Source organism: Arctopsyche grandis, chromosome 5 (genome assembly GCF_051622035.1).
Source record: "Arctopsyche grandis isolate Sample6627 chromosome 5, ASM5162203v2, whole genome shotgun sequence".
In the NCBI taxonomy this organism is placed as follows: domain Eukaryota; kingdom Metazoa; phylum Arthropoda; class Insecta; order Trichoptera; family Hydropsychidae; genus Arctopsyche; species Arctopsyche grandis.
In genome coordinates this window covers 23,915,948-24,031,920 of record NC_135359.1, presented here as the reverse complement: position 1 = coordinate 24,031,920, position 115,973 = coordinate 23,915,948, and the positions used below count along the sequence as shown (strand labels likewise).

At 32.7% G+C, this 115,973-nt stretch overlaps 1 protein-coding gene across 1 annotated transcript; it reads left to right on the top strand.

Annotated features, from left to right (window-relative positions):
- The first annotated feature begins 6,723 nt into the window (after positions 1-6,723).
- Ptx1 (pituitary homeobox homolog Ptx1) lies at positions 6,724-68,544 on the top strand. The gene is made up of 5 exons (XM_077430677.1): positions 6,724-7,203; positions 14,870-15,438; positions 41,787-41,939; positions 52,566-52,807; positions 67,945-68,544. The coding sequence occupies exons 2-5, from the start codon at positions 15,192-15,194 to the stop codon at positions 68,542-68,544; spliced, it is 1,242 nt and encodes a 413-aa protein (XP_077286803.1). The 5' UTR covers positions 6,724-7,203; positions 14,870-15,191.
- Positions 68,545-115,973: the final 47,429 nt, after the last annotated feature.

Sequence of the window (115,973 nt, the reverse complement as noted above, 5' to 3'; positions counted from 1 at the left end):
TACATTATACTAATTTATCATTAAAATAATATTGAAATTTTTGTAGAGTTAAAATCAATAGTATTATTTGATGTGTTTGAATTTTTGATACGAAACGCATTGTCAAATATTATATACATATGTACATATGTACATAAACGGCGAAGGCAGTTTTTAGAAGGACGTGTTTGAATTGTTCGCCAAGAACGGAACTCTTCTACCTGAAAATTTGGAAATGTAAATATGAAAAAGGTAGATAGATATATAGATAAAAGTATATATTCGTACTGCCGGCGGCAGACCAGCCAGACAACAGGTTGTAAATCAATCCTGCGATTAGATGAGGATCACTGAAGCTCTTACACAGCGGTAGAACGTTTCCGAGTGCTAGGACTTCGGAATATTGTTTGTTTACAGACAACATTTGAAAAATCGATTTCTCAAAACTCGTATCTTGAATAATGTTGACTTTTTAGTATATTTTGAATATCAAATAATGTCGGCAAGAACCTTTATGTGAAAATGCACCTTTAAATGTGTTTCAATCCAAACAGTCAATTTTAAACACGAAATATAATTTAGATGACTTTTAAATTTATATTTAGATATTTTTGCGATGAAAAAGATAATGAAACAAAAATTGTTGAATAATAAAAGACAGACATAGATGGTTTGAATTAAAATTTTAATAGCGTTGCAGTATATTATATTAATGTTAATATTTTACAAATTAATTTACGGTAGTAAAGACATAAATAATAAATAATGAAATTTTAATTTAAGAAAAACAAGCATGTGTGTATGTCAATAAAATTTAAAAAAACATGAACTGGATAGTTATAATAAGAGAAAAAATATGAAAAGCTGTTTTCCCACTTGTACATAATACCTATATAATAGAACGATTGTAAATAGGTTTATATTATGTATAAGATGTATTATGAGCATTTATAAGAATTGTAAATAGGTTTCTGAGCTCTTTTTCCTATTACGCTGTACATATTAACATTATAATAATATAATACTTTGATTACTAACAAAATTAATTTAAAATTGTAAAATAGAAAATGTACAGTAGATCAGTAGCTATTAAAATAGATATAAGATGTATTGTGAACATAATTTAGTAATAATAAAAATCATTTAAAAATCAAAAAATCAAATAGGTTTTTGAGCTATTTTTCCTATTATGCTGTACAATTAACATTATAATAATATAATACTGAAATTACTAACAAAAATAAAATAAAATTGTAAAATAGAAAACGATAGTAGCTATTAAAATAGATATAAGATGCATTCATTGTGAACATAATATAGTAATAATAAAAAGCATTTAAAAATCAAAATATAATAGAACGCTAGTAAATATCCTTTTGAAATACTTTTCCGATGATTAAAATTTTAAATATTTAAGCATTTGAAAAGTAAAAGTGTATACACAAATGTTTTGAATAATTTAAATGAAGTATAAAGAAATTGATTCAAAATTAAAAAAAACAACACAAAATTTGTTTATATTAAAAAATACTTCAATCCGATATTTTAAAATATTAACACAATATATAACGATGTTGATTAATATCTAAAGGCAAATAAAACATTCTGTTAATTAATTTAAATGTAATTATTGAAAAGAGAATAGTCGAAATATTTTTCATTACAATTAAAATTGATGCAAAAAAAATTCGAATCAATCACACATCGTACACATTAAAAAAAAAAAAAAAAACAACAATGAAATCAAACCAAGAACGCTTTATATAACCTACATCAAAAATACACTTGAATTTAAATCACACATATTGTATAATTAAATAAAAATAAACACACGTGACATTTCTAGAGCACGCGACGGCGGAAATCAAAATGGAAGATCGGCGTCACTGAGCGGGACAGGAGGTGGGGGGCGGGGGGAAATTGGGCACACGTTTCGCGGAAAAGCGTGAAAATCAGGCGGAGTATTTGCGCGTCGCGATCGGCGATGATGATTAAATAAAATAATTGATGAGGATGTGGCGTGTCTGTGAACGGGTGCGACAAACGAAACGTCAGCTGGGGTGAAAATAGTCCGACGGCTGAAAGAAAAAAGCGGTGGTGTTTGGGGCGCCATGTTGCGGGCGGCGCCGTCGGCTCACTCTCATTGGCTGACGCGGACACGCCTACGCCACTGCACTGTTCCAAAAAGGATCTCGCGCTCTTTTTTATTTCTATTTATTGTTTCACTTTTCAATGCGCCTTTGCCTTTGAATAGTGATCGGAGATGGCTCAGATCCGGAAACGATATAAAAATAAATTATAATTTAAATTTGTGCAGTTCTAACACTTTCGCTTCCGGATGATTTTTAATGCAGTCGAATGCTAGTGTAGTACGTTCCAAATTTTCCAAACTTTTTGTATATATGTATGTTACAGTTGAAATGTCTCTTCCAGTTGTAATATATTTTGACTAGTTGGAATATTTATTTTATTCATTTATTCTGTTAGGAAAATTTACAGTTTTATTAATTTCAAAATTGATAACAAATAATAATTATTAGAAAATAAACCATTTTAAAAATAGGTGAGAGAAAAAAAAATTTAAACATTAATAATAAAAAATAACTATAAAATAGTACCAATGATAGTGGTAAGATAATAATATCAATAATAATAAAAATAATAACCTAGATTATAGTTATAGCAACAATAAACTAATAATAATAATTAAATTTAAATTAAGCAAATCTATATACATATGTATATAACATTGAATGTCTGTCTGTCAGTCTCGTATAGGCTCCTAAACTACTCAACCGATTACGATGGAACTTTCAGGATTTGTTGTATGCATGTCTGGGAAGCTTTCTGTGAAAAAAAACCTCTTAATAATAATATTCGGAATTACGATTTTACCGACGCGAAAGTTTGAAGCGACATTGTGTAGTCAAGGAAATGTGCTCGTTGGTAACGACTTTACCAGTTGGTTTATGACGACACGGCGTTGAAGAGATGTTAGTAGAGCTCTAACCATCACTTGAAACGGGAACAGGAACGGTTTACTTTTTTAGTGTTTTTTCTAATTATCTTACTTAACTTTTTATTAATTTTCATAATTTGAATTTAATTATTATTATTAGTTCATTATTATAATCTAGGTTATTATTTTCATTATAATTATCTTACCACTATCATTGGTACCATATTTATTTTTTTTATTTTTTTGTACTATGTACGTATGTACATACATATGTATATGCGAAAATTTTAAAATGGTTTATCTTCTAATAATTATATTTTGTTAGCATTTGTAATCAATAAAATTGTAAAAAAAAAATACTACCATCTACCGTTATAGTTGAAGTGTATTTTCAGTTTTAATATATAAACATATATGCTAACCAGCAGCGTGGACAAGTGGTTAACATATGTATACATATGTTCTCAAGCATAATGGTCACGGGTTCAAGTCCCACCGGTTGCTGCTGGCCAGACTTCGAAAATGTTAGTTTATCAAAAAAAAATATCCGCAGATGTCTCTATGGTGTATTTTTTTTCAATTATGCTAAAAATTGTACATATTATATATCGATGTTTGTAATTGTCCAGGAAGGCGCATCGGGTTTTACCTGTTAGGCCTTCCTTGTATATACATATATGTGTGTAAATATATTTCGACCAGTCGGAATATATTCCGTCTAACCCACGTAAATTGATTCGTATGGTGAATTACATTCCAACTGGTCAAAATATATTTCAACTGAAAATATAGTTCAATTATAAGTTTGTAATAGGTTTTATGGAGAGGTAAGGTTTTCGTGAAAACGTCACTCGACAGTAAATTGAGATGGAAAGCCACATTTTTGTTTTGAACACATTCTTGGAGTTATCGTAATAGGGTTCTCATTAACTTTATTCGTAATATCTAGCAAATATTAACGCAATATTGAATTCTAAAGCATTTGTAAAAACACAAGAGCTGTCAAAACAAAACTGGCATGATCTGGTTGAGGGATTGTTTAATTTGAGATCGTAAATGTAATTTTATTTTTATCTTTGATTACTTTACATTACTTTTGTTTATATGTATTTCATTATATTTTGATATTTTGTTTCTATTTTTGTATCTTTTAATTGTTTTTTTTATGTACATATGTATGTATGTACATATACCTACATACATATATGCTAGGCTATAGTGACGCCCTGGAGTATATCTGTAATGTTACTATGGCTTAATTGTAATAAATAATAAATAAATACAGTCAACTCATCAAATGTATGTATGTATTTGGCGTATGCGATTTATCAAATATCAAGCCTCTTTTCAATTTGACCAAAACGTGAGAAAGAGGCAAATATAGAAATTATTGATGAGTCACTCAATAATTGATCATGAGAAATTATAGTAATTTAATATTGATATACATACATATTATACATTATAAAGTAATAAATATATGCGGAATTGCAATCGTAGTTGTTAAAGTGATTCCACGATTCCAACTATGACTCTCGTAGGAAAGTCATTGCATAAATTAAATAATATTTTATATAATGTTATTGTACACATTGCTTTATTTATTTTTAGATAAACACTATGTAAATATTGTTTCTAAGGCCGACTTACTTTTTTATATAAATAGTAATAAAAATACGAAGACTTGTAATTGATAACGTCCTCTGTTTTAACCTCATGAAGGCGCATTTCTTTTCAGCAGATTTTAAATGTATAGGAAACAGAATAGTATTAATAATTATTTCATGTAAAAAGTACACACTTTTTACTAGTTCGAATCATTGTATAAATTACGGCTTCATAAGTTAAAATAGGTATATTTAACAGTAGTTTAATTAAGGTATCAAATCAGAAAAGAAACAATGTACATATGTGTGTCTAAGAAAAGACATGTTTCCATTTACTATCTATTTAAATCGGAAAATGTATTATTGCGTGGGTTGTGCTATCTTGTATGAATTCGATGGTTCAAGAGCGCACAAATAAATATATAAATTACATTTAGAATCGTTAAGACATTATTGGAATCTAATTGGATCAGTTTTTCTTCATTTTCTTCGTTAATCAGATTTTTTCCACTTAAAAATTGTAAAATGAATCGGAATGATTTGATTTCATTTGACCCATTTAGAATAATAATTGAAATAATGTGATTTAAGATTTCAATAAAAAGCGGAAAAATGTCCAATGAGTGGTAATAAGTTTGATATAACTTTTAAATGCTAAATAAATATTGTTGATAAAAAACTACAATACATCCTAAGCCTATTTTAATACCCACTGATTCAGTGATCAATGTCTATTTTTCTCATTAGTATTTGTAGTACTAACTTATTTTAGTGTAAGTGATTCCAGCATAATAGGAAAAACGCCTAAAAACCCATTTCCAATTCATAATACATTTTATACATATTTAAATATTGTTTTTAAAGTGTGTTTACAAAAATTCATAATGTTGCTTCGATCAAATACTACTTATAATAATTTGAATTTATTGCTGATATGTAGAAATATTTAAAGTTTCATATTGAGAAATTTTTAATATTTAATATTTATTTATTCTTTCGGCTGATACATAATTTCGAAAGAGACTTTGTATGTAACTACATATTCTTGGTTCGGAGAAAAACAAATGAATATTCAAATAAATTTAAATAAAATATACTTATTCAAGTAAATTTAATAAAATGTTTACTATTAGATTGACAAATACCGAGCGAAGCCGGGTAGCCGGAAACCATTTGTCTGTTTGTCTATCACGTATGCGCTCCTATACCATTCAACCGATTGCGACGAAACTTACAGGAGTTATTGTGTGTATGTCCGTGATGGTTTCTGTAAAAAAAATCGCCCAAAAACGGGAATGAGTGGCATTGCAACGCAATAATTTCAAATATGTTCGCGTCGCCACCTGGGTTGTTAGGGTAAAATAAATAAACAATTGAATAATTTCAAATTTGTTCGCTGCCTGCGTTTTTCCGACAAATTATCATTACTGCAAGTTAATTTGATTATTAAGTATTAATTCGAAGCTGAAGCATTCACCTATCGCGAAATGTGAACGGGAATTGCTTGCGTAATTGTGGCACTGCAACGCATGCCGATTTCAGCTAGTACATAATAATATAAAAGACAATTGTTTTAAAATCATATTAAAGTGTATGAAAATTGCTCCAATTAGATTCATACTAGCAATTTTACACTAAAATATTATAATTTTTTTTTTTGTTATTATTTTACATATACAAACATATGCATCTAAATCATTCAATGTTCCAAGTATGGTAGGTATACAAGCAGCATCTATGTATGTACAATCCTACAATCAAACGCCACGAATAGAATCCAATTTACAGAGACTTTGCATGCATTCGCACGTGTTTGTTTTGTCGCGAGCACACACGTGCACCGCGATGCACTTGCACCGGCTCTCCGAAGTTTGCGAATTGACTTTTCAATCGGGCGCATCTCAGCTGACGGCCAGGAGCAAAACTATTGCGCTAGGACGAGCCAACACAGAGGAACTTTCTCCGCTGAAAAAGTGCACTTATCAGCGGCGCAAAGGGCGTGGCCCCGCCTCGCACACACAACACGTATACACGTCTCGGTCTAACTGCACAATGGGGTAGGGGGTCAGATAAGGACGGGCACAGATGCGACAGTTCGTTTCGAGCGGTAGGTGCGAGCGAAGTATCAGTAGATAAAAGCGTATGATTGCGTCTCTGTCTAAAGGCGATTCGAACGTCAGTCCAGAGAGGGAGAGCGAGAGCAGGGGTCGGGTGCGACGGTTCGCGAGCCTCGCCCGGATGATATATAGAGTGGAGGAGTTAGCGTTAAAGCTCGGCGGGAAGTGGTCGAGATTAGAGCGGCTGGCGAACGCGCCGCTGTAAGCTCACATAAGACTTTTTTAATACTTTTATATGGGATTTGCCGGGTAAACCCTCCCGCCGTATCGCCGCAAATCATACCGCTCTATTATTGTCGCGACCACGAATTTTATTATTTATTTATCCGGCGACGTTTCCCGAAAGCGTCGAAGCCGCCGGTGGCAAGTTTCGCGCATTTGTTGACACTTTTCCACGGGAAAACAGGCCGCGTGTGTGCACCGAAGGTGTAAACAAACCCCTACGATGTCTTGCCGTGGCCCGCGCAGACTGTCACGTGCGCCAGGATCGATCAATCGTCTCTGAGGTGGACCGTCTGAAAAACACTGAAAAACTCCGAAAGTAAGTGAACGAATTTTTCCGTTGTGTGCGTGTGATTTTAGGCCTATGATAAAGTTGCGGTGGTGATAAGAACAGGTGATGATGGAGAGCGCACTTCCCGGCGCAGAGCAAATGCAACGCGCGTCTCTGTGTAAATACGATGGAAAAACGAGTTTTTATTGTCTTGTGTGTGTGTGTGTGTGTGCGTGTGTTTGTCTTTGGCTGCGTCCAATGCAAATAACCGCAATGTATACTGTCTCGTTATCGTGATTCTGTTTGGAATTTTATAATGCTGTGGAGAGCGGCGCGCCGAATCTGCCGAACGGCGTCGGAAAATTCGGAAAAAAATCATATTTTTTGTGTGATCAAATACCGTCGAATTCGACGCTGAAAATGTGTGTTAAATTTTCACCATTTTTTCAATGACATATGGACCTATAGTATAGTGTATGTATATAGAACGTCAACATGTTAGTTGACCTAGAACGATTTCATATGTATGTATTGAATGAAAAAAATAAATGAAAATCTATCAAACTATGTACTCACAATCAAATGAAATTTGCAAAATTAAATTAACCAACTACTGAATTTCATATGGTTTTGAATTATTGTACATGTAATATAATTTTTTTGTATGTATGTATGTATGTGAGGTTTAATATAAGGTTTGGGTGGTAGAATCCGTGTCGTTAAATTTAATAAAAAAACGAATGAATATTCAAATGAATTTAATAAAATGTTTACTATTTGATTGGCCATGTTTAAGTGGTTTATATTAAAAATAACGAGCGAATCCGGGTAAAAGCACTAGTCTATAATGTTAAAATGTCAATGATGGAGCCAAATATTTCAAATAGTCAAAAAATAAATATATGAGCCGTTATATTTAAATTTGCCTTATTAAGTACACTTTTCTTCATTTCAGGAAATATCTTGCAAAACATTAAATATAATGTTTTGCGGTTTACAATATTAAAAAAATACTGGTGGCCTACATATATGTAATAAGTATATGTACATATCGAATTAAAAGTATTGATAAGAATTTGTGAATAAGTCAAATTGAAATAATGTTTTTGGAACTGAAAATTGGACTTCCGCCACTTTCAAATGTAACAGCTCATATATTACTCTACTTACATATGTATGTATGTAGTAAATATTATTCATATTTCAATTTGATAATTTATGACATATATTATTATCTGTACGGTATGCTAAATACACACTGTAACGAAGTATTAAAAATGTGTGTTAAAAACTGCCGTATGTCAATATTGAAAATATGCGTTGTATTTGTTTATTAGCGCGAATATTTAAAAGCGAGTTCAATTTCCATACGGTCGTTTTGCCCGTAATTCACACATCTGAACCGAATAACCTCATCGTTATCCAATTTGATCCTATAGAGATTTAAGGATTTAGAGGACTCATCTAACAAGTTGACTTATCCAAAATGGTAGTGACCACACACGGAATAATGCGTAAGTTTATATACTGCCGCTCTGTTGATAGAACACACACACACAAACTTGAAGCAATTATGATTGATTTACTGACATTTATAGTATAAATATATGTATTATCATTATATATTGTAATTTTTTTTCATTATCAATAAAATTATTTTAAATTATTATAATGTCAACAATGATCTGAGCGAAAAAATAGTATAACTTAAATTAATTTTCTTATTTAAAAACTGTTTAATTAGATATAAATTACAACGATGGTACTTTTCATGAGATACGTTTTATGATACATTATTGTAGTAATAAATTTCAATTGTTTGAACAGTGTAAAAATCATTTGACTTTGAAGTATCAAGTACATATGTAGCTTACATTATATACACACATACATTGTTTATCTTTAACATTACATTAATGGATTTAAATTTAAACAATTATAACAAGTCACCAAACAAAGTCATTTGTAAAACTCGACGCATCTCTCAATCGATACTGCATCAATTTATTGCTCATGTTTTCCTCGATTACCCACACACACATCATCCTTATATTTATTTTCCGGAAAAGGGTCACGGAAGAGTGTGTGTGTGTGTATGTGTGATCGAAGCGTCGTTATTGGTAGTCTGTCTCGGAAGGTTTATTGTGAAAACTGTTCACGTCGCTTGTTCTCAACAAAGTATCTTTCTTGTCTCCCGCGAGGAAATCGCGTATTGATCTGCCTTGCCCATTCTTGTTACTCCTCGTTTCAATACATGCGGATATGGCGGTCGGTACACTTACATTTTCCAAAGCGGAAAAGTGAAAAATAAAATACATAATAGAGTTTATTTATATATACTTCTGTACGACGTTTTGCTTTGTGTAGAATGCACGTGCATAATTGACTTTCAACAATCAAAATTTGTATCAAAGAAGAGTGTCCACATTTGGCTGATGAATATTCGAGTTCATTGCAGGTGGGGTTGTTGTTTTCTTGTGGCAAATTTTAAAATTGAGCGTTGTCGCGGTTTAGTTGAACGGTCGCGTTTCACCTGATCCGCTAACCGTATTTTTATTACGCGGTGGATTTTCTCCGGTGTCTGCGTTTTAGAACCGAAGACAATGGGGTAGAGACAGACGGTTCATCCTCCACTTTTCCGTTGATCCCGAGACGGTTTATTAAATGGTTAAGACTTGCGTCAAGGGCCGGCCCTCTGTTACAAATCGGATTGCCCAGACGGCCGGTCGCCAGCTTAAAAGTTTTAAGCGCCAAGCGCCCTTAAACCTGAAGCTTTTCGGTTTACGGAGAGGCGGTGTCGTATTTAGGCATAAGCTTCCGGGTTGACCTCCAAAGTGAAATGGCGAATCGACCACTTCGCGAATTTGTGTGGAATTTATTATTATCATATTTTATATATCTTACTATGGTGTTTGAGACAAGTTTGGGTTGAAATTTTAGAAAAGTTGATGGTCCGTTTCCAATCCAATATTTTCCATCTTAGTGTGTGATAAGATGGAAAATATAAATCTTATATAAAGCTTCAGAAGCAAACTATTCACTATTTAATATCATATTAAATAATTACAGACTAGCAATAATTGAAATGTAAGATAACACTTTCTTGTAATTTTTTGTATATCATATGTATCTATCTATCAAAACGATAGCTCTGAAGTTATTGCCAAATTTATATTTTGAAAATCTTATTAACATACATATGAATATGACATGAGATTGAAAAGAATGAATATTTACACTTTGGAGACGAGAAAAATGAGAGGCGATTTAATTGAAGTCCATAAAATTATAAATAACCATTACACTTCTATATAAAAGTTTATATAAAAATAGGAAGTTTATATAAAAATATGATAAACTTCCCTACTAAACACTTACTTAGAGGTCATACTCTCAGACAAAGAAAAAAATATTATTACAAGATAATTAAAGAATCCTTTTTTCAAATAGAGGGGTAAAAAAATTGAATAGTCTCCAATGAATAGTAACTTCTAGTAATTTAAACCATTTTAAAAATAAATGGATGATTTCCTTAAAATAAATGGATTTTTGTAGTTCTCCTTTTTTATTAAAGTTAAGTTTTTATTTTGTATTTTCTCTTGTATGTTTTATTTTTGTCATTTTATCTTATTTTTTTTTTCTTATTCATTATCTTATTTAATATTTGTATTTCTGTACTACTGTACACATGATTATCAATGGCCTTGGGTCCATCGGCTTTTCTGCCTTTCTTGAGTATTCTGAAATAAATAAATAAATCAATAAAAATTTTCTATAGAAGTCACATTAGAAAAATTAGCCTATCCACCAAATCATCACCTTCTTTTCAATAACAATCTATATATCTCCAATAAAATAAATTTAAAAAAATTGTGATAATATATTATTTTATATATTTTTTGTTATGGTTTTCATCTATTAAAGATTTGGACAAGGTTATATAGAGATTGGATCAGACGATATATGTACATGTTACAGATCCAAATTGCTAACCTTTTTTGTCAACTTCACATAGTTGCATTTAACTTTTGTTAATGAATGATTGAATTTAACATAACTTTCCCGATCTTTATATTATATATATATATATATATATATATATATATATATATATATATATATATATATATATATATATATATATATATATATATATATATATATATTAGTTTGTTTTTGTTTTTAATTAAATTCATAATGTTGATTAATTTAATTTATTATACGTACATATTTAAACATGGCTCTTATTATGTGGTCAAAATTATTCTAGCACATCTTTTCGATCAATCATAAAAATTTCACTTTACAACCATTCTGTAATAGTGTTGTACTCAAATATATATAATACATTTGTACATATGTATGTACATTTCAGGCAATCATTTTTTAATCAGAAAGAATATAATCGTTATATTATAATTATTTCAGTATAATATTTAGAGTTTAATTTAGTCTAATATTTATATGTCAGATGCAATCATAATATTAAATGAATTCTTCATTTTTCATGGAAAAATAAGTCATTATCTATTTAAGAATTTTAATATACAAAATACATGTACCTATATGTATGTAATATTAAAAATTAAGTGTTAAATTAAATTAAATAATGTTTTTATTTGTCGATAGACTATATTTAATTTCAAATTTATATAAACTATGAATATGCTACTACACATATTTATATGTATTAAAATAAAAATAATAATTCGTTTTTAATACGAGTTTAGTTTTATTTTAATTTTAATAGAATAACGTGATTGCCTAACTAACTAGAATTTCAAAGTTTTTCAAAATTAAAATTGATCTTGTCTGTCTTCAAAGAGACAAAATCTAAATCTAAGAATTATGTTACCTTGCTTTAAATTAAAAGTACACAAAAATTACTATCCTGAGCCATTTTAGATCTCAAATAACTTTTGACTATTTTAAGTTCACTGAAAGATCTTTAAGCTGATACGGCAGTTACTGATTTACTCAAGATAGTTTATACGGTATAACTAAAGTACGGATACTATGTAATTAGGAAGAAAATGTTTAAGCCATTATTAACCGAGTCGAAAACCAAGCATTATTTAATAATTGCTTTCTTGATTTTAGCTGTGTTCGAACGTGTATTGTTATTTTCATAGCCCTAATGAGTATCCGTTCCTTAGTTATAACTCTGCCTATTTATTTAATTTGCTATAAAATTGAATTTACCAATTAATCGAAGGATTTCCAAATGAAAATTTTCATGCAAAGCCAATTTTAAAATGAAAATCCGGACCCACTGAAGTTAGTTAATAAATCAGCTGTTTCCTCTATCATGGAAATCAAAATTTTGTGGTACCTTCCGAAGTTGTTCGAAACTCAAATTGAGTCCAACTGTTGCATTTATTTATTTAAAACTCACATCCAAAATTAAAATTTGTGATGACAATATTGATCTCCCTTTACTCCTCTCCCTCCCCCCCTCCCCTTCGTACGGCTCTATTTAACGCCTATCAATTATATAGGTTTAACTATATCTCCAATTCCAAGAGCTATCCGACTTCTCAATGAAATCGTAGCTACTGATCCAGAATGTGATATTTTCCACCTCAGTGAGTGTAGGTTATCGGAGATTGTTTTAACCTATTTTTCTGGTGGCCTGCGCTCATCACCATTTTCATAATTGTACGAGTGGAATTTTGATCTTCTCTCTTCCATTTGGGCCTTGCAGTGGATGTTTTGTATTTGCCGCTGATTATTATACATACATATATTGGTGCTGACTATGGCAAGAAATTCCCTACTTTGTATTTTATTATTATTTTGTCTGCTGTCGTTTTTAATGATTATCTATAAATGTTTATTTTTTGTCTGTCTATACATATATGTGTGTATTTTTATTTTTCTCATCTCTCTGCATCTTTTCGACCATTGTGGCGCATTAGGGACTCCTGTATGGTCCAAAATAAACTTAAAATAAATAAAAAAAATTGTCTCAGCGCAGAAGGGTTTCCGATTTGTTAATTTTATACAAGATTTCTAATGGTATCCTTGACACATCTGCTATGAACGAAATTAATTTTAACGTTAATGCCCGATTCACCAGATATAAAAATATTTCTTATCCACCAATTTGTCGTAACAACACTTCTTTTATTTTAATAGTGCAATCACACGTATATGCCGTCTTTACGATGGTTTGGTTTAGATCAGCGGTTCCCAACCTTTTTTGACTCGCGTACCACTTGGTAATACATTACGCTAAATTGTACCACCATATAAAAATGATTGTATTTCATGAAATTTGTTATCGCAAGTATAATTATACATATAGTATTTGCATGGTATGGAATTTAAAGACGCAATGGATCTGTTTTGTTAAGAAATTTTGTGGAAAAAAAGTTATTTGCGGAGTCACAATTATAATATGCTCAAAGTTTAATATATTTATCTACTATTTCGTCATACTTCTATTATTGATAAATGGTTTTCATGAAAACACAAAATTAAAGTACATATAATATATTTTCTTTTATTAAGTAAATCTCGTAACAAAATAAATTTAATGAGATTCTTGTGCTTATTTCGAGGAACGTTTTTTAAAATTCAGTTCAAATGATGCGAGATATTATCTCAAGTCTGGAGCTACATTCAATCTATTTCTATATTTCTCTTTTATAAAACGCTATCAATTGCCGGATTTTCCATCATCAACTGTACATATTGACGTCGACTATGATTAATTAAGATAATTTTTATTAATTATATAAAAAATATTTCTAATTATGATTATAAATCATTCATTCTTGCATGTCCGCCATTACTGATTTTTTTCGCGTACCACCAACCATCAACCGTGTACCACCAAGTGGTACGCGTACCACAGCTTGGGAACCACTGGTTTAGATGATCGTCCCGACCTTTTTACTGACTCTTTCAGTATTTTTAGGGCTAAGGCGAAGAAGCTAATCTGTGGCTGATTTGCTTCTTCACTTTCATTGTCATTCATTGCTTTTAATTTTGATATATTTTTGTAATTTTCATTTTTTGTTTTCATATATTACCATGTGGTGCTCACTGTACATGGAATAGTATATTTTTATTTCTATTTGTTAATTTTTGTCTAACTATACTGCTTTATTTTTTATATTTTATTCTGTATGTGTGCCAATTTAAATAAATAAATAAATAACGCCAACTATATCAACGCCTCCTATTTTTTATTTATTATTATTAAATAGAAAATTGCTAATGAATTATTTACAATTTACAATTTTAAACTTAAACTAACAACTATAATATAACAACAAAATTAACAAACTTAGCATTTTATCAAACTTACATATATAATTACATCATCTTCCACAGAGGTATCCATTAACACCCCTTAAGAAAGTACCAATGTTACTAGCACCTCTAATACTCTCAGGAAGGACATTATATATTTGAACAACTCTGTGTAAAACACCTCCTGCAGTTTTTCTTTTCTTAACTCTACCTATAATTAATTTATTCCTATTTCTAGTTTTATAATTATGTATATCTATATTCCTAACTATGATTATTAAAATATTTGGGTAATAGATTCTTATCTAGCTTATATACAAATTTTAAAGTGCTTAATTTAACATTATTTCTAATATCCAACCATTTCAATTCATCTAACATACTTCTTACATTCTTACATTTGTGCATGCAAATTTTATTGAAAAACTAAAAGATTGTTCGTTTTACGTTTCAGATTGACACACCAACCGAAAAGCGACAAAGACGATGCAGTAAAACTTGCGCGCGAATCATTAAGCCAAATATACATAGATAATATAAATATAAATATATATTTTTGTAGAAGGGCCTGAGTGTAAGGTTAGAACGATGTCGATATTGTCGTGGTGTTGTTGGTAAGAGTGCTATCGGTTTTGTAAGGGCCGGTAAGGCAAGAGCCGGCCGGAATAGCCGGAAGTGAATAACCGGAAGTGTGTGGTGGTGTGGTGAGAATAACCGGCGTCACCATTCACCTCCGCGTGTACAAGGACGTGTTCGCGAGCGGGCTGCTTCCGGGCATGGAGCCGCTGGGCGAGGCGGCCGGTGGCGGGCTGTGCCTGCAGGATCTGGTGCAACAGGAGCCGCACGCGCACGCACACGCGCATGCGCACGCGCACCACGCGCACGCGCACGCGCACCACCTGCACGACCCGGTCGCGGCCGCCGTCTCCGTCAGCTCGGCCATCACCACCGGCCTCATGGGGGCTCCGGCGCTCGCCGATCATGTCCTGCCCCACCATGAGCCCATCGAGAGGCTGAAACGTGGTGAGTTTCGTCCCATACGATGCCCCTGTGACGTGTTCATTATCCTTGATCCCACTTCTGACACTACTCCGACCGATTTGGTATTGAAATCGAATCCCACTTCTGACACTGATTTTCAATTGAATAATACTCAGTTTCATTATTTTATTTTATTAGTCCATTCATTGCGTTCATAGTAAGTTGTATGTACTTGTCACTATGGTTTTAATACCCGACGTATTCATTATCATTGATCCCACTTCTGACACTGATTTTCATTATTTTATTGTATTAATTATTTCATTGCGTTCCTAGTAAGTTAGTAAGCTCTACTCATGGCCCGGGCATCTGGGGCATCACATGGCTCTGGCCCGGGGTTAAATTTTTTTTTAATTTATTACGAAATTGAGAAGTGTCTTTCGTTCTCATACTACGTAGTTATGTTCAAGTAGTAACTTGCTGGTGATACCTTAGCTATTTTTTTTAACCATGACTCTCATTTGAAACTTTTGAAAATATATCAGGTGAACCTCAATCTTATTACTGCTTAATGTGTATTGTGAAAAATATTGATGAAATGATTTTTAATTTCAATTTTGAAACTTTTTTTGCAATATCTCAAGAATCGTTTGCCTAACTTTTTCGGTGTGTTTCGTCGTCGAGTTTGTATACACGGTATCAGTATACATGGGAGAATGAATGGACACGTTTACTAGTAAATTCATACACTAATACGTAGTAAATGTTAACGAAAGGAATAACAAGTTGACATTCTTAAGTATATAATTAATTGGCATATGGCGGATTTAACTAAAAACTGAAAGAATGCGACATTATATAAAAAAATATATTATTAATGAACAAAATAAAATATAACCTAGCCTAACCTTAAACCGTAGGTAATACGGATGTGTGTAATTGTAATTGTTAATTATTTTCTATTTCCTAACAATTCAAAAATAAATTAGTTATTTGAACACAACCAGTTATATTCTTGAGCATAAAATTCATTGCAAGAGCAACGTCAAACCTTGTTCAGCTGTCAAACCACTCAAATTTAATTCGTTAGCTGATTTACTAGTGCACAGCAGCAAGTGCATGAATTTGCGCGTCAGTGTATTCTTGTCTAGTGAGAGTATCGAGTAGCGGAATCTATCGTCGTAAGCTTTAGCCAAAGCTAGTGTACAAACTTGCTAGTCAGTATTTACTGATTCGAGATTTGAAATAGTGCAATTCTTATTTTACGAGATAAACATTAATAATTCGAAAAATATACTAAGATTTGATTTTTAATCGTTTTTTAAATATTTTAAAGGTGTGTTAATAGCTTAAAAATGTCTCTTATATTAAAGATATTACATAGATATAAACAATAAACTTTTTTGTATCCAATATATGTACAAACTCCTGTTTAAGCAGACGAAAACGAGACAGTTGAGAAAACGAGTCTCGAGATATTTTAAATTAGTACTTCAAATATACTCGTGAGTATATTTGAAGGTAGCTTCGGACTGTAAGTAGTTAAACTAAAACCAATAGCTCGTGTATCAATAAACTAGTGTGTTCATGAACGAACCGGAGTGAACACTTGGACTGTAACATATACAAATTTGGTGCTTTAGAATGATTAAACTTTTACAATGAGATTTGAGAAAATCTAAATAAATAAATTTCAAAGTTTAAATTCAATATGCTATAAGCAGTGAATGCAATATACTTTTTTATTAATTGAATGAAAAATTAATTTCAGTAACGAATATTTTCGGCTTTCGAATATATGTTGTGGCCGAAATAAAATTTCTTTAGCAAATTTTATTTACAACTGAAAACACACATTCACTTGGAAAATACATTGACAGTTTCTTTTTTAGAAAAAAATAATGTACATATGTACATATGCATATACATATGTATGTAGGTCTTGAATTTATTCAATTCAATTGTAAATTACATAATTATTAATTAACCGTTAACTGTGCGATTTTCATCAGTTTTCGGTGATGTAAAAAAAGAGTTTTGGTGTAACCGGTATTGGAAGCTTTGTATTTATTATATAAATTTTTTTTATGAATATTTTCTATTGAAATTACATAAAAGCTGTTGCAAATTCACTTGCTAGCTTTTAAGAGCAATTGAAGAATATACTGTATCAATTGTGTTTATCATAAATAAAATAATTATTTCTTTACTTCAGAAGCAATTCAATTCATGAGTAGAAGGAAATGTTTATTCATTTTTAGTTTGATTTTTTCAGTCCCATTTAATAGTCATAATCATTTCTCTAGTTCATGTTGTCTGTTTCAAACACAGCATTTATTTATAAATCAATTGCACTCAAAGAAGTATGGAACGCTGTATGATTGAAATAACGAAGAAAGACAGGAAGCGAAACACGTGGGTGAAAAGTATGACAAGGGTAGTGGACATAGTGGATAGAGTAAAGCGATCGAAATATCAATGGGCAGGCCACGTGGCTAGAAGAATGGAAGAAAGGTGGACAAAAGAAGTGCTAGAATGGTACCCGAGAGAATGCAAAAGAGTAACAGGAAGATCGCAGGGAAGATGGGTAGACGAAATTAGGAAAATGTGTGGGGTGAGATGGATGAGAGTTGCGCAAAAAAGAGACGAGTAGAAGCGTGTTGGAGAGACCTGCATCCAGAAATGGATGATATTTTTCTTTTGCGAAAAATTCTATACCCTATTTCAGATTATGATTAAATGTATTTAAGCAAACGAATCTAATTTGAATCTTTACTGAATATATGGTATTTCTTTTATTCTATAATAAACCAAGATATCCTGTTTAATTTACTATTAGGTTTATTTATAAAAAAATGCACACCACTTAATGACAAAAATCGCGATCAAAAAAAAAATGGCACCGAATAGAAATAAGAATAAAAATTCTTTATTTATTTATTCTTTGAAAATAAATTACAAATAAGAAAGATCATACAAAGCATGTCAACTGTCTCAATATGACTACACCACTTATTTTGGGGTACTACCACTGCGATATCGCACACACTCTGATATCTCTTTGAGTATTCAAATACATGCGATAAGGACTCGAGTGTTATTTTCTCGAAAACTTGCATCGCACACGCTTCAATGCACAGCGTAGAAAATATCGTATCGTCACAACTCACATAATACATAATATAAAATAATTTCACCCGCGAGTGTACACTTCATTGAAATTTCATACCAAATCAACTCGAGTTGTTGCGCACGTATATTCATACAGTTAATCGAGCGTGTAGGTGTTGTTTTTCAAACTGGGGCTCGCGCTGGAGGGTCGCGACCCTCGCAAAGTATGGTGAAGGGTACAATGCATAATAAATACGTACACTATCGCACTAAAGCGATACAAATTACCCTCGTACGTGCGAGGGTAAATCAAGTATAAAACCAACTGTGTGTGTGTGTGTGTGTGTGTTCATATTACTCTGAGGCAATTTATGTTTAACGTATTTAAAATTAGTGGTGTGCTCTCGCAAAAATTCTCCGTAAAATTAGTCGAGTATTTTATTTGAAAAAAATTTGCGTAATGTGGAATTTTTTGCGGTATTGTTTTATTATTATTTTTTTTAATTTAATTTGGTCGGGTAATTTATTCGTTCTCGTATGGGGACGCGTAGTGAAATAACTTTTCTACCCCCTGGAGACTCACTTTGTCATTGAACTATGTTTAGGGATGCAATTAGCTGCGGCGGCGTACATCATTTGTATGCAGTTATTGCAGCTCAAATAGGGGACATGCTATTATATAAAAAAAATCTTTTCCTTTTAGCATACACCTGATGCCTTTTTTAATTTAAGTGATACATTAGATAAATAAATTCGAAACTATGGATATTGAATCTATTTACAGTAGGGATTCCAAGTAATTTTTACAAGGCTTTTTTAACATATAAATTTTGAGGAATACATATGTATATTGATAAAATATAAGCGGAAAATTTTACATCTTATATGACTGATGATTTTAGAAGATGCGTGCTCTGACGAATAGCATATCTAATCAGTGTATTGTTATAGTAGCGGTCAAAGTGCTTGCCTTACGAATTCTTCCGATCTCTTTATAAACAATTTGCTAAAATTTGTCATAACGATATGTCGTCGAGATTGAATAGGCCGGAAATCAAATTATTTAGACAATCCAAGACATCCAACAGCGATCTCGATAAGTTTCAAAAGACTATGCAGTACTTAAATCTAATATATAATTTCGAAAGAGACTTTGTATGTACATATGTATGTAAAGTTTGTTGGTAATCTAAAAATAATTCAATGTTTCTATGACGACGATTCGATATTGTTGAATTTGAATAGAATTTGAATTTTTTTTTTTCGATTCAAATAAATTTAATAAAAAAACAAATTAATATTTACTATTAGATTCGCCATATTAAAAATGTTTATATTAAGAATACTGAGCGAAGCCGGGTTAACAACTAGTCTATCTATTATATATTTAAGCTACGGTCAATATAACAGATACGGATGTTATATAATATAAATAACTGGTTAATGTGATTATTATTTTTTATTTTTAACTTAATCTTACCTAATATAACCTAAAACCAAACCCAAAATAAACTTTTCAAATCTGATTAATAGCATTGGCCGTATCATGTAAGTACATATGTATGTACATATGTACATATGTGCACAAAAACGATTTTATTATATTACATGTTTTATATTTGTTATTTTATCAGATATTTTTCATAGTATGACACTTGTATTCATTCTACATAGTAAGTTTGATAGTCTGCTCAGTACACAATTAAATCATTATTAAAAAATAATTGACAGTTTACAATTACTCTTTGATAATTAGCAGCATAGCTTGGTGGTTTCGTTAATGCTTACCACCGAGAGGTTCCCGGGTTCAAGCCCGCCCTGGCTTGAAAATAATTTATTCGGAAGTATTTCTGTAGTGCTGCTGATCATAATTTATCTTATTTCGTTCTTGAAACAGTTCCTCAAAACCACCCTACCCACCATGTAAAAATTATTTGAATACGATTTCAAATTTAAGATCAATAAATATATTATATATATGTACAAGTTTAATATAGGTGTCGCTCAGTGGCTACCCGTAATGTAAATTAGCCCGAAAATATAAATTTTCTAAGGAATAGAAAAATAATGACATTTTAATTAAACAAATCCTTAGATATCTTATTAGCAGTATCTATAAAATAAACCAGTGTTTAATCTGGCATTGAATATATAACAATGTTTTTATTAAATTTATTTTATATTTGATTATATTATACACGGTGACAAATTGGAATACCTACATATGTAAAACGTTACTGTGATCCAATACGAAAAAAGTTAAAATAAATTATTTTGAATTGAAAATTTATTACATAAATATATTTTTGGGTACAGAAATGGCTGCATATCTTTTTTGATTTTAAATGTTTTTTATTATTATTAGATTACAATAAATAATCACAATAAATCTTTTATATATTTTAATAGCTACTGATCTTCTGATCATTTTCTATAGTAAAATTTTATTTATTTATTTTTGTTAGTAATTATAGTATTATCCTGTTTTAATTTAGTGTTAGGCACAATAGGAAAAAAAGCTTATAAACCTATTTATAATTCTTATATCTTTTTTAACACATGGAGTACGTACAAATAAGCGTTTTCGCATATGCACATAGAAGGTGTTAGTTTGTAATCCATCACATTAAAAAATGGGGGAGTTCGTTACACGTCGGTTTGAATGAATAAAGCTAATGTGATTGTTGCACTTTTTTTGTATACTCACGTCCCTCCGCAGAGAGGACATTTGCTTTATTGCTGCTTTAATATGCATACTGATACGGCAATAAAAAATCTAATTGATTTTCGTCTAAAGACGATTATGTCATTAGCGTCTGCGCGTAGGGGTCAAAATTGAATCGTAATCAGACAATAAAAAAATCGTAAATGATAGTCTTATAATAGGTATATACACAGACTTGAAATAAAAATAAAGTGGCTTATGATTTTATAATGAATCACATCGATCACGGCATGTCTAACTGAAATTTTCCGGTTTTCATCGACGTCTTATCGTCGACTAGTCTAGAGATTATTGTTTTTCGTTAGATATGTATGTATGTATTATATCCAATGATCATTTAATTATCATGGAAATTTCTATTGATGGTATCGTACATATAATTTTAATACTCGATAGGATTAAACGGATTGAAAATTCGATCGCGAAACGAGACAACGGTTGGGTGAAATTTTGTTTTAATTTTTTTCATACGGGACGTAGATAAACACATATTCCCCTTTTCTTTTCCAGATTCCATTGAATGTATATAAATCTGGTCTCATAATCTCTATCCTCAACCCAATTATTCGCAGCGCACTTGAGGCTAAGGCCGGGGATCAGGACTAAGCCTCCGTTAACGATTTGTCTGAGCCTCTTTTGGTGTTTGCCATAATGTTCTACCTGCAAGCCATTGAATTTAATAGAAAAAAAACACACGTTTTCCCTGAGTTCAATCCAATCTAGAATAGCCCTAACGTCTAACCAATTTTCAGCAAGAATACACATTCTGATAATATTAATAAAATTCGATAAAAGAGTGGACTCCCTTTAGATACGCCAATACAGAACAACATTATGAAAATTGAATTTCACAAAGAAAAATATTCAATTATACATACATATGTACGTACCATATTACAATAGAAAATATAATTATAAAAAAATTGCAATCATCAAACTATTACTCATTGGATACTTTTTTGCAAAAATTATGTGCATTTGTAAGATAAAATATATATGTATAAAATATATATATATATATATATATATATATATATATATATATATATATATATATATATACATAATCTAAGTATGTATATATGTATGTCTATATATTTTTAATTATTCGAAGGTATGAATAGTTTAATATGAATATGAAGGTATGAATAAAAAAACATATTTATTTCCTGATCCCTTTCAGTAATATTTTTGATCATTGATCTATAGCTATAATAGTTTTAGCTATATCACTATATCAGTCCATTTAATGTTTAGGTTAATTAGTCACCGCTAATTTTCAAATACACGAATTGTTACTTTCATAGCAAATATTTATTCATTGGCTAATTCCCTTTTATTCCAAATAAACTAAAAAAATAAATACATATGTATATTCTTGAATTGTATGCACCATATTGTATTGTACTTGCGTTAGATTCGTTATATTCATCAATGTAACGGTAACGTAATAAATTTCGTAATTGATTATAAAAGTGTCATAATTTCTCAAGTTTAATTGCGATGACACGAAATGAAAAAATGGGCCTCATAATGAACTTGCTTCATTTTTTTTTTGTTCGAGGGAGGCAAGTGGCAAATAAAAACGTCCATAAACTGGATATTATTATACGTTCAAATTCTCATGAAATGCGGCACGACGATCACTTAATATTTTTATTACGGAGAGGCGGTTCTAACGGCTTAAATAAACGCTCCACAATCGTAAGATCGAGACTAGTCGGTTTTAAAAGAGACAATAATATATCTGCAGTTGTCAGATTGGGAATTTCGAATAGGGAAGCCGACTAGCGGGATGTTTGCTTTGGGGACATTTTGCTGAAATTTATTACGACCACGCCCGCCAATAATAAAAGATATTTTTTTTAAATGCCACCCAACACCAAATGTATGTAGTGTCCACATTTGTTCGCAACGGTGTTTCATACCATTTTTATTATAATGTATGTAAGCCATATGCCGTGCATTTGTTGAATGATATCGCTTATGCAGCTTTTTCATTTGTGAATTTAATTGAAAATTACATACATACATATGTCTAACATGTTTACAAATCGAACTGAATAAAATCTAACAAGAGTGGTATTAAAGCTTGTTCTCTATATGTATATACATATGCATGTATTATATAATACATTGTTTGTACATATTAGATGTATTAAAGTAGCACTTTATCCAAATAAGGAGTTTGTAATCACATTGAAATTTATAAATAAGTAGCAAAATTTCTTAGTATTGCTTGGGTCGTTGATGTAAAATCGTTAAAAATTGAATTTCTCCAGATTTTTTTCGAATTTTGAGTAGGTAGAAGAAGTGAGAGCTAATAGACGTTTGAGTAGGTACAATATGATTTTATTCCAATGGTTGTCTTAAATAAAACACTGTAGATTTGCATAGTGGATAAATCGGAGAAAATAAATAAATTCATCTTTATATGATATGCTTTACTAAAATATATTAAAATTGTCTATTTATGTACATACATATGTATACATTTTTAACAGACACAAAACATAAACATAAATTTCACTCTCATATTTTAAAAATTAGGGTCGGAAAATATGTTGTAACGATTATAATGATTAGACCAATGTTTTTACAAATATTTTGTGAAGTTATATGTAGATGATATAGTAAACAGTTCAAAAATATTTTTATAATCATTACATCTTTAACCGTTACAGTACTTGTCAAAATATTTATAACATATATGCATATGTACATATATAAAAACGGGAGTAATGAATGTATGTTTTTTGTATGGACAAGTATGGAGATTTAAAAAAATAAATCATAAATTCATTAGAAAGAGATCGGGTTGTGATCACTGACGAAGACACATTCACATGCTCATTTGTACGCGGACGGCTGGGCGAACATGAGAGGATTGAATGAGATGTATGTATATTATAAAATAAAACTTTTTCGAATGTAATTTTTTTGACAAATCCCTTCCAAAATCACCCGTTGAAATATTAATGGGCACAACACTAGTTATATTATATTAATATTTATTACGTCATATTGTATAAATACATGTTACCGTCAAAATTTATAACCAGGTGTAATATATTTTATCTGGCGATTTAGATAATTCACATTCGAAGACAAAAGTGATACATATGTTGATATGTAATTCTACTGGCAAAAATACACGTTTTACCGGTGCTCGCCAGTAATTGTCAAAGCTAATACATACATATGTATATATGTACATATGCTTTGAAAGTTTAAACTTTTTTACACTATGCTTTACATTTCATCAATGCGTTAATATTACGAATTATGGAAAATAATTTTACATTATGAATAACCCTAAGAATGTGTTCAATACAAAAAAATGTGAATTTTCGAATCAAATTTCTAGTCAAGTGACGTTTTCATGAAAAGCAGTACTTAATAAAATACAGGTGAATTGTAAATTCGTTTGTTTTTCAATTTTGCTCTAAACTTACATTAAAATAAGATAATATTAAATACTAACAAAATAAAATTGTTACATAAAAATGACCAGTAAACCAGTAAATACCTATATAATGATATGTGGATATAATATGTATTGTGAACATAATTTATATAGGATAAAAAGCATTTCAGAATCAAAATAAAAAACAGATCGCATCGAATCATAAGTCAAAAGAAAAATAAAGTATGGGAATACAACGGAGAAAAGAACATATAGTCATATTGAGTGATTCTAACCAGTCAGATTGTGTAAACATATTTTATGAAATGTTTGAAATGATGAAACATATTTTAACTAGTTAAAATATATCACAATTTGTATTACACTTTGACGGTAACGTATGTCGGTACATATTGAAAATATATTATAGATACATTGTAAATGTATACAGACACGTTTATACAGTAGTAGCATTAGATTTGTTTTAATTGGATTTCCCAAAATAAAAACGATTATACATACGAAAGTTGAAAACTTCAAAATGTGGGAAAAGTATTCAATGACAAATGTATTTCCTAATGATGTTTATGTTTGGGTATGGCAGTCAGTAATGTATAGACAGGGGTCGCAAACGGAGGAAACAAAAGCAATCTGCGCGTCGCGTCGGTGTCGAAGTCATGAAATGATCATTTGGCACCGGCTCTATTCAGACGTATAACCCATTAAACCCTTCCCCGAACAGTGCAAACATTTATTGTCATTTTGACTTATTCGGGCCGGGCTACCGGTTCTCACCCCTTCACCTTGCCAGGGTGTGTACTGAAATATTGATGAGGAGCACATCTGTCACTGAATTTTTCCAATTAATTTGATCTGTCACTGTCCGCCATGTACGGAATGAACATCCCTCACCCCACAGCGTTAACCCTCTAAACGTCCAAGTTTTATAAGCGATTGCAACAAATTTGCCATCACATACACACGTATCGATATCGACACGTTTTTTACCGACATTTAATATATTTTTTTAAACTGTATGTATATTTTCGGGTAAACGGATGAAATCTATCATTTATTTACATATTAAAGTTATTGTTCATCCAATGACAATGGCACAATGACCAACGTGCGATATGGCAATGATTTATGATTTTTTTTTGTTTACCACGCCCGACACTGTCTCATTGTAGGGTCGAAATTTTTGTCACACCCCTCAGTTGTTGAATTGCAACTTTCTTTGTGTAACGTCCGCAAATAAATGATAAATATTTGTAAATAACACAAAAGCCTCGCACGCCATTGTCGAGCCACCGATATTTACGTTAAAGTAACGTACGCCTATACTAATTTATATCAAATCATATAATACTATGCTTTCACTACACTATGACATTTTAGCCATAAATATAAATTCCAATTTGTCACTTTTTGGACAAAAATGTTTCCCCACAACGATACTAATTCAACGCATTCAATTTTTGCAAACTCTTACCTACCTAAAATAAGGTTGGCATCGGTGAACTTTATATAATACAATTTTTGGTAAATACTCCCGGAGGACATTTTATCCGTAATATAATCATATAATGGTGTGATCTGGTTGTTGTTGAGGTGGATGTACGGTCAAATAATATCACGTGTGTACATAAGTCCATGTCCCTTGAGAAACTCATGGCTTAAAAACACGAGGGTAATACGCCATTGTAGGATATTGTCCCCCAAAAATATTTTATCATCAACAAAAAAATAGAGCAACTCTCAATAAATAATTTCAGTGTTGCAATTGGCAATGCAGCGAAACACGATTTATATGTTTATTTTATAAAAGTACAATAGGAATGTTTTGCTGCTATAGATTTTTCCCGTTTGCGGCTTGAAATAAAAGCACACATATGGGACCAATTTCATCCCCCTATTTTCCTCAGATAATTTGCAAAGCCAAATTGGTTGTGGTCAACCCCTTCTTCTGTCACCCTGCAAAGATGGGTATTCACAATGTTGGCCGTTTGTTCTTATTTATTACGTACTTTTGACATGTTTTGATATTCTCCAGAGGTTAAGCCCGTTCGTTAATTCCTTTTAAATGTAATTTCGCAAATAAATGCAAACATAAATACAAATATTTCGACGATAATCCGAAGTGTAATACTTGTGGTATTTTTTAGATAAATAATTGCATATATTTATTAGTTTTTACCGTATTTTCAATGACATTACGTACACATCAGAAATGTATACTTGTATATGTATATAAACATTCTGCAAAAGGGCATAAAACACAGTGCTGATAAATGACTTCCGAAAATCCTAAAGGAAGTTGAGGCTTAGGTGGGATTTACAGACGAAAACCTCGCGAAGCTTCTTCGATCTGTAGTCTGGTTCTCTCCGTTCTCCCTTCGTATATTTTAGTCGTATTTCATATCATAGATGATTTTTTTTTTGTTTTCAGCAACAGTTATGTGACTGTATTCCGTTACACTGAAAATATCACTGGATATGAGTTCCATCTAAATTAAACTCCCTTTCGATTTATTACTCGGTTTAATCTAATATTAAATACATAAATATTTAATTTAGACAACGGAGCAACTTGTAGTTTGAAAAAATAATAATTATCATATTCTGCAATGCGGACATTATTTTAATCTAATTTCGCAGCATCGTCGTCTATGCGTCAAAGTGATTCACGCTATTTAAATATTTTTAGCAGATAAAGAAGTATTTGCATGAATATTTCAAATGACTTACATTTTTTTGGTTCACTGTACCTCGCATTATTTTTATATAAATAAATAATAATCTTTTTAATTGTGTAATATTAAACTAATTTAACGTACGTATCAATAATCGAACAAATATTTTTGCGACCGTAATCATTATTGCGGACTTAAACGGCTTTTTTCATTTTGATTGTACATCGAATTTAAGCGAGCATTTTCATCAATTTCACCGATTATTAAATCTTGAATGAGTTTTAAGATTCTAAATAATTGATTGATGTATATTTAAATTACATAATCAGATTAAATCAATAGAATTATATCATTTTTACCATTAGAATATCGCCATACGTTTTTTATATTACTTAATTATACATAAATTATGACCTTAAAAATAAAGAAAAAAAATATTATTTATGTAAATAAAATACGACTTTTGTAAAAAGATTTTTTGTAGCAAAAAGTAGATTTTTTGTAGCTAATTATAATCAAAACTCAAATTTTAAATGATTACTATAGATATACAAAAATCTAGGACTTTTCATCAAAGGAAAATGTATACACAGACTTTTCATCAAAGGAAAATTTATACACAGACTGTTCATATGTATATAAATCGTTATAACTTATGTTGCATTTGGGAAATGGATCTTAACCAATTTCAAATATTCTTATCAAAGATTCTCTATTAACATTAATCACGATAGTAAAATGATTTAAAAATATAAAAAATCACGGTTGACATTTCATAAATGACATAAATATGTATGTATGTACATACAGTCAACTCTTATATAATGCGCTAGATCTATTCCGCAAGAAAACGGGAAAAAAACAAGAAGGGAAAAATAAAATAATTAAATTGTAAGAAAATATTGAAATTCTTATATTTGCAGTTTTTTTATAAATTATATTTTCTAAGATTTTTTTACCCGTAATGTTAGACCGATCCAGCGCTTTATATTGAGGACAATTTGACTGTATTTTTTATTTTTTACAATTTATTTTACTTTATTTGAGCAATCGTCCGTTTCGTGAAAATGGTTCATAATGAACAATACATAAGTGCATAGCATAGAAGGTTGATTGCATTCAACGTGACGAATGCAATCAACCTTCCACACTTATTCAATAAATACCATTGTCTGAAAATCGACCATGTTTCATTAGTGCCAGCGCTACTCTTATAGTTTGATGTGTTTATTTTCTTTTAACTAATAATATTACATTTACTGTTTATTCATTTTTTTCTTCACTTCTTCAGAGGTCATATCGTCGGTATAGTGGCAGAAATAGCCTTGCCTTGCCTTGCCGCATGCCTTCTTACATGCACTACGTCTGACAAGCTCATGCCTTTCAAGTTGCACGAAAAATGAACAAAATCTAAATATTAATAATGATCCGAAGTACAATGTAGTTCATCTCAATTTTACGCTAGAAATAAGAACTCCTTCAAATCTACCACATACCGCCAGTGAGTCTCAATATTTAACAGTAGATAAACAATATATGATAAAATAGTAGAAGTAGTCGATAGTTATTTATATTTAGCACAAATAATAGACATGCCCGGTAGTAATGAAAAATAAATAAATAGTCGTATGGAACAAAAATGGAGTACATTTGGACGAATGAATGCGGTTTTTAATTAAAAAATGCCACTTTGCCTGAAAAAAAAGATCTTCAATCAACGTGTTTTGCCAGTGATGACGTATGGATGTGAAACTTGGACATTTAACGAAAATTTTCTACACAAAGTTCAATGAAGTATGGAATGTTGTATGCTTGGCATAACGAGGAAAGACAGGAAACGGAATACGTGGGCGATAACTATGACAAGTAAAGTGGATATAGTAAAGGGATTGAAATGGCAACGGGCGAGCCACGTGGCTAGAAGAATGGACGAAAGGTGGATAAAATAAGTGCTAGAATGGTACCCGAGAGAACGCAAAAGGGTAAAAAGAAAACCGCAGATATGATGGGTAGACGAAATTAGGAAAATGTGTGGGGTGAGATAGATGAGAGTTGCGCAAAACAGAGACGAGTGCATGCGTGTTGGTTGGTGAATGGCTGTAGATGATGATTATAAAATAGCTCCTACTACCTATACTACATAGCACATAGCAAGTAGCCATGCACGGACTAAACAAAACGAGGAATCCAAACTATGTACGTGACACATTGCACGATTTATTAATCTGAGAGCGTTTTTAAAGCATCGAGATATTTATACGGCAGACGGTGTCAAAATGATAACGCTTTTTCTCCTCAGAGACAGCAAGTACATATGTACAAGGTACAATATGTACAAGTACACACACCGTAAGTACTTACGCACGGCTATGACAGGCTGTGTGAACAAGTGCCGTGGGATGCCCTCGACTTGGAATTTTTAATGTTCCGGAAATAATTAATGGTTTCGACGGTGGGGGCCTATTGAATTAGGAGCAGTGCAGAACGGGCCCCGCGTTACCTCAATTTATGTCACTACCTTCATGATGTATTTCCTACGTACACCTACGCGTCCTTACACGAGGCCTCTTTGTGAGCCTCCTATCCTCTATTCATCATATTTTTACGCCTTTGTGAATTCTCATTCATACGTCCTCCCCTTCCCTCGCTGCTCTCGTGCGCATATTGAGGAGTGAAGCGAGTGCCAACGCACGGGGGAGGGAAATCTATACGAGATGTTGCACAATGGAGAGATGCAATGCAGGATCGCTTCCCTGTACGATGTCGGGTACTGTATGTGGTGTTTTTTTCGTACGTATATAAGCTTCATTATTCACGGTGACAAATTTTCAATTGCTATTAGGCGTGTATTGATGGAAATTAATGGTGATAGAAGGAGGGGCGAGACAAATGGCCGTTGTCGCGTGTGTTTTAGCTAGGATGATGATCAGATTTATAATGTTGTTTAATATTATAAATCTGATTAATAAAAATTAGTACATTTTTCGAATGTAATTTTATTATACGTACAATAATGTATCAACGTGTTTTCACACGTGTGCGGGCAATTTTCATTTACAACGTAAATAGATTTATTATGCCGCATGATCGTTAATAGCGCGTCGTTTTGGACTAATGTCAAGAATTTTCACCATAAAATTTTGTGACAAGCGTAAACATACTATCAATTAAATTTTTATTTAAATTTCTTTCAAATTTATTCGCCTATTATATTATCAAGCACTTAAAGAGGACGCTTTTTGTATTTTATTGCATTATCAAAATTCAATGTTCATTAGTGTCAGTCATGTGTATTTCCGACAAACTAAAAAATGGTTACTATGTATAAATTAATCAAAATACTTAAAATTTAAGTTCAGTTTCAGTATACTATTGACCTTCTATATACATTCCGGTTTTTTAATTTAAAAATATAAAATGATATCAAAATAAATTATTATCATATTTTATCCTGATAAAATAATCACTCGTTTTTTTAAACTAGATTCTTCAAAAAGTTTTTGAATTTTTTTAAATTATAAAGTAAGATCATTACAGTTCTCAAATACTTATCGAAAGCCGTTCCTTAAGAATACATTGTATGTACATATGTATTATATATTACAATGTTAATATTGTAAAAACATACAGACTTCTCATACAAAGCCAGACATCTAACATTCATGAGTTAATTGTTGGAATTATAACTAAATCCATTTTTTTAAACTATTTCCATTTTAAGCTATCTACACACATACATACATACATGTTTATATTCGCAAAATATATTTAATCAAAATAAAATTTAAAAAAAAAAACTGAAACGGATGGAAATAACAGCTACAAAAACCCATTATTTTTTAGTAAATCATCAAGTATATTTTAAGGAGATTTAAGTAACTCGAAGTTACTAATTCATTTGGTAGTCCATTCCAAATTTTAACCATCCCGTTTGAAAAGAAGGATTCTTCGGTTTGTTTGTAATAAATATCTTTTGGAATCTGAGAGAATATTTTTGTTGAACTGGAGGCATCAAACAGTTTTAGTGATTATATACAATTCTATAAACTTCGATTAGATCGCATCTCATCTTTCACGTCTCTAATGTGGAGTGATTCATTCTTTTCAATCTTTATATTTTTAATATCGGATGAAAGCATTTTTTTTTATTCTTCTTTGAGCCCTTTCAATATATCATGTTCTTTCTAGAGTAAAGGTTCCAAATAGTATTTGCAAATTTCATGAATTTTGACCAAAAGCTTGAAATTGAGACATGTACATATTTTATTATTTTAATTTTGTTTTTAACTGTATATATGTACATATTTAATGTTAAATTATTGTACTTTGAAATCATTTAAAAGAAAATTATACATTAAAATTCGTCGCAAATAAAGCGTAAAACATTTTCCATCTCACAAAATTTCACAAAGAAGGTTTAATATGCGTCATTTTGTATATTTTGCTGACTATAAGTTAAATTTCTTATTAAAATTCATATCCAGATAATTCTTTTTTTACAAGGTTTTTATTACTTTCACTTCGTCATTATCCTGTTTTTTTTTTCTTTTTCGTGTATATTTTAATATTTGGGCAACTGTAAATACATTGTGGCGAAAAATTCTTAAAAATAAAATAAATATACATCTCTAATATATAATTTTGAAAGAGACTTTATGTATGATACATATGTATGTATGTATGTTTGTTTGGTTCGTAAAATCCATGACGTTCAATTTAATAAAAAAACAAATGAGTATTCAAATAAATTTAAATAAAATAAAACTATTCAAATAAATTTAATAAAATGTTAACTATTAGATTGGCAATGCTTAAGCGGTTTATATTACAAATATCGAGCGAAGCCGGTATAATATATTATATCGTATACATACAAAGTTCTAATATTCCATATACCTATCTATATATTATAAGTTATATGTACATATTTGTATATATTAAAACATTACAATATTAGTGAGTATTATTTACTAGTGAGTACACATGTGAAAATATATACCCAAATATATTTTCACATGTCTCCATGAACCATCCAAATCGCCTCGCAAATCACTATGCATACATAAGTTTGCCACTAAAAGTCTATTATAAAAAGATTTACGACATTAGCAATAATAACAGCAACACCACAACAATTTAAAATCAACTAGACACATATTCAACGGTTGCATCTTGAGATGTGCGTATGTAAATCAAACGCGGCGCGAATCTATAGCGCCTCATCCTTAGTATACAGATCGAAATTTCTAATTTACAAGTTGCTAAGCTAATTACAACGAATTCCGTGGTTTCGTCACCCAGCCCTTGAGCCGAGGATTACGAACGTTCACGGCGAATGATTAATTTTCGTTTTGAGCTACAAGCGAGCGACTTCGGTTTCAGCAGTATCGTAAGTAGTGCGAACGCGGCAGGAGTTTCACCGGCAGTAACTCGACGTTAGCGTTGATGATAATAAAGTGGCACTCCTGCGGGCACATATTGTTTCACCGGCGCAGAGAGAGGCTTACCATGGCTAGAGAGGACTTTCTTTATGGGGTCAAGACCTTCCGTTTACCGCTAACTAAATAATACGACCCGACACCGATAATTGCCCGCCGATACGGTCCCGTGTTCGACGGGTCGGATGCGTGTCAACGTGCGCTGCGATCCGAATGATAGTGGATTTTTATTCTGTTTGATGTGTATGTAGCTGAAGATAAACTGGACCAGTTTTTGTGCCGTGTTTGCTCGCGTATAAAGGGCACGTGTTAAACACGCTTTTGTTTGTCAAACATTGCCCGGTCGTGTCTCTCTCGCTCTCTGGAATCCGCTCATCTGCCTCAAAATGCACGTAATGTACATAACACCGATAATCATACACGTAAAATTGTATCAAAATACAAAAAAAAAAAATGTTGAAGCAAACTGATACAACTTCGAACGCTGCAATTATTTTTCATTATGAGATAAAATTTTTGCTATTCAAAATTTGACAGAAATTCAATATAAAAACTTTTCGCCTAATCTCCACATGCCTTATTTAGATCATGAAAATCAAATAGACAACTAGACAAACTTTCTTCTTATGTACATAAAGCATACATATAATAGAAGATTCATGGAATTGAAGCGTATTTAAGATATGAGTTGTCTCATTCTACACACAGCGCCTGCCTGCTAATGTCAACTAATTTTTTGTTCAAAATTAAATGAAGATATCTTCACAGAGATAATTCCGTATGCGTAAAGAAACTGTATTTGTCTTGTTTATTTAAAAAAAAGGGTTCGGATGAAGACGCGAAAAAAATGGGTGGCGCCAAGTGAACAACCTTAACCCAAAATAAATAATTCATATATTTGTATTATTATGCACATAAAGACACGTACACGTGTGTAATATACCTTCGGGTATATTAAATTTTGTAAAAAGGCAAGAAAAATGGAAACAAATGTATTATTCATACACACATACATAAGAAATAAACGAATGTATTAGATATTGAATGCCAAAATGATGTCAAATATTGCCAAATATATGAAATAAATCGTTTTAATTCCGATGAGAATCGCACAATGTCATATTGTCACTTTAAACATTATTCATATCTGATATTTCGTCGAACCAATGCTAACTATGTTCTCAAACAAAAGACGGAAAAAATCGTTTAAAATGTAACATAGTGTTTGGTCGAGTTGTAAATTACCTGTCTCTTATCACTTACAAATAAAGAACGTTGACGTATGATGTCTTCAAACGTCATCAAGAACATCGTTGTATACATGATTTTTTTCTCATTATTCAAATAAAACATAAATTATTCAATTGTAATGATCTATTCCTTGTTTTGTTGAAAATTAAAGAAAAAAACAGTGTGTACGTATGTATAATATAATATAATGAATAAAAAAAGCAACGGAAATGCTCAATTCAAACATATTTATACTTTGAAGTAATACGATCTTGACATTGAACAGAAATATCAATAGAAAACGTTGTTATGATAAAATGCACTTGAGATTTAAATATTATATTTTCTACCATAGAAATTAAAAAAGAAGAAATATTCTCACCAAGTTGACTAGATTTTAATATACCCATAATAATTCCAAATGTTTACTCATATAAATATTATTATGATGGTGTGCTATAAAATGAGCTCATATTGACAAGCGCTTGTACAATTAAATTATGAGAAAAAAACATTGAATTCATCTTTTATCATCCAAGTTAAATACTGTCATAACATTTACGTTCTGATCTTTACATTACATACAGTAACTGTGCCAAGTTTAAAAATTAACAGAACATATTTAACCCGAAAGAGGATGTATGATGATACTATCCTTTTATATGATATATACATTATATCAGGATATATAGGTATGTATGTATGTATACTAGGTTTACTATTCAGTTTTCGAACGAACATTCCTCATAATATTCGCTGATATATATAAAGTGGCCCAGCAAAAGTGGTTCTTCGTACAAAAATTAATATATACGATATGTTCGTCTGTGCTCGTGAACCTTGAGTTTCCCGGAGCATCGCCATAGGTGTTTCGAGCAGATATGGTTGTTGGCTTAATATATTTATGACCCCAGGTTCTGTGGACTTATCTGTCCTTTCGGATGCTGGCAACACGCGCAGGGTTAAATTCTACTTTGCCAGAGTGTCTTTGTAGAGAACGAACCGTGTGGTCCAAGTGACTTATGGTCGAATAATAAGTTCGGTCAACTTTCGAAATCTTATTGCATCTCTCTTTCTCGGTTACATATTTATACATTAGTCATTCGTTGATCAAAATTGAGTTTTATAATTTTGACGTTTGTAGCTGTTTGTAAAGTCGAATTATTATTGAACATACATGCAAATGTATATACATATGTACATATAATATGTTTATTTGATCTTATTATATTTTGCATTGAATTTTTTTGTAGAAAATAAAATAGGCCAAAGGTGTGTTACTATAAATCGATATTTTCAATCCTTTTTCAATTTAGATCGGTGACTTTTATTAGAATTCTTCAATTGTATCTGACATATATAGCTAGTAATTATATAAGCATGGAACGCTGTATGCTCAGCATAACGAGGATATGGAATACGTGAGTGAGAAGTATGACAAGGTTAGTTGATATAATGGAGAGGGTAAATAGATTAAAATGGTGGATTACGTTAACGTAGCTAGAATAACTGATGAAAGAAGTGCTAGAATGATACCCAATAGAATTTATATAAAAGGGTACAGGAAATCCAAAGAGAAGATGGGTGGATGAAATTAGAAAAATATGTGGGATGAGATGGATGAGAGTTGTCCAAAGCAGTGACGAATGGAATCGTATTGGAGAGGGCATCATATAGCAGTGAATGGCGAATGGCTGTAAATGATGAATGATATTTTAGTTAGTAAACCATCAAATTTATATAAAAAGTATTTTATCATAGCTAATAAATAAGTTTACTCGATGACGTGCTTTCATAGTTTAGCTTACCATATTTGGCACAATATACTATTTATAAACAATAAAATTGCTGTCATCTTGATGCAGACTCGATATTAAAAAAAAAATACCAATTACAATTTACCTGTAATTTTCGCAAATTGGTACTAATATACGATCTAGTATCAATTTTCGAATTAGATTATCATATGAGGGTCATGTCAATTCTGACGGCAACGAACGCCCACGGGTAGTCTATGATGACGCCTGTTTGTCTAGCTTCGCTCATCTCGCAGGATTTCGTGGGTAAACGATACTTGACATAAATCAACTGTCAGGTAAGAAGAAATTCGACACTGGGTCGACGGAAAATAATTTCGCGGTGCCGGGCTCTTGTCCTCTGCTTTGATCCGTGATATTTTAGGGCGGGGAAGAAAAACACCTACTGATTCGCATACAAATTTGCCGTTCTATCATAATCAAGCCGACATGCGACGCTCGATTTAATTCGTTTGAAAGATGCGACTTAGCAAGATGGGAATTTAAATTGCTTGCATCTGAGAAAACATGTGCATATGCTATTTTTTGTTCGTTTGGTGAATCTTATATGGATATTTTGCCGCTGACCCTGCACCCCTATTTTTGACATGTGCTAGTATTTGTCTTAAAATATACCCGCTATGTTGACCGATGTCTTTGCTCAAGTTCGAGAGCCAAATAAAATATCATTTTTTTTTCAAAAACACTATAAGTTGTCTTTTAAATATTCATATAAATATGTATGTAAATATACATATGAATCGCGCGACAAAGCAAAGTTTGAACGCTTCTGTCGACGGGTTGTAAAAAGTTCAAATCCAAATGACAAACAAACGGCGGGAAGACATCTATATTTTTAAAGCGACTCGGAATGTCAAATTGCCAGCGGATAAAACGGCGGAGAGAGAATTCCCAATGGATGTGATAAATTCGGGTTTAACATAACAAAGGGCAGTAAAATTAATCACAAAACCCGGCGAAAGAATCGAACGAAATGTAAGACAACAATAACAATAAGAAATATAAAAGAAAATTTGAGAAAAATGTTGTTGAGTTTAAAATGAAATATTAAAACCGCATATGCTACCTACTTATCTTGAGGATACGATAATTCAATCAATTAGATTAGCAGCATTACGAAAAAATTTAAAGCAAACTCTCAAACAAAATTTTGCATGAAAATTTACTGTTATGTTTTCATGTTCCGACATCATATTTGAATTATTTATGCGTATACATATGTACATATTTTGTATCATAATAACATATTGTAAACAAGTACATATATCTATTTATATTCTCGTGAATCGTTGCAGATATTTTAACTAATTTATGTATGTATGTATGTACGTAGAGATAAATACATTTTGTTTTTACTTTATGGAATATCAAATATTCCACCAATAAAATTAATATTTATAATATATTATATCTAGATTCGTACATGTACATATGTATGCCCAAAACAGAGACGAATGGAAACATATGGGAGAGGCCATCATACAGCAGTGGATGGCGAACGGCTGTGAATGATGATGATGATGACATGTATGTATGTAAATGTATGTACATATGTAGGTACTATGACTTACTAAATCTTAAACCTATCTGATATTTGCTCTATCCTCTATCCTTTTGTATGTATACCTTTAAAGCATTTTTTGATCCGTCTATCTTATTATGTATGTACATATGTACATACTTATTATATATTCATTTAATATGTACATACATACATACATACATACATACATACATATCCTGTCCATTTCTACTGAAGTTTTTTCCGTCACTCATCTTTATTATTGACTCCATATAATATTCAAGTCTAGCATCTATGCACCATAATAATTGGAAAAATGCTTATTTCTAAATAACCTTTTATTATAGAATTTTGAATCCAAAAAGATCGGTTAACATCAATTACATATGTATGTATAATATAAAACAATAAACCGCATATTCGATTTTATAAATAAAACAACTTATTTTCAGTTTCTAAATTCCGAATGAATACTTAGGATACAAGAGTTTTTCTCTGTTGTTTTTTAGAAGTTACAAAAAATACGATAGGGGAGTTCTTAGCGCTCTCTATTTCTGTTTTTTTACGACACTCGATTCCACTGCAAGTAAAAATGTGTAACACGTTTGCCCAACACGTCTAGTCGTTAAATTATGGGATGTCACAGATCAGGATATTATAAAAGCAATGAAATCCGTTTAATTGCAACCAATCATGCTCTTGCTGATCAATTCATCCATATTTCACATGAACCGAACGTAATAGCGTGATGTCAAAATGGGTCTAAATGAACCTGAAGACCACACGGACGAATTCCGACAGCTGATTAGTGTTATAGCGTCACGTTCAATTAAGAAAAGTGTGGTTTTGTGAGGCACATGCATTCGTGCAGCTTCTTAATAATATTAATGGGGCATGTGACAACCGCTAAACGCCAACGAGCCCCGCTCCCCAAATAGCTCTCTCTCACTCTCCTCTCGACACTAATTTGTTAACAAGTGTGTGGGGCACTTCATTATACACGACGACATCTTGTCTTCCCGGTAATTGTCGATGGAAGGCGGAAAAAAAATCACGAGAATTGTTTATGCTACCTTCCCACACGCTTGTAATTGTTAATGGCACGCGAACGGTAATTTGACTTCGGTGATATATGGATTGTGTCGTTCAACATTGGACCAGTTTGTATTTTCTCTAGAATATATGTGTTTTAACATTTTATTTTTGGATAGCCTCAAAAGTGAATCTTTCTTACAAATTTTTACACATTGCAAAGCTATCTCAAATAGCTAACATTTATATGTTTGTGACAATTCTTTGAAAACTCAATAATAGATTAGAAATAAAGATAACAAATTAAAAAATCCAATCTTAAAATGTTCTCATTTTCACAAGTTCGAAAATATGAACGTCATTCCGCAATAAAGATCATAAGCATGTATGATGATTCAAAGTTGTTGTGGTAAATTTTATCATTTTAATATTCCAACAAAACGTTGTTATTATAGTGTATGCCACGATTTTACAATATTATCGATTAAAAAAGAGTTAATTAATTAATTACTTATCTCTATATTTTAAATGCTCCTCTTCAAATAAATTGTATTGATTTATAAATAGTATTAATATAATGGTACGATTTCACGGTGCATTTAAAATTAAGTAAAAATAGCTTTACTCCTTAGACATTAATAAATATATTTCTGTTAAATAAAAAAATTACATTCAGCAGTATTTTATTTGTAGTATGAAATAAAAAAAATGTTTCAATCATTTAACAATTAAGAAGTGCGCAATTAAAGGTAGAATTGAAAAACTCGCATGATTTCAACTGCAACAAATTCGCAGTTTAATTCACAAATTCATAATTTAATAGTACAAATATCATATATTAAAGGAACATAAGACTTTTTATGTGTTCTTTTGTTTTATATTATAATTATATTTCTTTCCTATTATTGTTTTATTTTGTAATATTATAATAATAATATAAAATTGTACATTTATATTTTTAAATGATGTAATATATTTTTTAATTCACACAAATTTTATGAAATGCTTACTATAAATGTGCATTTTTTATTTCTGCAAAATTAGTTATAACGGTGATACAGCACATACATACATATGTATGTATATAATAGAACACGCTAAGCATATCTGATGGGTAAAGCACATGCATCTAATAAGTAATAACCATAAGAATACGACAAGAGCGCCATCAAAACAAATCAAACTTCACTGACACGTTTAACTTTGGGATTCTGGTCGGATTTGTGAAATTTTCTGTATGTTTAACATGTGATATCGATTTGTATATGCATGAAATAGGCTTAAGCTTATACAAACAAAAAAAAACTTTCGGTATGCTGCATGCGAAACGCATTCAAATGTGCGAGACGACCCCTATAAATCTTGTGCGCTGTGACGCCTCCTCTTACCCTCCCCCTAGATGTAAAAACTTCTGAAAAAGACCGCAACTTTACAGCACTGCGGTCTGGCTGTTCTGCAATTAATTCCGACACGGGAGACGTCTCGTTCCCGTCTAATCCCCAGTATGACACCTCAAAAACTATTTAAATGTCAGATTTATGCGCTCTTCCAGAGCAGCTGCCGGAGCCGTGATCTTGTCACAAGCACCAACTGTGTTTCTTGGAAAAACCCCTCTGAATATGCGTGACGTTGTACTTCAGTAGTCATCTCTGAACATTTGATTTATTCATTTGGAAATTTAAAAGTACTTACAGTGATATGATGTAAAATCTTCAGAAAAATCTAATACAACTGAGCAGTCAATAAATAGTATTAGTAGTTTATATAGTATGTTATTATGTAATTTTTAGCTGAAAAAAGTGTGAATCATTATTTCGCCATGTGAAAGACATAAACCGAAATGTAAATAGACGTTTTGAGCTTAGTCAAAATCGTTTCTTAGTCACATTGAAAATGGTCGTTTGTTTGAGGAGAAAATAATACTGCATCTGCTGTTATCAAAACAAACTTGCGCATACAAAAGGATTTAAAGGATCATCATAAATATACACAACAATTATCTTAGTAAGTTATAGTCGCAGTATATTTTCTCATGCAGTCATACATACATATGTATGTAGTACATACATATCTATGACTATTGCATTCGGTACAAATAATGCGAATTTTGAATTCAATTCACTTTTGAATGAATAGTTAAAAACAAACAAAGACAAACTTAGCATGATTTGATATCTAGATATAATTAAAATCTTAAAAAGTTTATAGTAATATTATTATTTTGATTGTTATATGGTACAAAAAAATTCAGTACACGGAGCGATTACGGAACGAAAAGCAATATAATAGAGCATTGACCGCATCGGCAAGAAATTTGACGGAAATTACACAAAGGAAATATTTAAATGATAAAAATTAGACAGAAGCCAGATTTCTGAACAAATGTACATTTAACATACCTCTAACCAATCGATTTATTGTCATGAATTACAAAACAGGTCATTTTGGTCACCGTACATTTTATGAAATTCGTAATGTTTTTCGGCCTTTTTTGTATTTAAATTGAAGGCATATACTCCAAGTAAGTCTCAACCACTTTTATTTTCAAAATAATCACGGTAACATTAAAAAAAAATGACGACTTTTTGAAAATAATGCTTCCTCCATACAAAAACCAATAAATTGCAAGCGCGGCGCGCTTTGTATGGGAACTTTCAGGCCAAACGGCAACTTTGAATTTTGGTTTATCCACCAAAACTATTCATAAATGACTTATTTAAACTGAAATAGATAACTGTTAACTCTTTATTGGTTTTTTATACTAAACTATGTATTTAAAAAAAAAGATATATGAAAAAAACCCACTTTTTCGAAATTTTTGTCGAGATGAATCGATTGGTTGGAGGCACATTACATTGTTTAAAATCGATGATTTTTTTTTATTTGACTTTCTCTTGATACGATGATAATTTTCCACTAGTTTCATCGACGAAAATCCAAAATTCGCGCTTTTCGCTCCAGTCTTATATGAATGTATGTGGATAAAATAAAGTAAAGTAGCTCATATGTATGTACATATGTATGTATATGTGTCAGAAAAATAATGCATAATTCAAAAATTTGTAGAGTATGGAAAAGCTCTTAAAGTGTATCGCAGATAAGCTTTCATACATATTTAGTTTGTTAATAAAATGACTACATAAAAAAAATTCTATGCCAACATAAAATACATTTTATATGAAACTTTCTCATTATTTTATAAAAATACATACATACATACATACACAATAAATTCTGTGGTGTGAGTATTTGAAATTAATAATTAAACCGCATATTATATTCTAATAATAAACCATTCTCAGTGCCTGTTTATTTTTTATATCAAATTATTTTTCATTGCTTCCTGAAAATCCCAATAAATATTTTTTAATGTGTATGTGTCGCAGCCCTGCAATGAGTTTATGTTTTGTTTTTAGTGTGGGCGGAGACGAGCGACTTCAGAGAAGGGGCCCACAGCTCCCTGACGGGGGGCGCAGCCCTAGAACCAGCGGCAGCCTCCCCTCACCCTCATCACCTGGCCTACCCCCCGGCACGCACACGCCCCCGAGACCGCAAAGGTACGGACGATGGTAACGTATCACACCAATTAACCCCACACTATTTACACAATCTAATACCCACGCATCAGGAATGCCCACAACCAATACATTTTGAAAACTATCTTTATTATTGCGGAATACCTATAAGTCACCAGGTTAATTGATTACACTGAGCAACAAAAAAATCGCATTTTACTAATATTTATTCATTTTAACCTACTAAATTTGAATATGACAATAATTGTTGTGAGCTTGCTCTCAATTAAGGGATATAAGCATTTAAATAAATGTGCAATTTTTACAAATTTTTGACTAAAAATTCTCTAGATAATTAAATAAAAATATTTCAAAGCAACGAAATCAATAGAAAAAACATTTACTACTGATATATTTACTACTGAATACTTACTTTTGGCATTTAACAAAAATTTGGCAAAAAAAATTTACTACTGAATACTTACTTTTGGCACAGCAATATTAGATTTTAAATTATAGACTGGAAAAGCCAAAAATCTACAAAAATTTCACATTTTTTTAAACGCTTATATCTCTTAAACAAGAGCAAGCTAAGAAAAAAAATTGTCATATTTAAATTCAGTGAGTCAAACTTAATAATGATCAATAAGTCTCCGCTCTGGTAGTTTTGTTTTTGTCGCTCAGTGTATTAGTTAACAAATCGCGTTTCATAACGAAGCATATTTAATTTGTCAATATCCATACATCTATTGTAATGCGAGAGATAATTTCGGATGTATAGGCGAAAGGTTTTATCTCGCGGGTATCGTTAGCACTCGTATGTACCATAGTGAATAGCTCTATGTATGTATGTACATCAAAATAAATGTATGTATGTAACAAAACAATATTGCAACCAAATTAGATTCAAAATAGAATGAAGTCAATAAGATGAAAGATGAAAGGAGATTCAGGAATTGAAATATGATATAATATGAATGCATACACACACACATAAATATGACACTAAAGGAAATAAGTCGCACGGCGTTCCCTATGTAACACACTTCAAAGGTGCGTCCAGAAACAATCAGGTTAATATGTTGAATCTGCAAATCGCCTGTAATCTTGTTGGCATAATAAGCCGCGGTCGTACGCCCCGCAAAGTCCTTCAGATTTATTTGAATGGACCGGCGATCAAAGCGACCGACGGACTGATGTGCCCACCGGATTATGGGGATGATACTTGACCAGCAGTTCTCAAAGCGGTTTTTGATCGTCAAAAATGCGAAATCAATTGCACGAATGTGGATGTTTATATACCCAGGAAATTTACAACGATAATTAACATTTGATCCGTATAATACAAAATCGTAAATTATACTGGATATAAATCAACAACAATTTGGACTCGTTCGAAATGTATCAATGTACTAATAATATATTTCATTATTTCAATATTGCAATCGTTTATCAGGAAATCTCAACTAGATCCATTATAAGTATTATTGGTAATTTAATTTCTACGATAATAATATTAAAATCATGTTATATCTAATGTTCGGTTTGAAAGTGAATAAAAGTAAATGAAAGGACGAATGAAAATATATGAAATATATGGACAAAGTAGATATATTACGTTAATAAAGTATATATTTACGTACAAATATTACGTGTGTAAATAGCACAACTCCTTGTTAGATTTTAACAATTTTAATATGGAATAGTTGACGATTGGGAAAAGATATTAATTGAATATTCTAATAGTTCGAAAAAAACCAAATACTTTTTAAAATAATTCAGTGAAAAATATATACAATATATTATATTTCCAATGTAGCTTCTACATACATATAAAATCGAATGCAAATTTTTTAATATTACAATTTTTCATTTTCAAATATCATTAAGTTTTCGTTTTTGCCACAATATATTTTCAAGCTTAATTGAATGTGACGCATTATTTATTATGATATTTAGCTTACAAATTATTATTAAAAAATGTTATACTTAAAATTAAATCGATTCTATTTTTTAAATATATTAAAAAATAATTGGTTTCAAAATGGCGCTGAAAAAGAATTTTGGAATCATAGTTTTATAATTAGGAAAATATTCTTTCTTCAAGTTTTCTATAAGCTTGTATATAATGCAGTGGGTGGCCGGAAAAATGCACTCGAGATAGTTGCACTATCGAGACATTCAAACTTTCAAATATGCTCAAGGAGAAATAACGCAATAGAATTCCACAAAAAAGCGTCAAGGCGTAGTTGTATGTTATCCGAGGGTGCTAATCCTTTTTTGTGAAATTCTATTACGTAAGTTCTTTTTGAGCGCCTTTGAAAATAAGGACTTCTCGAAACTGCGCTACTATTCAGTGCAATTTAGTGCATCTTTCCGCGAACTGTATAACTATAGAAAAAGGCTATCAAAAACAAATAAAAGGCTATCAAACAATAATAGAAACTTTGAAATAGTCCCGAAAAACATTGAATATATGTATGCAACACTTATTTGTGCTGTATTTTACTTTAGCTCACTCGATCGTATTAAATATAACCTTTCAGAGCGAAACGTGGTCGTAATAATGAACATAACAATAGTTGGAATATCCTCGGTCGAAAATGATATCAAAGTGTCTTTATGGAATCGCTAGACGGACAAATAGCGGAGCCAAAGACAAGATTAGTGTTCCGAGAGCTGCGGGACTATGATGCGGACTTGCTCTAGCTTAACGGTAGCTTACGAGAATCTATTCGGTTAAACAAATGACATAAATATTAATTTTTCATCTCGATTTCATTCTCGAACTTCGCAACATCAAAGGGGACGCCAATTCGCATGTATGCAATTAGACATCGTGCGGTCTAAGCGCTCAAATTTTAATTCGAGCCCGATTAAACTGTCGTTTGTCGGAAAATATCGATGCCAATTCGACTAATAATATGTATATGTAGCCCCGGTCTGAAAATTAACACGTTACATATGACGGGCGGGATTTGCCGAATAATAAATATATTGAAATTGGCGAATAAACTTCGTGCTCAGTGTACCGTGTCTGTGGGAGTTGCCTCGATTATTTTAAAACTGTCTGGACGCTAATCTCTCTCGTCTGAAGATGCCACTGAACTGCTGAAACTGTATGTGTGTATACAAAATATCTAAAGCCAAGAGCTGTGAATACACGCACAAGTACCGCTGCATGTTAAAATCGATCTTCGCGGCTGTTTTCGTAACGAGAATATTTATATTATTATTTTTTTATTAATATTGAAGAAGAGACCTTGGTTCATTTTTGCGCACGATGCGGTTCATACGTTAAGAAGTCTGAAAAGTTTGAGAAACAAAAGGAAGACGCGATCGCGCAGTCGAAGTTTATGAATGGTAAAATTTTCAGTGGGGTCTTTTTGTCTGTAAAATATCTCGTTACGGCTCGATACGAAAGTTGCAAACCACCCAGGTGGATGGTCGGTATCGATGGCGAACTTTTGCCAATGGCACGTTCAGAAAAACTTCTATGGAAATTTAAAATGTGTCAAACTGCGGTACGCCACTGCCAAACCGCTAAACGATCGTTCGCCGATGCTCAAAACCTATTCAAGTTTTTGAAAAAAATCTTCATCAAAATAAAACCTTTGAATTATTGCTGATCATACAATTTTAGATGCGACTTACTATGTACATATGTACATATAATCGTTCTCTACAAATCTTATCAGATGTTTTGATTGAGTTTTTACATACGTACATTATATGTAGGTTGTATTTTATTTATGAATGAAGATCCAATTTTATGAAATTTATTTATTTTATTTTACATACATGTATATGTACATATGTATGTATATACTAGGAAGGCTTAACATATAAGCCCCAATGCGCATTCGTGGTCAATTACAAACAATGCAACATTTTTATTAAATAGTAAGTCGCTGAATTACGAGACACTATGAATTTTTTAAACTTGTACATAAATTTTATTGTACATAAATGATACTCAAATAGTGGTGACATATTAGGTAGGATAGTTTTTTAGCCAATTTAATGGAGGAACCGTTTCAACAATGAAAGCAGAAAAATTGGCAAACTCTGATAGGAAACGATCGACTTGGAGTCCCAAATATACTCGTAATAAATTCTTTGCAATAGTGGACAACTCACGGGATTGAACCCGGTGACCTCTCGGTGCTAGGCAAAATCCCAACCACCGAGTCATGGTGCTGGCTTAAATAAAAAGAAATTAATATTTACATTCTAAAGATAATTAAATTCAATTATATTTGTACACATTTTATAGTTGGTTATAAAGCTATTAAGATTTAGAGGTAAGAAAATTATACAATACATTATTAAAGTCAACTGAAAAATTGAAAGAATTGTATCGGATTCTTTTGAATAGTCACTGGTAAATACTTATTTTTTATAAATATTTGTACAAAATATGCTAAAAATACTTTTCTATACAAAATAGGTGAATCTTCAATGACTTCTCAAAAATAGTTTTCCCACCTTATTATGAATCTCTTATGGAAAATTTTGTAATATTACATATTTACCCATTCGACATTTATCATAATAAATTAAAATAAAATTGTATGCAATTTGGAAGGGTTATTTGATTTGATGCAGATAATCTTGACATACCAAATGTATACATTAGCCGATTTTTATCAAACAGACGCGTCAAATATGCATAGAACAGATCAGTTCAATATGTAATTAATTTATGTAATTAATGTATGTAATTTATATTTAATGAAAATTACTAAACCATTTTTTTGAAATACTTATTTGTAACAAATGCTCAATTACGCATATGTATTATAAGAAGGTTAGGTACATTAGTTGCATATGCCAACATTTCTTTGATTTAACATTAGATATTTGGACCAAACTAAAATTTATTTCTATCAAAATGTAATATTATTGCAAGATCGGCCATTTTGTAGTCGTCCTCTCTTTATCTACACGAAGCCAGTAAGTACGAAATGTCGGAAAGCGGTTGCAGGTGCGAATTGAGGAAAGTTGGAGGGTCGCTCACACACCATTGTAAACGTGCATGTGTTGGTAATAGTGGGGAAAACTCTCTTGGAAAGTTTCGTAAAGTTGTGATGAACATCCACATTGCAGACGAGGAAAACTTCCGCTGCACGAATGTACATACATATGTATGTATATGCATAGAGCTTTCGTGCATTTTTCCGCAATAACACTATTAAAATATTGAATTAATTTCGTTTCGAATTTGAAGCCACTATTTAATATTTACGATATTAAAAAATATGAAAACAAACAAACAAAATGCGGTCGTAAATATGTCAGAGTTTTTATCAGCGTGGGTTTTTTGACGCGATAAAAAAATCTTCATAAATTATTTATATATCATATATGTATGTATACATATAGCGATAATCTACAAAAAATAATCGTGAATTTTATAAATTTAAAATTGATAAAAAATTATAGTAGATATATTTAAAATGCTAAAGGTATGAGTGCGATTGTTTTTCTTTAGTATCAAATTGCATTGTCGGACTTGAAAGGATAAGCCGATTTTGTTCTGAATTACAGTAATTAGGTATAATCGTCAGGTAGTACATTCGATCTGTCGATTTATTGTCTGATATTTTAATTTGGAAAAATCGTGTCGTTGGGGTGCTGTCGTTTATCGTCGGGGCCAATATCGAAATATACCGTTAGCTATTTTTTCCCCGAAGATAATGTGTGGAAGGTGTGCACGATTGGCCAACTTTGTGTCCTGATAAGGCTTTTGAAGCTCACCGGCTCCGGCAGAACGTCACCCATCCATCAAATGGCGATGACACCTTTGCGATTGTACCCCGTGCCGCCTACTATCGCACGCTCTATCATCAGACTTCTGTCAGCCGAATACGGTTTTCTATCTATTATCGGCTCTTTGTAAATTACTACCGTAATCCTATCACAATGACAAAAAAATCGTACAACTCAAGGATAAACGAACGCGTACAATTGCTCTATAAAGTGCTGAATCGTTTCCCCACCAATTGATTAGACAGGGTGATGATAATATTTTTAGATTTTAATATTTTTAGAAAAATTATGCCGAGCAAAATCTTTTAATAGTTTAATGAAGGTATTCATTCATAAATAAAAATAACAAAAAATATTAAATGAGAATAATTGTTTAAAAGTTTAAGATATTATGAGCTTATTATATACATTAAGGATTGCAATTTTCCGTAGAATATCATTAACCGGTAAACGGTAAATGATTTGTCATACTACCGGTATACTGGTATTTACCGGTAGGTGAAAATAAATTTTTCGTGGATTAGATAACTGTTCCTACATACATATTTGCTTACTTTTCCAAAAAAACGTTAACCTAGATTGAGTCGTAAATAATATCTTTATATATAAAGATGAATGTCTGTTTGTCTGTCTGTCTCGTATAGGCTCCTAAACCACGCAACCGATTACGATGGAATTTTCAGGATTTATTGTATGCATGTCCGGGAAGTTTACTGTGAAAAAAAAATCGCCCAAAAACCGAAACGAAAACGGGAAAAACGGGAATGGGTGGCATTGCAACGCAATAATTTTAAATGTTTTCGCGTCCCCACCTGCGTTGTTTGGGTGAAATAAACAAACAATTGAATAATTTCAAATGTGTTCGCTGCCTTCGTTTTTCCGAGAAACGGGAACGGGAACAAGAACGCGAATGGAAATGGGAACGGGAATTATAAATAAATCTCTATTAAAGTAAATTCTTAATAATAAATAAATTTTATTTTTTATTTTTAACCAATCATATTTATTTATTTAAAGTTTGGACCATTTGAAAGTTTCAATCATAATTGAAACAACCATCTGATTTATTACGATTTGGTTAAACTGTGTTGGCAGTGTATTTATCAATTTCAAATTGCCAAATTTAATAATGAGAATAAAGAAATTCCAGACAACCTAGTCCACAACACGCCATTTTCATCGATGTTTAATGAAATATTATGCAATAGTATGCCTGTAATAATATACATAATTCGCGATAAAATAGTTAGCGGTAAATTTTAAAAATTACTGGTGTTTACTGATGGCGACATTTTGTCGATTTTCCGGTCGGTATTGCAATCCCTAATACACGTACAAACATGTGTCATTCTCATTGAAACTTAGCTTATTTGTCGCATTCGTAAGTGAAATTATGACTAAATTTATGTACCTAAAAACGTCCTTACACATACATATATATATGTGTTTAGGAAAAAAAAAAGAAAAAAAGTTCGTACTTTTAAAATCGGAGTCCTATTGTGAGAAAATGCCGGAATTGGAGTTGTGTTTTTGTTAAACGATTCCTCAGTTCTGGTATGTAGTATCAAAATCAGGGAGTCCCGCGGGCATAGACAATAAAGTCGACGCCTCAGGGCGGCACAATTTAAAAGGCAACTAACTAGACGAAAATATATCAAAAATAATTATAATTGAAAATTGTAACTTGTGTATTTCCTTTACATTTTTTTTTTGTAAATAATTTGTCATCCAAGAAAGGACCGCTATCCTCAAGTGATCTAAGTTTGTGCATCGTAATTATTTTCAGAAAACATATTATTTTTTAAAATACTTATTTACTAAGATTATTGAAGTATTATATTAATATTAAACGAAAAACTACGTATCAATATAAAGTAAAAATACCATTACCAAGTAAAATTACATAAATATACTAGTTCAGGATTAACAAAAATAACAAAGACTTTGTGCATTCACTTTCCAAATATCATTAGAATGAATAATAGTTTATTTTTTACTGCGTTATTTTTACGAATTTATCACGATTTTGACGCAATACTATGAATTGATTTGAAGTCATAAGTCAAACTCATGATTATTGTGTAAAAGCGTTAGTATGTATGTACATATTGTCACAACTTGACGTAGTTCTACGTTATAATATTTAGAGTCATTTAAAAAAATTATGTATTATATTATGTAACTTTTCAAAATGAAAATTATTTTTTTGAAATACGCAACTTCATGAATACTCATCAATAAGTTCTTGCTGTACATATTTATCCAAATTTATTACTTCGTATAATTTTTCCCAGTAAAATTGCACGATAATAATAATGAAGCGAAGTCGTGTCGCTCTCTATGTAAATAATTTTCTGGGAGTATAAATATGTCAACTTTTATCGCAAAAAATTATTATAGAATAGTTAATCTATATTCAACTGTATTAAGTTTATCTTTCAATCGAAGAATTATTTATGGCCGAAGAATCTACTATATTTGTTTGATTTTATCAATTTGAGTGTGCAAATTTATTAATTCATATACCCTTCAATTTAATGCGATCGCTTATTTCACCCTATATACGTATAATATAATATAATGATAATCATATAATAATAATAATCATAAAAATATGTCATTTGCGTTGTTTTGTTCGCAGAAAGTGAATTATTTACATCCAATTTTGACATAAACTTTCAGTATTATCAGCCAATTTGCAACATTTTTTTCATCCGGCGATATATGTAATCTTATCGATTTTGTACAAACTAGGCGATTGAAACTCTCGTGATGTGCATAAAAAATATGAGCAGTTCATTATACCGTTCATAAAAAAATACTTAATATGTTTTCCCCTTAAATTAAAGAGATAAGCTGCATATATGTACCTGTGCTTGGTTATAAATTCAGAACAGGCACATCAAAATAAAGATCAAATTTTGGTACAGATACATGATAAATTTAGCAAAAAATTACATTACTATCCATAAAATCAATTTAAACGTATTCTTATGAAAATTGCATTAGTAACTAATTTTACTTCACTAGGAAATGGATGTAGTCGGACCATGAGACAAATTATTTTGATTCATAACTAAGGTAAACTTATTGGGTATTATTTTTAGATTTTTTAATTCGATAATTCAAATTTTAATATTTTGAGGACAATCTGTAGCTATCTCTTTATGAGACTGCAAAATAGTATTAAATACATTTTTTCAACATGTACATACATATGTATGTACACTCTGTTGGTATAGTAAAAAAAAATATCACCCTCAAATACTGATAAGGCAAATCAGAAAGTGATTACATCATTGGACGGTGTCGATTAAATTCGTGAATCGGTGAAAACCAATGAAAACTGCTTTGGCTTATCGGATTCTGTAAAAAGGGCGGTGTTTTTATTGCATCGTCCCATTTCAATCTATTTGCATTAGCAACGAAATATATTCGCATTTTTAATTTATTTAAAAACTAACTGACTTCAAAAGAATAAATTCAATTTATCATATTATTATTCTACATACGAGAATAATTAGTGACTTTATTTGAAGACAATCGAACCTATATATTGTTGATTAATGATGAATTGATTAATAATTAGTAGATATTGTGATTTATAAGATATATGTATATTTATATATGAATATATTACAATCGAAGTGTATTTTCAGATGTAATATATTCCAACTGTCGTTTTAGTTCATTCATATTCGAATGCAATTCAAGCAGTAAATTATACCTCTACCAGCGCAACAAGTACATTTTCAACAATGTGCACCAGTTGTTAATTAAAAGTTGAGTTTTGACAGCTCTGATGTTTTTACGACTGTTTTAGAAATCAATAATGCGTTCATATGTGCTAGATATTACGAATAAAGGTAATGAGTACCGTATTACGACAACTCTAAGAATGTGTTCAAAACAAAAATGTGACTTTCCAACTGAATCGAGTGACGTTTTCACGAAAACCTAATCTCCCCGTCTTACCTGGTAACAACTTATAGTTGTAGTGTATTTTCAGTTGTAATATATTTTGACCAGTTGGAATTCAATTCGCCATATGAATAAACTTACATGGGTTAGACGGAATATATTCCAAATAGTTAAAATACATATAAATATTACAACTGATAATACACTTCAACTACATATAACGGTAGTTGGTACCAGGTTAGTTGGAATATATTTCAACTAGTCAAAATAAATATATTACAACTGTAACATATACAACAATCACATTATAATAAGGGTTTGCTGCAAATGATTGCAAACCACCCGGCTGCATGCTCATTTCGATTGCATTTTAACTGTTTGAATTTCAGCATGTACGAAAGACGAGATATTCATGGGGTTGCGCAGATGACATTTCGATGTACATTGATAATTGGCAATTCTTAAAATTGAGTTGGATCTTTCTGGCTAGTTTAAATGGCAAAAGCCGAAAAGTATGAAATGAGCATGCGCCCGCTTGGTTTGCAATCGTTTGCAGCGCAGGGTATAATATATATTGTGTATATTAAATGAGACAATTAAAATGTGTTGAATGAAAGCTGTATCTACAATAGCATACATAGCTTATACATATATTCATAGCTTGAATCAATGTTCATACTATATATACTAATTTTGTTGAATGAATGCTTGAATGCTATTAAAGAATGTGTGATTTACAAAATATTACTACACATCTATGTATGTAACTAAAATCTACATAAGTATATGTAGATAAAATCTACATACATACGTATACGTAGTCAGAGCTTGTTGAAAATATCAATATTGATATACATTTATTCACATGCATATGTACATACATATATAGGATACTTGTAAAATACAAAGTTACACTTTTTATTGAATTGTTGCGTTTTATATACATAATTTCGAATGTTTTAAACAAATAATGATTTTTGTCGACAGGAAATCGATCGTTAAATTCAGAACCAACGATAAAAACCGAGTCATCGACGCCAGGCGCCGACGATGGATTAGAAGATGAGAAAAATGGAAAGAAGAACAAAAGACAAAGAAGACAACGGACGCATTTCACATCACAACAACTCCAAGAATTGGAAGCCACCTTCGCTAGGAATAGGTATCCCGACATGTCAACGAGGGAAGAAATCGCCATGTGGACCAACCTCACCGAGGCCAGAGTTAGAGTGAGTCCCACCATTTCTATATTTTTAAAAATACATACAAACTTCCAAGTTAATTTTGAAAAATCGCACAATTTATCAGCGAACGAACGGGCGAGCGCGACTCTCAGTTTTCTTTCGCATATTTAAATTTGGACCGACTTAACTCTAATGCCGGATTTAATCCCACCGGTTTTCCGAGCATCAAGTGAGATGAACGCCGCGAAAACACAACAAACCCGAACACAAAAAATACGAGACGGATTTCACGAAAGCATTCAACACTTTGGAATATCAATTATTATTAACCTGTGACAACTTATAAATAAAAGCGAAGGTTACGTCGACATATTTCCAAAGTAAATAAACTAGTTTTTCTTTATGCGCGATCATTCATCAAAAGTAAATCTGCGATAAATATCTTCTTGTTGATATGAAACATATGATATTTCGTTATAAAATCTGCTCGCAAATCAAATACTAAATGTATTCTTTTTTACATTCATATTTACAAAAATAGATACATCAAATATTAGCTGTCAAAAATATGTAGAATTTACACGTGAAACTGAAATGAAAATGGATGACTTATTTATTTCCATTAGGTATTACTTAGAAAAATGTCATAAATTGTATTGCACTACGATAACATTATATTTAGGTTTTGATTAAAATTTGCACTAATATTCAATTGAATTATACTTGTAACACTAGAGCGTACAAGTAATCTGAAATTTGACAGGTCGTATTAAAATATTAGACGTCATATCAATTTAATCTGAACGAAAATTATTTCAGGCCATTTTGATGAGTTATACAATACGAAAGTGCGCATTGCATGTTCGCAATTCATGCTATTTAATGCGTGTTTTCATTTTGAAATAGTTTAGAATTATGATTTCAATGTTGATCTTCGAATAATGTATGCATTAAACGTCATTCTGGATATTAGTTGCTTTGATTTAAATCGCTCTTCAAATCGGGTTGTTTATACATTAGAGCGAATTTAGATGTCCGTTTTATGCGTGATGTTTAGACAGATTTGTTGTAGAACAACAATGAAAATCTATTGCCTCGCAGCTTAGGCACGTGCAACGACCAATACATGCACAACGAATTATTCGCACGGACACACTCGATATAAAAGCGAACGTCGAAAACAAACAGTCGCTTTTTATTAAAACACCTTCGCCGAGTCTCAATCGTGATCACAATGAGGAGACAGATAATAAAGCTCAACATTGATCGTGATATTTTATTTATGGCATCTGCTCAGCCGCAGTTGGCACTTGACAGCCTAATACATCCCGCTCCAGTGCTCTGACTGACAGCACATTACACTTCGCATAGCACATTCCCAACATATACCAATGTTCTATATATATAATTGGGAATTACACCCTTCCTGATACGAATACGGTATTGACGCGTGGGTGTGTTTCTTGTTATGCCGAGCTCGACTGAGTTTCTCAATGTTTTACAGCCAATGAAGAGATCAATAAGGCTTAAACTCCCATAATTAACTATCAAAAATATTTTATTGCTCGAAAAATTATCAGATTTGAGCTTCAATCAATGTCTAATCGTATATTTTATCGAATACTCCTACAGTTGGTAAAAAAAATCATTTTTGCATGTCGCAAAATCAAACTTTTAAACTCTGAAATAATAAATTTCTTCCATTTTAAATCATATTTAGCTTTTTATTGCACATAAAATATTTTCAAAATACGCCTCATAGTTATTGGTCTATCGAACATTTTATATTTGACACGTTTTTCGTATTTATGTACATACAAATATAAAGTACATGCACATACATATTAGAAAAGTCTGAAGAAAAAGATCTTCGATCAATGTGTTTTCCCAGTGATGGGAAAACATTAAACTTGGACATTGAACACCAAGATGCTACAGAAAGTCTAGTGCACTCAAAGAAGTATATAAACGCTGTTTGCTTGGCATAAAGAGGGAAGACAGGAAGTGGAAAACGTGAGTGAGAAGTATGACAAGGGTAGTGGATATAGTGGATAGAGTGAAGAGAATGAAACGGCATTGGCCATTTCAAGAAGAATTAAAAAAAAAAGTGCTAGAATGGTACCCGTGAAAATGCAAAATGGTAAAATAAAGACAGCAGGGACGATGAGTAGACGAAATTAGAAAAATGTGTGGGGTGAGATGGATGATAGTTGCGCAAAACAGAGGCGAGTAGAAGCGTGTTGAAAAGGCCTTTTCAGCCAGCAGTGGATGATGAATGGCTGTAGATGATTACGATGATAATTATGTCGTAGATAAAATGTATATAGTATTTATATGATTTTTAAAAAAATAGGGGAAGTGAAAGCTCAAAAAAACCATTTTATATTTATAGGCTCTTCATAGGATGTAATCTAAAGCAAATTGTGCTCCAGTAGTTAGTGCTCAAATCTGAAAGGTAGATATTGTAATCAACGAAATCTTTCGCTGATTTAACGTTATAAAAACCAGTCAAAGTTTGTAACGTCATGTTTACAGAAATTTTAATGCCAAGTTTCAATATAAGAAAAATGATTGTAAATATTTGATATTTAAATGATTTATGTAAAGTCATCGAAAAAGTTTTACACAATTCAAAACACCATTGTGGTAAGAATGAAATTTTCAATATGATAACTGAACAGTTTCAGTACTAAACTAAAAATCTCGTTATACAGTATTCAAGACAAATATTGAAATTAGCAACAATGCTTTATTTTAATTATTTATAATTAAATTCTTATTCGTCCTAATCAGCTCGAATTCGAAAGGCTTTCCCGTTTATGTAGTTCACATTTCCCTCCGCTTAATGAGCAGTAATTTTCCACTAATGTTGTATTTCAAATCGTATAGAAGAACGGAGTTCCCAACAGAATATTTTTCATTTTGAATAAGAGCGATAATGTTTAAAGGGTTGACAGAACGATTCGACCTTTCAATATTTCATCAGTCGGTGTCGGACAGCCAACAGCCAACTAGGCTTTATCGTATACCGGTCGGTATCATGATGGCGCTCTCGTTGGCCTCTCACTCATCGCACGCGCTGCAAAGTTAATCCTTTCATGATTAAGACTATAAATCTGGTCGGGATTACGGGCCGAATGCACGCTTGCATATTAATGCATTTTGCCGGTGCGAGCCCACGCCGGGTGTTTAGCGTGTGACTGCAGTGCAATGCGAACAGGGCTGCACTCGCCAAGTCAAAATGTCACAAAACGTTCTCAAAACTAGATCTATAATATTTTGACCAAAAATTGAAAGTTTAAATTTAAAATACTCTGTATGCACTTTTTAATGCTTCAAAGTATACGTATTTACACACGAATTCAATTTGATGCAGCTCGTTGCAAAAACTGACAACTAAAAGATTGATTTTTCTATTAATGAAAGTATTTTTTATAATAATATTGGATAGTTCTATTATAACGTTTATAAAGCAGAAAAATTGTGCTTTCCACTGCGATACAAAATTCTATAATAGTCATCAGTATCTATATTATATACATATTTATATACGTTTGTTCCGTCGAAAATTCGTCTGAAAGAGGGATCCCATACATTAAGTTATTGAAATATATAACTTTGAATAAAACTACTTCCGGTTAAAGTAAAAATATTAAGGTATAAAATTTATAATTTCTATTACATGTAAAAAAATTTAGACTGGTTCGGTTAGCAGCTTCGGAGATTATTGAATTCAAAAACAAAAATTTGAAAACAATTAATGTTGTATCGATAAGAATTTCAGTAACCGATAATAAATTTCAGTTCGATAGGACGAACGGTGTTCAAAAAATACACAAACATACATACTAACACACAGACACACACATAATTTTTTTCTAGATTATGAAAACGTGATCAGTGATCGATTCCGAGTTCGAATCAGTCAAAATCACAAAACTTCATCTATTGTTACTAAGTACATAAATAAAGTAAAAATAGTACATGTTTAACAGTACTTTCACCGTCAAAAAGAGCTTTTATAAAGTAACGCTGATCAAAATATTAAATTCAAATAAAAAAAAACAACTATTACCAAAACTTCTAAAAAATATTCTTCATATTCTACAGTAAATAATAAATCATAAATAAATATTTTTAATACTATATGTACATATGTATATCTGATCGGCTATTAAATTCAGTAGGATATATTTGAACAGCACACTTATTTTTATTTTAACCAAACCATATCAATTACATATTTGATTGATTGATTGCGACCTAAAACGACCTTAAGAAAATTGATTTTTAAATTTAAAAATACATAATTCTGTTATCTATGGTCTTTGTGAAATCGAATATATAAAGTACGTTTTTTTTAATATTCTATAGCACTTTCATATGAACGTGCTGTAGGTATAAATTAAATGAAATTGAGTATTATTTAGTCATTATTAAAAAGTAAAATACATATCATAATGAACAGTAAAATATTGAGCAATTAATTGAATATCATTCGAGTATTAATGCTGCATTTTATGATATACAAGTAATTACTTTTATTTTTGAAATAAATCCCGTTTGTAAACAAAATATGATAATTTTTAAAGTAAAATATAATAAATCGTATGGAACATTTTATAAACACTGACGTACGCCCAAATGGCTTAAATTTTATAATGTCAACGGGGATATATTCTGCAGTAGTTTTCATGTAGAGTTTTCCACGAATTTTTCCAGCATCGCGTGACGGTTTTTCGCGTTGAAAAGCGGGTGCATGTGTGAACAGCGATTTTCCGACGGCCTGTTGAAAATTCGCAAAAAAACCAAAACGGGTAACGTTAATACCTGCAAACATTTTTGTAACGTCGATGATTGATGTGCATTTTTACTTTTTTTACCCATTGGTTGACCTGAACGTACATAGACCACGGTAAAATTTGCACTATCGATTGGAACACTCTGAAGCAGAATCCAAAACAACAATATTATTTTGTTAATTAAAGTTCATAGCATATATTCCACATAACATATTCCGTGAAGGATTACGCTGATTGCAAAACCGTTTATATATTAATCGAAATTGCAAATTGCATCCTTGCACTGCCATTACGTATTAATGGTTCCTACTATTAGATATGTGAGTCAATTAATACCTATACCAAATTAATTTGAAATACATTGAAATAAGGCTCAATTAGTATTCAAATATGTTACATTAGCAATTTCCACCGAACACGTACACGAATATGTGAATATTCTATTGATAAAAAAGCACACAAGAGTTATATTGCACAATAAAACTGGGTCGTAAAAACAATGACTATCGATGAAACAACAAGAGCAGATAAAGAGCAGGCAATAAAGATTGTATATCAGAACCGAGAATTGTGATTGTCTGCAATACATGTTTGACAAACACTGTTTATTACCCACCCGACTGGCAGATAAAACAAATTAATTATTTTGCATCATATTAGTTTGAAAAAATATATACATACGTACTTAAAGAATATTTTTATAACGGATGATTAAAGAAAACCCCGAATTTGAAGAATGTATGCTATAAAAGTGAACAAACAACTTGAAAAGGCTTGAAAGTATATAAATATAAATAGAGATCTACTTTTATGGACTTCTTACAAAAGTAAACGTAAATACAAAAATCTTACTAAAGGAACAAAACCAATACAGGCGACACTTTAGATTCTAAACGCTTCGAAGGTAATAATAGAATGTGTTTATTTATCGCCTACTTCATGTTACTATTTTTGAAAAACGCTAATACTTTTGATAAAACGGTCGTGTTTCGGCCCAACCGTGATATTTTCAATTGAATCCAAAGGATTAGGCGAAATGTAAAGGGATCATCGCATATTAGTTGTAATCTGTTGCGGCTTCTCACTTTATATTGGCGCAAATAGCATTTCATTTTCCAAATTTATGATGACGGATCAACTTAACAAAATGAATTATCGCAAACACGTCGTATATCGTAAGTGTTCCAATTTTTTTTATTCTTTTTCACGCTGCAATTCGTTGTTAAACAAATTAATCAGTACTCACATGTGTATATGTGTAGGGACGATAGTAACTACTAGATATGTATGTAGTTAGTTTTATTTTTTCAAAATTGGATTATCAATTTATACGATCGAAGGTCGCCTTATCGAATTATATTGATGGTAACGTTTACGAAATTGTTTAGTGCGTTAAAATTATAATCTTTGCATGAAAATTTACGACTTGATCTCGCATAAAGGCGATAGTACACGCCGTTGAGTAACCCCGCGTTGATACTGCGGATTAACACTTGACTACTGCTGTTCAATTTTGCTGTTACGCTTTATTAGCACTTCAAGCTTGGCAAAAAAAAAAATAGAAGAGAAGAAATTATCATTTTTTGGATAAGATAATTTTAATGATCAGAATTTGGAATCGAAATATTTTTTGTTGGAACGTAGTTTTCCGTCAATTTTTTTTCGAATGAGAAAAATAGTACATACAAAATCCTGGAAATTCAATTTTATGATTTATCTAAAGTAGTAAAAATGAAAATCGAATAATATATAAACATCTAAACATATGCTATGTGAATACAATTATTATGATGCTTTTCGGAATTTTGTTCATTTAATTTTAATCGTGTTTTGAATGATTTTGATTGAAAATTTTGAAGAAATTTAAGTCGAATCAATGAATTTGGTATTAAAAATTAACGTAAATGAAAAAAAAAACTAATGTTCAATAGTTATTGCATGTTTGATTGCATTTCATTTGATGATAAAATAGTAGTAGTTGTCAGTAGCTAATTTATATTTAGGAATAATAATATACATGTCCGGTAGTATAGAAAAATAAATAAAGAAACGTATGAAATAAGAATGGAATGCATTTAGACACATGAACGCCGTTTTCAAATCAAAAATGATACTTTGCCCGAAGAAAAAGATCTTCAATCAATTTGTTTTGCCAGAGATGACGTATCGATGGGAAGCTTGGACAGTGAACGCCAATATGCTACACAAAGTCCAACGCACCCAAAGAAGTATGGCACGCTGAATGCGTGCATAACGAGGAATGATAGGAAGTGGAATACGTGGGTGAGAAGTATGAAAAGGGTAGTGGATATAGTGAAGAGAGTAAAGAGATTGTAATGGCAATGATTTACATACATACAATATGCAATTTTCATAGTAGAGAGCATTTTATTGGTTCAACGGATGTTCATATTTGATTGTAGCAGGTTTAGATATAGGTATACGTACATATATTAAAAGCTAATTTCAATTTATGATTTCACTCGTATATAAGCATTATTATCATATACTTCGATGAACCGCATTATATATAGTTTTCCATAACATGTATGTCGATCTATTGAAGCGTCACATTTTTTTACGAATATAAAATACTAACCGATTCTAAATTAAATTTCTCATAAAAAATCCATTAAAAAAACGCAGTTTACTTCGTTTGTACACTGACACCGGGCGTTCTTTGAAGATAAACCCAAATGTGATATATTGTATAAACACTTTTCTGTGCAGGAACAGAATGGGCCGACATATGTACATACATATATATGTATGTACCTACATAGAGGTGAATTACTTTGTGTGTGTGTATACTCAACGCGATAAGTAACGTGTAATTTGGCTTTTTACATGTGTTTTACCCCGCTGCTGATAAACCAAACTGTGGTGCGGGCGCACCGAGCGACCCACAGATTGATTAATTACCGGTCGTTTTTGACTGACGTTTTTGGTCATCGCCGTGCGCACCAACCACGGTGACATCATTGCGCAAATTTTTGGATTGCAAAACATCCGCAATATTGTGATTCTATGCCGCAGTTGAGTTTGACGGATAACATGCCGCACTGGAAACGTCACGAAATATTTTAAAGCACTAGAAATTTTAGGAAAAAATAATACTGCTTTGTGACAACGTACCAATTTATCTTTATTTACGTACATAAAAAGTGACTCATTACATGTTTCAACTCAATAGCGAAAGTCGTAAAGTAAATGACAAAGAAGAATTGAATTTGAAATGAAGACAACTGGCAAATAAAGCGCAGAATCATACGATATGAAGGCGTAACCTAATTGAAGCTTTAGATATAATTTAGCTCCCCTTCCTTTCACCCATTTATTCCTTTACGCAGAGATTCTGCGAGCTGTTTTGTTTGAGTTTTTTATGAAATTTAAAAGTCTAGTTCATCTCTAGACTCCATCCAAAGCAGAAGACTGCCTCTATGTTGACTTCCTTATGAATCCATTACAACTATGTCATACTATTAGGCGTCTATAAAATAGTATGTAGGTACATACATATGTATGTACATATGTCAAAATATTCAATTCCTTTTACCCGAGCAACAAAAGCTTCAATCAATTTATTTAAAAAAAAATATTTATTTAAAAATTAATTCATGAATATTTGAAGATACATAACTGATAATGTTGTGCAGACTAGAATTTCAAGTTGAAACTAACACAATTTCTTAGTTTAACTATGGAAAAATTGTATGAAAAACCATAAATTTTCCAAATAAGAACAATACAATCGCCCTTTAAATATTTCCGAGAAAAACATCGGTGTACAATCTAAAAAATATTTCCATTTTTTCGTCAATTATTCAAGATTGGAAATCCGATTTTGCTAAACATGTTCCAACAGGTTGTGTTTCCACTTTTTTTCAATGTACATTATTTTATTATCAGACTTCGGCGGCCAGGATGCTTTGACCCACAAAAAATGGTTCACTATTGTCAACCTTTATTTTGCTCTCTTGCTTTATAGGACAATAGTATTTTTGTGGGCAAAAGCAACTTGTACGCCGATTTCTGATTATTGTGTATTTCCTTACATTTAAAATGCGCCACATGTGTTATCAGAAAGGACGATTTATTCTAATACACGTATAATTCAATTTAAGCTATTTTGTGTATTATAAATATACCGACAGACACTTTAAATCTTTACTAAACCCTTGCAAACTGATTGGATACGTTTTATCTACATTAACCGTACACATATCTACATATACATATGTACGTACATACAATCATGGCTAAAATATCATATTTAAATATGAAATCGCTGGAATCGATATGAATTGATTAAAAAATACTTAAATTGAAACCCTGGGTATTACGCATGCCAAAAATCCGAACAAAATTAAAAACAAACATTAATATTTTAAGCCACATCGTACAATGAATATCGCGTTGCTTGAATGTGTCAACGCAATCCTATGATACTTTATAATTTACTGCCGCATTGTAATCGAACGCAACCTATTTATTCGAGCTTAGTTCTTTTTGATTACCTCGATTAGCGCTAATTCTGCACGAAATCCTCGAAAGATTAAAGGCGAGGAGGCGCCGAAAATACAACACCTAATAATAATAAACGAACCGATTCGCGACCGATCCGGGACTTCGTCGGAAGAATCCTCTCGGCGGCCGCACCAGCCGGCGAAATGATTCAAATTTAATTACGAACGCTGAGGAAATCATTGTTTTCAATTACACAGGCCCGGAGCACAAAGGGGCGCGCAATAAAGCCGGACAGGGCGGCCACACACAGCGGGGCGCTTTTTAATAACCACACATCACCCCCGACCCTCGACCCACCCCCGGGGACCACCTCCATTCTTATTGTATTATTGTCCACACATTCGAACGAACCCGATTCGAGATATTTCGGTGACTAAATCGATTTATTACATACCGGACAAGAAATAAAATAAAAAATAAACATTTACTATCAAATCGAATTCAATGGTAATTTATATTTGCTTAAATTATTCACGCACTTTGTTGCGTATCGTGTAATTTTCGGCGACTGTTGCAATAAAGAAATTCGATCCGGACGATCGGGTGTATTGCCCCCCCTCTCGTTTTTATTTCGGTGTCATTCGCGCGAATAAACGCCATTTTAATGCCTTAATCTAGGGGTTGATAAAAGTGGCGGTTCATTATGTGTATTGTATGGCATTTTATTTCATACATGTATAAAAAAAATATTTGAACGATCGGTTTAGATGCGCTGAATTTTAGAGTAAAATATTTGGAACGGATTAATAAAAAAAAGCTCATATTGAAATTTCGCAAGCTGTATTCTTTTGATTATAAAAGTATGCTGTACAAAAAATCTAAGCTATTAAGCTTTAGCTAAGAACTGACTCACGCCTTGAATGGGCCGCAGCTTTACAATTAACTTTTAATTCGGGATAAAAATCTAATTTCCTGTTACTTTGATCCTTAGAGAATTTAAACGCTAGTTCAAAGTACATTAAATGATCAGTTGAATTTCCTGGCGTTGCTCGGGCATGTTTCCTGACTTTAACCCCTCTCAAAAACCACGTCTATAACGGACAAACAATCAAACATATGCACAAAACTTTTATAAATTTAAAACTAAATCAGTCCAAAAATAATAACAATCGATCCATCAAATAGATTTTTCTCACAAACCATCTCAATTTCCAATTTATATACAATCCCGCACACACGTGTGTGTAATTTTACCGTTCGCAAAAGCTTACAAAACACACAAATCGCTAGACGAATGACCAGTTCACACAATTGCAACGTGTGAACACTGTCATTGTAATCCAATTAGATATGGAAGCACGCGACTGACACGTGCACCGGACATTACATAAAACTGGGGGATGCAACAAAAACACACAGACACTTCACACAACTCAAAATATAAAATAAAATAAGGCACGCTGAAACATAACGCGAAATATAAATCTAGTCTAATTTGCATACCTAAAACGAAGATAATATAACGTTTACGTGAATTTAGTACCCGTGTACACGTGTATTTAGTTAGACATTTACTACCCTTTTCTCGTGGGTTACATTGCACCATATAATGAATGCTATAGGGTCGGTCAGTCGGCATTAAACGGCTGTAAACGGGGGGAGGGTCCTTGATGTTGCCAATTTTGCTATCAAAATTAAGTGTTATTGCCTAGATACCGCGCTGTGGTCCTGGAGCGAGAGCCTAGCATGACACCAGCTCCCATATTTACACAAAATTACCATTATTGCCCAATAAATGTGCGCATTATGTGGTTCAATGTAAATCCGATGTGGAAAGATCGTGTAATTCCCGGGCGCACGTGCGAACAGGGTTGGATCATGTGAAAGAAATCAAGATTAGAATTACAACGCTTGTTAATTTCCAATAAAATAGAATTGCATAAAAAATACAGAAAATTCTGAAAAATATGTTTATAATTGATCTTAAATTTCAAGTTCAAAAGAAACACTATGACATTTACTTATAACGATTCTTCATAGAAACTTCTGAAAATTCCGTATGTTGTGTTCCAAAGAAAAATATCTCTTTGAATTCAAGTACCTATTAATCCTATGATAACCGTTGAGTTATAGGGAGTTTTGTCCTGATTACACAAAAGTGTAGAAATGTGTAAGGAACACAAATAAATACTCAAACATATAAGTGTATACATATATATGTGTGAATACTATAATTTTGAGATAAAAAATTGATTTAACAGTACATGTATTTATTTTGTTGATCAAATTATGCTTGCTATATATAGATTTGCATTGATTGACAAACCAGTGCTAATAATACACCAAAGCCTCCAATAATTTTATTATGCGTACTTTTCAACTTTATGAATTAATGCTGCATTGATTACGAAAGCTTACTCGGTATTAAACGGTTTATTGCTCTATTGCTTCAAGAGATTTTCTATTGAGCGATAAATAAGCTAATTCGCCGTCATTTCTTTAAGAATAACAGTCAAAGATTGACTCAGTCGACTTACATATATGAATCCGTACACTTCAAAAGCTCAAACGTAATCCTAAGAATTATAAAGTTGCATTCGCACAGACAAATCCTCCGATTAGGCGAATCTCACGTATGAGAGAGAGAGAGAGATAGATGTGGGGGGGAAGGGGGGGAGTAGAGCTCGCGTTTTAATTTATCTGCAATTCGACAAAGGAAAATATACGGTTGAACATTTATTAAGTATGATATCTACCCTCGGGTTTTTCCTTTCCGACAACGCGTAGATTTGTTCCGTATCGGCTTCGGTAACTTTTGAGACCGACGCGAAGTCACCCTGGACCGAAGTTGGCCCCGAAGAGGGACGCCGCCATAGGGACGGTGCACCGTTGCGAGAGGGATGAAGCTATCTTCAGACGTCGTCTCCCCGACAATGGTGTGCCACGAGGGGGTGGTATCTCTCTTTCGGTGTGGGGAAGTCAAAGTATATGAGAATGTCGGGACCAATCACGGGGGTCGTTTATCTTCATTCCGACGCCGCAATTAGACGGGTCGTTGGCTGCAGCCCGGAGGGCCGAACTCGGAGGATGGGGTGGGCCTCGCGATTTCGATGTATCGCTGCAATATTTCCTCGGCGAGGAGAGTTAGTTGCTTTTTTTGTGTGTGTGTGTTTCGAGCTGGGGCGCATAAGTCACTGCCGATATCGGCGATCGTGACGGCACGAATTTGTTCTGTGTCGACGGATGCAGAATTGCTTATCGACAAAAGCGGTGGAAATAATTCACAATGTACATACATATGTATGGAGGTACACCGAGATAGTTCCCGAAGCTTAAGTCTTTATATACTGTACATACATATATATTAGTTTAATTCAGCCGTTTCTACTACATATTTGTGATGATATGGTAGCACTAACGGAAACATGGTTGACTTCATCATTTTTTGATGCTGAACTTTTTGATTCTTCCTGGAGGCTGCATCGTCGCGATAGAGTAGATCGACGTGGTGGTGGTGTATTATTTGCTTGTCGTGATTGGTTTCGGTCAGTCCGGATGACAAATTTTGAAACTCTATCTGGTGAGGACTTATGGAATTCATAACTTGAAAATCATAATCGAGAAAGAATATTACGAAATACAAAAACCTTGTAAACATAGAATGAATTCAAGACGATAAACGATATATAATAATAATTATTATTATTTTTAGTTGTTTGTGTATATATATGTTTTGTTTTTGTTATGTCTAATTTATTATTTTGTTTCTTGTCTTTTCTGTTATATTTTTGACCATTGTGGCGCATTAGGAATTCCTGTAATGCTACAACGGTCCAAACTTTAAATAAATAAATAAATAAATAAATTACGATGAGAATTTTCACAAAGATTCAAATAAAACTATCTTACATATCGATATATACATACACATGTATAATATATATTTTACAACATAAAGTAAAATAAACTCAATACGCTTTCAATATTAAATACTAGTTGTTTTACCCGGTTTGGCTCAGTATTTGTAATAATTTTAAACAGCCTAAACATGACGAATCTAATAGTAAATATTCATTTGTTATTATCTAATAGTAAAATATTTATTATTAAATTTATTTGAATCGAAAAAAAAAAAAATATATATATATACATGTATATATATATATATATATATATATATACATATATACATACATATATCTCATCGAAACCATATCGAATCGTCGTCATAGAAACTTTGATTTGTTTCCAATGTTACCAACAAACCTTACATACTTTCACATATACATACATAGTTACAAAGTCTCTTTCGAAATTATATATGAGATTTTTTATTATAGTATCAGGTTTTGATTATTGTTTCTATACAGCATGTATGTACATACATATGTACATAAATGCAGCTACAGCATGATAAATAATTTTCAAATATGAAGTCATATTTTAAATACGGAAAATTCACTTTTCCTTTTATCCTTAATTTTATGTGTTTGTCAACCAAGCTTGATCTTACTGTGCATAAGCATACTTACCACATAGTTAAGTCATAGTAAAAATTCATAATTTTTCACAAGAATATTTTTTGATTAGTATTTTCAAATGAAACATTTAAGAAATTTACATAAATAATTTAATTTCCCAATTCAAATTACATTGAGAATTTTCAAAACGTTTTGATGTTTTTCATTTGCCAAAACCATTTAACCAGACATAATCTTGAATTTATTTTTATACCTATTATACTATTGAAACATTTACCGCCACAGCTGATACATTACATATCTGCGAACTGATTTAAAATCAATATTATTAATTTAACTACCTTTGTATATCATATTATCAATAAGAAACCACTTGGAATTCACACTTTAAAAACATTATTGCTAATTACATATGTACACACATGCATCATCATCATTTACAGCCATTCACCATTCGCAGCTGGATGAAAGAAAATAAGTTTTGGGCAACTTGCAGCCATCTCATTCCACACATTTTCTTATTCCTTTGTGGCCTCCTTGCACCCTTTTACATTCTATCGGGTACCATTTGAGCACTTCTTTCATCCGTTCTCCTAGCCACATGACTATTTCACTTCAATATTTTTTTTCTCTCCATTATTATGGCTAGAATAAAAATCTGTATAGCTCGGTGGTCGCGTTTATGTTTAGCATCGTGAGGTTACCGGGTTCGATCCTGTGCTAATCTTTAATGCTGCTTGGTCAGACTTGCATATTTGTGACTCCAAGACGATCGTTTCCTATCAGAGTTTGCCAATTTATCTAATTTGAAACGGTCATTGTTGAAACGGTTCCTCCATCGAATTGGCAAAAATCATCCTACCTGCTGTCACAAATATCTGAATTTGATTTATGTACAATATGTAAAAAAATCTAAAGTCTAAATCCATAGATGTCTCTGTGGATTAATTAATTAATTGTTAATTTCTTGTTCATCAGCTGCAATGTTTATAATTAACTGTATAGGAAGGCGGATTGGGGTTTACCTGTTAGGCCTTCCTGGTATATATCCTTGTCATACTTCTCACGCACATATTCCGTTTTCTATCTCTCTTCGATGTGCCGAGCATACAGACAATCAGTGAAAAACATAACTGTACTTACGCGCACATTATTTTTGTCAACCATTCCACCAAATTTTATTTAAAAAAATCTTCTATCAGAATAATAATTAGTTATCCAAAAATAAATAACGTTTTTACAATAAGGTGCTTCATACATATGCATATTATACAAAAATGCCTCGTATTTTCGACACATGAAAGGAGACCTATGTACATATGTATATACTAGAAAGGGAGTGCGACTTCGTACTTCGCGCTCATTTACACGCTTTCTTCTTATCAAAATTACAAAATAGCAATATCTTAACAAAAATTTACATTTGTTGCAGGTATGGTTCAAAAATCGGCGAGCAAAGTGGCGGAAACGAGAGCGCAACGCAATGAACGCAGCAGCTGCAGCCGCGGCCGACTTCAAGAACGGCTTCGGCTCCCAATTCAACGGACTGATGCAACCCTTCCCTGACACGGACTCGTTATACACATCCTACTCGTATAACAACTGGGCGGCGAAGGTGCCGAGTCCTCTAGGCACTAAATCATTCCCATGGCCGGTGAACCCTCTGGGCTCGGTGGTACCCAGCAACCACCACCAGGGCTCAGTGAACTGCTTCAACACGGCATCGTCCGTAGCGGGAATGGGTGCAGCTGGGTCAATGTTACCCGGAGGAATGGGAGGCGGATCGGGAACCACAGCACCCCCTTGCCCATACACAACACCCCCTAACCCCTATTCGGTATACCACCATCGTGGTCCGACAGAGCCGTGTGCGGTTATGTCCTCGAGCATAGCCAGTCTGCGTCTGAAGGCGAAGCAGCACTCCTCCGGCTTCGTTTACTCCTCGACGAGTCCAGCGTCCAGGGCTGGATCGGCGGGACTGTCAGCTTGCCAATATGCTGGAGTCGGTGTAGGGTCTGATAGAACAGTCTGAGAGGAGGCTCTTGCCCTCGGCGGGCGTGGAGGGACGCGCGCCGGGGGCAGCGGCGGCAGTGACGACCCCCAGGACCGGAGCCCTTTGTCCGTCATGGAAGACCACAACAACGTGACCCACGATGCCTAGCTCCAACTGAAGAAACCTCAACCAACGAGGCCCATATTATACAATCCGTACATGTTTACAGTCGACTGATCGAATCCTATCCACGTCACTACCAGTCTATTCTGACGATCCAATCCAATTTCGCGAGTCGTCAATCTGATGGTACTTTTTTAAATGTGAAGGTTCCTGATACGTACTACCATAACATTGCGGTTAGGTGATTACATCCCAAATGTGAATCGCTACCAGGATAACTGCCTCTGCAAAAATCGCTCGCGCGGATCTCCTGTCGCACGAAATTTCGTCGCACAGGAAAATTGCCGTACAGAAAACAGCCCAAATATTGCTCAAAATTGCCCAAATCTTAAAAAAGCATTTGCTGACCAATATTTGGGATTTTCTGTACGACGAATTTTCCTGTGCGAAAGGAGATCCGCGCGAGCGATTTTCGTAGCGGCGGCTATCCTGTTAGCGATTCACATTTGGGATGTAACCCGTTTACCTAACATTACATATGGGAAGATGTTGTGATACTCATGATTTCGATTTTTTTAGTACTATATCATACGAGTTTTTGGTCATAAATCCGATAACTTAAATTTGGGAAAAGTCGAAGTCTATAAACTGAATACATAAAGTGAAATTAAACATAATCTGATCCAACACGAATTTCGTTGAACTTTTCGATGGATTAAGATCGATGAGCACAATCTTGAAATAATGCTATCCTATGTATACAAAAGTTCACTTTGATTTGGCTGTCTTATTTTCTTTTCCTTTATACTGTTAATTTTTATTAAATAACTATCGTCTAATTATGTCCTCTCCACTTTACATAACTTATATATGTATATAACAACTTGTATTTATAATTTAAAGTTTACTCTATCTATCCAGAGTTTGACTTATCGAAATTATGACCATAATTCATTTTAAAAATTAGGAATTTTCATATTTAAAGGTCCGAACAATTTGATAAAACTCCAACCAATATTCAACTACCTAATTGAAAAAGAAACAATTAAATTCAAAGTATGTACTTATTTGCAATATTTAAATTGACGCTCAGTATTTTTACTGTAATAGTAAAAATTACTGAAGAACAATTACATACATACCTATATGTACATACATATATAAATAAATTCCAAATGACGACACTTAAAATATACGGTATTACTTCATATAAATATCGTCCTGACAAACACCACAATTCCTTTTGTACGCATTTTTGTAAAACAAAAATAAACACATTTCGAAATTGTTGATATACGTGTAATTTAAACTAAATAATTCGAGCGCCGTAGTACGGCGTTTCGCTAGTGATAATTATATAAAAAAATATTATATAATAATTCACTGTAAAATAATATGCAATGATAATATCGAGATTGTAAAAAATATGTAGTGCGTAAGTGATTTTTGTATATTTTAAATATCTTTTTTCCAAAGAATTGATGTCGTTACCAATATTTTCCAGTATTTATTTTGCTAAATCTATGTACCTTTACAGTCCAAAGAATAATTACTGCATATGTGTATATTTTTTAAAAGAAAAAAAAAACAGAATATATTTATATATGCGAGCGATTTAATTACGTAGATATATTTTTAATTAATTTTATCAAATTAAGCATCGAGTTCTACCTCTCTATATATTCCTTTAATGAAGCATTTAAAAAAAAATAAGCGAAAATGTAAAATTCGTTCACCCGCTAGTAAAATTTGATGAAAAATGTTTTGTGTTATCAAGGCTTCGTTTTATTATTCCTAACAAATGGAGATTAAAAAAGGACTATATTGATTTTTATGTATTTTATACAAAATGTAAATTTTATTATATATTTTTTTTGTGATTTTTTACTGAAACATGGATTGTGCTGCGTTGAAACAAGGTGTAACTAACTGTAAAACTCATCATGATTGTACAGTAAATAAATACGAATTTTCAATAATAGTATGTATGTATCTATTCAATTAAGTTTTATTAATGCTAAGATTTAATAATGTACTTAAAAAATCATTAGACCATAAATAATCAAACCTCATTTTGTGCATATCGTTTGTAACTCCATCGAATCGTCTAGTCACAATAAAACCAAACTTAAATAATCACAAAATACGCACGTTTCATTTCAAAACCCTACCCATATATGTACACCACCAGTCAAGATTATAAAAAAGTAAGCTTATTTTATAATTCGATGACGTCATCGCGTAATTTAAATAGTGACCTGAATACCTACCGTACCTTGAAGATATGCGTCGTTAGAGCGTTCATTTTTCCGAGAAAATATTAAAAAATGATGGATGACCCTCCTTGCGACGACATTATAGAGGGAAAATAATACAAAACGGTTCCTCGTCATCTCTATTACGATCAGAAGAAGGAAGATTTTACAGACGAGGTGACGGGGGTGTGAAATAAAGGAGCGAGTAGCCTAATCGAAACGCATTATTGAATCGAGGCCAGCAAAATGATTGAACGATTTTATTCAAATGTATTAACGTAGGCTTTTAGCATACACGCGCGTGTCAAGACGCGGGGGAAGATGATGCATCCCTCTCCATGACACGTAGTCTCAAATTCATCAATGCTAGATGATAAAGGAGTGCACAGTGGCACGTAAGTGAAAGCTCGTGCATTGGACGCGAAGCGGGAGTGGGTGGCATGGAGGGGGAGGACTTTTAGGGTAGGGTTGAAGGATGTATGGGGTAGGTAGCAGACATGATTGCAGTGCATGATGGCCCGTCGACCGGTGTCAGACCGGCGAGACTGATAGCGTTCGTTGCTAAGCAACCGCACCCTTAAGGGAGTCGGCGCAAAATTCGCCCCCACCCCCCCACGAAACCACCCACGAAATCCACCCACTCGAATACTCGTACGTATAATGCTGAACTAACGAGCCACAGATACTGTCGATTTGGATGGCCTTTGTGCAGCGACAACAACCTATTCATCAACCTGAAGCTTGTTTGTTTAGCCCGACGCAATTTTATGGCTAGTGTTTTAGGCAAAGACAAAGTTTTTTTGAATATTTATTATATCAGATTGGATTCAGTAAATTTTATTTAAAATAGTGCAGAAGAATATGTAACAACACTACTAATATATGTCTGTAGTAATCAAATCAAAGCAAATGTTATTCTTTTATGAAACTTTCAGATACCAAAACTACTAGCTCCATTTTGTGCTAGTTTTATTGATTTTAAGATCAATGTGCATATGTATTATGTTTTATGTAACATATCATAAACATCATAATTAAATCATATCACCGCAACCAATTCAAAAATGTTTCATCGCTGATGTTTCTTAAAAAAATTCCTACTATTGTATGTACATACTCGTATAATACTTCCAGAAGTGAAGAGTCTTAGTTTCTAAACGAGCAATGAAAAATTGTATCTCATATAAATATGTATGTAAATCTTTATGAGATATATTTATGGCATATTAATATGAACATAGTAATTTTTTGAGTGTATCTATCAGATTAACTCATAAAAGTTGAAAAACTAATAAACTTATAAACACAAATTGATCTACAAATATGATCTATATGTACATAAAACTCTAGATATCATAAAATTATGTACATATGTATATTCAATATGAAATGACTTAGTAAAAAAAATAATTATTGGGTAGTTTAGAAGCGAGAGGAAACACATCGAAAATGTATGTACATACTCGTACGTATTGAATGGATTTTTTCGTGTTTATGAAAATCTTATCTAAATATGTACATATGCAAATAAACTAATTAAAAATACATAAATATACTCGAATAGTTAGGACTTAAAAATCAATTATTAATTTAGATCGTATCATTGATCTATTATACTAAACAAATTATTCACAAATCTAAAAAAATAATTAATTTATATTCATATTCATATACATAAGGCAAATGTTGTAGTATGATAGAAGTAAGAACCTTTTCCATTTAAAAGCGAAATAATGTATAATATATACAGAGTTTTATGAAGCCGAACCTTTCCGACGCCGCTCTTCCGATAAAAATGTTTGTTTTATTTAGTAACAAATCGGCGTCAATTTTCGCATATCTCGCTAATATATTAGCATTCGCCGATATCCCGTTTAGTACGGGGGTGGGTTTTTGTTCGCGAGCGAGCGACCACCCCGTAATCAAATCACAATAAAAGCCCGACATGTCAATATTTACGCGCCCTTTTTTCCCACCCGATCGTAAAAACAATACGAGCACAGAGACGTGCACACACAAACACATACCGTGCATACATAGGTATACTTATATACCCTAGGAAGAGATGAGGGTTTTAAATTTAAATGAAAAAGACCGAGGCGAAACGCAAATTTGCCGCATAAAACGCGACCGGGAGGGATGAGGGCGGGTGAGAGTGCCGCCACCAACGGGATACAATAATGGCGGATTTTCGGTTTAAAACCGGGGATGGTGGCGCTCATTTGCCGCAATTTATTACTATAAAGTGCTTATAAAATAATTTAAAGAAGTGGAATATCGGATAGGCGAGCGAGCGGTCGCTCCGCGCTACCGCTCGCGAATTAGCTCACTCTTTCGCAGAGTCAACGCCAATGCTAGACTTTACGAGAGATCATCAAACTTTATTCGAATGAGTAAAAAATAAATGCATTTAATGTACCTATTTCTGAACAGTCATCATGATCTTTGAACTTTGAAAAAAAAAGTTAGGTAATTTACTAAGCCAATTGTACAATATCAGAAACTTTCGGACGGTGCAGTGTGCTTATTATAATACACGACGATATGATGACATTGACAGTTAAAGCAGGTCTGTCTCCAGTGCTGTCATTTTAGAAACATATCAGAATATTTGATCGGGAGCCGGCTTGAGTTTGGTCAAATGAAGTTTGATGTGACTACGCGCTACAAATACAGCGCCACTAGATACAATTGCTTGTTACTCATTAATCAGTTACACGTGTAAGCACGACACGTTTAGTTAGTAAAAAGCTTGAGATAAAAATGAGCTGTCACTCTACGTATACAAACACTATGACATTATAATTTCCCAATTTCATTGAAATAATATAGTTATATCGTTTACTAAACAAATTAACTGATTTTTGAAGATATCCATAGAATACTTAAAAAAGGTTATTTTCTTCATACATCATCATCATACAGCCATTCATCACAGCCATCCACTGCTGGATAAAATCCTCTCTAACACGCTTCCATTCGTCTCTCTTTTGAGCAACTTCATCCATCTCATCCCACATTTTTTTCTGATTTCATCCACCCATCCCCCTTGTGGCCTTCATTTCACCTTTTTACAATTCTCTCGGGTACTATTCGAGCACTTTCATCCATCTATCGTCCGTTCTTTTAGCTACGTGACCCACCTATTGCCACTTCAGTTTATTTAATCTGACGATTACATCAACCACATTTGTCATTATTCTGACCCGTGTATTCCGTTTTTCAACTCTCTTCGTTATTCCAAGCATTCAGCATTTCATACTTCTTTGAGTGCACATTCTAAATGCAGCATTCTGGCATCCAATAGCCAAGTTTCGCATCCATGCGTCATCACTAACAAGACACATTGAACGATTATCTTTTTCTTTAGGAAATGTTGCATTTTAGATTTGAATATAGCATTTATTTGCCTAAATGCACTCCATCCTAATTTCATACGACTCTTTATTTCATTTTCTTTATTACCGTACATGCCAATGATTTGACATGTCTAGATATTAAAAATTAACTACCTCTACTACCCTAACGTTCGTTACCTAATAAAGACTTATAATAAGTAAGTAATTCAAAATATAAATTAATTGAACAAAAACAAAGATTAAACTGTACACATATATACATAGTTACATATATAATGTCATTACATTGAAGGAAAAAATCAAGTTAAATTTGGAAAATAATAATAAACCTAAAATTATTTATTTGATTAAAAAGACTATCCCACTGTTTTCGAAAAAAAAATAGTCCCTTACTATCTTATGATATTGATACTTATGATATTAAATTTATAACAGGAAAAGTTTTATTGTTAATCTAATGTAGTTTGATTTACATAGTTCGAAAATAATGATTCTAACAGCACAATATATGTGTATATGTACACAGCAACTCATAAAAATTCAAAATTAATTAAAATACATAAACATCATCAATGTATGCAGTTTGAAACCAAAATTAAATCTCAATCGACCGTCAGATCGCTGAAGAAAATTATCAAGCAGCCTTTAGTACACATATATATGTAGGTACTATATGTACATACAAACATAGATATACGCGGTGTTCGTTTCGGCAGAGTTTTAATAGTCGGGAAAATGGCGCATCCCGATGCTCCCTCCTCCTGTTCCTTCCCTCCCCCGCTATAAAACTTGACGGTGTCTTTTCATTTATAAACGTCATCGTTCGCCACTCATTTTACGATTGGAGTGGAGCCGGCGAAACGGCCGAAACACGCAGAACAATCGGCGGAGAGGACGACGCGCAGTTACTTAGCGAGTTTATTACGTCGGTCGGGATTGCCTCGATACGCCCCCGGGAAAATGGAAAAGCCATATCCGTGAAAAGCGGGAAAAAATCTGATTTTCGCGCCATATTGACACGCGCGCGACCCGACGTCGAAAATTCAATAATATTCGATTACAATATCGATCTAACGTTCAGTATAATATGAACACGAACCAACTATCCATATTATATACCACACATAAATACACAAATATATGTGCATCTCTAAGAAATAAATAGTATAATTGCATAATTTCAATACACATTCTATCATTGTATTGTAACTGTATTGTAACCTGCTGTATGTGAGACAATTTTATTTAGAGACATGTTGGATTTTGTTTATGTGTTTCTTAAATTTCATTCATCCTATTGGAATTCCCTAAGTGTATCTATTTAGTATTTTTTAAAGGGAGAGAGGGAGTGGAGGGGGAGAAGTCTATGTAGATAAAAGTCTCCATATGGAATGATTAGATTGTAAAATACGGGGACACTTTCTCGGATAAATAAGCACCCAATGCGAGTTGCCATAAAACCGGAATGAAATTTCCTTACTCGGATAAAACAAGAATATTGTTTTTTTTTCTACTTCTTTGCCAAATAAGAATATTGATTTTATAGAGGGAACACGCATCTCGCCAACCCCACGGGCACATATGTACGTATAACCGTATATTTTCTTGGAAAATAAATACCTAATTTTAATATTTTATAAATACCTAATTGAACTCGCAAATACTATAAATTTGATTAAAAGTAATCAGTGAATTAAAAATAAAATATATTTGAATAAAATTGTATGACTTCTGTATGAAATTTAAAAATTGACCAACTATTGTATGTATATGTAGTATTAAATCAACTGCTTGATAATTCGAAATGAAATCTTTAACATACTCGTATTAAGTTCGGCAATTTCTTCAATATATATGTTAACGTAATATATAATAAATGTATTTTGTAGAGTAGAAGCAACTGAGGTGAAATCCAATCATACAAGCGTAGTAGCCCCACTTTTTGCCTTGCGCGCGATATAAACCAATAAAGTGCGGCATCAAACGGCAAAGGCCCCAACGGGCGTCTCCCACATACAAAGAGGAGAGGATAAAAGTGGAGAGTGGAAGAGAGCGCTTGTAAAAAAAGGAAGTTAGAAATTAGATGGAGGGAGGTCGGCGAAAATTTATAACGAGACAGGTTTGCGGCATGATTATATCGCCATATTTTTTTCATTCTCGTCTCTTTTTGTTTGTCGTTCTTTTGTTCTTCTTTTTTACCTCTCACAAAAAACACCTACGGCGACACTCTAAACTCTCTCCATATACAGGACGATTGTAATTAAATATTCTATTAACATATGATATAACATGTTTTATTGAAAAAAGTGACCATGTGAATTCGACAATTATATTTAAACATAATAGACTTCTTGTGGAAACGAAAAAAACCAACGTTACTATTATTAACGTTATTAACTTACATACATTGCTATTACTACAGACCAGTGGACAAGATGCTTGGCGGCTAAAAAAAGGTTTATTATTGTCAATTTCTATTGTCAACCATTTTTTTTTTTTGCTCTCTTGCTTTTTTTATTGTCAACCATTTTTTTTTAAACCAGAAATCAGCAGTCATGGCGGCATCCTAGTTCGATCGAAATTCGAAATTTATAAATTCCTCGTCTGGTTAGTATAAAAAAGATGTGAGCCTTTATATTTGAAAGTAGAGGAAGTGAATTTACAAAAACACTATTTCTGTTTGACTTAATTCTTAAACTGTTATCACTTCTCCTAATTCAACGTGTCCAGAATATCAGAAATGCAGAATAAACGTATTACAGGTCACCAGTATTTTTAAATATTGTTAAACACAAAATAATACATTTAACTTTTTGCGAAATATTTCTCGAAATGAAGAAAAGTGGACTTATGGCACTTTCAAATATAATAGTTTATATACACAAAAATGTTTTAACACGGTGAAAAACTTATTTAACGAAGTAAACAATAACAATTGAAAAAATATGCAATGAATTGATTTTTAAACTTTTTTTTTTTAAGTATATTTAATGTATGTAAATAGCTTAAATATCTATGAATGATCACAATATTTTTAGTATATTAAAGATATTATATACATGTATACAAACAAATTTTTTACTTTATCTATGTACGTAGTAACAATAGATGAAGTTTTGTGATCATGCGAAAATTCGAACTCGAGATTTTGACTGATTCGAACTCAGAATCGATCACTGATCACGTTTTCATGATCTAGAAAAAATGTGTGTGTGTGTGTGTGTGTGTGTGTGTGTGTGTGTGTGTGTGTCTGTGTGTGTCTGTGTGTGTGTCTGTGTGGGTGTGTATTTTGGGGATATTTTTAACACCGTTAGTCCTATCGAACTGAAACTTAGTATCGGTTACTGAAATTCTTATCGACACGACGTAAATTTTTTTCAAATTTTTAAGTTGACCGGAAATGGTACCTCGCCTTATAGGTGTCCTCTTTTTTTAAGTTTTTGAATTCAATTATCTCCCAAACCACTAATTGAATCGGACTGAATTTTTTTTAAATATAATACAAATAATAATTTTTATAACCTCATATTTTTTAAATATTTCTATCTGAACCGGAAGTAGTACTTTTACTCTAGAGAATCGAAGTTTTTTATGTTTTTTTCAGAAACCTTTTGGTTTATTGAACTGAAATTTCATATCTAGAAGTTTAAGTTGAATACCAAGTTAATTATAAAATTAAGTTAGCATCCGTCAACCGGAAGTAGCAGTTTACTCTTGTTCGATTTTTCTTCCACTATTTTTTTCGACCCCTTAAACATGTGTGTTCGTCACAAAAAAATTCAAGTATAATTCTTGTTGCAATTTGATGAAACTGAAAAAAAATTATTAAATTTAATAAACCGGAAGTGGGATTTTTTTCACTTAGAAAGGTTGAAAATGTTGTGCCCACTACTCTGTCCACACCCCTAAACGTATTAAGCTGAAAATTTATATTTCTATCCTTTATGTACTAACTTAGATCTGGTAGAGTTTTGGTCAGAATTCGTAAACCGGAAGTAGTATTTTTTTTAAAAACAATATTTCATTATTTTTTCATTATTTTATTTTGACCTTTTAAATTGTTTTAAGCTTCTTGATATTTAATGTGTATAATAAAAATAGTGATTTTAAGTAAAAATAAAAAAAAAATTACTTAATTTAATGAACCGGAAGTGGGATTTTTTTTGAAATCATGCAAACTTGTGTTCAGGCAGACGGGAAATTTAGAAAATCCGATTCGGTCAAACGAGGAACGGTCGAACGGTGTTGACACATTGCATTATACTTTTACTTTGTGCCCATCATTGAAATTAATAATCAATTCATTAAATGCTGTTAATCCATTCGACAATATAATTATTATTAATCCACAACGATTTTATGAAAGACTTGATCGGTATCCCCACAATATGAAAATTTCGTAATTGACAATATTAACTATCGAAATTCGATATTTTTGCTTTATATACGTATGCTGTATACATATGTATATGATTGCGGTATAAAAAATTCAATATTGTTACGAAATTGTAGCACTGCGAATACAGCGAGACAAGTTTATAATTTCTTGCTGAATATATTTAACAAATTCACCCCTGGATTTGTGGGGCGCGCGCCACCACTGCCACGATAAGTAAATATACAATGGGGAGGATTTTTATGCTGCTTTTTTTTAATGGAAAACGCAAGCAATGGTAAAATGCTTCAAAAAGGATACGCGAGAGGAAAAAAAACAAACAGTGCGGCGCGAATCGTAAAAAAGTCACGAACTCGTTTCAGAAAAATGCTATTTTTCTTAGAGATGTGGGGGTGAAAAAAAAAACACCCGATCACCCCTCAGACTTTGCGATCGCGAAACAACAACGAGGCGGGCGCTTAATGTGTTAGGTACAGTATATGTGTATATGGATGACATTGTAATTTTTCATTTTTCAGAATCGATCTCGTACCCGACTTGTTTGCTTTTAATTTATGCCATTTTTTCCGGCTTTGAGAAAATAATTTGTGTGCAAAGAAAGTAAACACAATATATTTTATCGCAACTTGACAGCAATCTATTTTTTCATTAAAATATGTACATGTTTACATTTTCAAGCATATTGTTTTGTCAAAAAAAGGAAATAAATTAACTTCGTCAAAAATACGACAAGTACTGGTGTAAATAATAGTTTCAAAAGAACGATTATTTACACCAGTACTTTTCAAACTTCTATTTTTTTCAAACAAATAGTTCACACCTTTTTATATGAATCAATTTCAAAAGCATATTCACAATTTTGACGAAAATAATATGAAGAGATATGTATATAACACAACTAAACCAAATAAAGTTAACTAATTTTGTTTTTGTTCGAATCGAATTTTTTTTTCAAAATAGCTTTCTGTAATCTACTCTAAATCTTTCGCATACCAAAAATTACATTACTTTCAAAAATTAACCTTTACATCGAAACAAGTTGTAACACGAAAACACAACAATTAGGCTAGAAAAATTGGAAAATTCTAACAGGTCGATCTGTGTTTCAATTACCACAAGATAATTGAAATATGTTAATTAAGATACCGCCAGCAGCGTATTTGGCCGGGACTTGAACCCACAACTCCTCTACTAGTATGCAGTAGCTTTACCAGTGCACCAAAAATACCAAAATGCTTGGATTTATTTTGCGCAATGCTCACTACTTCCAAGATCCAAGTATAATGGTTAGCTTGTCCGGAGCATATTAGAGTTTGTGTCTGTAATTTGGAGTCCCACTGAAATTAAATTCTCTCTCTTGATAGAAAGAGTTCAATAAAAGTTTCTTAGATGCCTTTATATGAGGAAATATAAATATTACCCCTATTTATTTCCCACCACATTTTTACAAGGTATGCTAGGCTTTGACTCGCTATCTTCGAGAAGGATTATTGCCATTTCCAAATATTTCGTTGGAGTATTAAAGAGAAGAATTGACAACCCTTCGATTTTATTGGAATTTAAATTTTCGGCGCCTGAATGTGGTAGAGCTTTACGTCATCATTTACTTTTCCAACCTATTCCTGCGAAAGCGTCTGCTTTCAATAACTCGTCTCTTGTAAAGGCTTTCCGATCCCTTAATGATTTGGACCCGTTCAATTGTCATGATGATGAGCTGGTCAGTTTCATGAGATTCAACACAAGTTTCTTTGAATGAGATGAATGATTGGTAATTTTTATTGTTCTTTTATTTTTTTGTATGACTGGTGCGACACTTTGGGGCAACCTGTCAGGTCATATTTGGTCTTATTATTGTTATTATAATTATAAAAATAATAAATACATAAATATCGATCAATACATATATACAATCGGCAAATAGCGATATACAGTAGTATTTACGGACTTTCGTAAATCGCAGCTACAACGAGCCACGACGCGTCGCGACCCTTGATACGAGAAGACAAGTGGATGCGCGAGCGCAAGACTCGCGCGTCCTCGTCGTCCGTTTAATTTTAACGTTCGCCCGTAAAAAAGTCACTTGAACGTGAAATATGCCCATAAACATGGGGGGGACTATTAAGGCGCCCTTATCCTGCGAAGGGATCTTGCCGCCTAATCTCCCGTAGCGAGTCGCCTCCAAATCCTGGCTGATCCGGCGGGTGTGCGATTCTCGGCCCGAACCGGCCTACCGTCTGACACGCGCGCGACTTCAGATTTACTCTCCTGCCACCTGCCTCTGGCCCCGACTTACGACCGACGATTCCACTGAGTCCAAACACCGCTAAAATTAGACCCCCGCTCCGCCTAAGGGCCCGGCAAGCCCTCGAGTTCTGGGCCCTGCGCCACGTACACGGTCCCCGCCCGCCTCGGTGCGGTTAAATACGCCGCGTCGATTGGAGTTAATTGGGCGTGCGGCTTATAGGATCCTAAGCTATGGTAATATTCTTCACAGTGCTCATTCAATTTTACCGTGACAAAACTGCTTAACTAAAACCCCCTTTTATTGCGCAAGACGCTCGCCCCGCACCGACGAAATGTACCCTCTTAAGAAAACTTCGGAAAAATCGCGAATAATTAAAAATACGTTTGCTCTAGCGTAAAAGTGTTCAAAGTTCAAACAATCAAATTTTATTCTTATAGAAACGTCTCCCCATTTTCGTTCCACGAAAAACCAAGTTAAAAAAGTTCAAAGACAAAGAACAAAGTTTAAGTTGGAAAATATCACCTTATCGTTCACTAATAGAAAGCACTCACACTCGTAGCAATAAGTAAATTTGATTTTACAGAATCACTGATAGGTTTGCTTCCAATTACGGTAGGTATGCCATGTCAATTAGACCATATTCTGTTAATTCATCACGAATTGATCCCTAGTTAACATCTATGCGTCCTTAGAAGCACTGAAGGCCTTTCTATTATTTATTTATTTATTTATTTATTTATTTATTTATTTATTTATTGTAAACAGACCATTGTGGCATAACAGGAATTCCTAAAGCGCCACAATGGTCAAAAAATATAACACAAAAAAGAAAAAAAACAAAATAACAATTAAACATAAACATAAATACATCTACATACATAAAAAATAGTATTTATAATAACAGATAAAGTAAAAATATCAAATAAAATATAGCATAAGGAATGCCTTGCACCTACAGCCAGTTTCAATAAATATGTAAGAAACAACTACAAATACAAAACATCCCTGTAAGGCCCAAATGGAAGAGAGTTAATCAAAATTTCACTCATAAATCACAATCAATCATGAAAACAATGATGAGCGCAGACTACCAGATAAATGGGTTAGAGTAATTTCCGACAATTTACGCTCACTAAGGTGGAAAATATCACATTCAGTCTCGGCAGCAACGATTTCATTAAGAAGTCGGATAGCTCTTGGAATAGGAGCCATTCGAAAAAGGACTGTGCGGGCAGGAGGTACAGCCAGCAAATGATGATGTCTACCACGCACATAGTGAATAGGGACATAAAGCCCCAACTGCTCCAGCAACAACGGGCATGACGTATTACCACGTAAGAGCAGGAGAACGAAACGAATTAATGAGAAGTTTCTCCGAAGTTCAAGGGAATTATACCCAAGCATGCCCAAAAGGAAAGGATATAAAACAGCTACAGTAAATCGAGAGTATACTGTTAATTAATTAAAAATTAAACCCATAAAAAGAGAATAGAGAAAAAATAAATCAAATACAATGGAAAATGATATAATATCATATTAGTCTGAAAAGCATAAATATTATCTTATGTGAGTTTGTGAAATATTTAAAAAAGAATATTTGCCCTAACTGAGTAAAGTTACTCGCTAAGCTAAACTATCGTAATAAAAATATACGCTTTCTTTTCGGTACAAATTTGAGTTCAGAGAAAAAATATATAATAATTTTATACAAATGTCAAATAAAATCGTAAAGAACGTCGGCTAACATAGCGAAAAACGCTGTGAAATTTTCATAATATTTGTATAATAAAACGTAAATGTTCAACATAAAAAGGGAAAAATACACACTAAAACGCCTAGCATAAAAAATGAGAACAAAAATTTAAAGCTGAACGCGTTCTCACAATTCGTAATTACATACATACATACATATGTACAAATGTAATACAATAGTTAAATGACTAATTAAATGAATTTTTATTCTATTATTCGGTAACTACACGAAGAAGATTTTTTTATATCTTAAATTTTGTAATTAATATTGAAATTGTGTTAACTTTAGCATAAAAATGTGTATTTTTAAAATTTAATACGGGACTAAAGTTTAATTAAGCTATTAAGATTTGAAAGAAAATTGAAAAATTACTTAAAGAACTTCTGTATGTACGTAAGTTTTAAAACCTGAAAAAATTCAAATGTTTCTACGTTTAAAAAAATAGAAAACTCATTTACTTTAAAAATACAAATGAAAGCTGAGTAAGAAAGCTACACTCACGTACATACATACATATGTACATATGTAATATGAAGCAAACTATGTTTAGCGTTCAACTTGAAATAGCAGTGAGCGAAAGACACGGATGAAAAGTACGACACATCTAGCGGACATAATGAAGAGAAATGACTATAAAGATATTCATCTCCTTGGCAAATATTTAGATACAAGAGTGGTTACAGTTTGGAATACTCTATTCAATGAATTAGTAACTTCTACATAGTAATTTAAACTTGTTTAAAAATACACTTGATGATTTCCTTAAAGTAAATAGGTTTTTGTAGTTTTTCCTTTTTTTAAGTTAATACTATTTTTTGTATTTTCTTTTCGGTTTTCTTTGTTGATTTTTATTTTCATTTTATGTATTTTTTGTTTTTGTTTTCATTATCTTATTTAATATTTGCATTTCTGTACTACTGTATGATTATCAAACTCCTTGAGTCCATTGGCTTTGCCACCTTTACCAAGTGTTTTTAAATAAATAAAATGGATGAAAAGATATATGTATGTATAGAGTACGGGACGGTATCAAAGTAATCAAAATAGATACATTCGTAAATTAGAAACATATTAAAAGTTACAAGGGATATACAACAAATGTAATTTAGTTTTCCCATAAAAGCAATCGTAATGGACATTCATAAATGACAAATTATATACAAAACAACGTCGGTAACAATCGAGAATTGCAATTGCAACTGCACGGCATCGGTAAACTTGTTTGTACGTACAACGTACATATGTACCTATACATATAATACATATGTATATACGGTCGTATTCGTGTTACTCGTGTAGACTCGCTCCTGTGTGCATGCTGTGCCGGGCTTGGCGACACCTGTCTGCAATCCGCTAATGGTCCGTAACAGCGGCGGCTAATCTCACTAATCGATACACAATTGAAAAATAAAAATGCAGATGGCGGCCTTAACACAGTTAGCGGTAAAAACGCGGATTGGCGGCGCCCACCCCTTAACCGCCACCAGCTAATATTGAAAGCAAATCCGCGGCTAAATCCTTAAATCGCGCGCCCTCACCCACCTGGAAAATTCGAATCGAATCGCGATTCCCTTACAGTTGGCTTTTCCGCCACCGGGCTTTTTTTTCGCTCGACGTTTTTTACGACGGCGCCCTCTCCTCCACCTCTTCCCCGCACCACTCCCCCCACCCTCCTCCTCTCCGCCTGCCGTTCCTTCTCCTCTTTTCCTTTGCCTTTCGTATGACGACGTTGAAAGCTCATGTGGTGTCAATGGTGATGCGTCAGGGTCGTTCAAAAATATAAAGAAAGAACGAAAAGTGCACAAAATTGCCTTGGTTTAATAGGTTTTTTTCCTTGCTCAACATTTAACACTCACAATCAAATGAAATTTGCAAAATTAACTATACCAACTATTAGATTTCATTCAATGGTTTTGAATTATTGTACATATGTAATGTTAAAATGGCAAAGATGGAGCTAATTATTCCAAATAGTCAAAAAAATATACATATGAGCTGTTATATTTGAAAGTGGCATAAGTCCACTTTTTTCATTTCGAAAATACGTAATACGTTTATTTTGCTTCTCTGAGATTCTGGACGTATCGATTTTTTTATGTTTCGTAGTGGAATAAGTCCACTTTTCATTATTTCGAGAAATATTTTGCTAAGATTAAATATAATGTTTTGAGTTAAACAATAAGTGGCCTGTAATACGTTTATTTTGCTCTTCAGAGATTCTGGACATATTGAATTAAAAGAAGTGATAAAAATTTGTGAATTAAGTGTTTTTGGAACTGAAAATTGGACTGCCACTTTCAAATATAACGGCTCATATTACGATAATTCAAATTTTCCGACCATGCTCATGTGGAAAACTAAAAATATATTTACCAGAGCTATTATGCTGAAAATGTTAAGCACTGTGTTGTTTCGTATCTGAACAATTTTCGGAAAGCTTATAATGTACAAAAAAAAATCTACTTTAAGGCACAAACATACAACATTAGACGACATGGGTAGCTTTCACTATTTTTTAAGATAGTTTTCGAAAATCGTAAGTGGCTTAACACCATTTCTGCGTCCACAATGATGGACATCAATGTGACATTTCTCATATTTGCATGTACACGTTCACTCTGACCGACTCAGTCCAGTCGACTCCATATGGCGACTTCACAGCGGGAGACCATCAATTACATACATATCTTTGTACCTTTATTTATTTATTTATTTTATTAATTGAAAAATAATCAACAGACAGGATGTACATAGATATTTATAAAAAAACAAATAGTAAATAAATAATATATGTAACATCCGAGTCCAATAATAGATTTTTACAAAAATGAAAAAGATAAATATAAGGAAAACAAATGAAAAAGTAAAGAATATAAGGCATGACAAAATATGTAGAACATGGCATAATTAAGCTATAGTATTAAAATATTTGGAAAAGGTTATAAAATAGAATATAAGAAGAAATTGAAATTTACAAATATAAAACAAATGAAAAAGGTAAATACAAAATAAACAAATTAAAAGGAAAAGAATGAAAGCTATAATATGATTAAATAGCACATTACATAACTAAACTAAAGTATAAAAATATTGGAAATATTGGAAAAATAGAATAGGAGAAGAAATGAATCAATCGGTCAAGATTCTCTTGATGTTAGACCTGAATTGATGTAGGGAAATACCAAATAGATCAACCTCATTCAGCTCTCCGTTAAACATACGATAAACGCGCTGCAGATAAAAATATTTTTGGGAATTAGTATTGAAAAGATCAAGTGAAAAGAGTGCAACGCGTCTAGAGTACCGAACTGGGATTCTGAAATTCCTTTAAGGAAAGTTCACGATTAAATTATTCCAACTAAACTATACTTAAAAACATCAGATGAATTCGTAACGCTCGCGTTACTATTTGCGTAAGAACACATTTGAATTTGAATTTGCACAATTTTATAAAATGTACAACAGATTTATTACTGTGACAATAACACATTTGTACAGACTCGAGTCATAATTCAATAGATTAAATCTAGCGGTATTGAAAAACAGTAGTATATCTGAAAAGAGATATTGGAAAACTCCCAATTTTCCGACCGAGCTTTCGTCGATGGGGCGTGACGATACCCCACGAAAAATCCTTTGTATCCGCTGTATCCAAATCTCGCTACCGTGCCTGGTTGTCTCCGGTAAGAATTATTGTAATTGCGGCGGGATTATGGGCCGATAACGACACTTTCACATCTCCGCGCGCAAACGATATTAACGCGAGCATTTCATTTTTTTTTTTTCAGAGGACCACATCGGCCCTCCACGTGGACTACGAAGGTGGGACAATAATTGCCATCAACGTTCCTGTATACACATACACACTCTCGCATATATTTTTTAACGATTGCCTCTTTGTATATATGTATGTGTATGGATTTTTTTTTTCAATTTCGCCGTCGGCTTACCCGGCAACCGGTAATTTGTTTTATTTGTTGGCATTATCGTATCGGCAGTGATTGTTTCCGATATTTATTGGCTCTGTAAGCCGAACGCTGTTTATGAACGTCAGCGGATCGCGTTTGATAAATTGGCTTCCATCACTCATTCGCGTATACGTATGTATAATATATACGAATACATTCCACAACAAGTTCTCGTACGTCACAATTACAGTAGTTTATTGATATAGTTATCAATATTATCACACATTCACTTCAATTTTGCTTAATTTATAATGTAATATTACCAATGATCGCTTTACATATGTCTACATTCAATACACGCCAATTTTTATTTGTTGCTTTATTTGTCAGTATTTTAAAAAAATACCAATCACTCATTTGAAATTGAATGTTTTTTATTTGTTTGTTATGCAAAACTTCAATTTTTAATTTAGAAACACCAATCTTGATATATTCAACATAGCACCTACTCTAATTTAGACCGTAGAGTTTTGAGAGAGGAGCTGATCAAAGGTTTTCAAACAATTTTTCTTGAAAGAATTCTATTTTTCACGTCGAGAAATTCAGAGTTTATATTTCCCTTAAAATTGTCTTCATACTTTAACTACATTTTAAAATACATATATTACACAAACGCGAATAATCCTTCGAAAACCACCACAATTTGACCGTCAACTACATACATCTGCTAAGTTGTGGTGCTCGTAAATTGAGATTAAGGCTAAATTTTCAATCCTCCAACATGACCTACAAGTTTATTTGCATAGAATATACCGCATATATACTTGATAAATTCTTTAAATTTAAATTCATCAATTTCTTTCCATCCACTACCCAAAATAAATCTCAATCTACATAAAACTAACGTCCACTCCTATTTTACGTAGCTTTGTATTCGAATGAGATTAATTACATATGCAGTAATGTAGACATATTTATTTAATACAATTATGAAATGGCAGCATTAGAGATATACTCCAGATCGTCAAAATTTAACAATAAAAAGTTGAACTAAATTAAAAAACAAAAATAAAATATTACACGAACAAATTATATGTAATTCCAGTACATTTTCCGATCTCAAATTAAACAAACTCTCAACCAGATCTGCATATTTTAGATTTTTACAAATCCAAGCTGACAGCAATCTTGGTGAGCAACTAATATATGTACTTAAACTAATATACTAAATACTAAATAAACAATAATAACAAATATAATAAAACCTTTAAAATAGTATCCATTTATATATACCAGGAAGGTCTAATAGGTAAACGCAATGCGCCTTCCTGACCAATTATAAAAAAAAGTAATAATCATTGAATAAATGAGAAAAAACACAAGTCCATTCTCACAAACACATATGAACATTCATATACACACATTTATACATACAAACATATATTCACATACATATATTATATATATACAAACATATATATCCATATATACATATGTATCATAAAATTTTATTGAAGTTGTCTAGCTAGTACATATAATAATTTGTATAACCATAATTCAAATGTCCATAATCATTTGTATAACCGTAGTCCCCATGTGCACAACCATAACCATTTGCTATTTACATACGTCCATAAATATAAGATAATATTTATATAAATTTATACGTCAAATTACATTGAAATGCATAAAAAAGTCCTAGATACGAAAAAAATTCACGTTGCATAAAAAAAATCGCAAAAACATTAATTTTAACGAGATTTTTTTGCACGCCGTCTCGGGAATAGTGGCTTGTCCCCCTGACCCATGGCGGCAAGATTGGAGATATTCAAATGCGTGTTGGCGGCTAACGACCGGCCGATAGTGAAACCCGGGTGGGCCGTTATCGGGCGCGCCGCGAGTTTTCCACTGTCGCTTTTCACTCGCGGAACCCGGAAAATACCTGTTACGGCGAACACCCGGCTCGCAGGATCTCCAGTTTTTCCCGGAGCAAAGCTAAACGACCTAAGAAATCCCGAGCACATTATTCTCCTATACAACATGTGGCAGTAGCTTTGGTGTCTTACTTACCTATTCGCGTGCCCCCCCGCGCGCGAACGTACAACCCACCCAAACGGGACGCAACGCACCACACACGACACACGACAAAATCATTATAAATACTACGACAATCATCAACATGATTACAATAACCACGTATTCAAACTAATAACAATCGATACTTTTTACAATTCTAATGAAAAATTAATTGCAAATCATATAAATATAGTGAACGCTCACTATTTCTGGTAAACTTAATATGTACGACATTTTCAAGTGCTCTTTGGTACTATGTCTCTCTAGACGAATGCATTACGATGTGCTTGGAACAATTTAGATCATTATTATCACTATCGGTAGGAGTGCGAGTATCTTAAAAATAGGATTTCAATTGAGAATTCACATTCATTGGAATTTTTATTGATTTTTCCGTTGAGCTGCCGAAGATCTATATTCAAATTTGATTTCAAATTGCATTGTGACGTCATTTACGTACAATGAAGATCATTGTATTGTAAAATTTAAACCTCCACATGTCCCGACTGTACGGTGTTATTGCCTACGCTCTTCCCACCGAACTGCAAACACCTTTTTCTTTCACTCTATAAACGTACAAGCTTACGGGCCGCTAGGTATATATTAATATAACGGAGGTTTGCCTTCGAAAATCTCTCGGGATTCGAAAGGATTTCGATATAAGGTATATTCCTTTTTTTCCTTTTCCTTTTCGTTCCCCGTGGCCAGTCGCGATTGAATTTGAATGCGCTTAAAATCCCATTGTTTGGTTCTGTGTTTTATCATACATTTTATATATACGACGACGGAAAACAGGGGTAGGCAATTATTTTTCAATCTTCAATTACATTTATTCACTTTAAACGATATGCTATATAAGACAACATAATATTCTAAAAGCACATTGCAATCGACCGTAATAAAACATCCAATCCCAACTTTTAACTAAGAAATGTCCAATAACAAATATATACACTCATACAAATAAACGATTTTTTATTTAATAAATACATAATAATAGGCTTGATATTAAAACGAAAAATGCATATAGATAATTCAAGGCATTCAGATACGATGAAAAAAATAAACTTGAAAATTTACCACGCTTTCAACGAACCGTTAGTTTGGTACCGCTCACGTTCGAATCCTCCCCCGCACGCACATTTCTCGCTTTTCTTTTCCAATTTTCCATACGATGTGTCGAGATACGGCAAATATTTGCAGGTTTGACGTCCCCTCAATTTGTGCACACACAACTGAAACTTGCCGTCTAAACAAATATTGCATTTTCACGCACTAAGAGGATTTCCACGTGACAGTTGCCGCCTGCATTTTGCGATTACATTCGACGCTGCACCGTCTCGTCAAAAACCTATTGTTACATTCCACATCAAATATTACATAACACAATATAATAAAAATATAAACATATGAAGTGAGTTTTTAATATGTCTCCTTTAATATAATTAAAGCGATAACAATATTACTTACGTGATAATTAATTATGATTATTATTGGCCTATCAACGAACAAAATATACTGCAAATCCTTCATAATATCATAATATGAATGTGCAATGAACCATTAAGTATAAGGATTCGGTCATATTACATGCAACTAATTGTGTTTATTCGATCGCTTTATCTATTACGTTATACATTTACGTCAATACATAGTAATCATTTGTGATATTGATTCGTTTAACGTACGAATTTATTGCTGCAATGCAAGCCGAACATATGGCGAATAACTAATATGATTTTATGATACAATATAATCATAATCATACTTTATGCCAAGGTACACATGTAAAATCATTGTTTTTTTTTTGACAATTTTAATGTTGAACAACTATGTAACAGACGTTGTTTTGATAGAAATTTTAAATATTTAACGAACCCTTTTATGCAAACACACGTGATAGTTTATTATTATCATACGTCACGTGATGATATTATAGATAGCGATTGCAAACAACGTGGCATCGAGCCTCGAGCGGACTTTTTCCGCGTACAAGAACGTCGCCAGTACAAACAGCAGATATGAAATCTGGCCTGGCACTCCAGATAAATCAATTATATTAATTTTGTTCTGTTTCCACACAGCATACGGCACTCGAGTGGCACGCCAAATAATAAATTAATATGTCACACGGACAGGTAAATACCAACGACACTTTTAATTAATCGCAGCTAATTATTATTCTCATTCGAGTATGTACATAATTCTGTATACATACACGTCAGATATGTTAACATTGATGTTCCGAGATTTCAATGTGTCTGTTGTGATTTTTTGCTATTTTAATTAAAACAACGTTTCTAACGATGTTCCCTCAGGCGAAAATTAAGCGTACGGTAAGTTTTGGCCATTTTGAAATTCCCTTTCGCTAACGACGACGGTAATGTACACTTTCCAAAAGGTTTAATTGAAGTTTAGCCCGCTGCTGGGTAGAGCTCCTTCCACGAACAGTCGCATAAGTTTGCCAGCAAATCTTTCACCCCTCATTTGAGGTAAGACCTTGCATTTGAATGTGTTGTGTCGACTATGGGGAGGAATCCGAGAGGGGCGGGAAGTCCTCCTCCGTAGGAGGGATTAGGGCGATGACGTCACGGGACAACTCAGAGGGGCGTGAGCAAACATAGTTAATGCACAACATACGTCCCGCCACCCTTTGATAATAATTGCATATTAATTTTGTCGTTTCTAGCTGAAATCCCCATAGAGATTTCTCGAGAATTCGAAACCTGGAAATGGAGATTTATGTATAAACAAGCGAATTGAAAATAGAAATACGGCACATACGGGTAAAGGCGAACAGAAATTTTACGATAAAAACTAGTCTATAATTGGGTATTTCCAACATTTGAATATATTAACTTGATACAGATCTAATTATACATAAAGTTTATACACAAACCATTCGAGTACCATTCAAGTACCTTATTTGCTCATCTTTATCTACATATCCACAAATTGGATTATTTTTCTCAGTTCCACTTCTCTTTCCATCTCTCCCAAAATTGTTATACATATGTGTAAACGTGTACATATACCTACATATTTTTATTATCTTTACTCTACTCCTTTCCTTTTGGTAGACATCATTTGATGCTCCTGCCCGCACAGTGCTTTATCGGATGGCTCCTACTCCAAGAGCTTTCCGACTTCTTAATGAAATCGTTGCTGCTGTGCCTGAATGTGATACTTTCCATCAACATGTGATCGTAGGTTATCGGAGACTAATTAGCCTATTTGTCTGGTAGCCTTCGCGTATCATTTTTTTTTTATAGTTGGATGTGATGTATGAATGGAATTATGATCTTCTCTTTTCAATTTGAGCCTCGCACGGATGTTTTGTATATGGTGCTTATGTATTGATGCCGACTGTAGATGCAAGACGTTCCATACTTTGTATTTTATTATATTTTTAAATGTTTCTGCTTTTACAATAATGCTATTATTTATTTATGACTATACATATAAAGGTATTTTTGCATGCATATACGTATTTTTTAATCATCTCTCTATTTTTTCGACCATTGTAGCACACAAGGGACTCCTTTAATGTCACAATAGTCCAAACTTAAAGTTAAAACTTAAAAAGAAATTCCGTAGATTTTATGATTTTTCGAAAAATTATTGAAATGTCATTTAATTGTTGATGTTTCAATTTATTCCAAATGCAGTTTTTAATAAAAAAATATTTTCGTAATGTTTCATGCTCTTCATATTATAAAATTCCTATCCATATTGACACAATTTCACTCTCCTTATCCTCATTTAGATATTATATTATATAAACTCCTTTCTCTTTCCAATTCCTGAATCTTCTTGCACATTCATTTTGTATTATATTATTGATTGTTTCTGTTATAGAATACCACAATAAAGAAGCACAAGCTAAATCAGTCAAATGCGCATCAAAATATGTACATAAATAAATATGTAAACGTATATTTGTGTACTGTTTGTATTTAAGTCTACATGAAATTTTAACAAAAAAATCCTTATTAAAAATGAAAATTGAAAAGCTGTTGATAGATTCACAAATTAAAAAATAGAAAAAAATAATTTGTCAAAATTAAGTTTTTAAAAAATCGCACTGAATTTCACTCTATCGCGAATAGTGGAATTAGCCGTTTCGTGCTAGATTAGAAAAAGGATTAGCAAAGTAGGCGGCGGATCGTCGATGAGGTCAACATTTGTCTCGACCTGGACAAGGTCCCCTTGCTTATCTTATTAAAATTGCAAGGAGGGTAGAGATAGTACCTACATACACTGTAACGGTAGTAGAAACGGATGAAGGGTCGGGAGGTGGGGAGGGGGAGGAGGGAGGTCGGAGAAACTGGAAGGAATAGGTCTGTCACTGAGGGAAGCGCGATTACATACGAAAACCAAACAATCACAAGTAGGTTTGCAGATAGGGAAAAGGGGGAAAACCCACCTTCAGGGTAAGGGGGGTGGTGGTGGTCGGGGCTCAACCGGGATTAGGCGAACGACAACCAATCAAGGGTAACTGGACCGTGCATTACGACGATGGCCGCAAACGACACCACCTATTTCGCGGAGATACGACCCTTCGATCCTTCGTCAGCAAGGGCCGTTTTCGCGGACCAGCCCTTCGCCGGATTCGGCTCTCAGTTTTACGAGGGTCACGCGCCGCGGGTGAACTCCGAAGAAACTTATAGTGTGTCCGCACGTATTATTTTGTATTGTGTACTGTCTGTCTGCGAGCGAGACCCGAGCCAACCCTTTGCCTTAAATTTTATCGCTTATTTATTTTTAATATACGGAGAAATGAACTGACCGCAATGCTTAGGTACCGGGGTGCTGAGCCCAAGTCGATTTCGCGCTACTTTCATAAATAATACTATTGATACATAAATACTATTCAATTTTAATTGCTAAGCCCCTAAGTTTTTTGGAAAATGTCGACTTTTCTCTACGAAGACTAAAAATATCCAATTTTTGTAGACAGCGGTTTATGTGGAAGATTATGCTCACTAGATCAGTGACTATTTGAATAGACTTATTGAATATGTATTGAAAACCGGTCTCCGTCACGGGCCCGAATGTGAAACGCCCGAAAACGCAAATATCGGAAGGCAAAGATCGAAAATCGAAAGATCTTAAGTCAAAAGATCAAAAAAAGGGTGCATGGTAAACCGTACATACTCACTTAATTTGCGCGAGCAGGATACAACAGGAACAAGAGGAACAGGCTTTTCCTCCCGTATTAATGTGCGCGCGCAGAATACGGGAGGAAAAGCCTGTTCCTCTTGTTCCTGTTGTATCCTGCTCGCGCAAATTAAGTGAGTATGTACCGTTTACCATGCACCCCTTTTTTATCTTTCGACTTAAGATCTTTCGATTTTCGATCTTTGCCTTCCCATATTTGCGTTTTCGGGCGTTTCACATTCGGGCCCGTTTTGTAGACCCATTGAAAACATATTAAATAAATATTTTTAAGATCAAATCTAAATTCAAATGGGATGGAATCTGAATGTTTAATTCGAAAAATTCACTTTTTCATCAAAATCTTATTATAAAGCTAGTGCTGACAGTTTGCCATTTTCGAGCGATGCAAATTTGCAAATATTTATTTAATTTAACTTCTGTTTTTTCAGTTGAACGCATAAATTCTAAGCCTCTTAGAGATACGTCTATAAACTTCAAGGCGAACAAGTAGAACAGATTAAATATGTAAAAAGAGTTTAATCTGATTTAAATAATATTAGTATTAAAACTTAAAAATATTGGACATATGTAACTATAATAGAAAATAAAAAACGTATAAATCTTATTAATTTTCTTTAAATTATGTTTCAAGCTACCCTTCGGCTATAAATAAATATATGAGCCATTATATTTGAAAGTGGCATAAGTTCTCTTTTCTTTATTAACACTTTTCTTCGACAAATAATTCGCAAAACGATATACTGATTTGCGTTCAACAATATTTAAAAATACTGGTGGCCTCTAATAAGTTTATTCCGTTTTTTCCGAGATTCTGGACATATCGAATAAAAATAAGAGATAACAATTTGTGTATTACTTTACACAAAATTAGTGTTTTTGAAGCTGAAAATTGGAAAATTGGATTGGAAATGAATGTATTACGACGAGTTGAATAGCAAATTTATGAATATGAGGAAAATGGCAAAGGATACAACAAACTAGTTGCAAAGGTAAGTAGATATTTTATTCATTGAAATAAAGATTGGATCGTATATAACGGGAAGAATGAAGGAAGGAGTGTTAAAAAGAGAGCCGAAAAATAAAATACAAAACATAAACGGCAATCAAGAGTTCAGCACGCTCACCGTCGAATTGTTCGAAATAAAGATAAATGGTATCGCGCCCTGAAAGCGTCTTCATTTTTTTCTCTTTTTTTTTTTTTGTTTGTTTTGCCTTTCTCTCGTTTCTTTTCTTCTTCTTCAAAAAGCAATGCAACATTCGCAAAATTGTATGTCTACAGGAGGTCCGCAGAACACGCTTAAACTAGAAGGGGTCGATTGTGTTATGTAAATACGGCCAGAAAGTACGGTCCTGAGCTCGTAAGGTCGCGACTTGATCTCTGTCGGACCGTGAAACTGACCGAATTTTCGCAAGGCGTCGTCACAGGGCGGTCGATATCGCTTATTATTCGGTCCTAACATATCGTTCCGCATTATTTACGTCCGCCAAAATTATGTATGAAGATTACGCCCAACGGAAAAAAATAAAATCAAGCTGAGCATATTATATGAACCCACACATACATACATATGTATGTATGTAAAACGGGATTTATTTGTACTTATCTGCATGCATATGTATGCATGTACATACACATATACGAGCACATAAGAATAGATACACACACATATAGATATTATAAAAAAATATAAAAAAATATCAATTACTCAAGGTATCTTATTTAAATTTAAGGACTAGATTATTGAATACATTTTCATATCCCATACATTAGAATTTCCGACAGCAATAATTTTAGTTGAATTATTACATAACAGACAATATAAATAGGGGTCTATCCAGTAGTGTCACCCCAATTTTGGAACAACGGGCTTCCGAATTTTTTTACAAAAAAAATATATATGTATAATATATTATACATTTTTTCGTCCAAGGCACTATTATATGAAAGTTCATTAAATTTAAAAGATTTGTATAATTTTTGACAAAAATTATATGAATTTTTATATTAAATAACGGGTTTCCGGAAACCCATGGAAACCATTAGGGTGACACCACTGGGTCTATCTCGTTCTACCAACTTGTAATATCTCTAAACCCGTTTTTTCGGTGTGTTTCGTCATCTAGTTTGTATATATGTATGAATGTACATATATATACAAAAAGGTTTACATAATGAAATACTTATTTTTAAATTATTTTCTGAAATATAGAATTACTATTTATTTTTTATTATTATTATTATTTACATTATTATTATTAATTTTTTTATTGCTATGATGATTACTACTGTTATCAATATTATTATTATTACTTATTTTTTTGTTATATTTATTAATATCTAAAAAAAATCTTATCTGTATGTGAAATATTTTATTATTAATTCTTATTCTTTAAACTGTAAATTTTCTAAAATAAATAAATAAGTATTTTTGATTTTCCAATAATGTATTTTCTTTTCGTTTAAATGTACACAGAGAGCAATATACGTGACTTATTCCATTTTAACGTAAAGACTTAATGCTTTAAAATAAAAGTCAGTGCCGAATTTAAAAAGGTCCCGTTTCGGGGGAATGGGTAAGTGCTCTTTGTAGAAAATTAGTATTTGTTTTTTTCGCCATTGTTTGCGCTTTTATTTTCGGCGCCGTAACAAACTAGCTGCGCCATAGTTGCGCTGTCAGCCCGCACGACAACGGCGAAGGAATAAGAAGAGAGAAATAAATAGAGGAGGACGTAGATTTATTGCAAACACTACACACCGCCGAGATATATTGTTGGAGAAACAGACTGCAAGGAGGAGGAAAAGGAGCGAGCGATGGTGGGAGCGCAGGGCCGGAGGGAAGTTTGAGCGCGCGGGGTAACCGAGCAGGAGCCGGAGATTTATGAGGCTGCCATAACGAGACAGGCGAGTGGCGTGCGTCTCTTAAGGGCGCCTCCAACACCCACCAATGATGAGAAATTATACCGTTTTATAGGCGGCCATTAGCGATTTCAGCGTGGAGGGTTCCCGCGAGAGCCAAACCGCCCTCCAAAAATCACACATCGCCACTAAGGAGTACGTGACGCTGCTCGAACCGAAAACACTCTATACATACATACATACATACATATATCAATCCTAAATTGCTTAAAAACAATATCAGTTCTTGATTGTAACTAAAATGTACTACTTCTCACAAATAATTTAAGCACACTCGATTTCAAGGGTTGCCTCTCCAATTTTTAATAAACATTTTCTCTGTTTCACACAAGGAAAAGTATTGAAGACTATCGCTTTTGAAGATTTACGGACTGTTTTATAAAAAAAGTACATATGTATGTATGTAATACAAAGAAGAAAGAAAAGGGAATGATTTAGAAAGTGCGTTCATACTGGATTTCAAGTTCATAATAATGCCTCACTAAGGATAGTATTTTACTGTCCAATAGTTTATTCTCAGAAAAGCAAAAAAAATAATTCTTAGTCATTCTCTAAACAGAGATAAGATTCAACATTTATATCCTAAATGGATATTGTATCGCAAAATGAATTGCATCACAAAATGATTGAAGATAATGTGCCAGAAACGAAAAATATGTACATATGTATGTACATATATATGTACATACGTGATGAACATACAAAGGGTCCAAATTTTGTTTTGATTTACCAAAAACGAAGCTGTACGAAAATGAAAAAAAGATTTTAAGCAAAAATCGTAATGTTAATCACTAAACGCTAAGACCCGCGCAACACCGAGCGACTTGGTTGAAGGCGACGATGGAGCGTGCCACACCCGTCATCTTCTTGGTCGCTCAAATTTACATACATTTTTTCTGATGGCCGACAAAGTTTCTCGGTGTAGCCCGAGATTAATACCTATGTAATAGTAATGGATAAAGCCAAAGTGAACTTTTTTATTTATATTTCCCCACAATGTTATTACGGGTTGCCCCTGGGTGACATCTATGGTATTAAACTTGTACATATACATATAAGTTTTGAAATCATATTCAAATAATGGTGACATTGTGAGTAGGACAGTTTTTCCCAATTTGGTGGAGGAACCATTTCAACAACGAAATCAGATAAATTGACAAATTCTGTTAGGAAACGATCGAGTCTGACCAGCAGCACTACATATAATGCTCTGAATAAATTATATTTCAATAGAGGTAAATCCACGGGATCGAATCCGGCAACATATGCTGCTGGCCAAAGTATTTCTACCCTCTTTGATTAGATACAATAAATATGTAAATTAATTAACGTACAATGATAATGAACGAAATAATGGCAATGTCGATCATGGAATATCTGGCACTCGATAATTTCACCTACCGAGAGTTACGACGCGAACTATCATACTAACGTGAATTCGAGTGCCAGATATTCCGTATTCGTGATTTTCGTGACAACGATTGACATATGCAAGATCGAAATGTGCGAAATAGCCCATTTACCATAAAGAAACAATCTCAAAATCTTGGAAACATCTCATATACAAGAAATGAAAAACATGTACACACCAGCCTGATATCAGAATTACAATATACCAATGATATTTATGTAGTCCAGCCGTATATTAGTTTTAAAACCACAGCGATAACACATAGTGTCTGAAGTTCCAGACAAGAAAAAAAATGAATTGAAATAAGCAGACTGGTCAAAACTTGGCCGAATTGGATTATGCAGCACCAAACTGAATAATTTGCAAGCGATTTCGCAGGAGGTTCAACGTGAAATAACTGATGGCACACTTCAGATCGGCAAAGATCTCGATGTATGTGAGGCGAGGTGGGACCGGCACTTGATAATGCGGCTGTCGAGAGATGGATGACTTCATCAGCGACCAAACCACGTAAATACGTTCACGTACAAACACGCACCGCAACGTACGAAAATGCACGTTAACAAATGGCGAGCCATATTTCAAGCGTCCGTCGTGAATGCATCGATTTCCCTCGTCCCGATCCCGGTGCCGGTCCCGTTCCCGCACCGACCACTCGGTCGTTATTTATTTTTTATTTTGTGTTTCTTCTATAAAGCGAAAAGCTTAACTTTTTCCCCACTATTGTGTGTGTTGTTGGAGGCTTTTTGTCCGTGTTTTTTTTCGGTCTTTTTTTTGGGGCGTTCTTTTAAGAAATTTTCCCGGCTCCGCTGATTTTCCCAGTCAACCTCTATTGTGTTCGAAGGGGCCACATTTTTCCAACTATAATGCCGAGAAAAACAACACACAAGATTTATTCGATCTCGGCGTGCAGGGCCGGAGCGAGACAAACGGTCTGGCTCGACGAAACAAATGGTAGAGTCAGGGGGTAGGAGCGGGACGGCGATACGCCCCTGTATTTGTTTAGGGGACGTCCTTAAGTGTGTATAATAAATTTTAATGTAGGTTCCGCGCACAGTAATCAATCTTATCTCTCAGAGTTATTCCCATTTTTTCTTATTCGCGCATCATTTTTCCCCGGCCATTAATATATTTTTTAATACGAAAAAAATGGCTATTTTTCCTCGTGCTCGCGGAACGGTACGCCCGGAAAATTACGAACGCGATGAAAACAAGCGAAAAACGTAATGAAATGACATAACTAATATAAAATATAATAGATAAGTTTCACTGGGTTGCATGAACGTTTCTATTATATTTATAATAATTTAAATCATCATAGGAGAAAAGTAAGTTTTCCTCATCTAAAAAGTCTTTAAACCCGGAAAATTATTAGAGTGGAGAATTGATTTCCATATTATTTTACGGTTTGGATATGTCTTTCTGTTTCTTTCTAATATTTTATATTAGTAGCCTTGGTGTCCACATTTGTGTAGGTACATACTTGATAAAAAGCTATTTTTTAAAATCTAAAGTGAAAAGATCACTCAACCAGAGGTAATTAGTAAACTCGATTTTTATCACTGTCTCTTCTTATTTCATCTCATAGAAAACGTAAGCGTAGAACACCAAACTTTTCAAAATGGTGGCGCTAAAGAGAATTACAAAAACAAAATAACAATTATAAAAAATTGAATAAAATAATACCACAGTGCATGCGCATTGTTTGCCAGTTGCCAGACTGCACATGCACATTCTCGGCGTAACGTTTCTTTTGACGAACAATCATAAAACAATCATTTCAGTGTAAAGTGTGACAAAATAAAAATTTAATGTAATAGAATTTCTTTCGGCTATATCGAAAAATGCAGTAAATAATAATTAACGAAGAGAAAATCAAACATGTATAATATAATGGTCCAATGTTGTCGTTTATCTAAAATTTAAAATACTACTTAACACGAAAAAATGAATGATTGTGTGTATGTACATATTTATATGGAAAAAAAATTGACACTTTTCTATAAATAAAATTTTAAAAATTTTGATGAATGATTAACTGGAAAGAAGTTGAATACAGCACTAGTTCATAATAGAGGAAAATCTGCTGATTTATTTTTTTTATATTATTATAGGCAAAAATTTCACTCGATGAATTTCCACTAACTTATTTTTAAATGTAGGGTAAGGAGTTTTATAATATTTCATCGCGTGAATTCTAAAATAATAAACACATATGTAGTTACTCGTATATATATATTTTTGTTTTTTAAGACGGTAAAATATTGTATTTTTTCCAAATAATATAAAACAGTCCCCCTCTAAACAAGCAATTTATGATTTTCGTACTATTTTACATTCAGTATATTGACGATATACTATAAATACCTCGCGTTCCAACTGACACAATTAACAGACTAAGTTGGCTAAGACACAGCTAGACGAGCTAAGTAGAAAAGTAGGCTTTGAAATTAATGTAAATAATACCAAACTAATTTTCAATAGTTATTGCATGCCTAATAAAATTTCGTTATATAATGAAACAGTGGAAGTAGTTGGTAATTACGAATATACATATATATTTAAGGCTAATTATAGACATGTCCGGTAGCAAGGAAAAGGAAATTAAAAATGAGTGCATTTGGGCGAATGAACGCTGTTTTTAATTATAAAAACGCCACTTTGTCGAAAAATAGTATCGTATTTTATCACTTTATTTTTCTAATGATGACGTATGAAACTTAAACATTGAACGCCAACATGCTACACAAAGTCTATTGTGCTCAAATAATTATGGAAAACTAGATATATGGTCGGCATAACGAGGAGAGATAGGAAACGGAATATTAGCCAGCAGTTTGGCTTAGTGATAGCGTATATATTTAGCATCACTGAGGTCATAGGTTCGTGTCCTCGCTACTGCTGGTTAGATTTGGGGGTTTTGTGACTCCAAATCGATCGTTTCTCTATCAGAGTTTGCCAATTTTATCTGATCATTGCTGAAATGGTTCCTGAAAATTGGTATTAAATCTAATCCTGTTGTCACAAAAATCTGCCTGTGTATAATTCGTATTAATTATACACAGTAATCTGAAATCCATAGATGTCACTATGATTATTATTTCTGATTAATTGTTATATTCTATATATTCTGATTGTATATGTATGTATTACTGTATTTCTGATTTTCTGATTGTTTATGTATTTCATTAACGTACACCCGTCGCATTGGAGCAAATCTGTAATGGCGAGTGTGTATTGATTTGTGACAATAAAATAAATAAATAAATATATGTGGGTGAGAAAAATGACAAAGGTGGATGATATAGTGAAGAGAGTGAAGAGTTTGAAATGACAATAAGCGGATCATGTGGCTAGAAGAACTGTTGAAAGGTGGACAAAATAAGTGCTGGAAAATAACCTGAAATAATGTAAAATAATAATAATTTTAATAATAATAATAATAATAGTAATAATAAATGATAATAATAATAAGAATAATAATTAATAAATCAATTGAATGTATATTTAAGGCGGTGAAGAGTGCAAATGAGAATACGCGGCGGCGAGAAAACAATTAGATGACAAAAATACACGACGACGTAGAGAGGCCGCTCTCATCCTGAGAATGACTTCAAAGTGAAGCTCTACGAACATCTGCGACGCACTACAACCCCTTTGGTAGCCCGAAAAGAGGACTGTAGCAATTTTTATATTAAACTTTCATCCTCCTCATCGTCTCCATTATATCTGGTCCATAGTTCTCCAGTATATGGGCTAGTACAAAAGGACATATATCATTATCTCTTAGCCTCTATACTGGAGTGGTAAAACCGTCTTGCCAGCATATTTGCCCTCACATAAATTGCTCTCCTTTGCCTTTCGATGTCACGGTCATCAGAGAGATCCTCCGTCAACAGAAGTCCCAGGTAATTGACTTCCCTCACGGTTTCAAGATTAGGTCCATCCAAAATTATGTTGTGAACGAAATGAGTAAAATCAATACCATCGATTTACCCGTATAATATCGCATATTATATATAGATTCTGCAGCATAATATGCAACATATGATACTAGTGTATTTACCCGGCTTCGCTTGGTATTTGTAATATAAACCACTTAAACATGGCCAATCTAATATTAAAAATTTTATTGAATTTTAGTTTAATTTTATTTAAATTTATTTAAATATTTATTTCTCTTTTTGTTAAATTGAACTTCATGGATTTTACGACCCAAACAAACATACATACATATATACAAAGTATCTTTCAAAATTATATATTAGATGAATATATTCGCATATCATATAAGATATGCGAATATATTCATCAACACGAACAAACTTCCAGGAGGTGATTCAGAGCTGATGGAGAAGGCGCCAAGATCACCATGTCGTCCTCATAACTGGTGTGGTTTCAATGGTAAAAGGAATGCCGCAAGGAAAATGGGTGGAGTTGGAGTTGCGCAAAACAGAGACGAATGGAAGCGTGTTGGAGAAGTCTTCAGCCAGCAGTGCGTGGCGAATGGCTGTAAATTATGATGATGATGATGATGAATGAATATAATTTATATATAAATATATGTATGTATATATAAAAATGAATGTCTGTCTGTCTGTGTGTCTCAAATAGGCTCCTAAACCACTGAACGGATTACTATGGAACTTTCAGGATTTATTGTATGCATGTTTGGGAAGATTACTGTGAAAAAAAAAACAGGAAAAAACGAGAAGGGAAACGGGAAAAACGGGAATGAGTGTCATTGCAACGCTATAATTTCAAATGTTTTCGCGTCGCGACTAACGTGTTCGCTTCGTTGACGGGAACGGGAACGGGAACGGGAACGGGAACGGAAACGGGAACGGGAATGGGAATTGCATGCTTCATTGTGGCATTGCAACGCATGCCGGGTTCAGCTAGTATACATATAGAATAAAATATAGTGAAGGCGGAATTTAATTTATAAATTTGCATATAATCGTACTGGTTGTGCTTAGTTATTTTTTTCGACGGACCTTTCCCAAAGTAATAAATAAGATGCATTAAGGAAATAAAAGCTCACTCACGGTTACACGAAAGCACCATTCAATTATCTCGAAAGAAAGCTGTAATCTCGGGCGGGGAGAGCGTTTTGATTAAGGCATAAATTGTAAAGTTCGAGGGTCCAGACCTCCGGCAGTGTACTGGAGACATCGTCGACACTAAAATTGTCGTTGCGATCGAGCAGACCCATCAATTAGGTCCTCTTCAACCGGGGTGGAGGGCTACCGTCTCTCACCAAAGCTGGAAGAGGAGGTGGAGGAGGAGGACATTGCACGGGGTGGCACGGGGAGGAGGACGAGGTGGCACTTAACTTTTTATTACTCACTCCGTAAGACCGGGGACTGGCGTTCCGGTATAATTTCAATTATTTTTTCAGTAAGTTAAGCAAACATTGACCGTAATCGCATCACACGGCTATCAAGATCCAATTTGATTCGCAATCGCCTAGTGAGGGAGAGAGCGTCACTCTCGGAGTAATCTGACGCCGCGGTCGTAACGACCGGTCTTCACGGTTAACGGCGTAGATTAACTTTACTTTTCCGCCCTTGTATCTTACGCCAGACGTGCTACAATACACTATTTAACGAAAATCACACTCAAGAATCACTCACTGGCTGTATATGAGGACTGGATTGGTCTGTCGTCAATGGAAGACGATCCGTAATCCGGAATGCTGCGGGTTCAATGGCGGCTGCGGTCTTCAGAAAAGCGGTGACACTTCACAACACTTATCTAACACAATCACAACGATCGTAATATTTTTAAAGCACTTTTAAATGATATATGGATGCTGAGGATGATATAATGAAATGATGACACGTCTTTATTGATTTTAAATATCGTTTAACACTTTTTTCGTTGAACTGAACGACATTTTTTCACTGAACTGAAAATTTTCTTACCATAAAAGTTCATTTGTTCAACAAAAAAATTCAAATTCAAAAATAGTTGAAATCCATTATGTAAATAATAACAAAATTTTTGTTCATTAAACATACATTCTCTCATCAACATGTTATATTTCATGGGTTTGAATTTAATGGTCATTCTCTTTCGAGCCCTATATTCATTCTTTAGATATACGATTGATGACAAACTGTTGCTAACTATTTTCAGTATTGGCAACCTCGTTTGCTTTTCTCGAACAATTGAATATATTTAAAAGTATTATTAAAAAGTTAAACGTTTCAATATGAAAATTTTCCATCACATAATTTCCAAGGAATGAGTGATTATAATTAGCTCATTTTCTTATTAGTGTTACATTTCAAGTTGTCAATCACATAATTAACAGTCTAATCTATCTAATGTAACGTCAAATGTCAAGCAGACGCAACGTACTAAATGCAATTTAGTACTAAATGACGTTTCATTTGACAATGAGAATAGCCTACAGTCGTATATGATATACGAGTATGTACATATGTAATATGATATGACTAAACATAATTTATAATATTACCTTGTCAAATAGAAGCACCTGAGATTATATGTAGAGCGAATCATATTAATTCTGTAATTTTAGAAACATTGTATTCCAAAGTAAATGTGGTGTTTTATATAAAAGTATTGAAATGATATAATGGTTTTCAATGAAAATTTTATTTCTGAATTTTGAAGCTCAATTAAAATTTGAAATCGAAAACTTCGAACAAAATATACCCTTTCCACTTTCGGTTGACTATTCTTCACCAAATGAATTATTATTATTTTTTTAAATAGTAAAGGAATCAAAACTACTCTAAAAAAAAAGAGATATGTATGTATATTAAAAAATCCTATTTTTTCGAAATTATTGTCGAGATAATACCTATCTATCTATCGGCTTTGCCGCCTCTCACAAGTATATTAAATAAAATAAATAAATCGATTACTTGGTGGCACAAGACATTGATTAAATCGATAAAAATCCAAAATTCTCGTTCATTTCATTCATTGTTACAAAGTTTCAATGTGATCGGATTAGCGCCATTTGAATTATCTCAAAAATACACAGACATATACATATACTGACAAAAATACATTTAAAAAAATCATGAAAACATAATCGGGGATCGATACTATGAAGATACTATAAAACGGTCAAACTCTCAAGATCGAATTTTCTCATCACAAAACTCAAAACTTCATATATAGATGGGGTAAACTACGTACATATGTAGATAAGGAAAGTAAATGATAAATAAAAATAATCAAAGCCATGACTTGTTGTAAGCTAAATATTATAATTAGTTTTTAAGCCAATTAAATAATTAAGCTTAATAATTAGAATGATAGCCATAAATGTTTCGGAAAAATATGGATTTTGATACATTTGAGATGAAATATTTTGTAATGATTAAATATACAAATACTACATTAGTTTCAACACTCACTCAAAATCCAAACCTGTTCAATTTATTATTTTATTTATTACTAGTGGTTTTACCCGGATTCGCTCGGTATTTGTAATATAAACCGCTTAAACATGACTAATCTAATAGTGAACATTTTATTAAATTTATTTGAATATTTTTATTTTATATAAATTTATTTGAATGCTCATTTGTTTTTTTTTTTACTAAATTGACTGTCACGAACAAATAAACATATGTACATATATACTTAGTCTCTTTCGAAATTATATGTATACCAGAATCCGGCGGCCACCCCGGCGCCCCCCGGGGACTTCGAATCCTTTGAATCGAAAAAAATCGAATCGGTGCCTATGAATCGAAAAAAAAAATCGAATGTGTTGTCTACGAACCAACGAACGAAGGTTACATACATACATACATGTATATGCAAAGTCTCTTTCGAAATAATATATTAGATTTTTAAACACTATTTACTTTGAAATATACTAAAAAGCCACAATGATGAGTTGGGGAAACCTTTTATGTCAATTTCGCATTATTTTTTTATAAATAAATAAATATGATGATGATTATGATAGAAACATACATATGTATGTACATAATAGTAGCGTTTTGTTTTATTTTTGGCAATAAAAAGTGCTTATTTTGCGGTTGTTTGCAATGTCTGTCACCCCTAGCAAATACACATACAGCCGATAAACCTCCCCCGCCCTACAAATAGCGTTAGTTTGGGATTAATGACGCTGAAACTAGATTATTATTAGAGAGCGACGCAAAGGGCAACCAGCACACTTAACTTCACACAATCTGCGAGCGGAATGCAAGGAAAGTTATGCTTATACCCAAGCACAGTTTCGCCGGGATAATCTCGGGACTATTTCAATTCCCCAGAAGTGCTCACGTAAAGCTGTGCATCAGTGGCAAATATCAATTCGTCGAAAAGCAGAGCGGTGGATGAGAGTATACCGAGTACAATACAAATAATGTAATATAAGCGAGTAGCGTATTGTTCGGTCGATACGTTCGAAATCCGGTTAGTCGATGTAATCTGACCTTATTATTGAGGCGATTGCAATTCTTCGTGCGCCACTATCATGCGGCTGGTGAATAGTTTGTACCCCTCATCCCTTAAATATTCCGTGGTGTTGCCACGCGCGTGGCCAGGGGATCAATTATGCATAAGTACGACCGACGGTGGTAGTACGTGACGTACAGTAGGGATTTTCATCTTTGGGGTCGCAAACTGCAATATATATTATGCTTTGGAAATTTAGAAATGTTAACTTAAAATGCATATTTTTATGTAAAAAATTGACGCAGTATATACATACATACGAGTATGTTTATTAATACCGAACCAAATCTATTAAAATAATATTTTTAAAATGAAATACATACATAAAGCGCAATTTTTTTATTTATTTAAAGTTTGAACCATTGTAGCATTACAGGAATTCCGAATGCGCCACAATGCTCAAAAATATAACAGAAAAGAAAAGAAACAAAATAATAACTAAAGAAACTAGACGAATAGCTCTTGGAATAGGAGCCATTCGAAAAAGAACTGTGCGGGCAGGAGGTACAGCCATCAAATGATGATGTCTACCACGCACATGGTTATTAGGGACATAAAGTCCCAACTGCTCCAGCAACAACGTGCATGACGTATTACCACTTAGTAGCTGGAGAACGAAACTAATTAATGAGAAGTTTCTCCGAAGTTCAGGGGAATTATACCCAAGCATTATTTTGTAATCTCACATACTTCTTTTGGAACAAGAGTTTAAGACGCTTATTTATTTACATAATTTTAGATCTTACTATACATACTATAATACAATATATTGAAAATGAGTTTTCTCATTGCTAATGATTTTTAATTATATTGATTATGTTTTGAACGAATGCTATTTTGTTACATGTTTATTGTAGAATAGATCTCCCTGGCGAAAATATTCTATACTGATCTCAATTTAAGAGAATAAATCAAAGAAATATTTTTATTAATATACCAATTGACTTGTTTTCTTATTGACCGATTTTCATTATTCGAAACGAAGATTCATATTACCACGGTGAAATATTTTGCAAAAAAGAACTTTCGATGACACAACTTCGAAAGCACTGCAAAAACAATTTAGAATTGTCTCGAAATAAAAAGAATGAATCAAAGATCAATCAGAAGAAAATTGTTTATTTTATATACCTACTCGTTGACTTGCATTCTTATTGACTGGTTTTCATACTATTCAAAATAAAACAGGATTAGTTTGAAATACTTTTCAAACAAAATATTTTTTGGCATAGAAATGAAGTTCCACTTTTGATGATACGACTGTTTTTGAACCATTTATTTGTTCATTACGATAGTTTTATTAATTGCATATATTCTAAAAATGTTACATTTAAAGTCAATATTCATAAATAAACATTGATTTGCTATAAAAATGATTTATTTGTTCTAAAACCTTCAACTTACTTAATTTATATAATAAATATTTTTTCAAGTTAAAATTTTAGCATATGCTGATTAAAAAAGAAACCCATTAAAAAAATATACACTTATGCTATTGCTAAGTGACTTCAAGTACTTTGATCACACTCGAAAAAAGTCTTCATCAATTAAAGTCAATGTACCTTTTTCACCAATAAAAAAAGCTTTCATCGATATAAGATTTTTTAATTACTGGTCACATGTATACAGTTTCCGTATAAGTTTATATTATATTTTATTTTATTTACCCACGCTAACTATTATACTAACGAGAAATCGAGTGCCAGATATTCTGTATTCGCGATTTTTGTGTCCAAGTCTGACCGGTAGCATTTAAGATTATACTCAGAACAAATTCTTTTCAATCGAGGTCAGCTCACGGGATCGAACTCGGTGGGATCTCGGTGCTTAATATCAACGCAATCACAGAGCCACGATGCTGATTTTAGTTCCCGTTTCCTCTAATTTTTAAAATATTGCAACTCACGGTAAGCATACATAACATAGAGGATGTGACAAACAATTAAAAATACTTCAGCTTATACCTAATAGTGTGTGCATGAACAGACTAGTTCGTTTGTCAATTTATTTTGTGTACACAATAACTAACCAGCCTGTTTCGTGTATGATAACTAGTATGTTTATGAATGAACGATATGTACACTAGGACTGTAGCATATACAAAAAATTATCAAAACATCAAAAATTTTCCGGAAAATATTAAGAGCAGATATGCCAAGGGTATTTTTTTTTAAATTTTAAATGCTTTTATTATTACGAAATTATGTTCACAATACATCTTATATCTATTTTAATAGCTTCTGATTTACTGATCATTTTCTATTTTACAATTTTAATTTAATTTGGTTAGTAATCATAGTATTATATTATTCTAATGTTAATGTACAGCATAATAGGAAAAAGAGCTCAAAAACCTATTTACAGATCTTATAAATGCTCATAATACATCTAATACATAATCTTAATTAAAGACTATCTAAAGTCGATGACCTAAAGCAGATTTTGTTTAGGTAATCTGTGTATATACCTGAAGGGTATAGACATTTTGTTGTAATTACTGAGACTCTTCACAAGTGTGTTAATATGGTTATTAGCAATTCTGTCAAATAATCTACTGGTTATTTTGTTAGTAATGTCTGTAACAAACGGAATATTATATATGGCATGCAGTTTTTTCAAGTTGTATATATGGGTGTATTATAAATTATTTTTAGGGATTTATTTTGTATTACTTGGAGCTTGGAAAGGTTAGTATTCGAGGCGTTATTCCATACAGGTGAAGCATAGGTTAATAATGGTAATATGAGCGCGCGATATAATTTTATTTTATTTTGAGTTGATAAAGAACTATGGCGATTAAATATTGGGTATATTGAGGATATACCCCGCATCGCCTTGCATGTCGCTGCCTCAATGTGAGGTGCTCGTTCTTTTATCGAACGTTACTCCTAAATATTTTATTACTGACTGCCATTTAAGACTTTCTCTAGAGGGGATTTTCAGATCTGAACTTGGCTTATGCTTTCTAACACTAAATAATATTGTGCCAAGGGTATGAAAAGCATCATGATAATGATAAAACAGTTTTAAAAATAACATATTTTTCTAGTGCTAGTGCTAGAGCTAGAGTCAAACGGTTTGGCCAGGCCTGTCAGGGGTGTCGGATGCAGCGTCCGCGGTCCCCTAATGTGTCGTAATGTATGGGTTGGCGCGGCTTGGCATTATTTGTAACACATAACACGTTTTACATTAGGCGGCCGCTGACGGCGCGCGCTTCACCCCCTCCCCCTCCCTCCCCCCGCGTGACTAATTTGGGGATTAAACAGTTTTGCAACTCAATTTGTATTCGAGGGGGGCTCCACGTTCGCCATGGCAACCGGTCTTTTTTCCCGACACACCGAGGAAGCCTGCATTTTCCAGCCGACCTTGTCCGACGCCCCGAAAGGACCCCTTCTTTGGCCGATTATAATCGCCTCAAATTAGCGATGACGTCACCGGGTCACCGTGACATGGCCGTAATCGGCGCTGTCCGCAAAATAATGCGAAAGAATCCGCAGGGTGTCTGATTACACTGAGCAACAAAAAATCACGTTTTTGAGTTACCAGAGCGGAAACTAACCAATCTTTACTAAGTTTAGCACAAACACTTCTGTTATACGAATACGGGAACTGAACGAAAGTCTTTCTTACGCAAAAACCGCTCGAGTTAGTACGTTTAGATAAAAAAGAAAATATTGAGATAGAAAACCAATCCTTATAAACGTGGTGAAATAAAAAAATGGGCAAATAAACACATAATATCACGGAGAAAAAATCCGTAAAAAAAATATATTTTTTACTTTTAAAATTTGCTAGACAATTAATTATAAGTTTTGTAAAACAATAAAAAATCACAATAAATAGAAAAAACATCTGACTATTGATTCCGATACTCACTTTGAGCACAACTATACTAGATTTTGAGTTAAAGACCGCAAAAGCCAAAAAAGTGTAAAAACCGCGCATTTTTTTAAACGCGCATATCTCGCAAACGATCACCACCCAACAAAAATCATTATCATATTCGAATTTAGTGGATCAAACTTAGTAAAGATTGGTTAGTCTTCGCTATGGTAATTTTTTTTATTAGGGCCGTATGTTGGTGATGATCGTTGGCAAGTGTGAGATGGATACAGCATATATTGTATACATGTGCAAAATGTGTAATTAGTAAAAATTGCATTTCATGAAAATGTTTTAAATATGTACATAAATGACCATTCTGCGAACGGTCCAAGTCTGTTACGTTGTTCATGAATTGGTCAGTATTCTTATTAAAACAGTAAGGGCGAAATTACATAGAGAAGAACGTCGCAAATCAATTCCGAAATACAATTGTAAAATCAACGAAACCAATTTAAGAATTGAGTAGTGGTTATCTCTCTTTTACTTTATAATTATTTGATTTTTACACCTTTTTAATTTTATTATGTTTTTCTGCCTTTGCATTTTTGCTTTTTATTTTATGTATTTTACTTATTTAATTTTTTGTTTTTCTTTATCAAATGTAAGCCATTGTGGCGCATTAGGTTCTTCCTGTAATGCCAAAATGGTTCAAAACTAGCTATAAATAAATAAATAAATAATCGTATTCTAGAATAATTTTGTTCGTTTTTTATTTAAAAAATTTAAATTTATATTTTTAATAATTAAATGTACATACATATGTATATTCAAATACTCATTCATAATGATTTGACAATTTCAAACTTGCACTTTATAATTATTTAAATTATTAAAATATTATAATTAATTCACGATGGGATTCCTCCAATTTAGAAAGGGATGTTACATATCATAAATTTAATCGTTGCTACTATTTAAATTTAATCATTGCTGGATGAAAGCCTCCCCAATATGCTTCCACTCTTTTTTGAGCAACTCTCATCCATCTCACCACACACATTTTTCTAATTTCATCCTCCCTTGTGACTTTCTTTACGTTATTTTATGTAGATACTGTCGGGTACCATTCGAGGAGTTCTTTCGTTCTTCAAGCTATGTGACCCGTTTGTTGCCATTTCAATTCCTTCAGTCAATGAACTAACCAGCGAAATATAATAGCTCAGTGATTTGCGTAAAATGATAAAAACCGAGGGATCACGGGTTAAAGCCCTGATCCAGTATTGTTGGCCACACCTCGACTTCGGTTCAATCGTTTCTTATAAGATTTTGACAACTTATCTGGAAATTTTGAGGGCCGACAAATCGAACAAAGAAAAAAAATTTATTTATTGAAATATCAACAGACAACACATGTAGAAATGCTTAAAAATAAAGAGATAAATGTAACAAAATAGCATCTGAGCCCAATTAGAGATTTTTTCAAATTACATAATATACATAAAAGATTACATAGTACATAAAAATAAACAGATGAAAAAGAAGAAAAAAAACTTAAGAATTGTGGTAAATATAAAGTGTATATTTGACTATAAAAAGAAGGACGTACATAGATAAAAAATATACAATGAAATGCTATTAATATTGTAAAAATGAAAGAAAGAAGAGAATAATTATCGTTAATATCATTAAGCTTATATGTATGTATGAAGGATCCATAAATTTCTAGAACATGGCTAAATAGAACAGTGCATGACTAAACATAAAGTGATATAAATATGATTTTTTTGTTTGTATAATAATTCAGAACTCCAGAACTTCGCCTAAGGGTGGCAAATAGTCTAGAAACGTCACTGTACCCTTGTCATACTTGTAACCCACGTATTCCGTTTCATATCTCTCCTCGTTATGCCATTGTCTCCTCGTTATTCCACATATCTTTGAGTGCATTGGATTTTATGCACCATTCCGGCTTTCAGTGCCCAAGTTTTGCATCCAAACATCATCACTGGCAAAATGCATTGATCGAAGATCTTTTTCTTCGGGCAAACCGGCATTAGGATTTTCTTCAGGCATAACGGCGTTCATTCGCCCAAATGCACCTGCATAATATTTTTATTTTATTTGTATCACTCTATATATTCATTATTTAGAATTATCTTTATATTCTCTATAAGATTGTTTTTCAAACACTTTTTAAATATATTTAATTCTTTATGAAAACAAAAAGGTAAAAACTACCTATCTACCTACATATAAACAATATAAAACACCAATAGAAAAATTAATTAATTAATTAACCCTTTGAATGCTGACCAACGCCGATCGGCGTTTTGCCAACAAGTCCATCAACCTGAAATACGCCGATGGACGTTGTTTTGACGTTGTTAAACAAACAAGAATACTACCCGCTAAGCTTTTCCAGGTAGCATTGAAAAAAATATGCATTGAACATGGGTCGTGTAATCCGTGTCAATTTTTATAAAGACTGGTTTACACCGGAATTTCTGAATTTATAACCATAGCAGAATTTCTCGATGGAAATCCCTAACTGCTGAGTATTTTAAATTGTGGCTTGGCATTTAGATTGTGAGCATTACATTTTAACAACAATGAAGAAGATGGAACTAGTTTTGGAAAAATACATTTATCAATAGACTTCTTTTATTTATTTTATATTGTTGCAAGATATGTATGTACATATATTAGAGATTCTAAAATCATCTTTACAAAACTCAAAATCCAAGTGATCCAAGGTTTGTTTGGGTTACCCTTCAATTTTTATACCTGCTTTATATTGGATTTCTAAATAATTATAGTTGGAAATGTTGGCGAAATTTTCAGCGTGGCGGGCTTTCAACAGAAAAGACGTCAGCACTCAAATAGTTAAAGCACATATGTTTGTGGAAGATGTTTGCAATATATATATTTTTTTCTTTTTTGATATCTTTACATTATGCAAGATTTTTTTAAATAAAATTTCAATAGATGGCGCTAAATACTCAGAGACTTGCCTAAATGAAACCTTTGTAGCAAATAGTATTGTATATAGAAGTTTGTTTTTTCGTTATTATATTCGTACATTCTGTTGGCAGTGTTTTAGCTGTGACGCACATATATGTCCACCTTCCACCTTAGGGAGCGTAGATTATCGGATATTATTTTAACATATTTATCTGGTAACCTGCGCTCATCATTACTTTCTTAATTTGAATGTGATGAATGAGTGGAATCTTAATCTATTCTCTTCCATTTGGGCCTCGCTGTGATTTTATTTTTATTTATATTTTGTTTTATTTTATTTTACTTTTTCTTTCTCCTTTGTATATTTTTATATACTATTTTAATTTTGTTCAGTGTAAACAAAGAATGGGATTTATGGATTTTATTTTTAATTTTTACAATTTTGCAATTTTTTTTTCTCTCTGAATGATGTATTATTTTCCTTATGTTACTTTTTTATTATTTTATTTTACCATGTTTTCTGCTTTTGCTTTTTTCCTTTATTTACAGTTTACTTGTATTTATATCATGTTTTTATATATTTTTCAAATGTAGGCCATTGTGGCGCATTAGGTTCTTCCTGTAATGCCACAATGGTCCAAAACTATTAAATAAATAAATAAATAAATGTCGAATCGAAACAACTATTATAGTACGGCGAGCGTTATCGCAGATACACACACAGACAGAATAACGATATCATATACATATATGATATGATGTTAGTAGATATAATACAAAGAATATTTTTATTAAGTGTAAAGGAAGTTCATTCTATTTCGTTGTTGGGAGGGGAAATAGGGCACGCATCCTCACCGGAAGCAGTTCCGGTTTGAGTGTGGGGAAGTTTCGTCGAAATCCGGAAGTGTCGGTGGCCGAGCGAGGATTTGGCCGGCTCACCGCCAAGGTCATTAAGGGCCATTATCCCGCGCGTTTAATACGCCGCGCATTCCTCTCCTCTCCATTTGCATGATTACTTTTCTTTTGCGCTGACTCCGACGCTCCTCTTCGGTTTTATTATTTTTTTACTGCCATCTACCCCTCATCCAACCCCCTCCTCCCAGTCTCTCGTTCCACTTCAATCCCTCTAAAAAATGTACTTATTTGTACGACGATCCCGCTATCGTCGTCCTTTCGCTTAAGCGGTGCAATCTCGTCTCTTTTTTCCCGCCATCAATTGAATTAATTCTGGAGGCGCACATTTTCCCGATAGCCATCTCTGAGCGCGTTAACTCTTGAGATTTTTCTGTCGAAAAATTTTCCACGCTCCGCGTTATTTGTGTATATTGAATATAAATTCGCAGCGTCTTCGACGCGAACGGCCGCATAAATTATTTTAAAATTTGCATAAATTCAAATCGACAGAATAATCAGGATAGTTGGGGGATGAAATGGCTGAAGACGACGGCGACGTAATACCTGAAGCGGCATCCTTGAGCTCCCGAGTAAATAATCCTTTCATCCCAGTCTCTAATTGTTCATTTGAAGGCACGACTATACACCTCGACTGTCTAAACAACCGAATTTCCTTCAAGATTTAGAGCGGTACAATTCAGACTAAACAAGACCTTAGTTGGGCGTCGTGGAAATACGAAGCGGATAATAATAAATTTTTGGCACCGAAGTACCACTTTGAACGTCGTCCTATTCAATTCTTGCTACCTTCTGGTGTATATATAATTACTTGATAATTCGTATATACATATATTATATACATTAGTTTTCAATGATGAAATTGCATTCACCCTTACAATATAAGCATATATTCTTTTAAAGATATAAACATCTATTCAGACCCGACAAATATTGACAGATTTTGATTGAATTTTATACATATACTACATAATTAATCTAAATATAATTTAATATGAAATAAGACTTTAACAAGTTAAAAAAAAAACAGTTTTGTAAAGACTGCGTTTGATTTGTGAACTAAAAGTTTGATTTTGTTCCGATTTTGTGTATAATCTGTAGTTATTGTTGAAATTCTCGGCCCTCAATTTAAACAAAAAAAAACAATGAAAATGGTTTTAAATAGTTAGAGATTTGAATTGTACATAAGAGACATCCAAAATAATTCCGATAGTTTAAAAAGAAATCCATATGATTTCTCAGCATTTAAATATTAAATATATACATATAGCTAAAATGTTCCGCATGACTTGAACGGATATAAATTGCAAACATATTGAATATTTCATAAAATTTTATATCATACGATCCAAGTTAATAATGATCAAATCATATAAATTGTTATTTTTTCTGTATGCTATAAAACGGGTATTTAATTTTCTCATTGCCAAGCTTATACCAAAACTTGAATGTGCTTATTCTATTTGGAACCTCTATTTTAAAAATAAATTGTATGTTTAGAATCGGTCTCCATGACGGGCCGGAATGTGAAATGTCGGAAAACGAAAATATCGGAAGGCAAAGATCGAAAATCGAAAGATCAAAAAAAAAGGGTGCATGGTAAACGGTACATACTCAATTAATTTGCACGAGCAGGATACAACATGAACAAGAGGAACAGGCTTTTCCTCCCGTATTCTGCGCGCGCAC

Bases quoted from the DNA above. Each gene is read 5' to 3' on its own strand.
- Ptx1 (XM_077430677.1), top strand. From the start codon at position 15,192: ATGGAGCCGCTGGGCGAGGCGGCCGGTGGCGGGCTGTGCCTGCAGGAT. The intron at 41,940-52,565 runs GTAACGTATCAC...TTTTGTCGACAG, and splicing joins CCGCAAAGGTACGGACGATG to GAAATCGATCGTTAAATTCA. The intron at 52,808-67,944 runs GTGAGTCCCACC...CATTTGTTGCAG, and splicing joins TCACCGAGGCCAGAGTTAGA to GTATGGTTCAAAAATCGGCG.